This window comes from Salvelinus fontinalis, unplaced genomic scaffold, assembly GCF_029448725.1.
Source record: "Salvelinus fontinalis isolate EN_2023a unplaced genomic scaffold, ASM2944872v1 scaffold_0228, whole genome shotgun sequence".
NCBI lineage: Eukaryota > Metazoa > Chordata > Actinopteri > Salmoniformes > Salmonidae > Salvelinus > Salvelinus fontinalis.
This window is the reverse complement of record NW_026600437.1, coordinates 166,416-269,770: the sequence shown is the minus strand read 5'-3', so window position 1 is coordinate 269,770 and position 103,355 is coordinate 166,416. Positions and strand designations below refer to the sequence as shown.

Sequence of the window (103,355 nt, the reverse complement as noted above, 5' to 3'; positions counted from 1 at the left end):
AAACCTACAGGAATATAGCTCTCTAGGAACAGGGTTGGAGAGCCCTGGTCTAAGGGTTAGGAGCTAGGGGTTGATTTGAGAATGAGCATCATTGTTTTTCCCATCATCTGTCTCTGTGGGACCTCTTCCCTTAACCTACCGTCTTCCCCGGATACCCAAAAGGCTTATCTGTCCTTCCTCGAGTTCCCCTCCGATAGCAAAGCCTTCCAAAATGATAATGCCAACAGTCACTTGACATGAGGAACGACATTCACCACTGTCGTATTCCCCAAACATCATATCCCAGACAGTCACCATCCGTTCCCCTCAGAGAGCCAGCAAAGCATATCCGGCCCGGTTGTCACTTGGGACGGTCGGTTACAGAGATAGATTTGGTTGCCGCAGTGACCTCCATGAGACTACGGCTCCCTGGATTTGATATTTTAATGGCAGCTATGGGAATTGTACGATGCTGGAATATGTGGACCATCATAACAGACAATGAACTTGAACTTTTGGAGATGTATATGAATTGGCACGACCCAAAGTTTCACGATCTGATTCAATATCCAAAACATATCCTCTATACTATTCACTTTTCTGCATTCTATATAGATACGTTTAGCATTCTATACAGATACATTTAGTAATACATATTTTTTATTTATTTCACCACTACAGGTAGGCTAGTTGAGAACAAGTTCTTATTTACAACTGCGACCTGGCCAAGAAAAAGCAAAGCAGTGCGACGCAAGCAACAACACAGAGTTACACATGGAATAAACAAGCGTACAGTCAATAACACAATAGAAAAAAAAGAAAGTCTATATACAGTGTGTGCAAATGGCGTGAGGAGGTAAGGCAATAAATAGGCCATAGTAGCAAGCAATTATAATTTAGCAGATTAACACTGGAGTGATAGATGTGCAGATGATGATGTGCAAGTAGAAATACTGGTGTACAAATGAGCAGAAAAGTAAATAAAAACAATATGGGGATGAGGTAGGTAGATTGGATGGGCTATTTACAGATGGGCTATGTACAGCTGCAGCGATCGGTTAGCTGCTCGGATAGCTGATGTTTAAAGTTAGAGAGGGAAGTATAAGTCACCAGCTTCAGTGATTTTTGCAATTCGTTCCAGTCATTGGCAGCAGAGAACTGGAAGGAAAGGCAGCCAGAGCAGGTGTTGGCTTTGAGGATGACCAGTGAGATATTCCTGCTGGAGCGCATGCTACGGGTGGGTGTTGTTATTGTGACCGGTGAGCTGAGATAAGGCGGAGCTTTACCTAGCGAAGACTTATAGATGACCTGGAGCCAGTGGGTCTGGCGACGAATATGTAGCGAGGGCCAGCCGATTAGAGCATACAGGTCGCAGTGGTGGGTGGTATATGGGGCTTTGGTGACAAAACGGATGGCACTGTGATAGACTACATCCAGTTTTCTGAGTAGAGTGTTGGAGGCTATTTTGTAAATGACATCGCTGAAGTCGAGGATCGGTAGGATAGTCAGTTATACTAGGGTATGTTTGGCGGCGTGAGTAAGGGGGCTTTGTTGCAGAATAGAAATCCGATTCTAGATTTAATTTTGGATTGGAGATGTTTAATATGAGTCTGGAAGGAGAGTTTACAGTCTAGCCAGACACCTAGGTATTTGTAGTTGTCCACATATTCTAAGTCCGAACCGTCCAGATTAGTGATGCTAGTCAGGTGGGCGGGTGCGGGCAGCGAACGGTTGAAAAGCATGCATTTAGTTTTACTAGCTTTTAAGAGCAGTTGAAGGCCATGGAAGGAGTGTTGTATGGCATTGAAGCTCGTTTGGATGTTTGTTTACACAGTATCCAAAGAAGGGACAGATGTATATAGAATGGTGTCGTCTGCATAGAGGTGAATCAGGGAATAACCCGCAGCAAGAGCGACATTGTTGATATATACAGAGAAAAGAGTCGGCCCTCCGATTTGGCACACTGGACTCTGTCTGAGAAGTAGTTGGTGAACCAGGCGAGGGAGTCATTTGAGAAACCAAGGCTGTTGAGTCTGCCGATAAGAATATGGTGATTGACAGAGTCGAAAGCCTTGGCCAGGTTGATGAAGACGGCTGCACAATACAATATTTTATTGATGGCAGCATCCTCGACTGACGGGATTAGAAAGGCCTGCTTGCAGAAGTGTTTTAGGGAGCATTTGACAGTGATGAGGGGTGGTGTCACGTTCCTGACCTGTTTTCTCTTGTTTTGTATGTGTTTATTGGTCAGGGCGTGAGCTGGGTGGGCATTTCTATGTGTTGTGTTTCTATGTTGGGTTAAAGGGTTAATTGACCTTGTATGGCTCTCAATCAGAGACAGGTGTTTTCGTTTTCCTCTGATTGAGAGACATACATAGGGAGGTTGTTTCTCACTGTTTGTTTGTGGGTGATTGTCGCTGTGTCTATGTCGGTGTTCTATGTTGCATGTATGCACTAGTTAATTCTTAGCTTCACGTTCGTCAGTTTTGTTATTTTGTTAGTTTGTTAAAGTGGTTTCGTTTTGTGTTGGTTCTCTTCTAAATAAAAGAAGATGGCTTATTTTCCACATGCTGCGCCTTGGTCCTCACTCTCTACCTTTGACGTTCGTGACAGAATCACCCACCAAACTAGGATCAAGCAGCAAGGAAAAGGACAGCGACAGCAGCAGAGACAGAAGGAGGAATGGACATGGGAAGACGTTTTGGACGGCAAGGGTTGCTACACATGGGAGGAGATCCTGGCTGGAAGGGATCGCCTCCCATGGGAGCAGCTGGAGGCAGTTAGGAGAGCAGAGGCATCCGGAGAGAGGAACCGGAGTTATGAAGGTACACGGCTAGCACGGAAACCCGAGAGGCTCACCCAAAAATTTCTTGGGGGGGATGGGGCTAAAGGGGAGTGTGGCGAAGCCGGGTTGGATACCTGAGCCAACTCCCCGGGCTTACCGTGGAGTGAGAGGGCGTAGTACTGGTCAGACACCGTGTTATGCGGTAAAGCGCACGGTGTCCCCAGTACGTGTGCTTAGCCCAGTGCGGGCTATTCCACCTTGCCGCACTGGGAGGGCTAGGTTGGGCATCGAGCCGGATGTCATGAAGCCGGCCCAACGCATCTGGCCACCAGTGCGTCTCCTCGGGCCGGCATACATGGCACCAGCCTTACGAATGGTGTCCCCGGTTCGCCAGCATAGCCCAGTGCGGGCTATTCCACCTCGCCGCACTGGCAGGGCTACGGGCACCATTCAACCTGGTAAGGTTGGGCAGGCTCGGTGCTCAAGAGCACATGTCCTCCCTCATGGTCCGGTATATCCAGCGCCACCTTCCCGCCCCAGCCCAGTACCACCAGTGCCTACACCACGCACTAGGCTTCCAGTGCATCGCCAGAGCCCTGTTCCTCCTCCCCGCACTCGCCCTGAGGTGCGTGCCCTCAGCCCGGTACCTCCAGTTCCGGCACCACGCATCAGGCCTATAGTGCGTCTCAGCCGGCCAGAGTCTGCCGTCTGCCCAAATAGTTAGTGCGTAGTCCAAACTGTTAGTGCGTAGTCCAAACTGTTAGTGTGTAGCCCAAACTGTTAGTGCGTAGTCCAAACTGATAGTGCGTAGTCCAAACTGATAGTGCGTAGCCCAAACTGTTAGTGTGTAGCCCAAACTGTTAGTGCGTAGTCCAAACTGATAGTGCGTAGTCCAAACTGTTAGTGTGTAGCCCAAACTGTTAGTGCGTAGCCCAAACTGTTAGTGTGTAGCCCAAACTGTTAGTGCGTAGTCCAAACTGTTAGTGCGTAGTCCAAACTGATAGTGTGTAGTCCAAACTGTTAGTGTGTAGTCCAAACTGTTAGTGTGTAGCCCAAACTGTTAGTGTGTAGCCCAAACTGTTAGTGCGTAGTCCAAACTGTTAGTGCGTAGTCCAAACTGTTAGTGCGTAGTCCAAACTGTTAGTGCGTAGTCCAAACTGTTAGTGCGTAGTCCAAACTGTTAGTGCGTAGTCCAAACTGATAGTGTGTAGCCCAAACTGATAGTGTGTAGCCCAAACTGTTAGTGTGTAGCCCAAACTGTTGGGAGCTATAGATAGAAGTTGGTAGATCGGCTGTAAAAAATTCAGACAAGTCTCAAGACACTTGTGGGGGTCATAATAGTTTTTTAGGCCAAACTGTTCAGGTGCTACAGACCATTTTGTGAGATGATCGATTTTCGGGATGTCTCATGGTCTGACAACCACTCTAGCTCTGTCACCTTCACTGCAGATGTGGAAGTGTATCATAGGCGGATGCGGTGGATTGAGACATCCAAAGCCAAAAAACAGATACACTATCTCTAGCTTAATTAAACTGACCGACTTCTATGGGGATTTTTTATTATGCTAATTAGATTTCCACGAGAGTGCACGGGGTGCGGACATCGACCATAGGGTGTTTTAAAAGGCAAAACTGATCCTAGATCAGCATTCCATTCTCTGAATCTCTGTATGAGACTGTATGAGACTCCCGAGTGGCCCAGCGGTCTAAGGCACTGCCTCTCAGTGCTAGAGGGGTCACTACAGAACCTGGTTCGATTCCGGGCGTGATCGGGAGTACGATAGGGCGGCGCACAAATGACCCAGCGTCGTCCGGGTTAGGGGAGGGTTTGGCCGGGGTAGGCCAGTAAAGTTAAATAAATAATAATAATGAATACAGCCCTGATGCACAACTTCATTGCTAACTTAAACATTAATTAATGTAGCTATTGAAAGATGAGTTACTATTCTGAACAGATTCTTTGATGACGTTTGTGTATTGCACTATTTTGCAGAGGTTTCCAAATGCCGTAATATGGGCCTAGTTGCATTAAAGGCCCAGTTCTCTGTTTTATATACTGTATATTTCCACACTATGAGATTGGAATAATACTGTGAAATTCTGAAAATGATGATAGTGCCCTTTTAGTGTAAGAAGTGTTTGAAAAGACCGCCTGAATTTCAGCCTGTTTTGTTGGGATGGACTTTTGGCCTGCCTGGTGACATCATACATTTGTTAATAGACCAATAAGAAATAGAGTTACAAATCTCTTTGCCAATAATATCATACCACTCCCCTGAGATAGTCCCAGCAAAATTGTTGCTTGAGAAATTGCTCTTTGCTAATTAACTGTTTTTGTTTCTTTTTGACAATTTTAATTGAAAACCATCACAGTAAGGGACTTAATTCTGATCCAGTATTGATTAGATATTGAGATAAAAAATAAATAACAAACGCTGCATTGAACCATTGAATCGCATGTCGTTTTCATTTGGGATATGGTACTGTATATGCACGAATCTGCCCAACTGTCGTCGATGTCAACATCCCTAAAATAGGCTTAACTAATGAAAGCCACAAAGCCAGTGATGAGTGAAGAGACAGTGTGTGTGCTTTATTAGATTACATGTCTAATGTGATCTGAAAAAGGCCAGCGGATGATTTCGACCCAAAAGGATTCAAAAGTCATTTGAATAAAATGCAAAGACTCTTTGCCCTGCAAATATATTTTAATGAGCTGCCACATGTTTGGCAAATTAAACAGTATTAAGCATTACTTTTTTTGTCGTTTGTTTATTCTTGAACTGAAGATGAGGGCTGCTGAGCATTCACTAACCTTAAATAACCTGTAATGGAGTCGTAAGTGCTGTGAGTGCCACTCGAAAACCTGGCACACACACACACCTCCCTCCCACACTCAGCCGCAACACTCAGCCGCAACACCCCCATCCTCACCATGCGCTCGTTTGGAAGAAGCCGCTCGTTGTGAGGAGACGGTGTGGCGTTGCTAGGCAATGGCTGCTAGGGTGGAATCCCAGGGCGACAGGGGGCTGGTCGTGAGAGAGTGGCCCCACCTGCACCCAGCAGTCCCTAATTCAGTTCGGAACAGTCCTCCCTCTCACTCTTCCACTCTCTCTCTCACTTTTCCCATCTCCTCTCTCTTCACTATCCTCCCTCTATCTTATCTTATCTCTCTCTCTCTCTCTCTCTCTCTCTCTCTCTCTCTCTCTCTCTCTCTCTCTCTCGCCCACCAGGGACCAGTTAGAAGTGTGGTTGAGTTCAGCTGGCTTTCTGTTATATTAGCGACAAGGCCACAGGCCAACTGTGCATATCCACCAATATAGACATGCATTCTCAGTAGCAGGTCCTATTCAGTGCTCTATATATACATTGCTCTGCTCCTAGATATTTGATAGGAATAGTGTAAGACTTTCAGATCTGACACTTTATCAATAACCAGATGATAGACAAACCGTTTTCTTCCAAGGTGACAGAGACAGACATGTTCAGAGACGTGTTCAGAGCTGTTAGCCTGTGTACTGGTTTAAGAGTACTAGAGGTTTATTCCCTGAAGTATTTTTTGCCATAGTAAATTGTAGGTCTAGGTGGTTCTCTAGGTTTCATGCTATCAGCTGACACTGATAGCAGGAATTCTTATATCAAACAATTATAATATCATCAGTCTCATATCATCATTCACATATATTGAAGACATGCATATCCATCAGCTGTACCTTTGCCAGATGTGATGTCTTTGGTAATTCAGCTGGCTGCTGTTGAGTTTAGGCTTTAGTAATAACACATAATCCTGACTTAAACCAGTGTAATCCTGTTAAAGGGGGCCTTCTGTTTGCCTTCCTGTTTGAGACAGACTAAACGCATGAAGAATGAGCTGTGTGTGTGTGTGTGTGTGTGTGTGTGTGTGTGTGTGTGTGTGTGTGTGTGTGTGTGTGTGTGTGTGTGTGTGTGTGTGTGTGTGTGTGTGTGTGTGTGTGTGTGTGTGTGAGTGTGAAACACTCATTTCCAGTAATTCCTTCTTGACAACTGTACATTTTGTGATACAGTGAAATGCTATGATGTAATTTGTTAATTACTATAATGAGGTTTTATTTGGCCTCATGTGTCTACCCTTCTACTACGGTGTCTTCAGAAAGTCTTCAGACCCCTTGACATTTTCCACATTTTGTTACGTTACAGCCTTATTCTAAAATTGCTTAAATTGTTTTTTTCCCTAGTAAATCTACACACAATACCCCATAATGACAAAGCAACAATCACAGTACTTTGTAGAAGCACCTATGGCAGCGATTACATCATCAAGTCTTCTTGGGTATGATGCTACAAGCTTGGAACACCTATATTTGGTGAGTTTCTCCCATTCTTCACTGCAGATCCTCTCAAGCTTTGTCAGGTTGGATGGGGAGCGTTGCAGCACAGCTATTTTCAGGTCTCTCCAGAAATGTTTGATCGGGTTCAAGTCCGGGCTCTGGCTGGGCCACTCAAGGACATTCAGAGACTTGTCCTGAAACCACTCTTGTGTTGTCTTGGCTGTGTGCTTAGGGTCGTTGTCCTGTTGGAAGGTGAACCTTCTCCCCAGTCTGAGGTCCTGAGTGCTCTGGAGCAGGTTTTCAATCAAGGATCTCTCTGTACTTTGCGCCGTTCATATTTGCCTTGATCCTGACTAGTCTCCCTGTCCCTGCTGCTGAAACCATCCCCACAGCATGATGTTGCCACCACCATGCCTCACCGTAGGGATGGTGGCAGGTTTCCTCCTGGCTTCCGTCTGGCCACTCTACCATAAAGGCCTAATTGGTGGAGTGCTGCAGAAATGGTTGTCCTTCTGGAAGGTTCTCTGACCTCCACAAAGGAACTCTAGAGCTCTGTCAGAGTGACCATCAGGTTCTTGGTCACCTACCTGACTAAGAATCACCCACCAAACCCGGATCAAGCAGCGGGTTAACGGACAGCGCACGAAGCAGGATTTCTGGTCTTGGGAGGAAATCATGGAAGGAAAAGGACCATGGGCTAAAGTTGAAGTGAATCGCCGCCCATGGGAACAGCTGGAGGCAGCTCGGAGAGCGGAGGAAACCGGAGAGAGGAACCGGCGTTATGAGGGGACACGTCTAGCACGGAAGCCCGAAAAGCCCGCAAGTACAACCCAAAAATGTCTTGGGGGGGGGGCTAAGAGGTAGTGGGTCTAGGGCAGGTAGGAGACCTGCGCCCACTTCCCGGGCTAACAGTGGAGAGCGGGAGTACGGGCAGACACCGTGTTACGCAGTAGAGCGCACGGTGTTTCCTGTACGTGTGCATAGCCCGGTGCGGGTTATTCCACCTCCCTGCACTGGTAGGGCTAGATTGAGCATTGAGCCAAGTGCCATGAAGCCGGCTCTACATATCTGGCCACCAGTACGTCTCCTTGGGCCGGCTTACATGGCACCAGCCTTACGCATGGTGTCCCCGGTTCGCCTACATAGCCCAGTGCGGGTTATTCCACCTCCCCGCACTGGTCAGGCGACGGGGAGCATACAACCAGGTAAGGTTGGGCAGGTTCAGTGCTCAAGGGAGCCAGTACGCCTACACGGTCCGGTATATCCGGCGCCACCTTCCCGCCCCAGCTCAGTACCACCAGTGCCTACACCACGCACCAGGCTTCCAGTGCGTCTCCAGAGCCCTGTTCCTCCTCCACGCACTCTCCCTGTGGTGTGTGTCTCAAGCTCAGTGCCTCCAGTTTCGGCACCACGCATCAAGCCTCCTGTGCGTCTCCAGAGCCCTGTACGCACTGTTCCTTCTCCCCGCACTCGCCCTGAGGTGCGTGCCCTCAGCCCGGTACCTCCAGTTCCGGTACCACGCACCAGGCCTATAGTACGCATCGAGAGTCCAGTGTGCCCTGTTCCTGCTCCCCGCACTCGCCCTGAGGTGCGTGCCCTCAGCCCGGTACCTCCAGTTCCGGCACCACGCACCAGGCCTACTGTGGGCCTCAGCAGGTCAGAGTCGGCTGTCTGCCCAGCACCGTCTGAGCCATCTGTCTGACCAGCGCCGTCTGAGCCATCTGTCTGCCCAGCGCCGTCTGAGCCATCTGTCTGCCCAGCGCCGTCTGAGCCATCTGTCTGCCCAGCGCCGTCTGAGCCATCTGTCTGCCCAGCGCCGTCTGAGCCATCTGTCTGCCCAGCGCCGTCTGAGCCATCTGTCTGCCCAGCGCCGTCTGAGCCATCTGTCTGCCCAGCGCCGTCTGAGCCATCTGTCTGCCCAGCGCCGTCTGAGCCATCTGTCTGCCCAGCGCCGTCGGAGCCATCTGTCTGCCCAGCGCCGTCGGAGCCATCTGTCTGCCCAGCGCCGTCGGAGCCATCTGTCTGCCCAGCGCCGTCTGAGCCATCTGTCTGCCCAGCGCCGTCTGAGCCATCTGTCTGCCCAGCGCCGTCTGAGCCATCTGTCTGCCCAGCGCCGTCTGAGCCATCCGTCTGCCCAGCGCCGTCTGAGCCATCCGTCTGCCCAGCGCCGTCTGAGCCATCCGTCTGCCCAGCGCCGTCTGAGCCATCCGTCTGCCCAGCGCCGTCTGAGCCATCCGTCTGCCCAGCGCCTTCTGAGCCATCCGTCTGCCCAGCGCCTTCTGAGCCGCCCGTCTGTCCCGAGCCATTAGAGCCGTCCGTCAGTCAGGAGCTGCCAGAGCCGCCAGCCAGTCAGGAGCTGCCAGAGCCGCCAGCCAGTCAGGAGCTGCCAGAGCCGCCAGCCAGTCAGGAGCTGCCAGAGCCGCCAGCCAGTCAGGAGCTGCCAGAGCCGCCAGCCAGTCAGGAGCTGCCAGAGCCGCCAGCCAGTCAGGAGCTGCCACTCAGTCCGGAGCTGCCACTCAGTCCGGAGCTGCCACTCAGTCCGGAGCTGCCACTCAGTCCGGAGCTGCCACTCAGTCCGGAGTTGCCACTAGTCCGGAGTTGTCCCTCTGTCCTAAGCTACCTCTCTGTCCTGAGCTACCTCTCTGTCCTGAACTACCTCTCTTTCCTGAGTTGTCTCCTCTATTGTAGAGGGGCGTTGGTGAAGGTTCCTGGACCATGGTGGGGGGCGAGGGTCGCCACTCAAGGGACGCTAAGGAGGTGGACAAAGACAGTGGTGGAGTGGTGTCCTCGTCCACCGCCGGAGCTGCCACCGCGGACAGATGCCCACCCAGACCCTCCCCTTGAGTTTTAGGGGTGCGCCCGGAGTTCGCACCTTGAGGGGGGGGTCTGTCACGTTCCTGACCTGTTTTCTGTTGTTTGGTATGTGTTTAATAGGTCAGGGCGTGAGTTTGGGTGGGTAGTCTATGTTATGTGTTTTCTATGTTGGGTTAATGGGTTGCCTGGTATGGCTCTCAATTAGAGGCAGGTGTTTGGCGTTTCCTCTGATTGAGAGTCATATTAAGGTAGGTTGTTCTCACTGTTTGTTTGTGGGTGATTGTCGCTGTGTCTGTGTTTATTGCACCACACGGTACTGTCTCGTCTCGTTCGTTCTTTCCTGTTCATGCGTGCTTCGTTATATGTAGTTTGCATGTTCAGGTCAGTCTACGTTGTTTGTTATTTTGTAAATATTCAAGTATAGTTCGTGTCAGTGTTCGTCGTGTCTAATAAATTCATTATGTATTCAACACCTGCGCCTTGGTCCGTTCCTACACCACCAGACGAACGTTACACAACTGTGGGACCTTATACTGTATAGACAGGTGTGTGCCTTTCCAAATCATGTCCAATCAATTGAATTTACAACAGGTGGACTCCAATACATTTGTAGAAACATCTCAAGGATGATCAATGGAAACAGGATGCACCTGAGCTCAATTTCGATAGAAAAAGGTCTGAATACTTCTGTAAATAAGGTACAATAAAAACTGTTTTTTCTTTGTCATTATGGGGTGTTGTGTGTAGATTCCTGAGAAAATTGTTTGATTTAATCAATTTTAGAATAAGGCTGTAACGTATCAAAATGTGGAAAAGTCAAGGGGTCTGAATACTTTCCAAAGGCACTGTATGTCCAGTACAGGCTGGTAGTGGTGCATGGTAAAAACTCTCATGTAACCAGGACCCTGTGAAGAGGTCCCTTTGCACAACTATTTAATATGGCTGCTGGTGAAACCTGATATTTGCAGAGCTGAGGAGTACGCCACTTATTTGCACAGTAAATATATCTCTGATTGGTATAAACGCTCGGATCGCTCCACTCTCCCCGCCACAGCCCTGTATGGCAAACACTGCACATCCAGGCCTACAGATGGCACAGGAATGATAGCTATGACGGGTAATAATCATGATGCGCCTTGAATTATGAGCTATTCATAGATTAACTAGCCATCTGGGTATATAACACTCACACAGGCTCTTAAACTCTAGTCATAAACCTTCCTAATATTGAGTTGCACCCCTTTTGCCCTCAGAACAGCCTTAATTCATCAGGGCATGGACGCTACAAGGTGTCGAAAGCATTCGACGGGGATGCTGGCCCATGTTGACACCAAATGAGAAACAGCTCACGCTAACCATTTTACTCGACCTATCAGAGCTGGTTATGCTGTTTTTATGTTATCCAGAGCATTGGTGACTGCAACTGGGCTGCTAGCAACAATTTAGTTACGTTCTTTTGCGAACGTTTACTGACACCGGAAATATTCAACGGGTGTTGAGCATTCGTAAATTTGTTAGTTATTCTGCACTCTGGCACACAGACGAGAGTGCTCTGAAATCGGAGTAGATAGCCAGACTGAATTTACCTCCGACGTCTATCAACAATTGTTGCAGTGACATCATGAACATTCTATTGAAATGTTTACTTGCATAGTGGAGTCTTTTGATTAGACATGTAGCTAGCTAGCTAAACAATGAACCAATATTCCAACTCATAACGTTGCTACCCTGCATGAATCTGCAGGTAGCTAACCAACAAGGTTTAATTATAGCAAGCTAACATTAGGCTATAACTAACAATGCAAACGGCTCTGAGATACAAATAATATTACTACACAGATCATACATGTAACGTTAACGTAGACTAACTCACTCTGGTACATCGGTCTGTCGGTACCTTGGTACGTACAATTGACCTTATTTTAGCACCCAAAAACGTAATACTTCAAGATCAACTGTAATGTCAATACCATTGTAAAGCACAATTTCTCCCCTTTCCAACAAAATCAATGACGATACCTCCACACTGCCCGTTTCTGCATGATTCAAGAAGGCAATGAGCTCTGTCGGGTCTGTTCAAAAATTGCGGGTGGGGAAGCGAAACTAATGCGTGATAGTGAGAAGGAGAGATGTTGTGTGGGGAAATGGCTATTTTTCACTCGATCTGTCCAACTTATCACCTTATTGCCTCTAAAATGTAAACAAAACACTATAAAGAGTTTATTTAATGTGTCATTACATACCTATTTGAAGGTTTGTGTTGAATTTGAATCGGGTTTTTAGGGCGGTGCTAAAGAGATCTTCAGAAGTAAACAGTGGCTTTTGAGTCATGATCGCTTGCAGTGATGACGCAAAAAAATGACTAGGTGTCCCCTTACCCCCGTCACTGTCCATTTCTTGTTTTAAAACGATGAGAGAAGTGCTACACCTGGTGGAGAGAGATTGTAAGACAGAAATAGTTGCTTTATGCATGCTGTACGTTACGGCATGAAACTTTCTCCAATACTATAGAGCCATTACCATGTCGATCAGCGCTTGCATAGAAGCGTAGTTCACACCCCAGATTTTGAAGTCAACACAGTCGCTACAGTCCCATTAGTTTTCTTTGCAGCCTCGTTTGAATGTCGCGGTTGCGCACATTTGTACGGAATGGGGTGAGTTTACGTTAGCTAGCGAGCCTGCCAGCTAATGTTAGCTAGCAAGCTAACAGTACACTTTAACTTTAAATTACTTTCTGACAAAATTAGAAACCCGTAACATCTGAAAATGTAGCTAGACTATACATGGGTAGCAGTTCTCCCGCTCTGTCATGGATGCCATGGTTGCCCTTAGTTTGAAGATGTAATCCTGAGACAGGTGTTTTATACAACAGCCTTCTGTGTGTTCTCTTTCGACTCTCTCTGCATATTTTCAATCAAACACCAGAATATTCTCCATCTCCTTAGCTATCATACTCTAATTCCACTGGTTTCAAAACTTGGTCCTCCACAAGGTGGAGAGCAACAATTATGCAGTTCACTATGTGAAATCTTTCACAATAGCTGCGTTAGAAAGGATTATCTACACATACTGACCAGCTCATGCAATTTCATCTTTCCACAAGATATAAACCCGACACAAATCTAGGGTTGCTACCCAAGCCGGCTGGTCGTTCGTTCGTTCTATCGGTTCGGTTGCTAAATGTCCCATTGTCATTCTGGCTGGCAACGTTCTTATCCTTTGCTTGCTAGTGGGCCAACTACGACTAACTTACAGTCACATCAAAAAAGTGCAGCCAGAATAGCAGCAAAGTAGCTGCATTAGCATTTGTTTGAGCAGTTACTAGAGACTTTTATTTGAAATACATCCATAACAATGAGCTAATGAGGCACGATTACACCTGGCATAGAAAATGTGCTCACTTGTCAGGACAGTTTTGTTCAGAGGAGCTAGCCAACAACTCAGCTAACACAATCACTTCAAACTGAAGCTGGAAAGACTGCAAACAAGCTGAACTTTTTTCAATTGAAATTTCTTTGTATATATCCATAAAAATTATGGTAGCTGATACATGATTTCAACTGGCTGAGATACGCTGCCTGCCATGTTCATTACTATGGGACAGCTGGAGATAGCATTTGAATATTGAAACAATTTTGCAAATGTCGAGAGGCAGACAGTAAGGATTCAACAAATCTGCACTGTTGAAAAATAAATGTTAGTCTAAAAAATGATGCTTTTTATAGTGGAGATCAAGTTGATAAATTGCTTGGCTGGGCTGATAGATTGCGGAGTCAGATGGAACATAGTAAATAGGCATTTTAAAGTCATAGATTTAGTAAACTGATATTTGATATAGGCCATGCAGGCAAAATTTTAGAACACAGTTTCCTGACAATTTTAGAACACAGTTTCCTTTATCCCGATAGTAATATCATCAATATCATACATATGTGATATAATGTATTAAAAAAAATGGGAAACGGTGTTTGCCTGCCAGTGAGTTTCATTCTGACTGGCTGGTGTTGTGTGCTCTCTGGGCGGTGGCCGTTCGTTGCCCAACCCCAGCGAGGAGTGAGTGCCTTGTATGGAGAGCAACGCGTGATGATGATCGTTCTCAGGCAAGGGGTGGGGGTGGAGTGGAGTGGGGGGCTTGGAAACCGATCCGCTCGGGAGGGCTCTCTCGCACACATTGCCTACACACAATGTTCCGTGCTGGCGAGCGGGGCGTCCTCCCTCTCCACTCCTCTCCTAAAAACACACTGGGCGCGTCTTGTAAGATTACCGCCGGAGATCTCCCACACACTCTCTGAAAAAGACATACAAACACAAACTCATCAGGGGGAGACGAACCAGCTGAGATTTGTTTTCAAACTGTCCCCCGATGGCTGCGTGACAGGTCCGCTGAACGCACAAGAAGACGCACACGGTTCCAGGATTTGGACTGCCTCGCGCATCTCTTTTCCTGTCTTGAGTCGGTTTTTATTATCGTGTGTTGAGATCTCCGTTCTATCATGGATACCTACAGCGCCTTCACCGCTCTACTTTTACTTCTGGCTTCGTTAAATAATGTGTCAACCGTGCAGTTCCCATCGCCACTTCTGTAAGTAGCCTTAACAGACAGGCTGTTCACCGATGACAACCTGTTTGTTTTCCCAATACTAAATCTAAAGCAAAATACTAACTCTTTATGGCTATTATGATGTAGGCTAGTTGTTATTTATATTGTTATAATATTATAAGTATATCATTATAATAGGCTTATTTAACTATGTTGTTAGCCCAATAAGCCTAATAACTATGTTGTTAGCCCAATAGCCCAATAATAGCCTACAACATTTTTGGAAAAACTTGCATTGCATTGAAAACGGTTACCCATCGGTTTATGACCCATCGGTTTATGTTCAATGGAAATGCATAACGTCTTCGAAAACTGTGACACTGTTTGAATTGTGCTTCTGGATCTTGCTGAGTTTAGTCAATAGTTAATAACCGACTTCGTTTGATTAAACACACTTTACACTCGGATTTAGTGGCGGATCAATCAGTCATAATAAATAGGCTATTGTCATTACATAGGCTACCTCAGGAGTGATTCAAAAAAATGTTAAATGCGGGGCGGGGCGGGGGGGGGGGGGGGGGGGGGGCAAGAACCAGTCCTGGGTGGCCATGGGGAAGAAGCAAATCCTATCACAAATATACTTGAAAATTGCTTTAAACTATGATGCATTGTGTTGAATAACTGTTTCAACTCTTCATTTGTGTCTGCCCTAATTTATTAAATAAATACATTTGAAGTGATCCATATTCAAGTTAGATACTCATAGATGTTCAGTGGTAACTCCCCCTCCAATAAATATTTTTCCCCTTCAAGGAATTTTTTGAAAGTGGAAGCTGATCTCCCTTATTTACACAATTTAAAAGCTCTAAAATTATATTTGGAGTACAACAAAAACAGGCAAAAATGACTTCAGCCATTATCAACTGCTGTAGCTTCTTTCACCTCAGGTGATAAGGGAAGTGCATAACATTCTAGAACAAATACATGCCATAGCCTACGGAAATGAGCTGCTACACACTAGCAACTACACACTAGCTCAGCACCTGTCAAGTCAAACAGCAGTCACCTAGCCACCTAGCCATCCAGCCTGGTCTCAGAGACTAGACGTAACATAGAACATGTAAATCCAGAACACTCAAATTAGTATGATATGTTACATGTGGTATAGTTACATAAAACAGTAGGTTACTTATCGCAAAAACATAACGCAAACGCCTAGCAATCCAAAGGTTGTGTGTTCAAATCTCACCACAGACAATTTTAGCAAATTTTCAACTACTAACTACTTTTAGCTACTTTGCAACTACTTAGCATGTTAACTAACCCTTCCCCTAACCCTTTAACCTAACTCCTAACCTTAACCCTGACAACTAACCCATAGCCTGCTAGCTAACGTTAGTATTAGCCACCTAGCCATGTTAGCAACATGAATTAGTAAAATTGCATTATGAAATGCTCTGAGATCATGTTGAGCCATCAACCATAGTCCTAAAGCCTGTCAGCCAATCAACCAGCCTTCCCGCCATGGCTGAGCCGTCCGCATAGTCCTCAAGCCAGCTCTGTAATACCGCTAAACAGGTGTAACGGATGTGAAATGGCTAGCTAGTTAGCGGGATGCTATTAGCGCGTACCCGCTAACTAGCTAGCCATTTCACATCCGTTACACAGGCAGAACAAACGCACAATCTTTTCTCTCCTATCTGAGCCAGATTGACAGATTGGGGGGGAACTAAGTGTGGCAAATCACATTTCAGCACCCTTCTGGCAACGCCCCTGACGTAACTTCAGGTAAATTATGTCCAACTCAATGAATTGGACGACTTGAATCTTTCATTTCAGTGCATGGACAAGGCAAAGCAATGAATGACCAACTAGTCTCAGCCCACTGTAGAATGCATGTATGGCTCTACACACACAATTCCATTTACACTGAAAACGCAGTACGCCAACCCTTTCTAAGGCCCCATTGTCGGCATCATATTGTCAACGGCGACATGCCATGGGGTGGCATTGTGATTATTTTAGGAATGATAGGCTTCTTTATTTCTATCTAATATGAGTTAGGCAGTACATCCCCACCCACCCATGCCTTTTCCTTGAATACCTTGTATGTACTGGTGGAACAGTGACTACTAAAAAAATCAAAAGGTAGTTCTATATGCAATTTTCATAAATATAATTAGATCCCTGACAGATGAACTGATCAAATGTCTAGCTGCCATACTCAGAACAGAAGACATGCCCATTCACTTTTACGTGCCTAGCAGGTGTAGTGGTTCAGTAAACCAACCTGTCTATGAGTTTATTAATGCCCACACTGCTATTCTCACTAGCTGCACTTCAAATGCAGCTAGTAATCAAATGACACCCCACTCAGCTCCGGGGCGATCTGGTTCTATCTAACTTCAGGGGTCTGTTCAGGAGGGTGCAACGTAACAGAACGTTCAGATAGGAATGTATTGTGTAGATTACATTACCTATGATTGTCTATCAGGTAGGTATAGGTTTGGAATCCTGTTGGTTCTATGTGTTACATTTCTACCTGCAGCGTTCTGAAAGTTTCACCTCATCACCTCACCCCAGGTCTCATGGATGGAGGGCACAGGTGGCCGGTGGTACATTAATTGGGGAGGATGTGCTCATAGCAATGGCATTCATTTAATAGCATTAATAGCGTTCCATTCCATCCATTATAATGAGCCGTCCTCCCCTCAACAGCATCCTGTGAGGGAGGGTGACATCACTGTCTGAACTATGTTCTATTCTCTTGGTCTGTTCCCCTGGAGATCTAGTGATCCATTTGGCTCTCATACTAATGGCACCGACAAGAGGATGATGTCATACTGGCAGAGTAGTCCAGCCATAGGCATTGAGGATTTATAGACACTGAGTGTTATAGAGAGAGATTTTATAGACACTGAGTAGTTGATGGTAGTCATGGAGTTTTAAAGACTAAAAATGTTGATTGACTGACACGTTGTTCGCTATGAAAAAGGACTTTTAAACTGGCAATGATTGAGAAATCCAAAATCCTTTCGAATGCCTTTTGGGCTGGCCGAATGATGAGTTTCTGACGCGCACCGGCATCTAGTATTCGATTGGTTCCTTAGACGTTGAGGAAGTAGTGTGAACGACTGGATTTAAACCTGGTCTTCTACCCACCACAGGACTGTATTAGCCTAGGCATTGGCTCTTGGATTTTGTCAGGTTTTAGCTAAGGATTGTCATCACGTAAGAGAGGTTGAGAGAACTGTCTTACCTTGACTCTGGCTACCAATGTCTCTCTAGGTCCTAGGGCCTTATCTATGGACAGAGGTTGCTATAACCTGGTCCCAGATCTATGTATTAACCTTGGCATAAACAGACTGGCAACCCGGCTAGCTATAATACTTGACTACAGTGGCGGTCAGTGCCGTTTAACGTCAGGGAAGACAATACATTTTTTCATAAGCATGGCCTTATTTCTATTACAGCATGTTGGATGACTGTCATTCATATTCCATTCACCCAGTTTAATGTAACATTGATAGGTTTAAGCTACTACATGATACTCTAATTTTCTATATACCCACCATGAGACTGCTACAGCCTAGCCTATGAATGAAAGTTTACAATGTAGGTGCACACAGGTCGAGAGAAAATGTTGAGATGACAGTGACACATTCAATACCGCCTTGTACACTCTTGCCTGCATCTAGGTGATCTAGGGTGTAATCATTAGTCCAATAGTTCCAAACGAGAGTTTCTATTGGACAAATTCAGGTATGTTAACCCCGTTTCATTTGCTTCCATTTAAGAAATATTTTTCAGCAGAATGGGTGGAATGAGTACACTCCTGATCACGCATAAACAGCACGTTGTACTCATTCTAGTCTCTATGCACTCTCCTCTTCTCACCCTTTCCCTTCGTTTGTGGACTTCAATGAACAACAAATCAGCTGTATGTGACCGGGTGAAAAAACCTTTTCAAACCATGTCATAACCGTTACACACAGCCTACATAGTTGTCCCCATATTAGCTAAAGTAAAGTCCTAGTCAACATAACTAATATAACTAATGCGTTAGTAAACCCACTACAATCATGCAGTAACGTTAGTGTACAGTTAGTAAGCAGTTACATCGGCGGGCCCCGGTGGCAATAAATTAATAAAACCTAAAGCTTACCTTGACTTGGAAGAGTTCCAGTGTTGTGTTGGCTAGTCATAGCCAACTAGCTAACATAGCATCCCTCTGTTCGAGCCGGGTGTTTGAGTAACTAACTAACTATTGTCTTTCGCTCTCTTTGAGTCACCACATTGTATGCACTGCAGTGCTAGCTAGCTGTAGCTTATGCTTTCAGTACTAGATTCATTATTTGATCCTTTGATTGGGTGGACAAGATGTCAGTTCATGCTGCATAAGTTCTGATAGGTTGGAGGACGTCCTCCAGAAGTTGTCATAATTACTGTGTAAGTCTATGGAAGGGGGTGAGAACCATGAGCCTCCTAGGTTTTGTATTGAAGTCAGTGTGCCAAGAGGAGGATGGAAGCTAGCTGTCCTCTGGTTACACCATCGTGCTACCCTACAGAGGGATGTTGAGGCTACTGTAGACCTTCATTGCAAAACAGTGTGTTTTAATCAATTATTTGGTAACTTGTGAATACATTTAGTGTTGTTTTATCCAAAAAATATTTTAAAAATTATGTTTTACAATTGTTATTTTTACGAAATTCACTGAGGAAGATGGCCCTCCCTTCCTCCTCTGAGGAGCCTCCACTGCTTGACTACTATATAAAGCTGACTGGGTTTCTCTTTTTCTCACTATTGCCGTGATCAGAGCTGCAGCAGTTGGCCGTCCTCGGGTTGGCAGTCTAACCATACTGCTCATTGTACTACGTTGACATTGATTTTGAGTGACTATTACAGAGGAAGTGTTGAATAAAATAATGAACACACACACACACACACACACACACACACACACACACACACACACACACACACACACACACACACACACACACACACACACACACACACACACACACACACACACACACACACACACACACACACACAGGCTGTTGAGAGGAGCTTCGGAAACTGTCTGAAGTGCTCATATAGTTGTAAGACAGGGGTACGACACAATTAACATTTTAGCTTTAGAGATTTTTATTCTGTCTCGTTCTTTATCTCTCTCTCCCTGCCTCTTCCTCTTTCTGCCTGCCTGCCTGCCTGCCTGCCTCTCTCTCTCTCTCTCTCTCTCTCTCTCTCTCCCTGCCTCTCTCCCTGCCTCTCTCTCTCTCTTGCTCGCTCTCTCTCTCTCACACACTCTCTCTCTCTCCCTGCTTCTATCTCTCTCCCTGACTCTCTCTTACTCCCTGCCTCTATCTCTCTCCCTGCCTCTCTCTCTATCACTCTTTCTCCCTTCCTCTATCTCTCTTCCTGCCTCTCTCTATCACTCTTTCTCCCTGCCGATCTCTCTCTCTCTTTCTTACTTCCGCTATCTCTCTTCCTGCCGCTCTCTTTCTCCCTGCCTTTCTCTCTTTCTTTCTCCCTGCCATTCTCTCTCCTTCTCCCTGCCTCTCTCTCTTTTTCTCCCTGCCTCTCTCTCCCTTTCTCCCTACCTCTCTCTCTTATTTCCCCGCCTCTCTCTTTCTTTCTCTCTCTTGCTCTTTCTCTCTCTCTCACTCGCTCGCTCTTTCTCCCTACCTCTATCTCTCTTTCTGCCTGACTCTCTCTTTCTGCCTGCCTCTCTCTCTTTCTGCCTGCCTCTCTCTCTTTCTACAGTCCCTGCCTCTCTCTATCTCTCTCCCTGTCTCTCTCTTTATCCCTGCCTTTCTCTCTACCTCTCTTTCTCCCTGCCTCTCTCTATCTCTCTCCCTGCCTCTCTCTTTCTCCCTGCCTCTCTTTCTCTCTCTTTCTCCCTGCCTCTCTCTATCTCTCTCTCCTTGCCTCTCTCTCTTTCTACCTGCCTCTCTCAATCTCTCTCCCTATCTCTCTCTTTCTCCCTGCCTCTCTTTATCTTTTTTCTCCCTGCCTCTCTCTCTCTCCCTGCCCCTCTCTGCCACTCTCTCTCTCTTTCTCCTTGCCTCTATCTCTTTTCCTGCTGTTCTCTTTTTCTCCCTGTCTCTCTCTTTGCTCTCGTTCTTTCTCACTCTCTCTTTGCTCTCGCTCTCTCTCACTCTCTCTTCGCTCTCGCTCTTTCTCCCTGCCTCTCTCTTTCCCCTTGCCTCCCTCTCTCTCTTGCTTTATCCCTCCCTCTTGCTCTGTTTCTCCTGCTTTCTCTTATTGTTGCTTGTTTCTCTCTTACTTTTCCTCTTGATCTCTTTTCATATTGCTCCCATCTCTCTCCCCCTCCTCCCTCTCCATCTTTCTATCCCTCTCTCTGTCACAGTGCGTGACTGCATCTCTGTGCTCCAGTGCTAACCTCACATGCCAGTGTCTGTCTGCCTCAGATGTTCCGTAGCCACTCTTCTCCCTTTCGCTCTCTCTCTCTCTATCTCCCTCTCTCTTTCTCTCTCTCCTTAAGATGGAACATGTCTCCTAGGCTGCTCCGTGGCTTCGAGGCAGATGATTAACATCATCGAATCTGAAATGCAAAGTCTGATGTCACAGATTGTGCCCCCAGAGAGGCCCGGTGCCAGCCAGTCAGCCAGCCAGTCAATCAGTCAGCCAGTCAGCTAGTCAGTCAGTCAGTCAGTTAGTCAGTCAGCTAATCAGTCAGTCATCCAGTCAGTCAGTCAGTCAGCTAGTCATCCAGTCAGTCAGTAATTCAGCTAGCCATCCAGGCAGTCAGTCATCCAGTCAGTCAGTTAGTCAGTCATCCAGTCAGTCAGTTAGTCAGTCAGTCAGTCAGTAATTCAGCTAGCCATCCAGGCAGTCAGTCATCCAGTCAGTCAGTCAGTCAGTCATCCAGTCAGTCAGTCAGTCATCCAGTCAGTCAGTAATTCAGCTAGCCAGTTAGTCAGTCAGTCATCCTGTCAGTCAGTTGGTCAGTCAGTCAGTCATCCAGCTAGTCATCCAGTTAGTCATCCAGTCAGTTAGTTAGTCATCCAGTCAGTCATCCAGTCAGTCAGTTAGTCAGTCATCCAGCTAGTCATCCAGTCAGTCATCCAGCTAGTCATCCAGTCATCCAGTTAGTCATCCAGTCAGTTAGTTAGTCATCCTGTCAGTCAGTAATTCAGCTAGCCATCCAGGCAGTCAGTCATCGAGTCAGTCAGTTAGTCAGTCAGTCATCCTGTCAGTCAGTTGGTCAGTCAGTCAGTTAGTCAGTCATCCAGTCAGTCAGTAATTCAGCTAGCCATCCAGTCAGTCAGTCATCCAGTTAGTCATCCAGTTAGTCATCCGGTTAGTCATCCGGTTAGTCATCCAGCTAGTCATCCAGTCAGTTAGTTAGTCATCCAGTTAGTCATCCAGTCATCCGGTTAGTCATCCAGTTAGTCATCCAGCTAGTCATCCAGTCAGTCAGTTAGTCATCCAGTTAGGTAGTTAGTCATCCAGTTAGTTCGTTAGTCATCCAGTTAGTCATCCAGTCAGTTAGTTAGTCATCCAGCTAGTCATCCAGTCAGTTAGTTAGTCATCCAGCTAGTCATCCAGTCAGTTAGTTAGTCATCCAGCTAGTCATCCAGTCAGTTAGTTAGTCATCCAGCTAGTCATCCAGTCAGTTAGTTAGTCATCCAGTTAGTCATCCAGTCAGTTAGTTAGTCATCCAGTTAGTCATCCAGTCAGTTAGTTAGTCAGTTAGTCAGTCATCCAGTTAGTCATCCAGTCAGTTAGTTAGTCATCCAGTTAGTCATCCAGTCATCCGGTTAGTCATCCAGTCATCCGGTTAGTCATCCAGCTAGTCATCCAGTCAGTTAGTTAGTCATCCAGTTAGTTAGTTAGTCATCCAGTTAGTCATCCAGTCAGTTAGTTAGTCATGCAGTTAGTCATCCAGTCAGTTAGTTAGTCATCCAGTTAGTTAGTTAGTCATCCAGTTAGTTAGTTAGTCATCCAGTTAGTCATCCAGTCAGTTAGTTAGTCATCCAGTTAGTCATCCAGTCAGTTAGTTAGTCATCCAGTCAGTTAGTTAGTCATCCAGTCAGTTAGTTAGTCATCTAGTTAGTTAGTTAGTCATCCAGTCAATTAGTTAGTCATCCAGTCAGTTAGTTAGTCATCCAGTCAGTTAGTTGGTCATCCAGTTAGTTAGTCAGTCATCCAGTTAGTTAGTTAGTCATCCAGTTAGTTAGTTAGTCATCCAGTTAGTCATCCAGTCAGTTAGTTAGTCATCCAGTTAGTCATCCAGTCAGTTAGTTAGTCATCCAGTCATCCAGCTAGTCATCCAGTCAGTTAGTTAGTCATCCAGTTAGTCATCCAGTCAGTTAGTTAGTCATCCAGTTAGTCATCCAGTCAGTTAGTTAGTCATCCAGTCAGTTAGTTAGTCATCCAGTCATCCAGTTAGTCATCCAGTCAGTTAGTTAGTCATCCAGTTATTCATCCAGTCAGTTAGTTAGTCATCCAGTCAGTTAGTTAGTCATCCAGTCAGTTAGTTAGTCATCTAGTTAGTTAGTTAGTCATCCAGTCAATTAGTTAGTCATCCAGTCAGTTAGTTAGTCATCCAGTCAGTTAGTTGGTCATCCAGTTAGCTAGTCAGTCATCCAGTTAGTTAGTTAGTCATCCAGTTAGTTAGTTAGTCATCCAGTTAGTCATCCAGTCAGTTAGTTAGTCATCCAGTTAGTCATCCAGTCAGTTAGTTAGTCATCCAGTCATCCAGCTAGTCATCCAGTCAGTTAGTTAGTCATCCAGTTAGTCATGCAGTCAGTTAGTTAGTCATCCAGTTAGTCATCCAGTCAGTTAGTTAGTCATCCAGTCAGTTAGTTAGTCATCCAGTCATCCAGTTAGTCATCCAGTCAGTTAGTTAGTCATCCCGTTAGTCATTTAGTCATCCAGTTAGTCATCCAGTTAGTCATTCAGTCAGTTAGTTATTCATCCAGCTAGTCATCCAGTCAGTTAGTTACTCATCCAGCTAGTCATCCAGTCAGTTAGTTAGTCATCCAGTTAGTCATCCAGTCATCCAGTTAGTCATCCAGCTAGTCATCCAGTCAGTTATTTAGTCATCCAGTCAGTTAGTTAGTCATCCAGTCAGTTATTTAGTCATCCAGTCAGTTATTTAGTCATCCAGTCAGTTAGTTAGTCATCCAGCTAGTCATTTAGTCAGTTAGTCAGTCATCCAGTTAGTCATCCAGTTAGTCATCCAGTCATCCGGTTAGTCATCCAGTTAGTCATTCAGTCAGTTAGTTAGTCATCCAGTTAGTTAGTCAGTCATCCAGTTAGTTAGTTAGTCATCCAGTCAGTTAGTTAGTCATCCAGTTAGTCATCCAGTCAGTTAGTTAGTCATCCAGTTAGTCATCCAGTCAGTTAGTTAGTCATCCAGTCATCCAGCTAGTCATCCAGTCAGTTATTTAGTCATCCAGTTAGTCATCCAGTCAGTTATTTAGTCATCCAGTTAGTCATCCAGTCAGTTAGTTAGTCATCCAGCTAGTCATCCAGTCAGTTAGTTAGTCATCCAGCTAGTCATCCAGTCATCCAGTTAGTCATCCAGCTAGTCATCCAGTCAGTTATTTAGTCATCCAGTTAGTCATCCAGTCAGTTAGTTAGTCATCCAGCTAGTCATCCAGTCATCCGGTTAGTCATCCAGCTAGTCATCCAGTCAGTTATTTAGTCATCCAGTCAGTTATTTAGTCATCCAGTCAGTTAGTTAGTCATCCAGCTAGTCATCCAGTCATCCGGTTAGTCATCCAGCTAGTCATCCAGTTATCCGGTTAGTCATCCAGCTAGTCATCCAGTCATCCAGTTAGTCATCCAGCTAGTCATCCAGTCAGTTATTTAGTCATCCAGTCAGTTATTTAGTCATCCAGTTAGTCATCCAGTCAGTTAGTTAGTCATCCAGTTAGTCATCCAGTTAGTCATCCAGTTAGTCATCCAGTCAGTTATTTAGTCATCCAGCTAGTCATCCAGTCAGTTATTTAGTCATCCAGTCAGTTATTTAGTCATCCAGTCAGTTATTTAGTCATCCAGTTAGTCATCCAGTCAGTTAGTTAGTCATCCAGTCATCCAGTTAGTCATCCAGTCAGTTAGTTAGTCATCCAGTTAGTCATCCAGTCAGTTAGTTAGTCATCCAGCTAGTCATCCAGTCAGTTAGTTAGTCATCCAGTTAGTCATCCAGTCATCCAGTTAGTCATCCAGTCAGTTAGTTAGTCATCCAGCTAGTCATCCAGTCAGTTAGTTAGTCATCCAGTTAGTCATCCAGTCATCCAGTTAGTCATCCAGCTAGTCATCCAGTCAGTTATTTAGTCATCCAGTTAGTTATTTAATCATCCAGCTAGTCATCCAGTCAGTTAGTTAGTCATCCAGTTAGTCATCCAGTCATCCAGTTAGTCATCCAGCTAGTCATCCAGTCATCCAGTTAGTCATCCAGCTAGTCATCCAGTCAGTTATTTAGTCATCCAGTCAGTTATTTAGTCATCCAGTTAGTTATTTAGTCATCCAGTCAGTTATTTAGTCATCCAGTTAGTCATCCAGTCAGTTATTTAGTCATCCAGTTAGTCATCCAGTCAGTTAGTCAGTCATCCAGTTAGTCATCCAGTCAACCAGTCAGTTAGTCAGTCATCCAGCTAGTCATCCAGTCAACCAGTCAGTTAGTCAGTCATCCAGCTAGTCATCCAGTCAGTTATTTAGTCATCCAGTTAGTCATCCAGTCAGTTATTTAGTCATCCAGTTAGTCATCCAGTCAGTTAGTTAGTCATCCAGCTAGTCATCCAGTCAGTTAGTCAGTCATCCAGTTAGTCATCCAGTCAACCAGTCAGTTAGTTAGTCATCCAGCTAGTCATCCAGTTAGTCATCCAGTTAGTCATCCAGTCAGTTATTTAGTCATCCAGTTAGTCATCCAGTCAGTTAGTCAGTCATCCAGTTAGTCATCCAGTTAGTCATCCAGTTAGTCATCCAGCTAGTCATCCAGTCAGTTATTTAGTCATCCAGTCAGTTATTTAGTCATCCAGTCAGTTATTTAGTCATCCAGTTAGTCATCCAGTCAGTTAGTCAGTCATCCAGTTAGTCATCCAGTCAGTTAGTTAGTCATCCAGTCAGTTATTTAGTCATCCAGTCAGTTATTTAGTCATCCAGTCAGTTATTTAGTCATCCAGTCAGTTATTTAGTCATCCAGTTAGTCATCCAGTCAGTTAGTCAGTAATCCAGTTAGTCATCCAGTCAGTTATTTAGTCATCCAGTCAGTTATTTAGTCATCCAGTTAGTCATCCAGTCAGTTATTTAGTCATCCAGTCAGTTATTTAGTCATCCAGTTAGTCATCCAGTCAGTTAGTCAGTCATCCAGTTAGTCATCCAGTCAGTTATTTAGTCATCCAGTCAGTTAGTCAGTCATCCAGTTAGTCATCCAGTCAGTTAGTCAGTCATCCAGTTAGTCATCCAGTCAGTTAGTTAGTCATCCAGTCAGTTAATTAGTCATCCAGTCAGTTATTTAGTCATCCAGTCAGTTATTTAGTCATCCAGTCAGTTATTTAGTCATCCAGTTAGTCATCCAGTCAGTTAGTCAGTCATCCAGTTAGTCATCCAGTCAGTTAGTTAGTCATCCAGTCAGTTATTTAGTAATCCAGTCAGTTATTTAGTCATCCAGTCAGTTATTTAGTCATCCAGTCAGTTAGTTAGTAATCCCGTTAGTCATTTAGTCAGTTAGTCAGTCATCCAGTTAGTCATCCAGTCAGTTAGTTAGTCATCCAGTTAGTCATCCAGTCAGTTAGTTAGTCATCCAGTCAGTTAGTTAGTCATCCCGTTAGTCATTTAGTCAGTTAGTCAGTCATCCAGTTAGTCATCCAGTCAGTTAGTTAGTCATCCAGTTAGTCATCCAGTCAGTTATTTAGTCATCCAGTCAGTTAGTTAGTCATCCAGTTAGTCATCCAGTCAGTTAGTCAGTCATCCAGCTAGTCATCCAGTCAGTCAGTCAGTCATCCAGTTAGTCATCCAGTCAGTTAGTCAGTCATCCAGTTAGTCATTTAGTCAGATAGTTAGTCATCCAGTCAGTTAGTCAGTCATCCAGTCAGTCAGTCAGTCATCCAGTTAGTCATCCAGTCAGTTAGTCAGTCATCCAGTTAGTCATTTAGTCAGTTAGTTAGTCATCCAGTCAGTTATTTAGTCATCCAGTTAGTCATCCAGTCAGTTATTTAGTCATCCAGTCAGTTATTTAGTCATCCAGTCAGTTAGTCAGTCATCCAGTTAGTCATTTAGTCAGTTAGTCAGTCATCCAGTCATCCGGTTAGTCATCCAGTCAGTTAGTTAGTCATCCAGTTAGTCATCCAGTCAGTCAGTCAGTCATCCAGTCAGTCATCCAGTCAGTCATCCAGTCAGTCAGACAGTCAGTCAGTCATCCAGTCAGTCAGACAGTCAGTCAGTCCACACAGAACAGAGCAGGGAAGAAAGGAGAGTATATATAGGGGGTGTTTGTATTTACATGAATGTAGTCATCTGATATTTTAACATTTTAACCCAGACAACTATCCTCTATCCATGTTGCAGGGATGCTCATTGTCATGGTGTTCATTGTTCCTACGCCTGAACATAGGAGCAGCAGTATTTTTTATTCATTCCAAGGTTTGGTTATAACCTGTTTGTAAACATCATTATGTAGTTATTAATCAATACATATGTATAAATGCATGTATAGGGCCTTTGAGTGACCTGTTTACGAAATCAATTTTCTACAAAATACCTGATTAGAAAATATATTTGCTACAAAATACACAAATGAATGACAATTAATTATTTACAAACAGGTTGTTCATAGGTAATGAGCGATTAAATAATGCTTTATAAGCACTTTATTAACCCCCCGTTTAAATAAAGCTTCACCCTATCTATATATAAATGGTATTTTGGCCTGATGGGTGCATGTCATGTTATCTGGTTACAGTAAAGCCTGTGATCGCATTCGTCTTGCTTTTGACTCAGGCTCTGCTCCTCTCCCTCTCTCTCTCCCTCCCCACTCCCACTTTCCCTTCATCTCTCTCCCTCTCCCCCCTCCTCCCTTCTCTCCTCTCCTCCGTGTCCCACTCTCTCTTCCCTTCCCTCTCCTCCCCTGTCCTCCATTTCCATGGTTCCCATCACCCTCCTCGCCACGTTTCTCTCAGTTTTAAAGCATAATTAGATTTCATGCTCAACCAGCTAAATAGATATGCCTTTTCGTGTTCCCAGCCCTGTCCACACTGATCTGCTGGCATAATGTGAAGGCCGCTCCACCCGCACTCTCTGCACTCACCGGGGCGATGGGTCATTAAGAGCTAAAGAAGCTGTCTGTGTCAGTGCAGAGGAACTAGAACACAATGGTGTTTGTCGACCGTGTATTCAGAGACTGAGTTGAATGACTAGGAGGATCCACTGACTCAGTGGGTTGGAGTGTGGAGCAGCCAACACCATGGTTGTGGGTTCATTTCCCGCATGGGTTTCTTATTCTGCATAAATATTTGAACTTTCAACTGTCAGAGGTAAAAAGAGTGTACTTATGACCATATTAACGGTATTATATTTTAGAAAGGTGTTTGAAGCCAACCCGGGTTGTATGTCTGTGTATGACTCCGCTCCCCATGAGAGAGCTGGTGTTAGCAGGTATATTTCAGGAGGAATGCCCACGGCCCATCTGCGTAAGCAGCTAAAGGCTATATCTGTTACCCAGCTACTCAGACACTATGGCACACGGTCTGGGCCCACAGCAAACTCTGCTGCACTCTCTCTCTTTGATCTCTCTCTCTTTCTGATCTCTCCCTCTCTGCTCTCTCTCTTGTTCTCTCTTTCTCTCTCTCGCTGCTCTCACTCCCCTCCTCTCTCTCTCCCTCTCTCTCTGTCTCTCTGCTCTATCTTTGTCTCTCGCTCTGCTCTCACTGTCCTCTCTACCTCTCTCTCTCTCTCTCACAGGCTATATTTAGGTGATCTCTCTAGCCTCTAGGGTAGGGGGTGAGTGTCCTGACTCTGACTCAGACCTGGGGGTTGTACTGGTCTGGGATATCTCTGTACCGCGCTAACTCGTTCCCCCCATACCCCATAAATCTCCCCCACGTTCCACCACTGAAGGCTTGGGGATCCACACTTTATTTTCCTGTTTGTTGTTTTAGTGTCTCATCCACCCCCTCCTCCGGTGAAGGCCTCTGGGAAGAATGAAAGACTACTTTGCCTGACCTGATGTGTGTGTACACTGGGAAGACTGGAAGTAGAAGTAATCACCCAGCATTATGCTAAAGCTAAACTAACCTAGGCTACGTCGTCCCCTGCCACCTGTGGCACATGGTACCTCCCAGACTGTTCCATTGTGTTCCGAGACGTTGCCCGGGAGACGTTGGGAATGGGAATGGTTAACAGCTGTTTGGACCGATGCCCTGTCCACCACAGGAACCCCGGCTGTACGTAACGCTGTACAGTATTCTTGAATCCCGGAGCAGGGAATGAGATCTGGGATTAGACTACAACACCATGTCTATCTGTTGAGACAGAGAAGGCCGTTTAAGACATCCTTGTCTAAAGGATCACTAAACTATCCTCAGCGACTTGCTTTGAATTTAAACCCAGCTGAAGAAACTTAGATACACTATTTCAATATATTGAGCTAAAAACCTTCTTAGTCTTGAGTCTGACTTGAATGCCAACTAGACCAAAACCACCAGCTCTATAAAGTTTTGACCAATCTGCTCTAAACTTGCAGAATTTGGACCAAATCTTAAAGTGAAAATTCACAATTTATTGATCATTTCTTTACCTTGGAATAGTCTGACTGCAATGTGCGATGAGTCTTTGATTCATTGGCTATATTCACCACTTGCTAACACATCCTATAATACCCCAAAACAACGGAGGCTCAGTCATCAGTGCTTCATGTCCGTTAGTCTGCCAGTTCACACATTAATCCCAGACTTTATAAAGTCAATAATAAATAAATAACAGAGGGATTTGGACACGATGGGGCTTGTGGTCTGTAATGGAGTTGTGTGGACACAAGTGGCGTTTACAACACTGGTTGGGTCAGAGTGGACTCATCAGAGACACACCTCAACTCTGAACAACCTCAGCAAAGAGGCACTTATCCTCATTGTGTGGGTGGTAGACTAATGTTAATTGGACATTTTGGCTGGAGGGTTAATCTTCTATTTTTAACATGTCACATTAAAGTGGGTATGGTGTATTTTGTGAGGCAGAGGGGATGGGTGGGTTGGGTAAGGCTGGTGTGGTCTGCTACAGTGCTGGGTTGATCCAGTGGAGTGGGAACCCCGGTGCAGGCATTTGGACAGTCAGATGTTTCTCAGCTGTCCGGAACCAAAAGGTTCTCCGAAGTGACATGAGGTCATAGACTAGCACCCACTCCAAGCTGCATTTCGATGGTAACCTGGAATTTCACAACACCCCCGGGTGTATTTTTACTGTGTCTGTTGGAACACACTACAGTACATACTAGACGCTCTTCTTGAATTGTTTATCATTTCATTAAATATACACTATTCTCATGTATGTGGGTGTGTGTGTGTGTGTGGGTGGAAGTGTTTAACCAGAAGTCCCCTCAAGAATAGTAAATAAACAAAAAAATTACCAACTGGGGACATTTTGTTAGTCCCCACAAGGTCAAATATTATTTTTTGGGGGTTAAGGTTAGAATTAGTGTTAGGGTTAGAATTAGGGTTTGTTTTAGGTTTAGGAGCTAGTGTTAGGTTTAGGTTTTAGGGTTAGGGTAAGGTTGATGGTTAGGGGTAATGGAAAATAGGATTTTGAATGGGACTGAATTGTGTGCCCCACAGGGTTAGTTATACAAGCAAGTAAGTCTGTCTGTCTGTCTGTCTGTCTGTCTGTCTGTCTGTCTGTCTGCGTGTGTGTGTCAGGCATCCTTGTATAGTGAGATATATTAAAGCTATTTGTAAGTGTATGATCGTCATTTGGTGATGTCATGGAGATTCTACTGTAGGGGAAATGAGCATGCCTGGACAACAGTGGACAGTCTCTCCTCTCCTCATATACTCTCTGTTGTTATTTATACCATAAGTACCCATTGGAGTGCAACAAGCACGGTTGCCATGGGTTCCCACATAACCAGCCGCCTCAGATCTAAGCAGGGGTTCCGTGTTCCGGTACTCTGACTTCTTAACAGGAAAATGATGGTGGGAGAAGAATGAAAGAGAGAAGAACATCAATAACCTCTCGCTGCCCAGGATAATGAGGACGGAAGACAGCTAGCTACAAAGCCTACAATTACTGTGTGATTGACCTCGATAAATAAAGAGGATATTATCCTTTAACTGCCTGTTTTGCCTCTCAGGGAGGGAGGGAGGGGAGGGGAGGGGAGAGAGTGATAGAGAGCAAACGAGATGATTAAAGTGAAACAGACTGAAGGAGAGAGAGGAGGTTAGAGGTAAAATGAGAAAAGGAGGGAGAGGGAGGGAAAGCAAGGGGAACAAAGGAGAGATAAAGAGTGATAGAAAAACAAGGAGAGATGAAGCAACAGAGAAAAGAGAGAGAGCAAGGTAAACAGTGAGAAAAAAAGATACCAAAGAGAGAGAGAGACTGTTTGTCTTCACCATTGTTCTGTCAGGTTGGTTATTAAAGCCTACTGCTCCACAGTACCAGCTTTTATTAGGTATCTGATGGCTAAATTATAGCCTCTCTCTCGCACTCTCCCGCCTCCTCACGCCTATGTCACTGGTATATCCCTCTAAGAGTAGATTAGAAGGAAAAATCACCACTAATAAGGGGTTGAGGACAGAGACTAACTCAGTGTATGAGACCGATAAATAACTAATGTTATGTTAAAAAACACCCCCGTTCCAGTCTGCATCTGTCTGTCAGGCAGTTGCTTCCTGCTGCCGTGCTTCTTCTCCCTGACAGTTTGACAGTATTTAGAGATCAAGTGTGGCTCCGCTGACAAAGTGTGAGTGTCAAAACAGCCCTGTGTTAACAGCAGAGAGTGGAATGAAGAGGAGAGGAGAGACTCAGAAAGTAGTGTATTTAGTCTAACTGACTGCCGCGCAGTAGCATAAGCTTAGGTAATGTTGAACTTTGGTTGCTAGCTCTCGTTGGGACCGTTAAGTCGCTGTGTATGTCCTCGTGTCTCATCTCCTCCTTTCATTGAAAATTACTGGTCGCTGGTAGTTAGGTCACTGATTATCTCAGTTACATGTGAGAGGTAACTGCTAATCCTAGGTTTGTGTCCTGTCCAGAAACACATCCTACCCCCTAGATCGGATTATGTGAAAAGATTGGATAGGTGTGAGCTATATGGCAAAATCTACACCTAACCTATCAGGGATAAGATTAAACATACCTATCCAAATCTTTCAGATCTACATTAAATACTGAGGGGATAGGGCTAAGGGTTGTTTCAGGATGGGGCCTTGACCTCTTTGTCGATCTGTTTCTACTCTATGATAGTGCTCAGGAATGATGGGGCTTTTGACTTTGCAATCGATGGAGCTCTCTGCTGGCTAGTGGTGTTTACATGGTGTCAGGTTCTGCAGTGATACAAACAGAAGTAACAAAAGTAAACAAATAAAAAAACAGTACAGCTATGGAGTCCAAACATTACATTTGACATTTTAGGCTTGACTGAATGCTGACGCTGTTGGAAGCCCACTTCAGTGTTTTTGTAATAAGAAAATTGCTGACATTGTGGCTGTGTGGTTACTCTGGGTCATTGTAACTGTTATAGGCTACCTGTGTACTAATTGAGAGCTGTTGCCTTGGCAATGAGGAGAAGTGTGATGATCACTAATGAAAGGTTGAAATGAGAGGTGAGATTCCGTGAGATGTCTTACCGTCTTTAGATCCAAACCCTAAATTATACGTCTATCTTGACATAGAAATGAAACAGTATCTGACGACAATGACACAACACTTCTGAACAGAAAGTCTCCTTGAACAGTAGTCATCACTTTCTGCTGTTTAAATGGGTTCTGTAGAAGCGAGACTTGGCTCTTTCACACTTGTCTGGAAATCTGTTCTCTCCTTGTCTGCAGCGATTGGAGAAGACTTTACAGGTGGAAACCATGTGGTGGAAGCTCATCATCAGGCTGGATTTAACCTGGTCAGTTAATTCAGATCAGAGCAATGAAGCAGAGGAAGGAAGAGCATATGGAAAAAAGACAGACAAAGTGTTAATGGATAGGCCTATGTGGAGGGCATACGGTGGCTGGGGAGAATACGTTTTAGAAAAGAGAGAGGGTTGGAAAAAAATACTTTATTGGTACAGGTGAAGGAAGTCATTTTTAGTTCAGAGGAATCCTTCAAGGGAGACTTTCTAGAGATTTCAGGGATCTTTTTGTGAGAAAGATTGACCCAGTGGTGGAAAACTCCCATCTTATATGGCTGCTTGCCAGCTCTTTCTGAACCCAGCGATGTGTGCTAGTTAGCTTAATGTACAATGCCTTTAAAACCAAAAAAAATTGAACGAAACTTTTCTAATCAAAACATATTTACAGTAGCCTAGCATGCTTAGCATGAAGCTAACACACTCTATTAGGCACCCACAAAATGCCTCATAAGTTCATTTATAAGGCCTTATGATACATTAGTGCATTGTAACACTAATTGAAGTGTGTATCAGAATACGATTATACCGTGACAGTTTGGATGGCCTTCATTCTTTTTTCATTTATTTATTTTTAGATGGGCCCTATAGTAAAGACACGTCATTTAACAGTAATAAATGTTTCACCTTTTACCTTTGGAATGAACAATACCAGTCATGATGTTTTCATCTCATTGTCAAACAAATCACTTGAAAAAGTAGGCTACCTGCGCATGTTGGTCCACTCCACAATAACTCCAGCATCCACTGGCGCCATTGATCAATGGAAAGAGACATCTGTTACAAAACATCAACAAGTGTGAAGACATTTGGAGATTGTCATTGGGTCTACACTCTTATAGCCTCAATTCATTGATGCATCTTGCTGACAAAAAGGACCTTTTTGTCAGCCAGGTAGGAAGAAAAGTTGAGACACCTGAAAAGTTGTTGAAATATGGGACTGTCAAGTGCAGCCAGATGGGGAAAAAATGTTTAAGCCATGACACAGAGTTGGGAGTGTTTGTTTCTTTTGGAATATGCTTTTATTTTTTTATTTACCACTGTAGGAGTACACATTGAATTTGAAACATATACACTCTTAGAAAAAAGGGTTCTAAAAGGGTTTTTCGACTGCCCCCATAGGAGAACCCTTTTTGGTTCAAGGTATAACCCTTTTGGGTTCCATGTAGAACCCTCGGGGACAGCCGAAGAACCCTTAAAGGTTCTAGATAGCACTTTTCTTTCTAAGAGTGTAGGAGAAAGGTTCAATTACCTTCTGGTGTGTATTCTAAATGGTTATCTGGATATTGGAACGTAGCCATTGCTTCAGTTAGTAGCTACATAAAGCCGGATGAAACGGCTGCATCATTTTGAAAAAGAAGCTGGGTGAAATGGAGAGGAGAGAACAGAAATGGCCTCAGTAGTCTAAAGTAACCCGAGGGCTAATCCAGCCAGAGGTCAGACAATGATGCTCTCACTCTGAGTCAGGCAAGCTATTCTGGGCTTCCCACTCTTCTGTAACGGGCTCTGGGATTGGACGCTCTGCTCTGTGTTGTGCGTGGTTATTGGTTAACCTTTTACGGGGGCAGCCCGACACCGGTACACTTATGACAACATCCAGCTCAAAGTGCCGGGCGCGAAATTCAAAATCTATTTTTTTTAAATATTTAACTTTCACACATTAACAAGTCCAAGACACCAGATGAAAGGTGCACATCTTGTGAATCAAGCCAACATGTCCGATTTTTAAAATGTTTTACAGGGAAGACAAAATATGTAAATCTATTAGCTAACCACGTTAGCAAAAGACACAACTTTTCTAACTCCATCAGTTTCTTACTCCATCAGGTGCTATCACAAATTCGACCAAATAAAGATATAAATAGCCACTAACCAAGAAACAAATTCATCAGATGACAGTCTGATAACATATTTATTGTATAGCATATGTTTTGTTTGAAAAATTTGCATATTTCATGTATAAACCATAGTTTACATTTCAGCTACAATCCGAAATTGCACCGAAAGCAGCCATAATATTTACAGACACCAACGTCAAATAAGTAATTACTCATCATAAAACATTTCTGAAAAATACATAGTCTGCAGCAATTGAAAGACAGGCATCTTTTGATTCCAAACAATATTTCCGATTTATTAAATGTTTTACAGCGAAAACAAAATGTATCGCTATATTAGCGTAGCTACAATAGACAGAAATAATTGGGCGCCCACGGCCAGTTCACATGCACGACAGATATATGAAATAACATCATAAAATGGGTCTTACTTTTGCTGATCTTTCATCAGAATGTTGAAGAACGTGTCCTCTGTCCAGATGAGTCGTTGTTTCGATTCAGAATGGCAAATTTCCCTCTTCAATTAGCATTGGCACTAGCCGAGTGGCATAAATTTCTCCAACGTAAACACAGTCAGATGACGGAACACGGCAAAACTCCCGAATAAAGTTTCAATAATCTGATTAAACTATATTGAAAAAACATACATTACGATGATATGGTCACATGTATCAAAAAAAATTCGAGCCGGAGACGTTAGCCGTTCGTTACCAAGGCAAAACAGAAGTCAATCCCACTTCCTTCAGAGTACCGGAAGTGGACAGTCACGTCAAAGAAATAGGTTTTTTTCCACCACAGACCAAGAGGAGCACAAAAATTTCTTCTCTGACATCCTCTTTACACCAATAGGAAGGCGTATAGAGTGTCAGCAGACTCCTACGTGTCAAGACCATGTATAGGCATCAAGTTGAAAAGAGCATCGATTTCTGACATTTCACTTCCTGGTCAGGAAAAGTGCTGCAGAAGGACTTCTGTTTCACTCAGAGAAATAATTCCAACTCTTTTAGAAACTAGAAAGTGTTTTCTATCCAAAAAGAATAATAATATTCATATTGTACGAGCAAGATTTGAGTAGGAGGCCGTTTGAAATGGGCACGATTTCACTGGCTACTCAACACTTTGCCTTGCAGCCATAAGAAGTTAAACACGTTATTCTTGGGCAACATGTTCACTATGGCCCTTGAGCAAGGCACTTAACTCTAATTGGCCCCAGGGGTGCTGTACTACTATGGCTGACCCTGTAAAACAACACATTTCACTGCATCTACGTGATTATAATGATATATACTGTATACAGTATATATATATTTGTTTTATTGTTCGTTACTCTTAGTGCTGTACTGTAACATATGGTGTTGTTTCCAAGTCTTTGAGAGAGGTGACCTGATTGGGGATAGTACTGTTAAATACTGTGTTTCTAGGGCACTTGGGGTCAGATCCTACTCTAACGTTCAGGGAACAGTCAGGGAACAGTCAGGGAACAGTCAGGGAACACTCGGGGAACAGTCAGCGATCACTCAGGGAACAGTCAGGGAACAGTCAGCGATCACTCAGGGAACAGTCAGGGAACAGTCAGCGATCACTCAGGGAACAGTCAGGGAACAGTCAGGGAACAGTCAGGGAACAGTCGGGGAACACTCGGGGAACAGTCAGCGATCACTCAGGGAACAGTCAGGGAACAGTCAGCGATCACTCAGGGAACAGTCAGGGAACACTCGGGGAACAGTCAGCGATCACTCAGGGAACAGTCAGGGAACAGTCAGGGAACACTCGGGGAACAGTCAGCGATCACTCAGGGAACAGTCAGGGAACACTCGGGGAACAGTCGGGGAACACTCGGGGAACAGTCAGCGATCACTCAGGGAACAGTCAGGGAACACTCGGGGAACAGTCGGGTAACACTCGGGGAACAGTCAGGGAACACTCGGGGAACAGTCGGGGAACACTCGGGGAACAGTCGGGGAACACTCGGGGAACAGTCAGGGAACAGTCAGGGAACACTCGGGGAACAGTCGGGGAACACTCGGGGAACAGTCGGGGAACACTCGGGGAACAGTCAGCGATCACTCAGGGAACAGTCAGGGAACAGTCAGGGAACACTCGGGGAACACTCGGGGAACAGTCAGCGATCACTCAGGGAACAGTCAGGGAACAGTCAGGGAACACTCGGGGAACAGTCGGGGAACAGTCAGGGAACAGTCAGGGAACAGTCAGGGAACACTCGGGGAACAGTCGGGGAACACTCGGGGAACAGTCGGGGAACACTCGGGGAACAGTCAGCGATCACTCAGGGAACAGTCAGGGAACACTCGGGGAACAGTCGGGGAACAGTCAGGGAACACTCGGGGATCGCTCAGGGAACGCTCGGGGAACACTCGGGGAACACTCGGGGAACACTCGGGGAACAGTCAGGGAACACTCGGGGATCGCTCGGGGAACGCTCGGGGAACGCTCGGGGAACACTCGGGGAACACTCGGGGAAACATTTGTCCTAATTTATGCCTCATCACACCCCCGATATAGCACTTCAGTTGATGAGTTACTGTACATAATACAGACCCTTTCAACTCCACACACACGCGCGCGCACACTCGCTCACGCGCACACATACACACACAGATTAGGCTAAGAGGGGCAGCTTACCCCTTCACCTTTGAACCCCATTATGTCCTCTGAAGGCCCCTGTGCTCTGGTTTCAATCGTTTCCAATACACACAGGTGACAGCTGGTCTGGGGAGGCGTCTTCTGTTACAGAGAGAGAAATATTTGTCTAATCACCAGCTACTGTACAAGGTTAATAGGTTAAATATATGAGAGGCTAATTCTGTGAGGCTAAGATGCAATTGAAAGATTGAATCAAAAGATGAACCAAAATATCCTCATTGACAGTAGTGGGGAACTCTCCAATGAATTCTCTGAACAATTTAAATATCTTTGTCTAATCACCTGTATGTGGTGGGGTGTATTTGGATGGCTTACTGATTTTGTGAAAATAAATGAAAACACTGAAGTTATCATATGTCTTTGACAAAATAACTGAATGCAATACTGCACGAAGCAGGACAACACGTCTTAACTGATTCAATAGTGATCATTTGTCCTGTCCGCATCTATTCCCATGTAGTCATATAAAAAAATCACCACCTCTCCGTTTGGAATTCACAGACACGCATTTAAATTGAAATGTCTCGGCAAGAAACCTTGTGGGAGGTCCATGTCATTTCTTTTAAAGTGGAGGCTCTCCCTCTGCATATCAGATTATTTATTCATCCAAAATAATAACCAGTCCTCTCTCTCCTCGGGTGCACCTCCAGCAGTGTACCCGTGTTGATCTGCGCTCTGCTCACTGCACAGAGCAAAACAAACCTAAACATTGCAATGTGTAAGAGGAGGATGGCAAGAAAGAGAAAATGAAAAACTGCCGCCGTTTTCCAAATGTGCACAGTCTGTTGTGTAAGTGGGGGATGTTAACCTGTCTAGGATCAGCGTGGCGCTAGCGGCACCCCCCCCCCCCCCCCACTGAAAAACCAGTGCCGCGAAATTCAAAAAATATATATTTTTAAAATATTTAACTTTCACACATTAAAGTCCAATACAGCTAATGAAAGACACAGATCTTGTGAATCCAGTCAACATTTCCGATTTTTAAAATGTTTTACAGGGAAGACACAATATGTAAAGATGTACATCTATTACCTAAAAACACATTAGCATAATCCACCATCTTTTATTTGTCCACCAACACCAGTAGCCATCACCAATTCGGCTAAACTAAGATATTTATAGCCCCTAACCAACAAAAAAACTCATTAGATGACAGTCTGATAACATATTTATGGTATGGGATAGGTTTTGTTAGAAAAAAGTGCATATTTCAGGTAGACTTCATAGTTTACAATTGCACCCACCATCACAAATGGACTAGAATAATTACAATGAGCAACGTGTTTACCTAACTACTAATCATCAAACATTTCGTAAAAATACACAGCATACACGAATCGAAAGACACAGATCCTGTGAATACAGACAATATTTCAGATTTTCTAAGTGTCTTACAGCGAAAACACAATAAATCGTTATATTAGCTTAGCACATAGCAATTAGCAGCCCAGCATTGATTCTAGCCAAAGTGAGCGATAAAAGTCAACATCGCCAAAAGATATTAATTTTTTCACTAACCTTCTCAGAATTCTTCCGATGACACTCCTGTAACATCACATTACAACATGCATATACAGTTTGATCGAAAATGTTTATATTTAGCCACCAAAATCATGGTTAGACAATGTGAAATGTAACTCAGCTGGTCAGAATTTGTCCTTGCGCCACTTAGACAGTGATCTACTCTTATACATAAATACTCATAAACGTGACTAAAAAATATAGGGTGGACAGGGATTGATAGACAATTTAATTCTTAATACAATTGCGTTATTACATTTTTTAATTTATCCTTACTTTTCAATACAGTTTGCGCCAAGCGAAGCTACGTCAAAAAACATGGCGTCCTAAGCCACTAAAATGTTTCGACAGAAACACGATTTATCATAATAAAAATGTCCTACCTTGAGCTGTTCTTCCATCAGTATCTTGGGCAAAGGATCCTTTCTTGGGAGAAATCGTCTTTTGGTGGAAAGCTGTCCTCTTGCCATGTGGAAATGTCAACTGCGTTCGGGATGAACTGAAAAGCGTGCCCAAATTTTCACATCGTTGCAAAAATAAATGTCCCAAAATCGCACTAAACGGATATAAATTGCTATAAAACGCTTTAAATTAACTACTTCATGATGTTTGTAACTCCTATAACGAGTGAAAAGATGACCGGAGAAATATAACAGGCTAAACTAACGCTTGGAACAGGAGAGGGTCGGTGTCTTCCACGCGCGTTACGCAGCAAGAAAAGACTTGCTAGCTAAAGGTTTTTTTCATTTGTAGGGCCTGTGAACGAGCAATCGACCCCGTTGGAATCGTCATCACGTAAAGGCATCCAGGGGAAGACGTAAGAAGTGTCCGTATAGTCATAGCAACGACAGTGCCCTTTTAACTGACTTCAGAAAAGTGGCCAACATTTCTCAAATCTGACTCCATGTCAGGGAAATTGCTGTAGAATGGGCTCTGTTCCACTTAGAGACAAAATTTCAACTCCTATAGAAACTATAGACTGTTTTCTATCCAATAATAATAATAATATGCATATTGTACGATCAAGGATTTTGTGGGAAGCCGTTTAAAAAATTAGCCACATTAGCATAAATAGTCTAAACAGCGCCCCCATCCCCAACAGGTTATTAAGAACACAAGCAGCAAGACAGCGAGAGAAAAGGCTCTAGGGGGTTATGGGTCTCTCTCTTTACACTTGGCTGAGTTTCACAAGGCTCCACTCAGTCCCAGCCCCGGAGTGTGCAACTGGCTGTATTGCTTGGCTCTCTCTCTCTCTCTCTCTCTCTCTGGCTCACCAGCCATTTTGGGTTTTCCCGCCTCAAAGCCCACACCCCCTTCCTCCGTTTCCCCTTCGCTAGGGAGAGTGAGAGATGAGAGGGGGAGGGGGTAGGGCGATGTTATCTCATTTTTCCATGACCCGCTCCAAGTTTCCATCCTCTCAGGGGGCTTTGTTGAGCTCTTTAAGTGTTGAAACCTCTTTTTTAGATATTACTTCATGGTTTGTCTTTGAGAGAAAAGCATTGCTTTTCCTTCTTTGTGGTAACATTGCACTTTTTACATTATGTGTTGAGGTAGAGCTCGTCTTTTTAAACAATACAAGAACCCTCATTCTTGACTTTAGATGAAGCAAGCTTTTTCGCAATGCTTTTATCACAGTTGTTAGTTCACTGTGTACCAATAGTAATGTGGTGTCATTTTTGAGCCAACACTCTGACCTCTGGGTCCTCCATAGCTGCCAGAGGCTACAGGACAGTTACATTATCTTTACTCAGAAACGGTGGCCCCTCCATGGGACAAGGTTTATTGTTGCTCCCCTCTCCTCATTACCGGCTGCCTCTCCTGTTTCAAACGAGTTATGGGGCTGAACACACACACACACACACACACACACACACACACACACACACACACACACACACACACACACACACACACAACAAATTGGCTATAGGCTGTACCGTCTGTCTGTAGTTATTATACAGTATTGGATACTGTAAGAACTAATCATCGTTTAATCGCGAAGCAGAGTTGGCTTTTGGCCAGATTTACTAAGCTCTTCCACCTGTTGTTGGTTACCTGAGGGAATACGGCATAAAAACTGGAACATAAGGTCACTATTCAGAGAAGGATTCAAAATAGTCAGCCCATATGTTCAGTCTGTAGAGCCTCATCACAGAGAATATGAAGTCTATTCATTATTTTATAAATGCTGCGTTCTACGTGAGCTGTTTCTCTCTGCATTTCCTGTCCAAATGCTCTTCTAAGTGCAGCGGCAACACATTTAAATTTTAACAGAGGACCTCATTGCCGAGGGCACCTGTTGCATCTGCCTAGCCTGTTGGATAGGACCAAGGGACACATTTCCAGAGCGCACCCTGTTGCACATAGCAGACAAAAGCTGACTCTACAGGCTAGGACCTTACTGTGACCCCTAGAAGCTATTCCTGCTGTGAGCTAAGAGCTATGAGCAGCGGTGTGTCAGTGGTACTGGCTCAGTGGTGCTGGCTCAGTGGTGCTGGCTCAGTGGTGCTGGCTCAGCGGTGCTGGCTTCGTGGTGCTGGCTCAGTGGTGCTGGCTCAGTGGTGCTGGCTCAACGGTGCTGGCTCAACGGTGCTGGCTCAGTGGTGCTGGCTCAGTGGTGCTGGCTCCGTGGTGCTGGCTCCGTGGTGCTGGCTCAACGGTGATTGCTCAGTGGTGCTGGCTCAGTGGTGCTGGCTCCGTGGTGCTGGCTCAGTGGTGCTGGCTCAACGGTGCTGGCTCAACGGTGCTGGCTCAGTGGTGCTGGCTCAGTGGTGCTGGCTCCGTGGTGCTGGCTCCGTGGTGCTGGCTCAACGGTGATGGCTCAGTGGTGCTGGCTCAGTGGTGCTGGCTCCGTGGTGCTGGCTCAGTGGTGCTGGCTCCGTGGTGCTGGCTCAGTGGTGCTGGCTCAGTGGTGCTGGCTCCGTGGTGCTGGCTCCGTGGTGCTGGCTCAACGGTGATGGCTCAGTGGTGCTGGCTCAGTGGTGCTGACTCCGTGGTGCTGGCTCAGTGGTGCTGGCTCAGTGGTGCTGGCTCAGCGGTGCTGGCTCAGTGGTGCTGGCTCAGTGGTGCTGGCTCAGTGGTGCTGGCTCAATGGTGCTGGCTCCGTGGTGATGGCTCAGTGGTGCTGGCTCAGCGGTACTGGCTCAGCGGTGCTGGCTCAATGGTGCTGGCTCCGTGGTGCTGGCTCAGTGGTGCTGGCTCAATGGTGCTGGCTCAGTGGTGCTGCTCAGTGGTGCTGGCTCAGTGGTGCTGGCTCAGTGGTGCTGGCTCAGTGGTGCTGGCTCCGTGGTGCTGGCTCAGTGGTGCTGGCTCAGTGGTGATGGCTCAGTGGTGCTGGCTCAATGGTGCTGGCTCAGTGGTGCTGGCTCAGTGGTGCTGGCTCAGTGGTTCTGGCTCCGTGGTGCTGGCTCAATGGTGCTGGCTCAGTGGTGCTGGCTCAGCGGTGCTGGCTCAGTGGTGCTGGCTCCGTGGTGCTGGCTCCGTGGTGCTGGCTCCGCGGTGCTGGCTCAGCGGTGCTGGCTCAGCGGTGCTGGCTCAGTGGTGCTGGCTCAGTGGTGCTGGCTCCGTGGTGCTGGCTCAGTGGTGCTGGCTCAGTGGTGCTGGCTCAGTGGTGCTGGCTCAGCGGTGCTGGCTCCGTGGTGCTGGCTCCGTGGTGCTGGCTCAGTGGTGCTGGCTCCGTGGTGATGGCTCAGTGGTGCTGGCTCAGTGGTGCTGGCTCAGTGGTGCTGGCTCAGTGGTGCTGGCTCAGTGGTGCTGGCTCAACGGTGCTGGCTCAAGGGTATGTCATGCACTGATATCTTCATGGAGGGGTTAGGATGAAAGGTGTGTGAGCGTATGTGTGTGAGCATGTGTGTGAGCGTGAATGAGTGCGTAGCCGTGTGTGTGTGTGTGATCAGAAATGTGCTGATAGTACTCCAGTCTTGCCTCCAAGCCACCCCAAACAGCTGCTTCTCTGAGCCATATATACAGTACCAGTCATAAGTCTGGACACAGCTACTCATTCCAGGGTTTTTCTTTATTTTTACTATTTTCTACATTGTGGAATAATAGTGAAGACATCAAAACTATCAAATAACAACTTGTCACAACACATCTGATTGGCTTTAAATTTAAAAAAGGTAAGAAATTCCACAAATTAACTTTTAACAAGGCCTACCTGTTAATTGACATGCGTTCCAGGTGACTACCTCATGAAGCTGGTTGAGAGAATGCCAAGCGTGTGCAAAGCTGTCATCAAGGCAAAGGGTGGCTACTTTGAAGAATATCACTTATAAAATATATTTTCATTTGTTTTACACTTTTTTGGTTACTACATGATTCCATATGCGTTATTTCATTGTTTTGATGTCTTCACTGTTATTATACAATGTAGAAAATAGTAAAAATAAAGAAAACCCCTTGAATGAGTAGGTGTGTCCAAACATTTGACTGGTTCTGTACGTTTTACAGCACGAGCCCTAGTCACATTGCAGTGTGGGTTATTAGATAGGATAACATAACACGTATCCAAAGTCAAGGGCTAATGCACTTCTGTATAGTGGAAAGGGTTAAAACACACCTGGGAGAAAATGGTTAATTTCCCTTATGACCCCCAGTCAGGCATTTTTAATGGTTATTGACAAGGATTTTTAACAGGTTTGTGTGTGTTGGGAGAGGGGGGGCAAGGTGTGTGCCTGCCTGCATGTTTTTATTCACGTGTGTGTGTGTGTGTGTGTGTGTGTGTGTGTGTGCGTGCGTGCGTGCGTGCGTGCGTGCGTGCGTGCGTGCGTGCGTGCGTGTGTGTGTGTGTGTGTGTGTGTGTGTGTGTGTGTGTGTGTGTGTGTGTGTGTGTGTGTGTGTGTGTGTGTGTGTGTGTGTGTGTGTGTGCGCGGGTGCATGCTTGTGTGTGTGTGTGTGTGTGCGGGTGCATGCTTGTGTGTGTGTGTGTTTGTGTGTATTTCTCCCTAGAAGATGAGCCTGTACCACGTCTCACTTGTCAAGTAATAAGATTCATCTAGGTGTTTGACACTTGATGAGTTCATGGATATGGATTCATACTTCCTCCCCTAACTATGTTGAGGGTTCATGTACTGCTACGGTGTCCTTCAAATCAGGGATGAGTCCCAAATGGCACCCTATTCTCTATATATTGCACTAGGTTTGACCAGGGCCCATAAGGCTCCCATAGGGCTCTGGTCTAAAGTAGTGCACTATGTAGGGAATAGGGTGCCATTTGGGACTCATCCCTGATTTGAAGGACACCGACAAGGACTGACTCATTGTCAGTCCTTGTCGGATTCTTGTTTGATGTTTGCTGTTCTGTGTCCTTGTTCCGCCCTGTCGTGTTTTTGCCTTCATCAGATGCTGCGTGTGAGCAGGTGTCTAGTGGTCGCGTCTCCAGTCGTTCATCTCTACTGACGAGAGGATTTCAGTTTTCCTGTTTTGTTTTTTACCTTAGATATATCAGGAGTATCGTTTTTTGTCTAAGACTGGAATAAAGACTCTGTTTCTATTACGTCGCTTTTGGGTCCTCCTTCATCAGCATAATAGAAGAATCCGACCAAGAATGGACCCAGCGACTACGGATTCTCGCAAGACTGCCATCGAGATCCAGGGAGAAATGCTCGGTAGACACGAGCAGGAATTGTCTGCTGCTCGTCATGCCGTTGAGACCCTGGCCGCACATGTCTCCGATCTCTCAGGACAGTTTCAGAGTCTTCGTCTCGTGCCACCAGCTACTTCCTGGTCTTCCAAGTCTCCGGAACCTAGGGTTAATAACCCACCTTGTTACTCTGGGCAGCCCACTGAGTGTCGCTCCTTTCTCACCCAGTGTGATATTGTGTTCTCTCTCCAGCCCAACACATACTCAGGAGAGAGAGCTCGGATCGCTTACGTCATATCGCTCCTGACTGGTCGGGCTCGGGAGTGGGGCACAGCTATCTGGGAGGCAAGGGCTGAGTGTTCTAACGTTTATCAGAACTTTAAGGAGGAGATGATACGCGTTTTTGATCGTTCTGTTTTTGGGAAGGAGGCTTCCAGGGTCCTGGCTTCCCTATGTCAAGGTGATCGATCCATAACGGATTACTCTATAGAGTTTCGCACTCTTGCTGCATCCAGTGACTGGAACGAGCCGGCGTTGCTCGCTCGGTTTCTGGAGGGACTTCACGCTGAGGTTAAGGATGAGATTCTCTCCCGGGAGGTTCCTTCCAGCGTGGACTCGTTGATTGCACTCGCCATCCGCATAGAACGACGGGTAGATCTTCGTCACCGAGCTCGTGGAAGAGAGCTCGCGTTAACGGTGTTTCCCCTCTCCGCATCTCAACCATCTTCTCCCATCGGCTCAGAGACTGAGCCCATGCAGCTGGGAGGTATTCGCATCTCGACTAAGGAGAGGGAACGGAGAATCACCAACCGCCTTTGTCTCTATTGCGGTTCTGCTGGACATTTTGTCATGTCATGTCCAGTAAAAGCCAGAGCTCATCAGTAAGCGGAGGGCTACTGGTGAGCGCTACTACTCAGGTCTCTCCATCAAGATCCTGTACTACCTTGTCGGTCCATCTACGCTGGACCGGTTCGGCTGCTTCCTGCAGTGCCTTGATAGACTCTGGGGCTGAGGGTTGTTTTATGGACGAAGCATGGGCTCGGAAACATGACATTCCTCTCAGACAGTTAGGGAGGCCCACGCCCATGTTCGCCTTAGATGGTAGTTCTCTCCCCAGTATCAGATGTGAGACACTACCTTTAACCCTCACAGTATCTGGTAACCACAGTGAGACCATTTCCTTTTTGATTTTTCGTTCACCTTTTACACCTGTTGTTTTGGGTCATCCCTGGCTAGTATGTCATAATCCTTCTATTAATTGGTCTAGTAATTCTATCCTATCCTGGAATGTTTCTTGTCATGTGAAGTGTTTAATGTCTGCTATACCTCCTGTTTCTTCTGTCCCCTCTACTCAGGAGGAACCTGGTGATTTGACAGGAGTGCCGGAGGAATATCATGATCTACGCACGGTCTTCAGTCGGTCCAGAGCCAGCTCTCTTCCTCCTCACCGGTCGTATGATTGTTGTATTGATCTCCTTCCGGGGACCACTCCCCCTCGGGGTAGACTATTCTCTCTGTCGGCTCCCGAACGTAAGGCTCTCGAGGATTATCTGTCTGTTTCTCTCGACGCCGGTACTGTGGTGCCTTCTTCCTCTCCCGCCGGAGCGGGGTTTTTCTTTGTTAAGAAGAAGGACGGTACTCTGCGCCCCTGCGTGGATTATCGAGGGCTGAATGACATAACGGTTAAGAATCGTTATCCGCTTCCCCTTATGTCGTCAGCCTTCGAGATGCTGCAGGGAGCCAGGTTCTTTACTAAGTTGGACCTTCGTAACGCTTACCATCTCGTACGCATCAGAGAGGGGGACGAGTGGAAAACGGCGTTTAACACTCCGTTAGGGCATTTTGAATACCGGGTTCTGCCGTTCGGTCTCTCTAATGCTCCAGCTGTCTTTCAGGCATTAGTTAATGATGTACTGAGAGACATGCTGAACATCTTTGTTTTCGTTTACCTTGACGATATCCTGATTTTTTCACCGTCACTCGAGATTCATGTTCAGCACGTTCGACGTGTACTCCAGCGCCTTTTAGAGAATTGTCTCTACGTGAAGGCTGAGAAGTGCGCCTTTCATGTCTCCTCTGTCACTTTTCTCGGTTCTGTTATTTCCGCTGAAGGCATTCAGATGGATCCCGCTAAGGTCCAGGCTGTCAGCGATTGGCCCGTTCCTAAGTCACGTGTCGAGTTGCAGCGCTTTCTCGGTTTTGCTAATTTCTATCGGCGTTTCATTCGTAATTTCGGTCAAGTGGCTGCCCCTCTCACAGCTCTGACTTCTGTCAAGACTTGCTTTAAGTGGTCCGGTTCCGCCCAGGGAGCTTTTGATCTCCTCAAGAAGCGTTTTACATCCGCCCCTATCCTTGTTACTCCTGACGTCACTAAACAATTCATTGTCGAGGTTGACGCTTCAGAGGTGGGCGTGGGAGCCATTCTGTCCCAGCGCTTCCAGTCTGACGATAAGGTTCATCCTTGCGCTTACTTTTCTCATCGCCTGTCGCCATCGGAACGCAACTATGATGTGGGTAACCGCGAACTGCTCGCTATCCGCTTAGCCATAGGCGAATGGCGACAGTGGTTAGAGGGGGCGACTGTTCCTTTTGTCGTTTGGACTGACCATAAGAACCTTGAGTACATCCGTTCTGCCAAACGACTTAATGCACGTCAAGCTCGTTGGGCGTTGTTTTTCGCTCGTTTCGAGTTCGTGATTTCCTATCGCCCGGGAAATAAGAACACCAAGCCTGATGCATTATCCCGTCTTTTTAGTACTTCTGTGGTTTCTACCGACCCCGAGGGGATTCTCCCTGAAGGGCGTGTTGTCGGTTTGACTGTCTGGGGAATTGAGAGACAGGTAAAGCAAGCACTCACTCACACTGCGTCGCCGCGCGCTTGTCCTAGTAACCTTCTGTTTGTTCCTGTCTCTACTCGTCTGGCTGTTCTTCAGTGGGCTCATTCTGCCAAGTTAGCTGGCCACCCCGGCGTTCGGGGTACACTTGCTTCTATTCGCCAGCGGTTTTGGTGGCCTACTCAGGAGCGGGACACGCGCCGTTTCGTGGCTGCTTTTTCGGACTGTGCGCAGACTAAGTCAGGTAACTCTCCTCCTGCCGGTCGTCTCAGACCGCTTCCCATTCCTTCTCGACCATGGTCTCACATCGCCTTAGACTTTATTACCGGTCTGCCTTCGTCTGCGGGGAAGACTGTGATTCTTACAGTTATCGATAGGTTCTCTAAGGCGGCACATTTCATTCCCCTCGCTAAGCTTCCTTCCGCTAAGGAGACGGCACAAATCATCATTGAGAATGTGTTCAGAATTCATGGCCTTCCGTTAGACGCCGTTTCAGACAGAGGTCCGCAATTCACGTCACAGTTTTGGAGGGAGTTCTGTCGTTTGATTGGTGCTTCCGTCAGTCTCTCTTCCGGGTTTCATCCCCAGTCTAACGGTCAAGCAGAAAGGGCCAATCAGTCGATTGGTCGCATTTTACGCAGCCTTTCGTTTCGAAACCCTGCGTCTTGGGCAGAACAGCTCCCCTGGGCTGAGTACGCTCACAACTCGCTTCCTTCGTCTGCTACCGGGCTATCTCCGTTTCAGAGTAGTCTTGGTTACCAGCCTCCTCTGTTCTCGTCCCAGCTCGCCGAGTCCAGCGTTCCCTCCGCTCAGGCTTTTGTCCAACGTTGTGAGCGCACTTGGAGGAGGGTCAGGTCTGCACTTTGCCGTTACAGGGCGCAGACTGTGAGAGCCGCCAATAAACGTAGGATTAAGAGTCCTAGGTATTGTCGCGGTCAGAGAGTGTGGCTTTCCACTCGTAACCTTCCCCTTACGACAGCTTCTCGCAAGTTGACTCCGCGGTTCATTGGTCCGTTCCGTGTCTCTCAGGTTGTCAATCCTGTCGCTGTGCGACTGCTTCTTCCGCGACATCTTCGTCGCGTCCACCCTGTCTTCCATGTCTCTTGTGTCAAGCCTTTTCTTCGCGCTCCCGTTCGTCTTCCCTCCCCCCCTCCCGTCCTTGTCGAGGGCGCACCTATTTACAAGGTACGGAAGATCATGGACATGCGTTCTCGGGGACGTGGTCACCAGTATTTAGTGGATTGGGAGGGTTACGGTCCTGAGGAGAGGAGTTGGGTTCCATCTCGGGATGTGCTGGACCGTTCGTTGATTGATGATTTCCTTCGTTGCCGCCAGGGTTCCTCCTCGAGTGCGCCAGGAGGCGCTCGGTGAGTGGGGGGGTACTGTCATGTTTTTGATCATCATGTCTTGTCCCTGTGCTTCCCTCTGCTGGTCTTATTAGGTTCTTTCCCTCTTTCTATCCTTCTCTCTCCTCCTCCCTTTCTCCCTCTCCCGCTCTCTCTCTATCGTTCCGTTCCTGCTCCCAGCTGTTTCTCATTCTCCTAACGACCTCATTTACTCTTTCACACCTGTCCCCTATTTTTGCCCTCATTAGAGTTCCTATTTCTTCCTCTGTTTTCCGCTTCAGTCCTTGTCGGATTCTTGTTTGATGTTTGCTGTTCTGTGTCCTTGTTCCGCCCTGTCGTGTTTTTGCCTTCATCAGATGCTGCGTGTGAGCAGGTGTCTAGTGGTCGCGTCTCCAGTCGTTCATCTCTACTGACGAGAGGATTTCAGTTTTCCTGTTTTGTTTTTTACCTTAGATATATCAGGAGTATCGTTTTTTGTCTAAGACTGGAATAAAGACTCTGTTTCTATTACGTCGCTTTTGGGTCCTCCTTCATCAGCATAACAGTATAGGGTACAGACAGTTTATTGAGAAAGTTAACTATTGTTTTGTTTCTGTATAGGGTACAGACAGTTTATTGAGCCAGTTAACTATTGTTTTGTTTCTGTATAGGGTACAGACAGTTTATTGAACCAGTTAACTATTGTTCAGTTTCTGTATAGGGTACAGACAGTTTATTGAGCCAGTTAACTATTGTTCAGTTTCTGTATAGGGTACAGACAGTTTATTGAACCAGTTAACTATTGTTCAGTTTCTGTATAGGGTACAGACAGTTTATTGAGCCAGTTAACTATTGTTCAGTTTCTGTATAGGGTACAGACAGTTTATTGAACCAGTTAACTATTGTTCAGTTTCTGTATAGGGTACAGACAGTTTATTGAGCCAGTTAACTATTGTTCAGTTTCTGTATAGGGTACAGATAGTTTATTTGTATCTCATTAACACAATCAAAATAAAGCATTGTGATGGAATGGAGTCGTGCTGTTACTAATTTATCCCTCTACTATCCCTGCATACATTACCTACTATCTCACCCCTGTCCTTGTTACTCACCCACTGACAACCATGAATATATAATCTACTCTCTCTATATCTACTACTCTAATGCACAGTTAATGGGGAGTCAAAACACATATACTCAGGGTAAACATGACTGTTTTATAGACCGCTGAATTTATTAGCCTACATGGCGAGATATGTTTTGCATAACGTGATAGTCAGCAGTACTGTTACTGCCTGACTCAACTCCTCTGTTATTGTGTCGTCATGTGGTATCTGCTGCAACGTGATTGACCAATCGAAGTAAGTCAAGACTATTTATGCAGTGAGGCGGAACATTCACAGCTTTGCAGACAGAAATGTAACATAAAGCTAACTTGATTCCTTATTTTATTTGGCAGACAATCATATCTGTTCTATGCAATGTATTTCTATCGGATTGTTCTGCACCTTCAGGGTCTTATTTATTAGTGCACACTGAAGCAAAATGTTTTGCAACAGAAAAACAAAACGTTTCTTACTGAACAGTTCAGTAATTCCCTCCCTGTTTCAGTCCATTGTCTTTTGTTTGGTGCCAATTCAATATGATCCTGATAACAGCAGTTCAGCGATATCGATGTGATTGGATAAGTAACACAATTTGAGCATCGGATTGGATGAGTTACAGGAAGTAAATTCATTTGAATGATTTTAATCGGGGCTTTCACTGTTTCCTCAGGATAAAGGAATGGGTGGAGCAGATGCAGCAGGAGCTGGTCACACTGACGGACACAGCCAGCAGAGTGCAGAACCTCACACAGGTGGAACACACAGGAACACCTTGTAAACATAGGCACACAGATGTGCACAAACGTGTATATACCACACCACCACACTCCTCTCAAACGCACAGGATGCCTGCAACCCCATAGTCACACATCCACAACTCTGGATTTCTGTCCCATCATTCAACAATCAATATACACACGTGCACACACCCATACACGCACACACACATACAGGCACACACACGTGCACACACACATTCACGCACATACTCCTGACCTCTCCTGTTTGATGTGTGTCACATCCAATACAATGATGGTTGTCACAACAGATCTGGACTTTACAAAGTGCCATCTCATTAGTGATGTGTGGGACATCTGCTTACAGTATTCTGCTAGGGGAATGTCCACACTCAAGGACTATCAGTGTCAACTCCAAACACCACATCCCTATGCACTTCCCTAACAAGCTTACATGATATGGACAGTTAGGACGAGCTGTTACTCTGGCTGCATCCCAAATGACACCCTATTCCCTGTGTAGGGGGCTCTGGTCATAAGTAGTGCACTATATGGGGAATATGGGTGCCTTTTGGGACACATCCCTTGTGTTGATTGCTATAACCTGATGACACCTCTCCTCCTCTTGCCTAGCCAGGCCTGATATGGAGCCTCTGTAATTATGTCTAGTTTAAATGTCACATGCACAAGTACAGTGAAAATGTCTTTCTTCCAAACCTATAGCCCAACAATGCATTAATCAATAACAATGTATAACTAGAAGAAAAAAAAGAAAGAAAATTAGGAAATATGAAATGCAGAATAATCATCACAGTAATTGTCAATGTACGTCAGATTCCTTTTGGATGACATTTTTCAGACACACACACAGGCATGACGTCCCAGGGACAACACACAGGCATGATTTCCCTTGAGCAACACAGTATTCTCAGGACAATACCCATAACAGACACCATATCAGGGCTTGTCAGGGCTGCCATCACAGACATTTAGAAGAAAAAAACAGTCATCTTTACCATGATGGTGTTATACCACGTTTGGAGCAAATTTCCTGTCGCAGGCATCATTTGATGCTCATGGGGTGAGGGAAAATAGTTAGACTATATGTCCTAATCTGGACCCTATATCCTATATATAGATAGAGAGTGGTATAATATCAATGGTCAACTGTACCATTCCTTTGTCCTGTTGCAGTAGAATAAATGTAGGTTTCCTTCATTGAGACCTCTGGCAGCATGCCTGCTTTGTTTACTACACAGGGGAGGGGATTGTATTTGCTTGTAAGCAGAAAGAGCATGTGGAGAATAACCATCAGTATCATTACTCATGGACAAGCAGAAACACATAGCACAGCCCCGCAGAGGTTAGCTAAGTAAACACACACTTCCATACACAGACTTAGACACACACACACACATGCACATACACACACGCGCGTGCCCGCACACACACTCACACACTACAGGCCTGTGGTTTTAATGTCGGACTTGGAAAGCCCCTCCGGCTGCTAAATAATTGTCTGTTTGGCATTTCTGATTTTGTATTGTTTTATTTCTCTTGCTGAAACATATTCCATATTCACTAAATGGTGTTTGTAGTTGTGCTCCAATGTTGCATAATGTTGCTTGATTTACACTGGCATTGTACACACAGCGGTGACGTCATGATTTGACACATTTGACACATTTACATACATTTGGATTATTGTGTTCATTGTCCCTGCAAATAAAGGTAATCAAGTACATTTTTTGTGACTATCCTCAATTCTCAGATACACAATGTCAATATTTTATCAAAATATCTCTCTCTCCTGATTGGTCCAGTGTCACCTTTGACCCTTGTTTCTCTCTCTTGATTGCTTCACTGCCACCTTTGACCGTCTATCTCCTGATTGGTGCAGATCTTCCAGAGCCACAGGAAGTACTTCAGTGTGGGGTCCAACGATGCCAGCCAGCTGGTGGCTAATGCAGCGGGGAACATCGAGAATCTCCTGACCAACCGTTCTCGTGCTCTCAAGGTGAGTACCAGTTCATATCAGCCCACACACACACACACACACACACACACACACACACACACACACACACACACACACACACACCTTAACACACACCTTAACACACACCTTAACACTAAGAAAGGAGGGTATGAAACTCATCTCCTGGAGGGCTGCAGTGTGTCTGCAGGTTTTTGTTTCTCACTTGATTCATCGCATCATTTCACAAATCGGCTTCATTTCACACATTGGATAAATTGGTCCCTTTCAAAATGAAAGACTGACCAACAGCAGTAGCCCATAATTGAGTACATTCTCAGTATGTTTCAACTGGATTAAATGTGTGTGGAAATCCTTATAGCTCTGAGACTTCAATAGACCGTGTTAGAAAAGGCAAATTGATGATATCGGAAATTATGACCAAAAATGTGAGCTATTTGTTGTTGAATTAGGTTAGTGATAGGGTTAGGGTGAAAGGGGGTCAAATCCCATTTGTGGTTAACAAATATCATACTGCCATCTTTTCCTTTATGACTAGACAATGTCAGACTAAAAGTTCTCCTCGCTGTGTCCTTATGCCCTCTGTATAATACCTATCCCAATCCAGATAACTTTCTCCTACCACCACTTGCGTAAAGTCAATTAAAGTCCCCAGGCATTGTGTGTCTCGATCAATCAGGATCGATTTGGCTTGGGCCAGAATCCAATTAAGTCTGTGGGTTGCCGTGGTAGCGGGTGTTAATTACCCTGTCAGTCATCAGCTCCTTTAATTTTCTTACATCACAATAATTGCAGTCAGGTTTTAACGAGATAGTTGGTTTCTTTGTTTCTCATTGTGATAAAAATACAATGCTGACACACACTGTTAGACACACACACACACTGCTGATAGATTAGGTAGATAGATGGAGATAGATAGAGGTGTAATACAACATTTGTTCTGAGCTCTGATAAACACCATCTGTCAGGTTTCACCTGCACGCGTCACAGAGGGTGTTCAGTTCTGAATGTTTAACTCTTCACTGGACATGTGGATTGAGGGAGGGAAGGAGAGAGAAGGGGGAGAGTGGTGCGTGGAAGAAGAAGAGAGGAATGGAGAAAGAGAGGGATGGAGGATGGGAGAGATGGTTGGAGAGGGGGATGGAGGGAGAGAGAAGGCAGAGAGTGGTGCGTGGAAGAAGAAGAGAGGAATGGAGAAAGAGAGGGATGGAGGATGGGAGAGATGGTTGGAGAGGGGGATGGAGGGAGAGAGAAGGCAGAGAGTGGTGCGTGGAAGAAGAAGAGAGGAATGGAGAAAGAGAGGGATGGAGGATGGGAGAGATGGTTGGAGAGGGGGATGGAGGGAGAGAGAGGGGGATGGCTGAAGGTACTTAGACGAGAAGACATTATTAATAAACACATGCAGCTGATTTTATTTGTTTAACCTCTATTTAAGCAAGAGAGTCGGTTAAGAACAAATTCTTATTTATAATGATGTTCCTGGCAAGTGGCGAGGGGCAGGTTGGGCGATGAACAACAGCCAGTGGAGTGTTAGCATGGAGCCTTAATGAGCAGACTGACCTGCCAGTGGCCCTCAGGGTAATGAGGCGAAACTGAATCTGCTTATAGTGATCGACAGAGAGATAGACCTGACTGTAGACAGAGAGATAGACCTGACTGTAGACAGAGAGATAGACCTGACTGTAGATAGAGAGACCTGACTGTAGATAGAGAGACCTGACTGTAGATAGAGAGACCTGACTGTAGATAGAGACCTGACTGTAGATAGAGACCTGCCTGTAGATAGAGAGACCTGCCTGTAGATAGAGAGACCTGCCTGTAGATGGAGAGACCTGACTGTAGATAGAGAGACCTGACTGTAGATAGAGTGATAGACCTGACTGTAGACAGATAGACCTGACTGTAGATCGATAGAGAGACCTGACTGTAGATCGATAGAGAGACCTGACTGTAAATAGATAGACCTGCCTGTAGATAGAGAGACCTGACTGTAGATCGATATGTAGACCTGACTGTTTTAGAGATATACACTGTAGATTTGCCAATAGTTAGACTACATTAAGGGGGATTTGGGATGCCTGGTCCACAGTGTGAGCTGGCCGTGGGAGAAAGAGAGGGCATTGAGCGTGTGTGATAATTACTCACAGAAAGAGAGGGCGTTGAGCGTGTGTGATAATTACTCACAGAAAGAGAGGGATGACCGAGTGTGTGCGCCTGCATGTGTTCCTGTGTGTGTGTGTGCCATGACAGTAGTGTTCCAGACCATTCTATCATCCATTAGGCCCCTGAGTGAGACAACAACACAGACCCTATTACACTATTCAACCAGGACCACTCTCCTCTCACAACACCAGGCTCCTATTACACTATTCAACCAGGACCACTCTCCTCTCACAGCACCAGGTCCTATTACACTATTCAACCAGGACCACTCTCCTCTCACAACACCAGGTCCTATTACACTATTCAACCAGGACCACTCTCCTCTCACAACACCAGGCTCCTATTACACTATTCAACCAGGACCACTCTCCTCTCACAGCACCAGGTCCTATTACACTATTCAACCAGGACCACTCTCCTCTCACAACACCAGGTCCTATTACACTATTCAACCAGGACCACTCTCCTCTCACAACACCAGGTCCTATTACACTATTCAACCAGGACCACTCTCCTCTCACAACACCAGGTCCTATTACACTATTCAACCAGGACCACTCTCCTCTCACAACACCAGGCTCCTATTACACTATTCAACCAGGACCACTCTCCTCTCACAACACCAGGTCCTATTACACTATTCAACCAGGACCACTCTCCTCTCACAACACCAGGTCCTATTACACTATTCAACCAGGACCACTCTCCTCTCACAACACCAGGTCCTATTACACTATTCAACCAGGACCACTCTCCTCTCACAACACCAGGTCCTATTACACTATTCAACCAGGACCACTCTCCTCTCACAACACCAGGTCCTATTACACTATTCAACCAGGACCACTCTCCTCTCACAGCACCAGGTCCTATTACACTATTCAACCAGGACCACTCTCCTCTCACAACACCAGGTCCTATTACACTATTCAACCAGGACCACTCTCCTCTCACAACACCAGGTCCTATTACACTATTCAACCAGGACCACTCTCCTCTCACACACCGTCCTATTACACTATTCAACCAGGACCACTCTCCTCTCACAACACCAGGTCCTATTACACTATTCAACCAGGACCACTCTCCTCTCACAACACCAGGTCCTATTACACTATTCAACCAGGACCACTCTCCTCTCACAACACCAGGTCCTATTACACTATTCAACCAGGACCACTCTCCTCTCACAACACCAGGTCCTATTACACTATTCAACCAGGACCACTCTCCTCTCACAACACCAGGTCCTATTACACTATTCAACCAGGACCACTCTCCTCTCACAACACCAGGTCCTATTACACTATTCAACCAGGACCACTCTCCTCTCACAACACCAGGTCCTATTACACTATTCAACCAGGACCACTCTCCTCTCACAACACCAGGTCCTATTACACTATTCAACCAGGACCACTCTCCTCTCACAACACCAGGCTCCTATTACACTATTCAACCAGGACCACTCTCCTCTCACAACACCAGGTCCTACTACACTATTCAACCAGGACCACTCTCCTCTCACAACACCAGGTCCTATTACACTATTCAACCAGGACCACTCTCCTCTCACAACACCAGGCTCCTATTAGGGCCCATTCAACAGCTCTCTCTCTCTCTTTCTCTCTCTCTCTCTCTCTCTCTCTCTCTCTCTCTCTCTCGCTCTCTCTCTCTCTCTCTCTCTCTCTCTCTCTCTCTCTCTCTCTCTCTCTCTCTCTCTCTCTCTCTCTCTTTCTCTCTCTCTTTCTCTCTCTCTTTCTCTCTCTCTTTCTCTCTCTCTTTCTCTCTCTAGCTCTTTCACTATACCAGTCTCTCTCCCTCCTCTACCTTCAAATACTCTTATATGAACACGCTAGCTCTCTCAAGCTTCAATTCAAGAGCAGAAAGACTAGTAACAAAGACTTCCAGCAACACAATGGCCTGCTACACACTATACCACAGAACATAGGAAAGAAAACAGGATGTCCGTGTTACTTGTCAAGTAGAAACAGTATCATCTAATACATTTAGGTTTGTTTCTTTTGAGAGGTCGTGTTTTGCAATGCTGCCATGGTAACAATGCTAGCTAGTCATATTAGATGTAATAGTGTGCAATGTGGCAAGGTACAACTGATTTAATTTAAAACAATGTCCTCTGATAACAGATAACCACATTTTGGGAAAAATGTAGATTCTATTCTTATCACTTAACTTATTCAGAAAGGTGCAACTTTTGAGTGTTCAGATAGAAATGCATCAAGTAGAACAGACATTGTACTCTGCCATGTAGAATCAGAAATATTGTCATCTCTACTCGTTATATTATCGGCAACTTTCTCGAAGGAAGACCCCACTGAAATATCCTCTTAGTCCGATATGCACAGTAGCACATTTCTTCTCTGTCACACTAGGCTGCAGGTGGCCGAACAGTTAGAGCGTTGGGACAGTAACCGCAAGGTTGCTTGTTCACATCCCCGAGCCGGCAAGGTGGAAAGATCTGTTGTTCTGCCCTTGAGCAAAGGAAATTAACCCCCACAACACCTGCTCCCCAGGCACTGATGATGTAGATGTGGATTAAGGCAGCCCCCACACCTGATTCAGAGGGGTTGGGTTGAATGTGGAAGACACATTTCAGTTGATTGCATTCAGTTGTGCAACTGACTAGGTCCCCACTAGCCCTATAGATCAACCTGTTCTGTACATCTCTGCACCCCCAATGTATTCTGTTCCTTTCCCAGATGTCTGAGAAACTGATAGAGGCATTTCCCTTTTGTTACTATGGTAGCCGTCTCTAGTGGCTAGGCGCGAGGGGCGAATGTGATAGTCGAGCCGGCACAATTCAATTAAAATGTTGGCTCCTGTCATTAACTTAATAAGCAGCCATCTTGGGTTTGGAGCAGGTTGATGTGATGCCTGTCTGTTCTTTCAGTCTGATTCAGTGGCAACTCTTGATGCGCATGCTCTGTTGTGGTGTCATAGAGATGACAGGGTCTGTTGTGGTGTCATAGAGATGACAGGGTCTGTTGTGGTGTCATAGAGATGACAGGGTCTGTTGTGGTGCGATACAGAGGATGGTGGAGATGACAGGGTCTGTTGTGGTGCGATACAGAGGATGGTGGAGATGACAGGGTCTGTTGTGGAGTCATAGAGATGACAGGGTCTGTTGTGGTGCGATACAGAGGATGGTGGAGATGACAGGGTCTGTTGTGGTGCGATACAGAGGATGGTGGAGATGACAGGGTCTGTTGTGGTGCGATACAGAGGATGGTGGAGATGACAGGGTCTGTTGTGGTGCGATACAGAGGATGGTGGAGATGACAGGGTCTGTTGTGGAGTCATAGAGAGGAGGGTGGAGATGACAGGGTCTGTTGTGGTGCGATACAGAGGATGGTGGAGATGACAGGGTCTGTTGTGGAGTCATAGAGAGGAGGGTGGAGATGACAGGGTCTGTTGTGGTGCGATACAGAGGATGGTGGAGATGACAGGGTCTGTTGTGGAGTCATAGAGAGGATGGTGGAGATGACAGGGTCTGTTGTGGAGTCATAGAGAGGATGGTGGAGATGACAGGGTCTGTTGTGGAGTCATAGAGAGGATGGTGGAGATGACAGGGTCTGTTGTGGAGTCATAGAGAGGATGGTGGAGATGACAGGGTCTGTTGTGGTGTCATAGAGAGGATGGTGGAGATGACAGGGTCTGTTGTGGTGTGATACAGAGGATGGTGGAGATAGGGAGGATGGTGGAGATGACAAGAGGGTGGAGATAGAGAGGATGGTGGAGATGACAGGGTCTGTTGTGGTGCGATACAGAGGATGGTGGAGATGACAGGGTCTGTTGTGGTGTGATACAGAGGATGGTGGAGATGACAGGGTCTGTTGTGGTGTGATACAGAGGATGGTGGAGATGACAGGGTCTGTTGTGGTGTCATAGAGAGGATGGTGGAGATGACAGGGTCTGTTGTGGTGTCATAGAGAGGATGGTGGAGATGACAGGGTCTGTTGTGGAGTCATAGAGAGGATGGTGGAGATGACAGGGTCTGTTGTGGTGCGATACAGAGGATGGTGGAGATGACAGGGTCTGTTGTGGTGCGATACAGAGGATGGTGGAGATGACAGGGTCTGTTGTGGTGTCATAGAGAGGATGGTGGAGATGACAGGGTCTGTTGTGGTGTCATAGAGAGGATGGTGGAGATGACAGGGTCTGTTGTGGTGCGATACAGAGGATGGTGGAGATGACAGGGTCTGTTGTGGAGTCATACAGAGGATGGTGGAGATGACAGGGTCTGTTGTGGTGTGATACAGAGGATGGTGGAGATGACAGGGTCTGTTGTGGTGTCATAGAGAGGATGGTGGAGATGACAGGGTCTGTTGTGGTGTGATACAGAGGATGGTGGAGATGACAGGGTCTGTTGTGGTGTGATACAGAGGATGGTGGAGATGACAGGGTCTGTTGTGGTGTGATACAGAGGATGGTGGAGATGACAGGGTCTGTTGTGGTGTGATACAGAGGATGGTGGAGATGACAGGGTCTGTTGTGGTGTGATACAGAAGATGGTGGAGATGACAGGAGGGTGGAGGTAGAGAGGAGGGTGGAGATGACAGGGTCTGTTGTGGTGTCATAGAGAGGATGGTGGAGATGACAGGGTCTGTTGTGGTGCGATACAGAGGGTGGTGGAGATGACAGGGTCTGTTGTGGAGTCATACAGAGGATGGTGGAGATGACAGGGTCTGTTGTGGTGTGATACAGAGGATGGTGGAGATGACAGGGTCTGTTGTGGTGTCATAGAGAGGATGGCGGAGATGACAGGGTCTGTTGTGGTGTCATACAGAGGATGGTGGAGATGACAGGGTCTGTTGTGGTGTGATACAGAGGATGGTGGAGATGACAGGGTCTGTTGTGGTGTCATAGAGAGGATGGTGGAGATGACAGGGTCTGTTGTGGTGCGATACAGAGGATGGTGGAGATGACAGGGTCTGTTGTGGTGTCATAGAGATGACAGGGTCTGTTGTGGTGTCATAGAGAGGATGGTGGAGATGACAGGGTCTGTTGTGGTGCGATACAGAGGATGGTGGAGATGACAGGGTCTGTTGTGGTGTGATACAGAGGATGGTGGAGATAGGGAGGATGGTGGAGATGACAAGAGGGTGGAGATAGAGAGGATGGTGGAGATGACAGGAGGGTGGAGGTAGAGAGGAGGGTGGAGATGACAGGAGGGTGGAGGTAGAGAGGAGGGTGGAGATGACAGGGTCTGTTGTGGTGCGATAGAGAGGATGGTGGAGATGACAGGGTCTGTTGTGGTGCGATAGAGAGGATGGTGGAGATGACAGGGTCTGTTGTGGTGTGATACAGAGGACGGTGGAGATGACAGGATGGTGGAGATGACAGGAGGGTGGAGGTGGAGAGGAGGGGGGAGATGACAGGAGGGTGGAGGTAGAGAGGATGTTGGAGATGACAGGGTCTGTTGTGGTGCGATACAGAGGATGGTGGAGGTAGAGAGGAGGGTGGAGATGACAGGAGGGTGGAGGTAGAGAGGATGTTGCATGGAGCAACTGTTTTAGACCCCCACACACACACACAAACATGCACACCCAAATTCACACGCATACACACTCACACTTTTAAAAACACATACTATTACACTTAGACACCTTTAGATGCACACACACACACACATGCCCTGCTTCCCCTGCTCTCACAGAGGGAGACTGAGAGATCACTGATCCTTAATTAGGGCTATATAATGAGGAGGACAGGGTATGGTGAAGAGAGGCGGAATATTCTCACTTCCTCTCTTTCTATCTCTCCTTCTTTGCTGTCTCCCTTTTTCAGTTTCCGCTTCTTTCCTTTTTCGCGCTCTCTCTCTCTCTCGCTCTCTCTAGCTCTCTCTAACTCTCTCTTTCTGGCCTGCTTGTTTGGCAGACATTGGCAGGGTATCTGATGGTGTGCCAGATGCCGCTGTGACTGTGCAGGCACCCTGAGGGCATGAGCACCAGCTGTACGTGTGCAGGGCTCACCTAATGGCTCTTTGCCTCTTTCTGTCTTCCTCCTCACTTTCTCTCTCTCTCACTCTCTGTCATGCCCACATTTTTTTCCCATAATGCAGGGCCTTCTTTTCCTTGTTCCCGCATCCCCCCTTCCCTGTCTCTATCTCTCTCTGGTCGTGTCTGCACTTGTGACTTCTGCTGTCAGAATACGAAGATCGCATTGAAAAGACGGGTCTAGACGCACTAAAGTGGCTATGTGGCGTGATTGTGTTCTGATCTGTCTGACCACTTCAGGAGGTGGTCAGGGAAGCATTGTGTACGGGTTTCCTTCTCAGTCTGGATGCAATCAGGCCACCGAAAGCACATACAGTGGACGATGTCATCAGCACTCATCCCACAAGTCTCCAGAAAACTGGCATTTTGGGACCTATAAGCACCTTTTAATTATAACGTTGGTGGAAATACATTCCTACCGTGTGAGGAACGTGTTTACTGGCCACATAAATGCTAGCCGTCTAGCTAATATTTAGAAAAATAATGCTAACCCATTTGCAATCCCTTTAGCGATGCTTGCTAGCTTGCTGGCTAGCTACAGGTGTTAGCAGGCTAGTTAGCTACAGTTAGTTAGCTACTGCCATCAGTTGTTGTTGTGTTATTATCATATTTTGCCTATTTCAATGTTTATAGAATGCATAGTGGCATTTGAGTAAAGCGTTGGAAAAGGGAATCCGGACACACTGTGGACATGGTAGGTGTATGTAGGTGTACACCGTAAATGTACACCTTAAATGTAAGTGTACAGTAGATGCATGAATTTCATGATCAGAACTCTATGATAAAAAACTAAAGCTGCATGAACTGTCAAGTCTAGACATGTCTTCTCTCTCTTTCTCTCTTTCTTCTTGTCTCTCATCTCTTTCTGCCTTGAGCTTGCAGTGCATCCAAACTTACATACAAATTTGCCGTGTCAAGTCACTGATCCCTTAACTTAGCTATTAGCTCTTAACTTAGCTCTTAAACCCAACGACTTCTGTATCAGCTTACATTCCTAGACTGTCCCTCATAGTTAGGACTATATCTGGGTTTGCCCTTAGCTAAAGTCCAAGTGCCCAAAGAGTCTGGTCATTGACCAAACTAACATTCTAATAACGTTACGAGAATGTTACCTGGGCATTATTCTAGTCTAATGTAATGACATAAATCAGTCTGTCATCAAAGCAGTAAAACATTCTCCTAAATCAATATTCAACAAATCCCCCTAAACTGACTTAGGTTGTTTATATCTCTCGGAGACCTTCTTTGTTATGACAGTGGGTCGGCCATGTTTCTTAGTGTCATTAGATTTGTGCTTCTGTAAGCAGCTCTCCCAAATAGAAGTTGTAGACACACACATATACACAAACTCCTTGTTTCCACTCTGATCTTTCTTTCCCTCGATCCTTCCCCCTCTCCTCTCTTTCTGTTCTCTCTTATTCTCCAACTTCACTCTTTCTAATTCTTCTCTTTCCCCTGTCAGTTTTTCTCTTTCCCCCTGTCAGTTCTTCTCTTTCCCCCTGTCAGTTCTTCTCTTTCCCCCTGTCAGCTCTTCTCTTTCCCCCTGTCAGTTCGTCTCTTTCCCCCTGTCAGCTCTTCTCTTTCCCCCTGTCAGCTCTTCTCTTTCCCCCTGTCAGCTCTTCTCTTTCCCCCTTTCAGTTCTTCTCTTTCCCCCTGTCAGCTCTTCTCTTTCCCCCTGTCAGCTCTTCTCTTTCCCCCTGTCAGCTCTTCTCTTTCCCCCTGTCAGCTCTTCTCTTTCCCCCTGTCAGCTCTTCTCTTTCCTCCTGTCAGCTCTTCTCTTTCCTCCTGTCAGCTCTTCTCTTTCCCCCTGTCAGCTCTTCTCTTTCCCCCTGTCAGTTCTTCTCTTTCCCCCTGTCAGCTCTTCTCTTTCCCCCTGTCAGCTCTTCTCTTTCCCCCTGTCAGCTCTTCTCTTTCCCCCTGTCAGTTCTTCTCTTTCCCCCTGTCAGTTCTTCTCTTTCCCCCTGTCAGTTCTTCTCTTTCCCCCTTTCAGTTCTTCTCTTTCACCTGTCAGTTCTTCTCTTTCCCCCTTTCAGTTCTTCTCTTTCACCTGTCAGCTCTTCTCTTTCCCCCTGTCAGCTCTTCTCTTTCCCCCTGTCAGCTCTTCTCTTTCCCCCTGTCAGCTCCTCTCTTTCCCCCTGTCAGTTCTTCTCTTTCCCCCTGTCAGCTCTTCTATTTCCCCTGTCAGCTCTTCTCTTTCCCCCTGTCAGCTCTTCTCTTTCCCGCTGTCAGCTCTTCTCTTTCCTCCTGTCAGCTCTTCTCTTTCCCCTGTCAGCTTTTCTCTTTCCCCCTGTCAGCTCTTCTCTTTCCCCCTGTCAGTTCTTCTCTTTCCTCCTGTCAGCTCTTCTCTTTCCCCCTGTCAGCTCTTCTCTTTCACCCTGTCAGCTCTTCTCTTTCCCCCTTTCAGTTCTTCTCTTTCCCCCTGTCAGTTCTTCTCTTTCCCCCTGTCAGCTCTTCTCTTTCCCCCTGTCAGTTCTTCTCACATGCTGACTAGACTGGGCACGTGCGTGCGTCCACGTTTTAGTCCATCCACACCAGACGCGATCAGGTCGCGCAGGTTGAAAAATCAAAACGAACTCTGAACCACCTATATTAATTTGGGGACAGGTCAAAATGCATGAAACATTCATGTCCATTTAGCTAGCTCGCTTGCTGTTGCCCAGCTAATTTGTCCCGGGATGTAAACATTGGGTTGTTATTTTACCTGAAATGCACAAGGTCCTCTCCTCCGACAATTAATCCACAGATAACCACAGATAACTTCTTCTTCTTCTTTGGACTTTATATGGGAGTTGGCAACCAACTTTAAGGTGCATTACCACCACCAACTGGACTGGAGTGTGGACCTCAGTTCAACTTTCAATCACCCACATGGGTATAGGCTCCTGGGAGAGGCTGGGACTTGCAGCGTGTCAAGCGTAAAAAATAGAGCCAAGTTCTATTTTAGCGCTTGGCTACTTATTTTTTTGCAACGCTTGCGCATGTAATACTAGCAGTGTGGTCAGCATGTTAGCCCTCATATCTTTCTTTCCATCACTCTCTTCTTGCTCTCTCCTTGCCCTCCCTTTATTTTTCTTCTTCTGTCTCTCTCTATTTATATTGTCTCCATATCCTGTGGCGTTTCTCCGTGATTTGTGACTGCAGGGCAGTGGGAAATGGATGCTAAACACTCATTGTTGAAAAGAAGGAAATATTTCACTTCATAAATAGGCTTCTGAGAAACTCTGGTCTCTCTTTCTCTTCCCCTCCCTTCCTCTCCTCTCTTTTTCTGGTCTCTCTCTCTGTTCCTATGACAGAGCCTCCCCCGCTTTAGTATGCTCAGATTACCTCTGTCATTACTCCGGAGCACAAATGGAGGAGCCCACACATTCTCAATAACACACTCTCACTACAGGGCTTTATAGGGCTGTCCCTGGTTAATATCACTGACTGAAGGTGCTTGGTGCTTGCTGCTTAGTGTGTGCTTGGTGCTTAGTGTGTGTGTGTGTGTGCGTGCGTGCGTGGTCTTCTACATGGGTATTTACTGGATAGATCTGACCTCTCATTGACTGCTATCGCTCCAGACGCCTGCTGTCTTTGATACCCTGGCCACCTTTGTCTGTCTCTCTCTCTGTCTCTTCATTCATTATTTATTCCCCTTTTTACACCACTCTTAGACTGGCCCTGTAGTCAACCATTCCAAGAGGAATAGTCCAAGCCGTCAGAGCTGCGTAGAGATGTGATGTGATGTTCGCAGGTGCCAGACTTCCATCCATGAAATAATGCAGTTATTACAACGACCATGGGTGCACAATTCCAGATAGTGGTTCTGCTGATTTTCTGCAGCCGAACGTCCATTAACAATACTAACTAGTATTTTACATTGTTTTAGATGATAATATGCATTGGCACTCAGCTTGGGGGGATTGTATTGACCTGGCAATCTAAGTAACGTAATACAGAAATCCCCAGAAAAATCTGTCAGTTTAATTTTACGCTAGAGATATCTGTTTTTTGCATGGGTTGTGTCTCAATCCACAACATCCTCCTATGTCGCCCTTCCTCATCAGCGGTGCAAAGTGACAGAGCTACAGTGCATTTTGTAGACCATGAAACATTCCAGAAAACGGTCTTCTCACGAAAACGTCTGGAGCATCCGAAAAGGACTCGTTTGTAGTCGGTAACGCTGATGTGCCAACTTTTGTCTGTAGCGTCCAAACCGTTTTGGGCTACAAACTGATATGGCCCCACTGTAGAAAGGGGAGACTCTCACGAACAAGATGGTGTTCACCACAAGTGTCACGAGACTCGTCTAAACGTAACTCATACAAATTAATGGAGGTATGGAGGTAGTTTTGTGCCAACAAAAATAAGGGGATAAATATATATATATTTCCTGAGCTTTCTTATATCTCCTTGATATAGGACAGACACTTCAAATCCTTATTCCTTAAAATGTATGTTTTGCCATTTATGAATGTGTTATTCAATGTCTTTCTATGGGCTATAGTAGTAGAGGCCAAATTAAATATCTTATCTTTTATTTTTTTGAAAAGCTAAAGGGGATCCTATGGAGCAAAGCATTCTGGGACATGCCGAATATTCCAGAATGTTCCAAAGTTAGAGGAAGAGAAAAAGAGCTGGAGCAAGAGAAGGTTATTCCATCTCAATGCATTGAAGGATCATCTTCTGGGACATTGAATCCACCCATGGGTGGATACTTGTTGACAAAAGCGTAACAACTTTGGGGAACTACAGACAGACAGACCAGATTGACCCTGAGTGGTGCACACCATAATTAAGACCAGGAGAGAAAGAGATATAGGAGAGCAATCGATGAATGGGTAAATGGATAGAGAGAGAGAGAGGGAGAGTGCCAGACAAAGTGACAATAGAGCAAGAGAGATTAGCCTAAGAGGGAGGGAACAAAAGAGCAGGAAAGAGGAGGAAGGGCAGAAAGAAGGAATATGAAGACAGAGTAGCCATCCTGCATTTGAATATTGATTGGGTGTGAGTTGATTTTAGCCTGTGGGATTACATACAGCTCTTTGGCTCCATGTCTAAAAGCTTATGGGCTCCGCACCAGATCCAAAGCCACAGTTTGTGTGATTTGTCTCTCTGTGTGCAGTGTTTGACTCTCCAGGTCGGTGGACTAAGAAACAAAAGTTACCTAATTTGAAGTTAGTCCATCAGTGACAGGAAGGAACATAGGTCCTTGTAAAGCCTTATTTGCGGCTAGGATGGAGTGTGAAGTTTAACACAGTGTGGAGATGGCAACGCTGATTGTTTTTGAGCTCTTGTTACCGTTGCTGCCACACGGGAACCCAGGCGTCGCCATGGAGCTCGGCGCCACGAATGCTACCAGAATTGCCGGTTGGCATGACGCTCGTTTGCTAAGCAACGCCGGCTTCATAAACAGATGCTGCGTTGGTTCCCAGTGTGCTATACTTAGCTTCCCCAGCTACCTCTCCAATGCCACAACAACCTACCAACAAACTTCCATCTAAGTACTTCCTATTTAACATTGAATGTGTTTGTGATGTATTTACACTGGAAGGAAATACAGGTGCAGCTTTCACTCCTTGATGTTTTGGCCATCTTGGCATTCATCACAATAAGTCTTGGCACTAGCACTAGTTCTGAAATCTGAACAATCAAGCTGTCTCCATCGACTAAGCTAAGGTTAATGGTAACAATAGACAGCCATGAAACGAGGCGTTGTAATGTAATCTTGTGTTGGTTAATTACAATGGAGTCACTCAGTGTCTGGGACTCAGTCATTATTCCTGCCTGGTCTATCATAGGAGGAGGAGGTGACAACTGTGGGTCATTAAACACTGGAGTTTAACCCTCATAATCACATGCTACACACTCAGTCTTGACATTATGCATAGATGTACGCACATATGCGCATGCACACACACACAATATGGTGTGTGTGTTCGTGTTTACTTATACAAAACAAGGAGCATTTGTAGCCCAGACCAAGCTCTAATAAATTGCATTAGTATCACAAACACATCTGTCTGAAAAATGCATTTATTCATCCCCTGATTGATGTTGTATGCAGAATTTGAAATCAGGGTTATTATCACAGGGGAAATGATATTGATGGCATTTGGGAGAGTATTACTGGTTCACTTCAGAGTAACTTCCTCATTGAATAAGCACCCTGCTGATTGATCTGAACAGAGGGTGTAATTCATATTGGCTAGCTAGCAAGTGGCCTACAGTGGATGATATATTCCATCTTACAGCATGGTTAAAATGCATGCTGGGCAAAGGAAATTAGGAATGCTGTTATGTTGTTACTATGGCAGCTCAAAGTGTGCAATTATGGGATGGATCGGAGCGAGACAGAGAGATCAGACAAATTGTACTCTAGCCAGACACTCACAGAATTATACACACACACTCTTGCTTCTACTCTTCCCTCTGTGACTTTCTCTCTCAACCGCCATCTCTCATCTAAATCTAACTTAGCTAGCACACGCACACACTCACACACAAAAGCCAGAGCCCCGTAGCTCAGTGTAAGATATTAGTGTGTTAAAGTGCTGGGGGCCTGAGGGACCCTTCATCTGGAGTTACTTTATGCTGGGCTTTGGCATGTTGACAGGTGGCACAACCCCACTGAGCCGCACAGAGACAAAATGGCTCCTCTCCAGATCCACTAATAGCTCTTGCCCTGCTCCACTCCCTCTCACCCCATGCCTGCATGACGAGCCAGGGCAGGTGTAAACACTATGAGGTCACCATGCCTTGAGCCAACATGGCCACTTACCTGCTCATTATATACTTATTTCCAGGCAACTGGGATGCATATTTAGCGGTGACCTTAGTCCAACGGCGTGGTCTAATTTTGCCGTGTAGGGGCCTTACCGTGAGGTAATAGTAGATGGTTGGATGAAACGTAGTAACCACGGCAATGTCTCAATTTCTTCATTTGAAATGCTTCTTAATGTTACATGTTAGGCTTATACCGTATATACCGTATACTGGGGTACTTGGGGTGGCAGGTAGCCTAGTGGTTAGAGCGTTGGACCAGAAACCGAACGTTTGCTGGATCGAATCCCTAAGCTGACAAGGTAAAAATCTGTCTTTCTGCCCCTGAACAAAGCAGTTAACCCACTGTTCCCCGATAGGCTGTCATTGTAAATAAGAATTAGCTCTTAACTGACTTGCCTAGTTTTAAAAAATAAAGCAGCTTGCGTTCTTCATTTCACCTGTCACATTATTTAACATTATGAAGCTTACCGTAGTTCCCCAGAACAGCACAACAGGAGAAAACAGGAGCTGGTCAGTCCATAGCAGCACATCAGGAGCTGGTCAGTCCATAGCAGCACAACAGGAGCTGGTCAGTCCATAGCATTACATCAGGAGCTGGTCAGTCCATAACAGCACATCAGGAGCTGGTCAGTCCATAGCAGCACAACAGGAGCTGGTCAGTCCATAGCAGCACATCAGGAGCTGGTCAGTCCATAGCAGCACATCAGGAGCTGGTCAGTCCATAGCAGCACAACAGGAGCTGGTCAGTCCATAGCAGCACAACAGGAGCTGGTCAGTCCATAGCAGCACATCAGGAGCTGGTCAGTCCATAGCAGCACAACAGGAGCTGGTCAGTCCATAGCAGCACATCAGGAGCTGGTCAGTCCATAGCAGCACAACAGGAGCTGGTCAGTCCATAGCAGCACATCAGGAGCTGGTCAGTCCATAGCAGCACATCAGGAGCTGGTCAGTCCATAACAGCACATCAGGAGCTGGTCAGTCCATAGCAGCACATCAGGAGCTGGTCAGTCCATAGCAGCACAACAGGAGCTGGTCAGTCCATAGAAGCACAACAGGAGCTGGTCAGTCCATAGCAGCACATCAGGAGCTGGTCAGTCCATAGCAGCACAACAGGAGCTGGTCAGTCCATAGCAGCACAACAGGAGCTGGTCAGTCCATAACAGCACATCAGGAGCTGGTCAGTCCATAGCAGCACAACAGGAGCTGGTCAGTCCATAGCAGCACATCAGGAGCTGGTCAGTCCATAGCAGCACATCAGGAGCTGGTCAGTCCATAGCTGCACAACAGGAGCTGGTCAATCCATAACAGCACATCAGGAGCTGGTCAGTCCATAGCATTACATCAGGAGCTGGTCAGTCCATAGCAGCACCACAGGAGCTGGTCAGTCCATAACAGCACATCAGGAGCTGGTCAGTCCATAGCAGCACATCAGGAGCTGGTCAGTCCATAGCATTACATCAGGAGCTGGTCAGTCCATAACAGCACCACAGGAGCTGGTCAGTCCATAGCATTACATCAGGAGCTGGTCAGTCCATAACAGCACATCAGGAGCTGGTCAGTCCATAGCAGCACAACAGGAGCTGGTCAGTCCATAGCAGCACAACAGGAGCTGGTCAGTTCAGTGTCTGTTGTGCAGCGCATATGAGGTTTTATATTTATTTATTTTATTTCACCTTTATTTAACCAGGTAAGCCAGTTGAGAACAAGTTCTCATTTACAACTGCGACCTGGCCAAGATAAAGCAAAACAGTGCGACACAAACAACAGCACAGAGTTACACATGGAATAAACAAGCGTACAGTCAATAACACAATAGAATAAAACGAAAGTCTATATACAGTGTGTGCAAATGGTGTGAGGAGGTTAGGCAATACATAGGCCATAGTAGCAAAGTAATTACAACTTAGAACATTAACACTGGAGTGATAGATGAGCCGATGATGATGAGCAGATGATGATGAAGTTACACTTGTGTCCAATTCACTACTAACTGTTTGCTATCAGATATCTTATTGAGAAGTCAAAGAGCTCTGGATGAGTTACCTGTACAGCTGCCATTTTCCCCCTGTGCTTCCTACTAGCATTTTGTTTCTCCTCTGTTCTTCTCCCCTCTGTGTACAGATGCTGCTCTTCCTTCATGAAAGCATACATCACAACTTTGTTCATTTGCTGAATTTCTCTCATTCAGTTTTGCTTGTAAATCTCCACACTAAAAAAGACATTCGGTAGCTACTAGCTATGCTTGTATAACTTTATGAGCTGGATTTGCTTGTCTTTGCATTTAGTTTATGTTCCTTTTCGCTCGTTAGCATCCTACTAGCATTTATCAATGTGATTTTGCTATTGCTTGTGCTAATTTTGTTAGCATTCTGGTAGGCCCAATGTTGTTTTTTTGCATTTCTAGCACCCCCTTGTGTGCTTTGTCAGTAATAACATCAATCCCGGGATGGTAGAAGAACGGTATGAAGATATGAAAACCTGGATACCACCCAAGCCTAATTGGCTAAAACTATAAATGAAAAGTACACTGTAGATTGGATTTTTATGACATTAACTTCCTGTCAAACATTATTTAGAGATGTTTATCTTACTCTGCTATCAAATTAGGATGTAAATGTCTATGCAACTCTCTCTGTTTATATGCAACTACCATACTAGTGTCAGGTCCTTCATCGGAATAACAGAGGTGTTTTGACAAGAGAGGAGAGCGAGAGAGACAGAAACAGACACAAAAACCCTTCTGTTTTAGCATTATTTACATGTGTATAAAGCACCATTGAAATTAAATTGAATTAATTTGAGAGAGGATGGGAGAAAGAGAGCAAAGACAGAGAGAGAGAGGGGGGTGTAGAGAAAGAGAGTTGGAGGAGGCTATTATTGCATCATGTCAAACAGAGATTGAATATGGTAAATGTGTCACAGGTGGTTAGGCTTGTATTGACCGAGCCCATCTCACAGGTGGTTAGGCTCATATTGACCGAGCCCATCTCTAATAGCATCCTCCCCTATTGGTGGAAACGCTAGCGCTTTTACAGTATGTTCGGCCGTAAAGCACTCAATTCTTTCCACAATCGACTGTCTCGCCTGGGTTAACAAGAATATAAAGGCTGACTGCCTGTTTAAAATATGTTAAAATATGTGCAATGTTTAGGCACCATATTTTCCTAATTTAAATTTGAATGAATCTCCATGTCTCGTCCATCTCTGTTTGTCCCCACCATGCAGTATGATGCAATATTGTGCAAACAAATTAAAGTGGGGGAAAATTCAGTTCCCTCTGTGGGAGATGGTAAATATTGAATGATTTTAATGTTCCTGAAAGTGTTGAATCAGAGTTTGATTCAGGCCTGTATTTCTGTGTGTGTGGGTGTGGGTGTGGGTGTGGGTGTGAGTGTGTGTGTGTGTGTCAGCCCAGCATTGACTCATTATCTAGCTCACATTATTATTTACCACTTCCTGGTCCCTTTATCGGCGCAGCTGTCGTTCTCTCTCTCTCTCTCTCTTCTCTCTCTCTCTCTCTCTCTCTCTCTCTCTCGCTCTCTCTCTCTCTTTCTCTCTCTCTCGCTCTCTCTCTCTCTCTTTCTCTCTCTCTCTCTCTCTGTCTTTCTCTCTCTCTGTGTCTTTCTCTCTCTCCCCTTTCTGTCTTTCTCTCTCTCTCTCTCTCTGTCTTTCTCTCTCTCTCTCTCTCTCTCTGTCTTTCTTTCTCTCTCTCTCTCTCTCTCTCTCTGTCTTTCTCTCTCCCTCTCTCTCTCTGTCTTTCTCTCTATCTCTCTCTCTCTCTCTGTCTCTCTCTCTCTCTCTCTCTCTCTCTTTCGCTCTCTCTCTCTTTCTCTCTCTCTGTCTTTCTCTCTCTCTCTGTCTTTCTCTCTCTCCCTCTCTCTCTCTGTCTTTCTCTCTCTCTCTCTCTGTCTTTCTCTCTCTCTCTCTCTCTCTCTCTCTCTCTCTCTCTCTCTCTCTCTCTCTCTGTCAATTCAATTCAATTCAATTTCAATTCAAGGGGCTTTATTGGCATGGGAAACATGTGTTAACATTGCCAAAGCAAATGAGGTACACAATACACAAAAGTGAAACAAACAAAACAAATTAACAGTAAACATTACACATACAGAAGTTTCAAAACAATAAAGACATTACGAGTGTCATATTAAATATATACAGTGTTGTAACAATGTACAAATGGTTAAAGCACACAAGTTAAAATAAGTAAGCATAGATATGGGTTGTATTTACAATGGTGTTTGTTTTTCACTGGTTGCCCTTTTCTTGTGGCAACAGGTCACAAATCTTGCTGCTGTGATGGCACACTGTGGAATTTCACCCAGTAGATATGGGAGTTTATCAAAATTGGATTTGTTTTCGAATTCTTTGTGGATCTGTGTGATCTGAGGGAAATATGTGTCTCTAATATGGTCATACATTGGGCAGGAGGTTAGGAAGTGCAGCTCGGTTTCCACCTCATTTTGTGGGCAGTGTGCACATAGCCTGTCTTCTCTTGAGAGCCATGTCTGCCTACGGCGGCCTTTCTCAATAGCAAGGCTATGCTCACTGAGTCTGTACATAGTCAAAGCTTTCCTTAAGTTTGGGTCAGTCACAGTGGTCAGGTGTTCTGCCACTGTGTACTCTCTGTTTAGGGCCAAATAGCATTCTAGTTTGCTCTGTTTTTTTGTTAATTCTTTCCAATGTGTCAAGTAATTATCTTTTTGTTTTCTCATGATTTGGTTGGGTCTAATTGTGCTGTTGTCCTGGGGCTTTGTGGGGTGTGTTCGTGTTTGTGAACAGAGCCCTAGGACCAGCTTGCTTAGGGGACTCTTCTCCAGGTTCATCTCTCTGTAGGTGAAGGCTTTGTTATGGAAGGTTTGGGAATCGCTTCCTTTTAGGTGGTTGTAGAATTTAACGGCTCTTTTCTGGATTTTGATAATTAGTGGGTATCGGCCTAATTCTGCTCTGCATGCATTATTTGGTGTTCTGCGTTGTACACGGAGGATATTTTTGCAGAATTCTGCATGCAGAGTCTCAATTTGGTGTTTGCCCCATTTTGTGAAATCTTGGTTGGTGAGCGGACCCCAGACCTCACAACCATAAAGGGCAATGGGCTCTATGACTGATTCAAGTATTTTTAGCCAGATCCTAATTGGTATGTTGAAATTTATGTTCCTTTTGATGGCATAGAATGCCCTTCTTGCCTTGTCTCTCAGATCGTTCACAGCTTTGTGGAAGTTACCTGTGGTGCTGATGTTTAGGCCGAGGTATGTATAGTTTTTTGTGTGCTCTAGGGCAACGGTGTCTAGATGGAATTTGTGGTCCTGTTCTCTGTCTCTCTCTCTCTCTCTCTCTCTCTGTCTTTCTCTCTCTCTCTCTGCTTTCTATTCAGTTCAGATCAGACAGCCTCAACAGCTGTGCTGTCTATGTGAAGTGGTGAACTTATTCCTTTCTGGAGTATGTCATAGTATAGGCCTAAGCAAGTTGTGTAAATCCTAACATTCAGGACTTAAAGGTGAGGTGTGAGGGATATTATGAACATGAGAGTATTGAAAACCAGTGAACCCATTGAAAACCAGTGAACCCATTGAAAACCAGTGAACCCATTGAAAACCAGTGAACCCATTGAAAACCAGTGAACCCATTGAAAACCAGTCAACCCATTGAAAACCAGTCACCCCATTGACAACCAGTCAACCCATTGACAACCAGTCAACCCATTGACAACCAGTCAACCCACTGACAACCAGTCAACCCATTGACAACCAGTCAACCCATTGAAAACCAGTCAACCCATTGAAAACCAGTCAACCCATTGAAAACCAGTCAACCCATTGACAACCAGTCAACCCATTGACAACCAGTCAACCCATTGACAACCAGTCAACCCATTGACAACCAGTCAACCCATTGAAAACCAGTCAACCCATTGATAATCCCCCCCTCCCTACACAGAAGTCTAAAAAAATCACTATCTAGCTAGCTCATTTAAACAGCAGCCAGACAATGTTGTCGCTAGGCTAGCTAATGTAACACTAGAACTGCTGAAGCAGCCGTTTTGACTGTTCATTAATAAAAAATAGATATCACGACCATTTTGATGTCATGCCCCCCTCTGACCTTGACTTTTCCTAAATAAGTCTATATAACACACTGTCGTTGTTAGAATCTTAACATCACAAACAGAACTGGAGTTAAAACCAGTTTTATTTTGGGGGGATTTTCCCCCATTGCCTCGTGCTTTACCTCCGTTTTGATGAAACACAAATTCGCCATGGTATCCAACGTATAAATAACTGACTATTTTTAAATGCTGTCATATCGACACTTTTACCGTGCGTCTTACTGCCCATGCGTCTTACTGCCCATGCGTCTTACTGCCCATGCGTCTTACTGCCCATGCGTCTTACTGCCCATGCGTCTTACTGCCCATGCGTCTTGGTGTTTTTTTAATTTTTATAAAAAGAAGCTGGTAACCTACACTTTCTGTTTTATATTTGTAACAAAGGCACTCCACGAATATAATCAATTGAACACCTTATTTATTTATTTTTTACATAAAGCATACAGTAACATAAGTGAATGAAAATGCTATTTTGTTTACAATTGTAATCGTATTCTAGTGTTACCTTAGACCTTCATAAGCACTACAAAATTATTATTTTCGCATTAGCATATATGAAATTTATTATTTACACTTTTTAAAATGTTGCAATCAAAATGACTGCTCATTAGCTTGAAGGGGGAGTCGCTCGAGGCCCAGCGGTTTTAAACTGCTGCCAGACACTGTGCAGTCGCTTGGGTAGCTAATAAGCCTAACTTATGGCTAGTGACTATTCGGACTTAGCCGACTCCCTCTCCCTAAAAACATAATACAAAAAGGGCAATTTAAAAAAAAGAGGCCTTTAATGACAGGAGCAGGACTCTGCTGGGCTTCTAAAGAAAACCAGCCGTGGAGCAGGTAGCCTGAGAGGATGCCTGAGGCTGCCCCACAGCGTTTGGGGCGCGTTTTAGAAGCATTGAGGCTGGATTTAACCGTAATTGGCTGTTGTTTGCAGCAGATGAGCCCAACACAGAGCGCTTGCTGGGATAGGAGTGTTATTGATGTTGCTGGAGGAGAGAGAACATCTGTTTGTCTCGCTAGCGCAGAGTGGTAGATAGATAGAGTGAGAGAGACGCAGCTTTAACAAGGATGGCTCTGTAAAGTTACTATGGTACTGTAGGAGAATTGATTGTAGGAAAGTGCTGGTGTAACCAGGCAGGTGCTACACATCGGTGGTGGATGGGGTGTTGGGTGAGTTACCCCACACATAATGTAAAGCACCTTCAAATCTAACGAAAAGTGTGTCATTATCTCTGTCATCATCATCCTTGTCATCATCATTGTCCCCAAGCTAATGCCTAGGCTTTAGCTCAACAGGTGAGCATAGTTTTAAGTTGTGCAGATGGGTTCAGTCACGTGTGTGTGTGTATATACTGTTATGTGTGTGAACACACACGTGCAGGTGTGTGAAAGCAACTATAGCTGAAGTCTTTAACAGTATCTCCATGTCTCTGTCAGTCTGTCTCCCTCCCTCCCGGCAGGCAGGCAGGCAGGCAGAGCAGAGCAGAGCGGTGAGGATGTGACTAAAGTGTTGCCAGTCACAACAGCAGATGCTCATGTTCTCCTGCCTGGCGCCTTGGGACACATCAAGGAGACAACAGGAGTTTGTTCCCTTTCTAGGCGTGACTAATCCTTATATCCTTGTAATCAGGCAGACAGGTAGTGGAGGTAGAGGAGGCTTCTATGTGTGGCTGGATGTGTGAGTGGTGGGACAGAGAGAGGTAGAGAACAAGGGGTGTGTGGGAGTGAGACCAAGAGGGACAGAAAGGTGTGTGTGTGTATTTCTGTTCTTTCTGTTTGAACTTATTTTATATTCACCTCGTTCAATGCCTCCCTCGTATCTCTCTCCTTCCATCTCTCTCTCTCTCATCTCTCCATTTTTCTCTCCATCTCTAAATTACTACAAAAAGCAGCCAAAGATAAAGAAGTGATTGTAATACAGTTGTCCACAATGGTGTGAATTGTAGTTTAATGACCATGGTGTTGGAGGTGTAGCAGGTAGAATGAGAAACAAAGAGCTGTAGTGCATAGTGTCAGAGTCCATGGGATCAGAGTGACACACACACACACACATACGACACACACATAACCACCGCCCCCCCCAACCACACATACAGTGGCTTCATGTCTCTCTTCCATTTTTTAATAACGGATTTAATGGTGTGGGATGTTCAAAGTTTCAGATATTTTTTTTAGAACCCAATCCTGATCTGTACTTCTCCACAACTTTGTCCCTGGCCTGTTTGGAGAGCTCCTTGGTCTTCATGGTGCTGCTTGCTTGGTGTTGCCCCTTGCTTAGTGGTGTTGCAGACTCTGGGGCCTTTCAGAACAGGTGTATATTTACTGAGATCATGTGACACTTAGATTGCACACAGGTGGATTTCAGTTAACAAATTATGTTCTGAAGGTAATTGGTTGCACCAGATCTTATTTAGGGGCTTCATAGCAAAGGGGGTAAAAACATATGCACGCACCAATTTTCCGTAATTTCACTTCACCAATTTGAACTATTTTGTGTTCATTTCATGAAATCCAAATCCATTTAAATTACAGGTTGTAATGCAACAAAATAGGAGAAACACAGAGGGGATGAATACTTTTTCAAGGCACTGTACAGAGGATGTGGTGTCGCAGTCATCCATTAGCCTAGTGCAGGCAGTGCTAAACCTGGTGTGACCCAGCAGGAGCCTCCTGGACAGCTGTACAGATAACATCATTAAAGACCTTTCATTATAATCACCTAGCAAATGAGGGGAGGGGAGAGGAGAGGAGCCACTCTATGGGCTTCATGTAGTGGAGTTAGAAAAGGAGAAAATGAAAGGGACAATCTATCTATCACTCTCCCTCTTATCTCTCTCCTCTCTTACTATCTATGTTCACCTCTCTCTATTTTCTCTCTCTCTGTCTCTCCACCTTTCCTCCTCTCTTTATTTCTCCCTCTTTCTATCACTCTCCCTCTTTTCTCTCTCCTTTCTCACTCTCTATCTCTGTTTACCTCTTTCTATTTTCTCTCTCTCTATCCCCTTTCCTCCTCTCTTCATTTCTCCCTCTTGCTCCATCCTCCATTTCTCTCTCTCTGAATGGCTGTCATTCCTCCCTTCTTCATCAACATATTTCATTAGCATTGAAGATAACAGAGGGTAACAATGGGTATTCCGTTTATTAAGGTCAGATACAGTACCTTCAGAAAGTATTCACACACCTTGACTTTTTCCACATTTTGTTGTTACAAAGTGGGATTAAAATGGATTTCATTGTCATTTTTTGTCAACAATCGACACAAAATACAGTAATGTCAAAGTGAAATAAAAATTATAACATTTTGTAAAAAATAAATAAAGTATTCAACTCCCTGAGTCAATACATCTTATAATGACTTCTCACAGTGATTACAGCTGTGAGTCTTTCTGGGTAAGACTTTAAGAGCTTTCCACACCTGTGCAACATCTGCCCATTATTATTTTCAAAATCCCTGTCAAATTGGTTGCTGATCATTGCTAGACAACCATTTTCAGGTCTTACCATAGATTTTCAAGGTGATTTAAGTCAAAACTGTAACCCGGCCACTCAGGAACCTTCAATGTTTTCTTAGTAAGCAACTCCAGTGTAGATTCGGCCTTGTGTTTTAGGTTATTTTTCTGCTGAAAGTGTCTGGTGGAAAGCAGACTGAACCAGGTTTTTTTTTTATCCTAAAAAACTCCCCAGTCCTAAAAAATGCAGCCACCACCATGTTTGACTATATGAAGTGTGGTACTCAGCGATGTGTTGTGTTGTGCCCCAAACATAACATAACACTTTGTATTCAGGACATGAGCTCATTTTAATTGCCAAATTTTTTAGCAGTTTTACTTTAGTGCCTTATTTATTGCAAACAGGATTCCATGCAACTTATTATGTGACTTAAGCACATGTTAACTGCTGAACGTATTTAGGCTTGCCATAACAAAGGGCTTGAATACTTACTGACTCAAGCATTTCAGCTTTTCATTTTGAATTCATTTGTAAAATTGTAATTCCACATTATGGGGTATCATGTATAGACCAGTGACAAAAAAAATCTAATTTGAATCCATTTGAAATTCAAGCTGTAACACCACAACATGTGGAACAAATACAGGGGTGTGAATACTTTCTGAAGGCACTCTACATCTAGATAAAGTATCCCACCTCCACCCCATGCAGTGTTGTACATGTCCAGGTCCATATAGTTCTGGGTTTATTCCACCTCCACCCAATGCAGTGTTGTACATGATCAGGTCCATATAGTTCTGGGTTTATTCCACCTCCACCCAATGCAGTGTTGTACATGATCAGGTCCATATAGTTCTGGGTTTATTCCACCTCCACCCAATGCAGTGTTGTCCAGGTCCATATAGTTCTGGGTTTATTCCACCTCCACCCCATGTAGTGTTGTACATGATCAGGTCCATATAGTTCTGGGTTTATTCCACCTCCACCCAATGCAGTGTTGTCCAGGTCCATATAGTTCTGGGTTTATCCCACCTCCACCCCATGAAGTGTTGTACATGTCCAGGTCCATATAGTTCTGGGTTTATTCCACCTCCACCCCATGAAGTGTTGTACATGTCCAGGTCCATATAGTTCTGGGTTTATTCCACCTCCACCCCATGAAGTGTTGTACATGTCCAGGTCCATATAGTTCTGGGGTTATCCCACCTCCACCCCATGCAGTGTTGTACATGTCCAGGTCCATATAGTTCTGGGTTTATCCCACCTCCACCCCATGAAGTGTTGTACATGATCAAGTCCATATAGTTCTGGGTTTATCCCACCTCCACCCCATGCAGTGTTGTACATGTCCAGGTCCATATAGTTCTGGGTTTATTCCACCTTCACCCCATGAAGTGTTGTACATGATCAGGTCCATATAGTTCTGGGTTTATCCCACCTCCACCCCATGAAGTGTTGTACATGATCAGGTCCATATAGTTCTGGGTTTATCCCACCTCCACCCCATGCAGTGTTGTACATGTCCAGGTCCATATAGTTCTGGGTTTATTCCACCTTCACCCATGAAGTGTTGTACATGATCAGGTCCATATAGTTCTGGGTTTATCCCACCTTCATCCCATGAAGTGTTGTACATGATCAGGTCCATATAGTTCTGGGTTTATTCCACCTTCACCCCATGCAGTGTTGTACATGATCAGGTCCATATAGTTCTGGGTTTATTCCACCTCCACCCCATGAAGTGTTGTACATGTCCAGGTCCATATAGTTCTGGGTTTATCCCACCTCCACCCCATGTAGTGTTGTACATGTCCAGGTCCATATAGTTCTGGGGTTATCCCACCTCCACCCCATGCAGTGTTGTACATGTCCAGGTCCATATAGTTCTGGGTTTATCCCACCTCCACCCCATGCAGTGTTGTACATGATCAGGTCCATATAGTTCTGGGTTTATCCCACCTCCACCCCATGAAGTGTTGTACATGATCAGGTCCATATAGTTCTGGGGTTATCCCACCTCCACCCCATGCAGTGTTGTACATGTCCAGGTCCATATAGTTCTGGGTTTATCCCACCTCCACCCCATGAAGTGTTGTACATGTCCAGGTCCATACAGTTCTGGGTTTATCCCACCTCCACCCCATGAAGTGTTGTACATGATCAGGTCCATATAGTTCTGGGTTTATCCCACCTCCACCCCATGTAGTGTTGTACATGTCCAGGTCCATATAGTTCTGGGTTTATCCCACCTCCACCCCATGCAGTGTTGTACATGTCCAGGTCCATATAGTTCTGGGTTTATCCCACCTCCACCCCATGAAGTGTTGTACATGATCAGGTCCATATAGTTCTGGGGTTATCCCACCTCCACCCCATGCAGTGTTGTACATGTCCAGGTCCATATAGTTCTGGGTTTATCCCACCTCCACCCCATGCAGTGTTGTACATGTCCAGGTCCATATAGTTCTGGGTTTATCCCACCTCCACCCCATGAAGTGTTGTACATGATCAGGTCCATATAGTTCTGGGTTTATCCCACCTCCACCCCATGTAGTGTTGTACATGTCCAGGTCCATATAGTTCTGGGTTTATCCCACCTCCACCCCATGCAGTGTTGTACATGTCCAGGTCCATATAATTCTGGGTTTATTCCACCTTCACCCCATGAAGTGTTGTACATGATCAGGTCCATATAGTTCTGGGTTTATTCCACCTTCACCCCATGCAGTGTTGTACATGATCAGGTCCATATAGTTCTGGGTTTATTCCACCTTCACCCCATGAAGTGTTGTGCCCGTCCTTATTTATCAATATTGGGGCCTTATTTATCAATATTGCGTAGAAGATATTCTAAAATACTACTTCTACTAGCCACCCTTTGCCTTGATGACAGCTTTGCACACACTTGGCATTCTCTCAACCAGCTTCACCTGGAATGCTTTCCAACAGTCTTGAAGGACGTCCCACATATGCTGAGCACTTGTTGGCTGCTTTTCCTTCCCTCTGCGGTCCAACTCATCCCAAACCATCTCAACTGGGTGGAGGTCGGGTGATTGTGGAGGCCAGGTCATCTGATGCAGCACTCCATCACCCTTCTTCTTGGTCAAATAGCCCTTCCACCACCTGGAGGTGTGTTGGGTCATTGTCCTGTTGAAAAATAAATGATAGTCCCACAAAGCGCGAACCAGATGGAATGGTGTATCGCCGCAGAATGCTGTGGTAGCCATGCTGGTAAAGTGTGCCTTGAATTTTAAATAAATCACTGACAGTGTCAACAGCAAAGCACCCCCACACCATCACACCTCCTCCTCCATGCTTCACGGTGAGAACCACACATACGGAGATCATCCTTTCACCTACTCTGATCTCACAAAGACACGGCGATTGGAACCAAAACATCAGAACAAAGGACAGATTTCCACCGGTCTAATGTCCAAATTTATGCACACTCTCATGCAAATGTTCATGTTGATGAATCTCACACTGCATGGAAATGATCCCACTCATGGATTACACACAGATTTGTGCTTACGCATGATTGATAAATGAGGCCCCAGGTCCCTACAGGTTAGGGTTTATCCAACCTCCACCAACAACAGTACTCGTTGTGCCAGAACTTTGCTATATGCTAATTTAGCTGCCCTCCTCGTGGGTGATGTAGCTTTAGCTCATTCGCTGCCTGTTATACACTGTAATAGCTCGTTAGCTAGCCTGTTCCCTGTTTGTTCAGTGTTGCTCATTAGCGTGCCTGTTTACCATCCCTCGTTAGTTAGCCTGTGGCGCTGTGTGTTGATTAACACTGGGAAGGACCTTGAGGTGCAGATGGAGAACAGGTGAAGGAGAGTCACATGCCAAAGCACCTGCTGACCTTTGACCCCTGACCCAATTTGACCCCTAGTGGAGGATTCCACTAATGAACGTGTGTGTGTGTGCATGTGTGCGTATGAGTGCACACATACACTACCATTCAAAAGTTTGGGGCCACTTAGAAATGTCCTTGTTTTCCATGAAAACATATATGAGATCAGTTACAAAATGAATAGGAAATATGGTCAAGACGTTGACAAGGTTATAAATAAGGATTTGTTTGTGGAAATAATAACTGTGTCCTTCAAACTTTGCTTTCGTCAAAGAATCCTCCATTTGCAATTACATCCTTGCAGACCTTTGGCATTCTAGTTGTCAATTTGGTGAGGTAATCTGAGGAGATTTCATCCCATGCTTCCTGAAGCACCTCCCACAAATTGGATTGGCTTGATAGCTCAATAGGGTTGAGATCCGGTGATGCTGGCCACTCAATTATAGACAAAATACCAGCTGACTGCTTCTTCCCTAGTTTTTGCATAGTTTGGAGCTGTGCTTTGGGTCATTGTCCTGTTGTAGGATACAGGGTATGGCATGGTGTTGCAAAATGGAGTGATAGCCTTCCTTCTTCAAGATCCATTTTACCCTGTACAAATCTCCCACTTTACCACCACTAAAGCACCCCCAGACCATCACATTGCCTCCACCATGCTTGAAAGATGGCGTCAATCACTCCTCCAGCATCTTTTCTATTTTTCTGCGTCTCACGAATGTTCTTCTTTGTGTTCCAAACACCTCAAACTTAGATTTGTCTGTCCATAACACCTTTTTTCCAATCTTCCTCTGTCCAGTTTCTGTGTTCTTTTGTCCATCTTAATATTTTATTTTTATTGGCCAGTCCTGAGATATGGCTTTTTCTTTGCAACTCTGCCTAGAAGGCCATATTTTTTTTCTCCCTTTTTTCGTGGTATCCAATTGTTTGTAGTTACTGTCTTGTCTCATCGCTACAACTCCCGTACGGGCTCGGGAGAGACGAAGGTCGAGAGCCATGCGTCCTCCGAAACACAACCCAACCAAGCCGCACTGCTTCTTAACACAGCGCGCCTCCAACCCGGAAGCCAGCCGCACCAATGTGTCGGAGGAAACACCGTCGGAGGAAACACGCGCCCGACCCGCCACAGGAGTCGCTAGAGCGCGATGAGACAAGGATATCCCTACCGGCCAAACCCTCCCTAACCCGGACGACGCTAGGCCAATTGTGCGTCGCCCCATGGACCTCCCGGTCACGACCGGCTGCGACAGAGCCTGGGCTCGAACCCAGAGTCTCTGGTGGCACAGCTAGCACTGCGCTACAGTGCCGTAGACCACTGCACCACCACCCGGGAGGCCCCCACCACTTTATTTTAAGAATGTGAAATGTCAGAATAATAGTAGAGAGAGTGATTTATTTCAGCTTTTATTTCTTTCATCACATTCCAAGTGGGTCAGAAGTTTACATACACTCAATTAGTATTTGGTAGCATTTCGGGTTTCGGGTAGCCCTCCACAAGCTTCCCACAATAAGTTGGGTGAATTTTGGCCCATTCCTCCTGACAGAGCTGGTGTAACTGAGTCAGGTTTGTAGGCCTCCTTGCTCGCACACACTTTTTGAGTTCTGCCCACAAATTTTCTATAGGATTGAGGTCAGGGCTTTGTGATGGCCACTCAAATACCTTGACTTTGATGTCTTTAAGCCATTTTGCCACAACTTTGGAAGTATGCCTGGGGTCATTGTCCATTTGGAAGACCCATTTGGAAGACCCTTTAACTTCCTGACTGATGTCTTGAGATGTTGCTTCAATATATCCACATTATTTTCCTACGTCATGATGCCATCTATTTTGTGAAGTGCACCAGACCCTCCTGGAGCAAAGCACCGCCACAACATGATGCTGCCACCCCCTTGCTTCACGGTTGGGATGGTGTTCTTCGGCTTGCAAGCCTCACCCTTTTTCCTCCAAACATAACAATGGTCATTATGGCCAAACAGTTCTATTTTTGTTTCATCAGACCAGAGGACATTTCTCCAAAAAGTACGATATTTGTCCCCATGTGCAGTTGCAAACCGTAATCTGGCTTTTTTATGGTGGTTTTGGAGCAGTGGCTTCTTCCTTGCTGAGCGGCCTTTCAGGTTATGTCGATATAGGACTCGTTTTACTGTGGATATAGATAACGTTGTACCTGTTACCTCCAGCATCTTCACAAGGTCCTTTGCTGTTGTTCTGGGATTGATTTGCACCTTTCGCACCAAAGTATGTTCATCTCTAGGAGACAGGCGTCTCCTTCCTGAGCGGTATGACGGCTGTGTGGTCCCATGGTGTTTATACTTGCGTACTATTGTTTGTATAAATGAACGTGGTACCTTCAGGTGTTTGGAAATTGCTCCCAAGGATGAACCAGACTTGTGTAGGTCTACAATTTGTTTTCTGAGGTCTTGGCTGAAATTTCTTTTGATTTTCCATGATGTCAAGCAAAGAGGCACTGAGTTTGAAGGTAGGCCTTGAAATACATCCACAGGTACACCTCCAATTGACTCGAATGATGTCAATTATCTTATCAGAAGCTTCTAAAGCCATGACATCATTTTCAGGGATTTTCCAAGCTGTTTAAAGGCACAGTCAACTTAGTGTATGCAAACTTCTGACCAACTGGAATTGTGATACAATGAATTAGAAGTGAAATAATCTGTCTGTAAACAATTGTTGGAAAAATGACTTGTGTCATGCACAAAGTAGATGTCCTAACTGACTTAAAAAAAAAAAAAATTGTGGAGTGGTTGAAAAACGAGATTTAATGACTACAACCTAAGTGTATGTAAACTTCCGACTTCAACTGTGTATATATATATAAAATCCCACCAAATTAATACACTAGGCCTTTATTAATCCTGTATGAGTGGAGAAAAATACTCGCCAGCAGAGTGGAGAATAATTCTCCACAGCATGGAATGTGAGTGTGTGTGTAGAGTCTAGTGAGTGTGCATAGAGCCAGTACAAGAGAGTCAGTGAAAAAATAGCAATCTATGTGTATATATACTGAACAAAAATCTAAACGTGACATGCACAATTTCACTGACTTACAGTTCATACAGGAAATCAATCAATTGAAATAAATTAGGCCCTAATCTATGGATTTCACATGGCTGGGCAGGGGTGCAGACATGAATGGGCCTGGGAGGGCATAGGCCCACCCACTGGGGAGCCAAGCCCAGCCAATCAGAATGAGTTTTTCTCCACAATTGGGCTTTATTACAGACAGATATATTCCCGCAAGCCAGATGTGGAGGTCCTGGGCTGACGTGGTTACACATGGTCTGCGGTTGTGATGCAAGTTGGACGCATCTTATGGTAGAGAAATTAACATTCAGGTATCTGGCATCAGCTCTGGTGGACATTCCTGCAGTCAGCAGGCCAATTGCACACTTCCTTAAAACTTGAGACATCTGTGGCACAAAATTGCACATTTTAGAGTGTCTTTTTATTGTCCCCAGCACAAAGTGCACCTGTGTAATGATCATGCTGTTTAATCAGCTTCTCGATATGCCACACATGTCAGGTGGGTGGATTATTTTGGCAAAGGAGAAATGCTCACTAACAGGGATTTAAACAAATTTGGGCACAAAATCTGAGAGAAATAAGTTTTTTGCGCGAATGGAAAATGTCTAGGATCTTTTATTTCAGCTTCTGAAACATGGGACCAACACTTTTCATGTTGTGTTTATATTTTAGTTCAGTATATTCTAATTGTTTATATTTTAGTTCAGTGTATTCTAATTGTTTATATTTTAGTTCAGTGTATTCTAATTGTTTATATTTTAGTTCAGTATATTCTAATTGTTTATATTTTAGTTCAGTATATTCTAATTGTTTATATTTTAGTTCAGTATATTCTAATTGTTTATATTTTAGTTCAGTATATTCTAATTGTTTATATTTTAGTTCAGTATATTCTAATTGTTTATATTTTAGTTCAGTATATTCTAATTGTTTATATTTTAGTTCAGTGTATTCTAATTGTTTATATTTTAGTTCAGTATATTCTAATTGTTTATATTTTAGTTCAGTATATTCTAATTGTTTATATTTTAGTTCAGTATATTCTAATTGTTTATATTTTAGTTCAGTGTATTCTAATTGTTTATATTTTAGTTCAGTGTGTTCTAATTGACTGATTTTCCTTCTATGAACTGTAACTGAATAAAATCTTTGAAATTTTTGCATGTTGCGTTTATTTTTTTGCTCAGCACATTTGATTGTTCCACTGATCATCATCTCTTCTCTTTGATCATGCATCAAGTATGAATTGAAACAATGATCATATTTTGGGGCAAAGCTTCCTTACTGATCCCCTCTTTATTCTTTATTCTCCTCTCTCTCACTAAACATTAACATATCCTATACCACCCCCCCCCCCCTCTCTCTCTTGCTCCCTCTCTCTCCGTCTGTCTCCTTTCCCTGATTGAGGAATGTATCTCAAATCCTCCTCAGCGCTAAAGACTGAGAAACAACTTCCTCTCCGTGTTTACATGCTTCTCCTGTCTAAATAATGGATGAAGGGATGGATATGAGCGCTAAACGTGGGGAAACTAGTAGTCTGGATGTACTGTCTCAGAGGAGGGGAGAGGCTGGAGAGGCAGAGAGGGGGACACAAAGAAAGATATATCCCATGGGATTTATGTGTTCAAATTCACTTCAGATCTCATCAACATAGATATTTTTCAGATAATTAGTTAAGTCTGTTTCCTCAATTGAATTCAGAACTGATTGAATTGATCCAAATATTGCTCCAATATTTATTTGGCACACATAGGAGATTCACCCCAGATCCATAATCTAATCAAATATGGATTGGATACAGACATAGTTGTCAGGTCGACTTGTTTGGAGGGATGCTGAATCTTCAGAGCTCCTGTGTGAGAGTTGTAAATAATTTACCAGCCTGAATTTAAACTGTGGCTCAAAGCATTTAGTCCTCATTCAGAATTCAAGCGCTTTGCTAGAGCGTTTAACAAAGTCTGAATTTATTTAACAACGTAACCCAAGGGGATGTGATCATGCTGTGGATGACTGACCTTTTGAGTGTGTTTTGTTGGTACAGTTTTGTTGGCATGTGTGTTAATCCTCACCAACACGGTCCATTCTTCCTGTCACACACACACACACACACACCACACACACACACACACACACACACACACACCTGAATGAAGTCTCAAGTTTTTGTCCTCACAGCATCAGCAACTAGGACACACACCTAAAGCATGTTTCACATTTTCCTCTCATTGCATATCATATAGTACATCCACATGACACAATAAAATTAATCTCTTCCCCCTTGCCACTCAGAATACGGGGTCCAGCCTGCCTGACAACCGTCGCTGAGATCCTCAGATAACAAGGCAGATACTTTGTTAAACAGAAAACCCAAACCCATGGCAGCAGATCCACAAGGTCTGCCATTAGAGGTGGCTGTATAGTTCCCTTAATGAAAAGCACCTTTAGTCCATCTGCTTTCTCTGTGAGAGCTTCCCATGTCTGGACACACTGCCATCAGACACAGAACTGCACCACCTATCACACCTTCACACACAAACATAGACATGGCTAAAGGTCAATCAGACATAATCCCTAGCTGTATATTGTCACTTTCCATGTTGTCTGTAGCTTGTGAGGTGTGGAAACACTGTTGGTTTATATATTTTGTTTTGTTGCTTTTTGTGTGATGTTGCTTGTTCTATGTTGCTCTGCATGTGCTCACTACTCATTGTTTGTCTGTATTGTAATTATTTAAATAACCTACCCAGGGACTGCGGTTGAAAATTAGCCGGCTGGCTAAATCAGCACTCTTATTGAAACGTTGATTAATATGCTCTGTCCCTGTAAAAATAAACAAATAAACTCAAACTATGGACATCGCCATGGCAACCACATCAAACGTGTGCGCACAAGTCTCAAGTCACTCAGTATAATTAGCTGTCTGAAAAGACACCACTGTAACGGATTTCATTATCAAAACTTTGCATAAACATTGCAACACACCAGTTCATTAGGAAGAAACAGAGAGAGAAGGAGCTAAGCTCCAAATACAATTGTCTTTCATTCTGCATGAGAGGCGAACGTTGATCGGGTGTTGGCTCTTCAGGAAGGATCAGAGAGAGGTTTGAATGTGTCTGCACTGAGAGAAATGAGTGTCACAGTTATCACAGTAGGTTTTCCACTGATATATGTACAGTGAGGAACTCACCATGAGAGATCACGTTATGTGTTGTCAGATCTGCCCCATAATTGTCAGCCCAATAGGATTCAAACAGTTTAATTCAGACTCTTAGAGGTGCTTCCACAATAATGTGATTTGTACCACATTCAAGTTAAATGATTGGATTCTTCACACATCACACTAATCCCATTCCATTCCCTTTTCAAGCTTTTTAAAAAATGATATGAAAACAAGCTTTGCTTTTATACTTACAAGACCATCATGCTTGATTGAGTGAGCTGTTTTGTCCTGCAGTAATGTGGTGCCTGCCTGTATTTCCTTAAACCTTTATTTTAGTAAGACATATTACTTTCATTGGTCAGTAGGTGTCCAACATAACAACAGGTGGTTGTGTGTTGGACACAGTCCCTCATATATAGAGGTCTATAGAGCCTGTTTCCAATCCTGATCTATATAACCGTTAGCTTAGCTGTGTAATATTGACAAGCTCAGAAACACTTGTTTTGCAAACATGGTCCTGTTTTATCAATGAGCAGCAGTCCAATTCCTGTACCTTTTGCAGAATATCAGTCTGTCCCTGATGTTTTTCCTGGAGAGAAGTGGCTTCTTTGCTGCCCTTCTTAGCACCAGGCCATCCTCAAAAGCCTTTCCCTCACTGTGCGTGCAGATGCACTCACACCTGCCTGCTGCCCTGAGCAAGCTCTGTACTGGTGGTGCCCCGATCCCGCAGCTGAATCAACTTTTGGAGACGGTCCTGGCGCTTGCTGGACTTCCTTGGGCGCCTTGAAGCCTTCTTCACAACAACTGAACCGCTCTCCTTGAAGTTCCTGATGATCCGATAAATGGTTGATTTAGGTGCAATCTTACTGGCAGCAATATCCTTGCCTGTGAAGCCCTTTTTGCGCAAAGCAATGATGACGGCACGTGTTTCCTTGCAGGTAACCATGGTTGACAAAGGAAGAACAATGATTCCAAGCACCACCCTTCTTTTGAAGCTTCCAGTCTGTTAGTCGAACTCAATCAGCATGACAGAGTGATCTCCAGCCTTGTCCTCATCAACACTCACACCTGTGTTAACGAGAGAATCACTGACATGATGTCAGCTGGTCCTTTTGTGGTAGGGCTGAAATGCAGTGGAAATGTTTTTTGTGGATTCAGTTCATTTGCATGGCAAAGAGGGACTTTGCAATTAATTGCAATTCATCTGATCACTCTTCATAACGTTCTGGAGTATATGCACATTGCCATCATACAAACTGAGGCAGCAGACTTTGTGAAAATTCATATTTGTATCATTCTCAAAATCTTTGGCCACGACTGTACACTGCGCACCTCCTCCAGGACTGCGGCGCAGAGACGCAAGAGAGTGAACTTCACTGAGTACGCCCCATTAGTTTGCACGAAATAGATTTAAAAAAAAATCTGTGATCGAATCAGCATCATATCAAACCCTTTTCGATGCAACAAACCAAAACATATCTAACTTTGCAAGATTGAGCCTGTGATTTTGTTGTAGCCAGAGCAGAACGGAATATAATTATATTGGTGGGGGTTGCCCACGAGCGGTCTTTCAATCACCGGTGAGTGTATGCGCTTTTCAGATCAGAGCAAAGCCGCACGTGTGCACATTTGTTGATATTCTTTGCTATTTAGCGAGTTATTAGCCCAGTTATAGATCATTATAGGTCAGCAATGTGAAGTTACTGCTTCATACAAGAGCACAACATGTGTAGGCTATATTTTAAGCTCGGGTAAAAAGTGTATGTCTTAAAGGGGTAGTGTTGTATTCTGAGACAGGCTTGAATATGCAAATAACCCAATAGGCAGAGGGGTAGCCTACATCGACTAATTCTCCATATGGAAATAATAGTTAATTTAATTCATATAAAATGGTTTCTTGCATCATACAACACAAAACAATGCAATTTACAGTCACATATTTGGCCCATGGTGTTAGAGACCAAGTAAAACATCATGAATTAATGGCAAGTCCTTCATAATGTTTTTGGTTTTGTTGGTAGGACTACATTATGCTCAAATAGCCACAATAGCCTATTGGCTAATGTCTAAAACTGTAAGGGAACAGCCTCAGTGTTCACTGTAAACGTGTGCCGGAAGTTGCACAAAATCCCTTTATACTCCATCGCTGTCAGTACACTGTTCATTTTTGTCCATCAATTAGTCTTAGCTTTGATAGGTTCAGCAGGCCCACAAAGCTACAAGAAGCCCAGGGGAAGATGCAAGCCAATAACGCTAGCAGCGCTAAACACATTAGCTTTAGTGTTAGCCGCCTCAATGTATTCAGCGACGGACAGAAAAAAGAAGGTGCTTGCAAAGCACTCTGGCAGGCTTTTTAATTATGCACTTGTGATAGCATCACATCATCTCCTCCACACAATGATAACACAGCCCTCTCATTGTAGCCAAATGGGAAGACTTAGCGTGTGGTAGCATCATGCAGTTCACCCAGCCTGCAGCGATAGCGTGGCAAAGAAAGACCGCATAAGTTCAGTGCATTTGTCTTTGGGATGCCAGGATCCAGGTCGTGTGGTTTTCTGAGCCAAAGAAAAGGGGACACTTGGCCTGCAGATCCGAGTTCTGATAGATACAGCACTTAAACACAAACTGCCATTGTGAAGATTGTAAGATCACTGCACCTTGTGATTCGTCCTCAAAGGAAGCTCATTGTTTTGTTTTTCTTTATTTGATTTTCTTGTTACTATCTCATCTCACTAACCCCCCACTTCGCCTTTATTCAATTAATTTCACTTCTAACATTTATGGGTGAGGTTAATAACTCCCTTTCTGCAGTACTAGTAGCTAGTGACTGGAATTAGATTCCATATTTCCCCAGGGGAAAGGAGTGTTACAGTGTGTTTCTAGACCAGTTTGAGATGAAAAGATGATCCTCATTAGAAACCCATTAACCTAGTCATTAGTGCCAGATCTGGGCCAACATGGAGTGGGGGGGGGGATCTAATTTGAGCACAATGACGTCTTATACTGTGACACCCCCAGCCTCGTTTCACACCTGGGGGTGTTGAGTGAAAATGTGTTTGTTTAGATTTTCAGTCTAAAATAACTTCCTGTGTTGACAGCCTTACTAGTGGTTGTAGAAGTAGAGCCAAATGTATGAATTAGCCATAAGGTGAGCCAGTTGTTTGAATTATCCATGATAAGGTGAGCCAGTTGTTTGAATTATCCATGATAAGGTGAGCCAGTTGTTTGGATTAGCCATGATAAGGTGAGCCAGTTGTTTGAATTATCCATGATAAGGTGAGCCAGTTGTTTGAATTATCCATGATAAGGTGAGTCAGTTGTTTGAATTAGCCATGATAAGGTGAGCCAGTTGTTTGAATTAGAAATGATAAGGTGAGCCAGTTGTTTGAATTAGCCATGATAAGGTGAGCCCGTTGTTTGAATTAGCCATGATAAGGTGAGCCAGTTGTTTGAATTAGCCATGATAAGGTGAGCCAGTTGTTTGAATTAGCCATGATAAGGTGAGCCAGTTGTTTGAATTAGCCATGATAAGGTGAGCCAGTTGTTTGAATTAGCCATGATAAGGTGAGTCAGTTGTTTGAATTAGCCATGATAAGGTGAGCCAGTTGTTTGAATTATCCATGATAAGGTGAGCCAGTTGTTTGAATTAGCCATGATAAGGTGAGCCAGTTGTTTGAATTAGCCATGATAAGGTGAGCCAGTGTTTTGAATTAGCCATGATAAGGTGAGCTGAGGTGTGTAATGTACTCTCAGTATATGTTGTGTACGGTGGAGGAGTATGGTGGCTTTCATGCTCTTAACACTTTCATATCCGTGATCAATGTTAATGAACATTTGAACCTTTCTTTCTTTCTTTCTTTCTTTCTTTCTTTCTTTCTTTCTTTCTTTCTTTCTTTCTTTCTTTCTTTCTTTCTTTCTTTCTTTCTCTCTCTCTCTCTCTCTCTGCTTGCCACAAGCACCATGTCAACTCCTTAATTGAAAGGAAATGTGTGTTAAAATTCCAACTCTATTTCTCTGTTTTTTTGTCCAGACACTGGCATCCGCTGCAGAGGATTTTCAGATGTGGCATCGGTGGAAAAATGATCCTGAGGTGAGTGAATGGTTGTGTAGATCAACATTATTAATATCCTCATTATTTCTGGATGCATTACCTATAGAAGCCTTGAACTCTATAAGAAGAGATTGATTTCATTCACGATCATATATGATTGTTGTAATTGCCAGCAGCTTACCCCCCTGCATCCCACTGCTGGCTTGCCTCTGAGGCTAAGCAGGGTTGGTCCTGGTCAGTTCCTGGGTGGGAGACCAGATTCTGCTGAAGGTGGTGCTGGAGGGCCAGTAGAATGCATTCTTTCCTCGGGTCTAAAAACCAAATCCCAATGCCCCAGGGCCAGTGATTGGGGATATTGCCCTGTGTAGCGTGCCTTCTTTCGGATGGGACATTAAACGGGTGTCCTGACTCTCTGTGGTCACTTATTGTAAGAGTAGGGGTGTTAACCTGGCTAAATTCTCAATCTGGCCCTCATACCATCATGGCCACCCAATCATCCCTATCTTCCAATTGGCTCATTCACCCCCATCTCCCCCTGTAACTATTCCCCAGGTTGTTGCTGTAAATGAGAATGCGTTCTCAGTCAACTTACCTGGTAAAAGAAAAACATTGGATGATAATTTTTGTATAAAATCTCATTAGATTGACAATAGAGTTTTAATAGCGTTCAATTAAGTAGAATTCAATTACATTGCATTGGGACACATTCAGAGCCATGCACACACTGGGTCTTACTCTCTCAAATTCCCATTAAGCCTTCATTAAGTGCATTCGGAAAGTATTCAGACCCCTTCCCTTTTTCCACATTCCACATTAGACTTATTCTAAAATGGATTAAATACATGTTTTTTGTCATCAATCTACACACAAGACCCCATAATGACAAAGTGAAAACAGGTTTTTAGAAATGTTTGCAAATGTATTAAAAATAAAAAACATAAATACCTTATTTACATAAGTGTTCAGACCTTTTGCTATGAGACTCGAAATTGAGCTCAGGTGCATCCTGTTAACATTGATCATCCTTGAGATGTTTCTACAACTTAATTGGAGTCCATCTGTGGTAAATTCAATTGATTGGACATGATCTGGACAGGCACACACCTGTCTATATAAGGTCCCACAGTTGACAGTACATGTCAGAGCAAAAACCAAGCCATGAGGTCAAAGGAATTGTCCGTAGAGCTCCGAGACAGGATTGTGTCGATGCACAGATCTGGAGAAGGGTACCAAAACATTTCCACAGCATTGGAGGTCCCCAAGAACACAAAGGTCTCCATCATTCTTAAATGGAAGAAGTTTGGAACCACCAAGACTCTTCCTAGAGCTGACCACCCGGCAAAACTGAGCAATCTAGGGAGAAGGGCCTTGGTCAGGGAGGTGACCAAGAATCTGAGGGTCACTCTGACAGAGCTCCAGAGTTCTTCTGTGGAGATGGGAGAACCTTCCAGAAGGACAACCATCTCTGCAGCACTCCACCAATCAGGGTTTTATGGTAGAGTGGCCCGACGGAAGCCACTCCTCAGTAAAAGCCACATGATAGCCCGCGTGGAGTTTGCCAAAAGGCACCTAAAGGACTCGCAGATGATGAGAAACAACATTATCTGGTCTGATGAAACCATGATTAAACTCTTTGGCCTGAATGCCAAGGGTCACATCTGGAGGAAACCTGCCACCATCCCTACGTTGAAGCATGGTGGTGGCAGCATCATGCTGTGGGGATGTTTTTCAGCGGCAGGGACTGGGAGACTAGTCAGGATCGAGGGAAAGATGAACGGAGCAAAGTACAGAGAGATCCTTGATGAAAACCTGCTCCAGAGCACTCAGGATCTCAGACTTGGACAAAGGTTCACCTTCCAACAGGACAACTGGCAGTGCACCTCCTTGCACTAAGGCGGAGGTTGCCCTCCTACGGCCTCCTCCACGTCTCCTGATGTACTGGCCTGTCTCCTGGTAGCGCCTGCATGCTCTGGACACTACGCTGACAGACACAGAAAACCTTTTTGCCACAGTTCGCATTGATGTGCCATCCTGGATGAACTGCACTACCTGAGCCACTTGTGTGGGTTGTAGACTCCGTCTCATGCTACCACTAGAGTGAGAGCACCGCCAGCATTCAAAAGTGACCAAAACATCAGCCAGGAAGCATAGGAACTGAGAAGTGGTCTGTGGTCACCACCTGCAGAATCACTCCTGTTTTGGGGGGTGTCTTGCTAATTGCCTATAATTTCCACCTTTTGTCTATTCCATTTGCACAACAGCAAGTGAAATTTATTGTCAATCAGTGTTGCTTCCTAAGTGGACAGTTTGATTTCACAGAAGTGTGATTGACTTGGAGTTACATTGTGTTGTTTAAGTGTTCCCTTTATTTTTTTGAGCAGTGTATATATATTTTTTTTACTGCCTCTATGTGGGAGAACTCCATTGCCTCCCATTAGCTTGAAACTAACCTGGACCGTGTCATTATAACCGCCTCCAATTCTCCTTTTAATGTCTCTTCTCCATTAAAAGTGAATCGTGTCTGATTCCTACATGCTCACGGGAAGTGTGTGTGTGCTCCATCTGTGCACATGCGTGTGTATGGGACAAAGTAGAAACGTGTGGGGAACAAAGTAGTATCTGCTTCATCCTGCTTTATGCTGCCGTGGTCTACTTCTTTGAGGCTTGGGATGTGTGACTGGATGGAGATGCTTGGCTAGCTTGGATAATTATCCCTTGGCGAAGAGTCATTAGTGTGAGAGTCCAGCGTTTTCTGTAACTAACGAGCAAATATTAGCGCACATGTTAGTCTTGGCCAATTAAGCCTGCACCGATGAAAGGACTCGGAGGTTGGCTTTTTCAGATTGTTTATGTTGAGCTAGCTAATTGATCCCAAGTGTGTGTGTGTCAACCAGGCAACGACAAACGAGGCTGAATGTAGTTTTCTCTATTCATTTTAGTTTCTTTAACCACTGGCTTTCTCAGGCAATGTTGCGTGTCTTGAGGAGTGTCTTGGCTCCATGTGGCTCTTGCACGCGCTCAGTGAAAGTGTTAGGAGGAGTGCTCCGTCGTCCAGTCTGTCAGACAGCTGTGGTGTGACTACAGTCCGTTCCTCATCCCCCTCCTCACTCCTTCTCAATCCGTCCGGCCAACATCGCGGTTACAGCGTAGTCCTCCGTGAACCGGCCCATGTCCTTGCTGCACCCGTGGGTGCGTGTGTGTGTACGTGCGTGTGTGTGTGTATGTGTATTTGTGTACACAATCTGGTGTAGGAGATCAAATAATCCTGCACACACACCTCATTTCTGTATGAAAGCCCAGAAGACGTCCTCCCTCCCTCAGGAGTTACATCACTTAAAAACATTTACCCCAGAACTCATTCACATCCACACACACACACACACACACACACACACACACACACACACACACACACACACACACACACACACACACACACACACACACACACACACCTAAGGAGGTGGGGAGTGTAGCCACAGTGCTTCAAAGCTAACATGAAGAGACCTCCTCATGATGGCTGTCAGGCCATCTTAATGTTGTGGAGCGACACACTAAGGTCACACTGTTTCACCCCTCAGGGATCTGAGTATATGAGAGATACAGTAGAAACTAAGATAGACAGACAGAGTGTGTGTATATGTGTGTGAGCTTGTGTGTAAGCTCTGCAAGGACTGCAGCCTGTCTCTCAGGAGGTGAGCAGATGCTGGAGCACCGCTGTCAGAACTGTCTATCGCTAACACCTAGCTCATCGCTAATGGCCTGGCGCTAACTATCGAGCCTCACACCACCAGCAGATCACAGGTGGGGGAACCGGCCTGTGTTTTATGTAGCGTTAGCCCCATGTTGCAGCGCCGGGGGTGGCAGGCAGGTGGTGCTAACCAGTGAACCGGCTCCATGTCCCCAAGGCGTCCATCTGTCAGCTAGGCTGGATAGGCTAGCTCGTTAGCGCCTGGCTTGCTCGTGCTCTGACAGGAAGCTCGTACAGCGGATGAAAGAGAGAGTTGGTTACAACACTACTGATGCTTTTGTGTCAAGCACACACACACACACACACACACACTGTATTAGGGGGGGAGTACACACACACACTGTATACACTGTATTAAGGGAGTACACACACACACACACACACACACACACACACACACACACACACACACACACACACACACACACACACACACACACACACACACACACACACACACACACACACTGTATTAGGGGAGAACACACACACACACACACACACACACACACACACACACACACACACACACATATACTGTATTAGGGGAGTACAGACACTCCTGCATGTGAGACACACACATAGACATACGCAGAGAGTGAAGAAGTGCTTGAATTCACAAAATAAGAAAAATAATACAACCACACTGGAGAATGGAAAACAACATGAAATAGGAACACAGTTTCCACACGACTCTAACACTGTCTGAAAACTTTACAATGCACATTGATTTAAACCCCTACCAAAGACCTGCTGTGTTTATAAATCTGTGTTTTTCACATCTTTCTATTTCTCTCTCTTTCTCTTCCCTCCCGCCCTTTCTCCATAGCCTGATGACATCCATTACTACTATGCCAAAGAAAACGTGAGTACATTTCTACTTTTACTTCCTCCATGTTTAACATGTGTTGTGAAGAGACTTGATCTGAGTCATATTGAGTCTGTATATTCAACAAAATCCCACCTCCACCCTCTGTCTTTGTAGCCGTGGTTACTAAACCTGTTGTAAAGCGTATTGATAGCCTTAAAGGATCCCCCACATCCCCCAGCTGTGGCCCAGGCTCTTGAGCCCTGAAAAGACACAAAAAAGTTGCTACAGTACGCTAGGGTTAATGTGTGTATTTGTTTGCATGTGCTTGTTCAAATGAGTGTGCATGCATGTTATGTCTAGTGTGTGTGTGTGTGTGTGTGCGTGTGAGGGATTATCTCAAGAACACGTATCTGTGCCTGTGATATCGTCTGCATCCCTTGGCCTCTGAAGTCATCTGTCTGATTTGATACTGGGGATCAGATAGTAATTCCACAGGGGGTGTGGTGATGGAACACATGCAGGCAGGCACACACCTCTCCTGAACAACTGATGTCATTCTGGCTTTGACGGGCCAAGACACAGGAGATCAGTACTGTCAGGCATCTGAATACACGCCAATATTATTCACAGCCACAGGAGATGGAGCAAGCGCCACACAGACACACGCATGTGTTATCATACAACGCACCATGATGCAAAGTGACAGACACACACAATACTTTGTATTCACCAAATCCATGCAGTATACTCTCCATTGACCTCCAATTTGCGTCAATAATATCTCATTCCTTTGGTCTTTTTCCCTTATAGCTGGACTCAAATGATACAGAGGTCAAGAAGCCAAACCGGCTTTATCCAGAGTTTAAGGAAGACGAGCAATTTAGACGCCTCATCTCCTACAACACCACAGCAGTCCACATACCCACGGACATATACGAGGGCTGTGAGTACACACACACACACACGCATTGTACAGTATTTATAGCATGTTTCCATGACATTTTGGTCAGTCAGTTTCTCAGAATGTGTGTAGTAGTCAGCTGATGGTCCGGCCAATGCTTGCAGTCTAAATTTAGCCCTGCCTAGCCCAGCCATTGGGCAGCAGACCTGGCCTCCGAGTCACCCCGGTCACCAGCTGCTCCTCGCTCTCCCACCCACAACCTCATGAGAGAATTACACAGAATCAATGAAACTGCCATGATTTTTTTTTTCTTGTGTGAAGCTTGTGTGGATACTTTCTGGGTCTTTCTCAGTCTTTCTGCGTCCATGTCTTTCTCTAGTCTTAATTTTGCTCCATCATGCTCTTCTTTAATGCTTGTCTGATCCACCCTCGGCTCGGTCTGTCACTCGTCTTACCACCCTCGGCTCGGTCTGTCACTCGTCTTACCACCCTCGGCTCGGTCTGTCACTCGTCTTACCACCCTCGGCTCGGTCTGTCACTCGTCTTACCACCCTCGGCTCGGTCTGTCACTCGTCTTACCACCCTCGGCTCGGTCTGTCACTCGTCTTACCGCCCTCGGCTCGGTCTGTCACTCGTCTTACCGCCCTCGGCTCGGTCTGTCACTCGTCTTACCGCCCTCGGCTCGGTCTGTCACTCGTCTTACCGCCCTCGGCTCTGTCTGTCACTCCTCTTATCGCCCTCGGCTCTGTCTGTCACTCCTCTTATCGCCCTCGGTTCTGTCTGTCACTCCTCTTATCGCCCTCGGCTCTGTCTGCCACTTTTTCTTTAACACTCACAATTTAACATATTATCTTTCATTGCTTGTCTGCCTCCTCTCACTCGTTCTCTCCTCTTTCTGCTTTAATTTCAATCTCTTTTACACTAGAACAGCTGGGCCTTGAGGGACCCCCCTTCAAGCTAATGAGCAGTCATTTTGACTACAACATTCTAACAGTGTAATTAATACATTTAATATATGCTATTGCGAAAATAATCGTTTGGTTGTGTTTATGAAGGTCTAAGGTACTTTTTATTGTATTAGTTTGTGACTAGGCTATGTGTAAAAACAATAAAAACATAACATTAAAATGTTCAATGCATTTTATTAATGGAGTGCCTTTGCTACAATTATGAAACAGAAGGCGTATGTGTTGGAACACGCTAACAGCTTATTTTTTATAACAACAACACACAAAAAATGCCCCAAAATACAACATTCACCATGACGCATGGACAGTAAGACACGAGGTCAAATGATAGAAACATCAGTATCCTAAACATCATCATTATAAGTGACAAGTGTGCTTGAGAAACAGTAAAAATTATAATGAGAAACAGTGAGCATTATAATGAATATAAGTGTCAATAAGACGGCAGTAAAAAATAGTCAATTATTTCTACGTTGGATACCATGGTGATTTTCTGATTCTTTGTCATCAAAATGGAGGTAATGCATGATCTCTCTGAAGCGATCCCATGACATGGTTTCTCCAAAGAAAAGTATCTCATACATGTCTGACCAGAAGCTTTCCATACACTCGCTCTTTCCACCGAATACTCCACGGACATACAGGATTGAAATGAACACTTCCAGCTCATCAACAGACATATCCCAGGCAGTGTCTCCTTGCTCCGTGTGCACCTTAGCCACGGTACAGTCTCTGAATGCTGTAGCCTGTCCGTGTCACATGAACAACGACAGATGGTGAGTGCATTGCTGATGTTGTTTTTTGCTTGAGATGTAGAGCCTGCTATCTCAGTGATGACATTTTGTGCAGGTAATCAGCCCGTAGTATTGTCACCGGCTAGTTCCATCTAAATGGTGTCGTCCCTTCCACTCTCCTATCTCACTGTTTCATTTGGTGGTGGCGTGGGCGTGCACCACATTCTTGCTTTTTTGCTTAGGCCTCGGAGGTGTCTATGTTCGTTATGCCACTAGGTGTCCATGTTCATTATGCCAGTAGGTGTCTATGTTCATTATGCCACTAGGTGTCTATGTTCATTATGCCAGTAGGTGTCTATGTTCATTATGCCAGTAGGTGTCTATGTTCGTTATGCCACTAGGTGTCCATGTTCATTATGCCACTAGGTGTCTATGTTCATTATGCCACTAGGTGTCTATGTTCATTATGCCACTAGGTGTCCATGTTCATTATGCCACTAGGTGTCTATGTTCATTATGCCACTAGGTGTCCATGTTCGTTATGCCACTAGGTGTCCATGTTCGTTATGCCACTAGGTGTCCATGTTCATTATGCCACTAGGTGTCTATGTTCATTATGCCACTAGGTGTCTATGTTCATTATGCCACTAGGTGTCTATGTTCATTATGCCACTAGGTGTCTATGTTCATTATGCCACTAGGTGTCTATGTTCTTTATGCCACTAGGTGTCTATGTTCATTATGCCAGTAGGTGTCTATGTTCATTATGCCAGTAGGTGTCTATGTTCTTTATGCCACTAGGTGTCTATGTTCATTATGCCAGTAGGTGTCTATGTTCATTATGCCAGTAGGTGTCTATGTTCATTATGCCAGTAGGTGTCTATGTTCATTATGCCACTAGGTGTCTATGTTCATTATGCCAGTAGGTGTCCATGTACGTTATGCCAGTAGGTGTCCATGTTCATTATGCCAGTAGGTGTCTATGTTCATTATGCCAGTAGGTGTCTATGTTCGTTATGCCAGTAGGTGTCTATGTTCATTATGCCAGTAGGTGTCTATGTTCATTATGCCAGTAGGTGTCTATGTTCATTATGCCAGTAGGTGTCCATGTACGTTATGCCAGTAGGTGTCCATGTTCATTATGCCAGTAGGTGTCTATGTTCATTATGCCAGTAGGTGTCCATGTACGTTATGCCAGTAGGTGTCCATGTTCATTATGCCACTAGGTGTCCATGTTCATTATGCCAGTAGGTGTCCATGTACGTTATGCCAGTAGGTGTCCATGTTCATTATGCCACTAGGTGTCCATGTTCATTATGCCAGTAGGTGTCCATGTACGTTATGCCAGTAGGTGTCCATGTTCATTATGCCACTAGGTGTCCATGTTCGTTATGCCAGTAGGTGTCCATGTTCGTTATGCCAGTAGGTGTCCATGTACGTTATGCCAGTAGGTGTCCATGTACGTTATGCCAGTAGGTGTCCATGTACGTTATGCCAGTAGGTGTCCATGTACGTTATGCCAGTAGGTGTCTATGTTCATTATGCCAGTAGGTGTCCATGTACGTTATGCCAGTAGGTGTCCATGTACGTTATGCCAGTAGGTGTCTATGTTCATTATGCCAGTAGGTGTCCATGTACGTTATGCCAGTAGGTGTCCATGTACGTTATGCCAGTAGGTGTCTATGTTCATTATGCCAGTAGGTGTCCATGTACGTTATGCCAGTAGGTGTCTATATTCATTATGCCAGTAGGTGTCTATGTTCATTATGCCAGTAGGTGTCTATGTTCATTATGCCAGTAGGTGTCCATGTTCGTTATGCCACTAGGTGTCCATGTTCTTTATGCCACTAGGTGGTATGTTCTCCATGTCTTCACACTGAACTCACTCTAGGCTAAGGCATATTCTAGGGATATGTGTTGACTCCCTCTTAACACTAGGTGAACGTCCCTATGTGGATAAAAAGTTTGTGCTTATTTATTGATTTTTTATAGGGGACAACAGTGAAAACCACTCCAAACAGGGAACAGTGTGATCTATCATGATCTGTTCCCAGACCAGGGCTATTTCTGTAGGCTTTATCGAGAGAAGACTGGATGTCACAACACTCATTGGTCCAGACTCAGTTTCAGTTCCAACAGGGTCATGGTGTGAAAATGAACAGGAGGTGTGATTTGTGGGAATTATTATGGTGTTGATTGAGGTGATTTAGATGGCCTGGTTTTAGCGGTGGGTGGCGGTGTGTGTGTGTGTGTGTGTAGCATATGTGACATAGCTAGTGAGCATTAGACATCACCTTCCTTAAGATCTACAAGTCACTGTCACTCATGGAGGAAAACGCTAGGCTCTTGTTCCATCAGCTCACACATTGGTGTATTCAGTTTGTGAGCTGTGTGTGTGTGTTTGTGCACGTGTGTGTGTGTGTGTGTGCGCACGCGCACGCTCCATCAGTGTGTTGGTAATAGTGCAGGGAGGCTGCTGTGTATTGTGTTGCTCTGAATGACTAGAATGGGGGTTGTAGTGTACGGCTGGGTGACTACAGGGATGACAGAGAGGCTCTCAGTGACCCTGTACCCCTGGGGCCTCTTTTAGCATGGGCACACTGATGACACAGGGCACCCTGCGCATGTATGGACACACACACACACACACACACACACACACACACACACACACACACACACACATACACACACACATGCATACCTGAGGTTATGGATGTATTTATTCGTCATTTAGTTACTGGCTCAGATAGTGTGTAGTGGGCCAGTATAAGGTGAGCTTCAAAAGTATTGGGACAGTGACACACTTTTCGTTGTTTTGGCTCTGTACTCCAGCACTTTGGATTAGAATTTATACAATGGCTATGAGGATTAAAGTGCAGACTGTCAGCTTATATTTTGGGGGTATTTTCATTCATATCGGGTGAAACGTTTTAGAAATTACAGCACTTTTTGTTCATAGTCCCCCAATTTTAGGGGACCAAAAGTACTGGGACAAATTCACTTGTGTATTAAAGTAGTAGAAAGTTAAGTATTTGCTACTTTAATACACATATGTGAATTTGTCACAATATTTTTGGTCCCCTAAAAGGGGGGGAGGGACTATGTACAAAAAGCTACCACGTCTCAGTCTCACGTCAGAATTAGACTTTCATCCACTTCTTAACCCTCAAATTTCGAAGTTGTTGCAAACGTCAAATTTGGAAGTATTTATAAGGTGATAATTTCAAATCCAAATTGCTAGAGTACAGAGCCAAAATAACAACACGGGGGGGAGGGGGTCCAGGAATGATTCATCCCTCTCTTTTCCTCTCGCTCTGGTGGTCTCATTCGCTCTCTTTCTCTGTCCCCTCTTTTTTTGCTTTCTCCCTGCTCTTTCTCTCCTTTTCACTCACACACACATTTTCTCTCTCTATCTTTCTCTCACTGTGGCTCTGAGGGGCTAATGGGGGATTTAGCGACGCACCCCACAGTCACAGCCTGTCTGTCCCTTCCTCTATTCGTCCGATTGTTTATGGCGGCGATCTTCTGTGTTACTCATCCATCTATCCCTCTACCTCTCCCTATATTCCTCTATCCCTCTACCTCTCCCTATATTCCTCTATCCCGCCACCTCTCCCTATATTCCTCTATCCCTCTACCTCTCCCTATATTCCTCTATCCCGCCACCTCTCCCTACATTCCTCTATCCCTCTACCTCTCCCTATATTCCTCTATCCCGCCACCTCTCCCTACATTCCTCTATCCCTCTACCTCTCCCTACATTCCTCTATCCCTCCACCTCTCCCTACATTCCTCTATCCCTCCACCTCTCCCTACATTCCTCTATCCCGCCACCTCTCCCTACATTCCTCTATCCCGCCACCTCTCCCTATATTCCTCTATCCCGCCACCTCTCCCTACATTCCTCTATCCCTCCACCTCTCCCTACATTCCTCTATCCCTCCACCTCTCCCTATATTCCTCTATCCCGCCACCTCTCCCTACATTCCTCTATCCCTCTACCTCTCCCTACATTCCTCTATCCCTCCACCTCTCCCTACATTCCTCTATCCCTCTACCTCTCCCTACATTCCTCTATCCCTCCACCTCTCCCTACATTCCTCTATCCCGCCACCTCTCCCTACATTCCTCTATCCCTCCACCTCTCCCTACATTCCTCTATCCCTCTACCTCTCCCTACATTCCTCTATCCCTCTACCTCTCCCTACATTCCTCTATCCCTCCACCTCTCCCTACATTCCTCTATCCCGCCACCTCTCCCTACATTCCTCTATCCCGCCACCTCTCCCTACATTCCTCTATCCCGCCACCTCTCCCTACATTCCTCTATCCCTCTACCTCTCCCTACATTCCTCTATCCCTCCACCTCTCCCTACATTCCTCTATCCCTCTACCTCTCCCTACATTCCTCTATCCCTCCACCTCTCCCTACATTCCTCTATCCCGCCACCTCTCCCTACATTCCTCTATCCCTCCACCTCTCCCTACATTCCTCTATCCCTCTACCTCTCCCTACATTCCTCTATCCCTCTACCTCTCCCTACATTCCTCTATCCCGCCACCTCTCCCTATATTCCTCTATCCCTCTACCTCTCCCTATATTCCTCTATCCCGCCACCTCTCCCTATATTCCTCTATCCCTCTACCTCTCCCTATATTCCTCTATCCCGCCACCTCTCCCTACATTCCTCTATCCCTCTACCTCTCCCTATATTCCTCTATCCCGCCACCTCTCCCTACATTCCTCTATCCCTCTACCTCTCCCTACATTCCTCTATCCCTCCACCTCTCCCTACATTCCTCTATCCCTCCACCTCTCCCTACATTCCTCTATCCCTCCACCTCTCCCTACATTCCTCTATCCCTCCACCTCTCCCTACATTCCTCTATCCCTCTACCTCTCCCTACATTCCTCTATCCCGCCACCTCTCCCTACATTCCTCTATCCCTCTACCTCTCCCTACATTCGTCTATCCCGCCACCTCTCCCTACATTCCTCTATCCCTCTACCTCTCCCTACATTCCTCTATCCCTCTACCTCTCCCTACATTCCTCTATCCCTCTACCTCTCCCTACATTCCTCTATCCCTCTACCTCTCCCTACATTCCTCTATCCCTCTACCTCTCCCTACATTCCTCTATCCCGCCACCTCTCCCTACATTCCTCTATCCCGCCACCTCTCCCTACATTCCTCTATCCCGCCACCTCTCCCTACATTCCTCTATCCCGCCACCTCTCCCTACATTCCTCTATCCCGCCACCTCTCCCTACATTCCTCTATCCCTCTACCTCTCCCTACATTCCTCTATCCCGCCACCTCTCCCTACATTCCTCTATCCCTCTACCTCTCCCTACATTCCTCTATCCCTCTACCTCTCCCTACATTCCTCTATCCCTCCACCTCTCCCTACATTCCTCTATCCCTCCACCTCTCCCTACATTCCTCTATCCCGCCACCTCTCCCTACA

The 103,355-nt window shown here is 45.1% G+C and overlaps 1 protein-coding gene across 1 annotated transcript; it reads left to right on the top strand.

Moving 5' to 3' along the window:
- The first annotated feature begins 13,994 nt into the window (after nucleotides 1-13,994).
- Nucleotides 13,995-96,339, top strand: LOC129844775 (voltage-dependent calcium channel subunit alpha-2/delta-1-like). The gene is made up of 6 exons (XM_055912881.1): nucleotides 13,995-14,467; nucleotides 50,048-50,129; nucleotides 52,015-52,131; nucleotides 90,698-90,757; nucleotides 95,299-95,334; nucleotides 96,091-96,339. Exons 1-6 carry the CDS (start codon nucleotides 14,379-14,381, stop codon nucleotides 96,322-96,324), a joined length of 618 nt encoding a protein of 205 aa, XP_055768856.1. The 5' UTR covers nucleotides 13,995-14,378; the 3' UTR covers nucleotides 96,325-96,339.
- The last annotated feature ends 7,016 nt before the right edge of the window (nucleotides 96,340-103,355 follow it).

Bases quoted from the DNA above. Each gene is read 5' to 3' on its own strand.
- LOC129844775 (XM_055912881.1), top strand. From the start codon at position 14,379: ATGGATACCTACAGCGCCTTCACCGCTCTACTTTTACTTCTGGCTTCG. The intron at 14,468-50,047 runs GTAAGTAGCCTT...CTGTTTCCTCAG, and splicing joins CAGTTCCCATCGCCACTTCT to GATAAAGGAATGGGTGGAGC. The intron at 90,758-95,298 runs GTGAGTGAATGG...CTTTCTCCATAG, and splicing joins GGTGGAAAAATGATCCTGAG to CCTGATGACATCCATTACTA.